Here is a 144,179-nt window from a genome sequence, read left to right on the forward strand (position 1 = left end):
TTCTTGAATTGGACCACAGAATATTTAGAATAGCATTTGCATAAATAATTTGCTAAGCAAAGTAGCATGGTATAATGGAAAAAGCACTGAACTAGTATGAGAAACTGGCTCTGAAACTTAGGGTGACTATATGACCTAGTAAAGTCATTTTGCCCTTCATATCAAGTTGGACTAGAAAATACTCTTTTCAGCTCTAATATTGTTTTGATTTATAGTATATTTTATAATTAGGGAATTTAAATGCCTCATCACACATATAATAAAAGTTCCTTGAGCTACTATTTCTAATAATACTTATACCACCGAGATGGGAAATTATGAGACTAAAAATCTGGTCAACGTGGTTATAAATTTGGTCAGAAACATTAAAACAATGGAATTTTATTTTGATGAAAAACTCAAGTTTACAATCATTTAGTAAATGAAGAGCAAACACTTCATTTTCCTAGCCCATAACTCTTAAGAAAAAAAAAGCATTAGTAAATAAATATCTGAACAGATTAAGGGTAAGGCAGACTGGATAATAAACCACCTCTGACATTCACACTCCCTGCATGTGACTCACTCTAAAGGGTGAAATGGCTCTGGAGATAACTGAACTGGTAAGATATGGGCATTAAATCTCATCCTGATCATTCAGATAAGCCCAAGATAAATACTTTTTGCTCATCAAGGGCAGCAAACTATACAAATTGTACTGGAGGAATACATTGACAGAAGCACTTAAATTATATTGTGCATCACAACTATAAAATGGCTTGAACATTTCCATTTAACCACCATTTATAAAGTGCAACTATATATTACTCTGCATTTTATCTGAGGTGTGATGAATATCAGTCCAAACTGAAAGTACCCCAGCTGCCAATTTCCACCACTTCTGAAAAGACCTAGCTGTGTGAAAAAGGACCATCCCCCATACAAAGAACCAATTTCACAAACCTACTGGTAAACAAATACATTTATATAACTGGAACTTCAAAATGCTAGAGTTGTACTCATTTTAAAAAAAACCATTCAGCTACCTTTGGTCTTTAAAAAAGCCTACACTGCAATATCCTAAACATTGTTATGTGCATCTCACAATGAAGAAGAGTGGCCTTGCAGTGCAGAATGAGGAGAGTACAACGTCACTGTGAAGAGTAGCATGCTATGGTTTCAAGGAAAATCAGCATCACAGCATTGGATTCTGTGCATCAGGATCGAGGTCACTGTTGCCAGAAGGGGGATGGATAGGGAGAATATCCAGCTCATCCACTTGTGGAGTTGGATGCATGACTACCAGCTGGTCCTGGGGAATGTCTGCTGCAGCTGCTGCAAGATTGGTGATAGATTTACTCTTTACACACTGAAAGTCTACATGCCGACTCTTTCCTTCTTCCTTCTCCCAGGACATTCGAATAAAGGGTCTTTGGACATAGTTGTAGATCACTTCTGGGCGGCCTCCAGGCCTTTTCTTTACTTTTTCTTTGTAGGTAGGATAACCTGAAAGAAAGATTTTAAAAACTGAGGAGACACACACAGACCTCTCACCCAATTTCGCCTTAGAAAGCTTTTCTGCTATAGATCCTAAAGAAACAAATTTAAAACAAAGAAGTGAAAACAATATTCCATCCACCTACTCATCAGTTCAGGAGCCAGACATGAAAACCCTACGGATGTAATTCATAAAATCTTCTATCATTCTTTCAATTACTCAATATATCAACCATCAAAAAAACATTATTAAAGTAGGAGTATGTTGGAGCAGATCTTGGTCTCTAGCTATGTATCCTTTTTTTTTTTTGACATGGAGTCTCACTTTGTCACCCAGGCTGGAGTGCCATGGTGTGATCTTGGTTTACTGCAACCTCTGCTTCCCAGGTTCAAGCAATTCTCCCACCTCAGTCTCCAGAGTAGCGCGGATTACAGGCATGTGCCACCATGCCCGGCTAATTTTTGTGTTTTTAGTAGAGAGGGGGTTTCACCGCGTTGCCCAGGCTGGTCTCGAACTCCTGACCTCAAGTGATCTGCCTCGGCCTCCCAAATTGCTGGGATTACAGGCGCAAGCCACCATGCCGGCCTCTAGCTACGTATCCTTATATTCTCGTCACAGGATTACCCGGCCTACAGGCCTGGAATTTAGCCACATTAGCCTTCTAGTTTCCTTAAACCTACATCTCGTCTTTATATTGCTCTGAGTTTTTTCTTTTCTTTTTGTTAAATGAAAAAGCTGTACAGCTCTCCAGGTGGTTCTAGATACTTCTGCATCTAGATCAGCAAGGCCAATATTTTAACCTCCCATATCATTTTAACATTACTACTCCCAACAACCAAGCATTCAATTTACAGTCACATTCCCGAAGCAGCGTTCCCTGATTAATAGTACCTAATATTACCTTCCTCTTTTGGAACATAGTCACTTAAAAGTAAGGACAACCCTAGATTTGAAAAAAAAAATTATTTACTAGTAAGGCCACTTCTCCAAAGATCAACTGTCCTTAAGAAACTATTATAGACCCCTTCCCTCCTTTCTTCTAGTAAGAATTAACTAGTTTGGGATTGGCAAACATTTTCTGTAAAGGTCCAGAGTAAATACTTCAGGCTTGTAGGCCACATGGTTTCTACTAGAGCTACTTTTCACTCTGCCACTGTAAAGTGAAATCAGCCACAGAGAATACGTAAATGAATGAGCACGTGTATGTCTTTCTTTTTTTTTTTGGAGATGGAGTCTCTGTCACCCAGGCTGGAATGCAGTGGTGCTGTCTAGGCTCACTGCAACTTCTGTCTTCCGGGTTCAAGAGATTCTCCTGCCTCAGCCTCTCGAGTAGCTGGGACTACAGGCGCCTGCCACCACACCTGGCTAATTTTTGTATTGTTGGTAGAGATGGGGTTTCACCATGTTGGCCAGGATGATCTCAAACTCCCGACCTCCAGTGATCCTCGGCTTCCCATAGTGCTGGGATTACAGGTGTGAGCCACTGCGCCCAGCCACATGTGTATATTTCAATAAAACTTTATAAAAAAGAGGCAATGAGCTGATTTTGGCCCACAGGCCAAAGTTAGACCATAGTTAGAATCAGAAAAAATAGAATGGTCTCACATAGTAGGGGATCAATTAATGATTACTGCATAAGGGAATGTATGTAGGCATCATTGGTAGCTAGTACAAATAGCCATGTGTGGAGTATGTGTGTATGTGGTGGGGGTGAGATAGGTGCAGCAGGTGAACAAAACTGAAAATCTAAAAACCTGTAGAATGTCTTCATTTCATACTTTTGGTCAATTACCTCTGAAGGCAGCACCAGAAATCAGAAAGGTCTCCATCTCCATTCCCTTGTCCTTGATTCCTCCTGGACTATTAGAAAGACTTTAAAATTCCCATCTCCTTGTATTCTGTCCCCACACAAAATAACCACTCCAGACAAATGTAATCATATTACAATCCTTGCTTAAAAACTACCAATGGTTTCCTCGTGCTTAATTGGAAGGTCTGTACTCCTCAGAATATTATACAAGGCTTTTTTTACAGCCTGGTTCCATATCTACTTACTGTCATCTACTATCATGCTACACTCTAACTCTAGAGTTCTTAAATACACCTGCCATATTAAGCTTTCCCCAAACATGCTTTTACACAAATTGTTCTGCTGCCTCTTCCCTCTCAGCCTCCTGATCCCTGCGCTCCACCTTCTTTTATCCCTGGCAAAAACATTAAGACTCTCCACACAGTTAATCACATTCACTTCTTATGCTCCATAGCACTCCCATATGTTAACAATACTTAACAGAACTAAACTGTAATTACCTTTTTGTATGTCTGACTCTCTGACCTAAATAATGAGTTCCTATATGGCTTTGACTTTATGAACAATTTGTTGGTGTATCCTCAGTGCCTAGCATAGTACCTGATACACTGCAGGTGCTAAACAAATATTTGAACAAAGAGTGAATGAACTACCAGGATATGCCAGTTATAAGTAATAACCTCTTCCAATATCCATCTTACTCAACATTTTTTCCTTTAAAAATAAAGTAAAATCAGCCCTTTGGGAGGCCAAGGCAGGCGGATCATGAGGTCAAGAGATCGAGTCCATCCTGGCCAACATGGTGAAACCCCATCTCTACTAAAAATACAAAACTTAGCTGGGTGTGGTGGCGTGCGCCTGTAGTCCCAGCTACTCGGGAGGCTGAGACAGGAGAATCACTTGAACCCAGGAGGCGGAGGCTGCAGTGAGCTGAGGTTGCGCCAACGCATTCCAGCCTGGTGACAGAGCGAGACCCTGTCAGATAGACGGATAAATAGATAGACAGAAGACAGACAGACAGACAGACAGACAGGGCAAGCCTGCCCCTGACTTGCAGATTTACCAACCTATTCAGTCAACAGTTAATGGTTTAGCAGCTACTGCATCACAAAATTGTAATGCCAGATCACTACCTTAAGGTGTTTATGGTCTATTGAGAGTCATTAAATTGTTCATAAAGTCAAAGAATATTCCAAAGAGCAAATATACGTACATAAGAGAAAGTGTTAAAGCAATAGCGGAAGCGTAAAGAATTCAGAAGATGAATGAGATTCTAATGGACTAAAATAGAAAAAGCTTCTTGAACGCCTTCCTTAATCTTCATGGATGAGCAAGACTGGGATGGGCAGAAACAAGGGGAGTGCAAGGTAGGCAGAGAGAGTATCATTCTAAGGAGAGAATGGCATCAGGTAAGCTACAGAGGCAGGAACACAGAAGATGGTTTAGGAGACCCTAACACATGTATGACTGGAGCAGAAAGTGTACTGGGAAATAGCTGGAGGTAACATTAGAAGACAGATTATGGTCAAATGGAGGACAGCCATGAGTAAATTCTACTCTTTAATAAAGAGTAAATTATACTCTTTATTAAAAGAGAAGCTCAGATTTTTTTTTTTAGCTTAGTTTGTTCAAATCTTGCAGAGAACAAAATTTTGTATGCAGTTCCAGAAACATGGAATTGGGAAATGAGAGGTTCTGTATATAGGTGAACTTTCAGTGATAAGAGCCAGTCCTACTACTGTCTTGCCATTCCTGCCCAGGATGCAGAGGGTAGAATAATTCACAATCCCATCCAATTAAAGACTTCATTACTTTGCCTTGCATTTCCTATATTCTATGGGAACTGTAATTCCACAATTATTTTAGAGTTTGTTGTCTTAAACTTCAGGTTTTGTTCTAAGTCTCAGCCAATTACTCTGACAGAAGAGAGCTTTCTACTGAGTTCAGGACAAGGACTAATGATGGGAGTTAAGGCCACATCCAATATGGTCTGCTCGATGGGGTAGCAGTAGTCCTAAACTGCCTTAAGAACCCAACCCTAGGAGGTTGAGAGATGTTGTTCCATTAAGGGATAAGGGAAACAAACAAAATGAAAAACCCCAAAGAAGTGCCTTTTGGTGGAATTGTGGTGTGGAGAATGATTTAGGTAAGAATTATTTGTGCTTTCCCACAACACATTTGTGTTTAACAACAGCAATAAACCCAAAAAGCCTGCTTAAAAGTAAGTAGAAGAGGCCTTAGGTAGGCCTGACTATAGCAATCTCTCAATATGAATATGGGACCACAGAGCTAAAATTATTTTTTGAATACTTCCGGCCTTATATTTCACCTTTTCTCACATATCCAAGTTCTCTCTGGTCCTCCTCATGTCTCTTATACACCAACCCAATCTAGCTCCCATAAAAGTCAACACATTTAATATTCTAATAAAGTCTTTTTAAGGGACTTGGGATTGGTATGGCAGGGGCATAGAAATGGTGGGGGAGGACAGTAACAAAATGGCTAACTTGGAAATCTCAATTTTTTTTTCTGTAATTCCAGGAAAGTCTCAACACTTCTGCTGGGGTTATGACTATTCTACTTATTTTTTCAAGAGGTAAAAGTAATAGACTTGAAAAGAAAATACGGCTATTGGTGTACATATTAGTGGAGAAAGAAAAGAGTGCTTCAGTACATAGAAGCAGTTATTGAAAAAAAGAACAGAAGAGCCTGGTTAGTTACCGTCCTGCCAAAGTCAAGCCCAATATCATAGATTGTAGTACACAGGCAAATAATATTGGCTATTTAAGTGGAAATTTTTTTAATTTTAAATTTTAAATTTTTAAAATTTCTACTTAAAATAATATTTCAAAACCACTCACAGACTCAAATCACACAGACTTGGATTCAAGACCTGGCTCTGCTATTTATTCCCCAAAAAACTTTAATAAGTATTTAACCTTTTAAGCTTTAGCTTCTTTCTCTTAAAAACAGAGATAATGATAGCTAACCAAATAACCTCACTAGGTAGAGGAAAGCTCTGTTTTACAAAATACCAGCTGATAAATGTAAAAGGAATGATAAATGAGAAAATTATCATTTTGCAATCCTTAATGAAATTACAAATTCAGGCAAAAATTATCAACTAGAATTTAAAATTTTTAGGTAATGATTAGCGGGGAGCTGAACATTCTTAGTGTCAAAATAATACCGCACAAAGGAACATCTTAATCTTATAATGGAGAGATGAGGTTGTCACCCACAGATATGGTTTGGCTCTGTGTTCCCATCCAAATCTCATTACAAACTGTAATCCCAACGTGTCAGGAGAGGGGCCTGGTGGGAGGTGTTTGAATCATGGCGGCAGTTTCTACCATGCTGTTCTTGTGATAGTGAGTGCTCCCGAGATCTGACAGTTTAAAAGTATGTGGCAGTTCCTTCACTCTCTCCTGCCACCATGTGAAGAAGGTCCTTGCTTCCTCTTTGCCTTCTGCCATGATTGTTAAGTTTCCTGAGGCCTCCCAGTCATGCTTCCTGTTAAGCCTGCGGAATTGTGCACCAAATAAACCTCTTTGCTTCTTCATAAAAGACACACTTTCAGGTAGTTCTTTTTATTTTTTTATTATTATTATACTTTAAGTTTTAGGGTACATGTGCACAACGTGCAGGTTTATTACATATTTATACATGTGCCATGTTGGTGTGCTGCACCCATTAACTCGTCATTTAGCATTAGCTATATCTCCTAATGCTATCCCTCCCCCCTCCCCCAACCCCACAACAGTCCCGTGTGTGATGTTGCCCTTCCTGTGTCCATGTGTTCTCATTGTTCAATTCCCACCTATGAGTGAGAACATGCAGTGTTTGGCTTTGTCCTTGCGATAGTTTGCTGAGAATGATGGTTTCCAGCCTCATCCATGTCCCTACAAAGGACACAAACTCATCATTTTTTATGGCTGCATAGTATTCCATGGTGTGTATATGCCACATTTTCTTAATCCAGTCTATCATTGTTGGACATTTGGGTTGGTTCCAAGTCTGTGCTATTGTGAATAGTGCCGCAATAAACATATGTGTGCATGTGTCTTTATAGCAGCATGATTTATAATCCTTTGGGTATATACCCAGTAATGGGATGGCTGGGTCAAATGGTATTTCTAGTTCTAGATCCCTGAGAAATCGCCACACTGACTTCCACAATGGTTGAACTAGTTTACAGTCCCACCAACAGTCTAACAGTGTTCCTATTTCTCCACATCCTCTCCAGCACCTGTTGTTTCCTGACTTTTTAATGATTGCCATTCTAACTGGTGTGAGATGGTATCTCATTGTGGTTTTGATTTGCATTTCTCTGATGGCCAGTGATGATGAGCTTTTTTTCATGTGTTTTTTGGCTGCATAAATGTCTTCTTTTCAGAAGTGTCTGTTCATATCCTTCGCCCACTTTTTGATGGGGTTGTTTTTTTCTTGTAAATTTGTTTGAGTTCATTGTAGATTCTGGATATTAGCCCTTTGTCAGATGAGTAGGTTGCAAAAATTTTCTCCCATTCTGTAGGTTGCCTGTTCACTCTGATGGTGGTTTCTTTTGCTGTGCAGAAGCTCTTTAGTTTAATTAGATCCCATTTGTCAATTTTGGCTTTTGTTGCCATTGCTTTTGGTGTTTTAGACATGAAGTCCTTGCCCATGCCTATCTCCTGAATGGTATTGCCTAGGTTTTCTTCTAGGGTTTTTATGGTTTTAGGTCTAACATGTAAGTCTTTAATCCATCTTGAATTAATTTTTGTATAAGGTGTAAGGAAGGGATCCAGTTTCAGCTTTCTACATATGGCTAGCCAGTTTTCCCAGCACCATCTATTAAATAGGGAATCCTTTCCCCATTGCTTGTTTTTGTCAGGTTTGTCAAAGATCAGATAGTTGTAGATATGCGGCATTATTTCTGAGGGCTCTGTTCTGTTCCATTGGTCTATATCTCTGTTTTGGTACCAGTACCATGCTGTTTTTGTTACTGCAGCCTTGTAGTATAGTTTGAAGTCAGGTAGCGTGATGCCTCCAGCTTTGTTCTTTTGGCTTAGGATTGACTTGGCAATGCGGGCTCTTTTTTGGTTCCATATGAACTTTAAAGTAGTTTTTTCCAATTCTGTGAAGAAAGTCATTGGTAGCTTGATGGGGATGGCATTGAATCTATAAATTACCTTGGGCAGTATGGCCATTTTCACGATATTGATTCTTCCTACCCATGAGCATGGAATGTTCTTCCATTTGTTTGTATCCTCTTTTATTTCACTGAGCAGTGGTTTGTAGTTCTCCTTGAAGAGGTCCTTCACATCCCCTGTAAGTTGGATTCCTAGGTATTTTACTCTCTTTGAAGCAATTGTGAATGGGAGTTCACTCCTGATTTGGCTGTTTGTCTGTTATTGGTGTATAAGAATGCTTGTTGAGTTTTGCACATTGATTTTGTATCCTGAGACTTTGCTGAAGTTGCTTATCAGCTTAAGGCGATTTTGGGCTGAGACAATGGGGTTTTCTAGATATACAATCATGTCATCTGCAAACAGGGACAATTTGGCTTCCTCTTTTCCTAACTGAATACCCTTTATTTCCTTCTCCTGCCTAACTGCCCTGGCCAGAACTTCCAACAGTATGTTGAATAGTTGTGGTGAGAGAGGGCATCCCTTTCTTGTGCCAGTTTTCAAAGGGAATGCTTCCAGTTTGTGCCCATTCAGTATGATATTGGCTGTGGGTTTGTCATAGATAGCTCTTATTATTTTGAGATACGTCCCATCAATATCTAATTTATTGAGAGTTTTTAGCATGAAGTGTTGTTGAATTTTATCAAAGGCTTTTCTGCATCTATTGAGATAATCATGTGTTTTTTGTCTTTGGTTCTGTTTATATGCTGGATTACGTTTATTGATTTTTGCATGTTGAACCAGCCTTGCATCCCAGGGATGAAGCCCACTTGATCATGGTGGATAAGCTTTTTGATGTGTTGCTGGATTCGGTTTGCCAGTATTTTATTGAGGAGTTTTGCATCAATGTTCATCAAGGATATTGGTCTAAAATTCTCTTTTCTGGTTGTGTCTCTGCCAGGCTTTGGTATCAGGATGATGCTGGCCTCATAAAATGAGTTAGGAAAGATTCCATCTTTTTCTATTGATTGGAATAGTTTCAGAAGGAATGGTACCAGCTCCTCCTTGTACCTCTGGTAGAATTTGTCTGTGAATCTATCTGGTCATGGACTTTTTTTAGTTGGTAAGCTATTAATTATTGCCTCAATTTCAGAGCCTGTTATTGGTCTATTCAGAGATTCAACTTCTTCCTGGTTTAGTCTTGGGAGAGTGTATGTGTCGAGGAATTTATCCATTTCTCTTAGATTTTCTAGTTTATTTGCATAGAGGTGTTTATAGTATTCTCTGATGGTAGTTTGTATTTCTGTGGGATTGGTGGTGATATCCCTTTTATCATTTTTTATTGCATCTATTTGATTCTTCTCTTTCTTCTTTGTTTGTCTTGCTAGCAGTCTCTCAATTTTGTTGATCTTTTCAAAAAACCAGCTCCTGGATTCATTGATTTTTTGAAGGGTTTTTTGTGTCTCTATTTCCTTCAGTTCTGCTCTGATCTTAGTTATTTCTTCCCTTCTGCTAGCTTTTGAATGTGTTTGCTCTTGCTTCTCTAGTTCTTTTAATTGTGATGTTAGGGTGTCAATTTTAGATCTTTCCTGCTTTCTCTTGTGGGCATTTAGTGCTATAAATTTCCCTCTACACACTGCTTTGAATGTGTCCCAGAGATTCTGGTATGTTGTGTCTTTTTTCTCGTTGGTTTCAAAGTACAGCTTTATGTCTGCCTTCATTTTGTTATGTACCCAGTAGTCATTCAGGAGAAGGTTGTTCAGTTTCCATGTAGTTGAGCGGTTTTGAGTGAGTTTCTTAATACTGAGTTCCAGTTGGATTGCACTGTGGTCTAAGAGACAGTTTGTTATAATTTCTGTTCTTTTACATTTGCTGAGGAGTGCTTTACTTCCAACTATGTGGTCAATTTTGGAATAGGTGTGGTGTGGTGCTGAAAAGAATGTATATTCTGTTGATTTGGGGTGGAGAATTCTGTAGATGTCTATTAGGTCTGCTTGGTGCAGAGCTGAGTTCAATTCCTGGATATCCTTGTTAACTTTCTGTCTCATTGATCTGTCTAATGTTGACAGTGGGGTGTTAAAGTCTCCCATTATTATTGTGTGGGAGTCTAAGTCTCTTTGTAGGTCACTCAGGACTTGCTTTATGAATCTGGGTGCTCCTCTATTGGGTGCATATATATTTAGGATAGTTAGCTCTTCTTGTTGAATTGATCCCTTTACCATTATGTAATGGCCTTCTTTGTCTCTTTTGATCTTTGTTGGTTTAAAGTCTGTTTTATCAGAGACTAGGATTGCAACCCCTGCCTTTTTTTGTTTTCCATTTGCTTGGTAGATCTTCCTCCATCCCTTTATTTTGAGCCTATGTGTGTCTCTGCATGTGAGATGGGTCTCCTGAATACAGCACACTGATGGGTCTTGACTCTTTATCCAATTTGCCAGTCTGTGTCTTTTAATTGGAGCATTTAGCCCATTTACATTTAAAGTTAATATTGTTATGTGTGAATTTGATCCTGTCATTATGATGTTAGCTGGTTATTTTATTCATTAGTTGATGCAGTTTCTTGCTAGCCTTGATGGTCTTTACAATTTGGCATGTTTTTGCAGTGGCTGGTACTGGTTGTTCCTTTCCATGTTTAGTGCTTCCTTCAGGAGCTCTTGTAGGGCAGGCCTGGTGGTGACAAAATCTCTCAGCATTTGCTTGTCTGTAAAGGATTTTATTTCTCCTTCACTTATGAAGCTTAGTTTGGCTGGATATGAAATTCTGGGTTGAAAATTCTTTTCTTTAAGAATGTTGAATATTGGCCCCCACTCTCTTCTGGCTTGTAGAGTTTCTGCTGAGAGATCAGCTGTTAGTCTGATGGGCTTCCCTTTGTGGGTTACCCAACCTTTCTCTCTGGCTGCCCTTAACATTTTTTCCTTCATTTCAACTTTGGTGAATCTGACAATTACGTGTCTTGGAGTTGCTCTTCTCGAGGAGTATCTTTGTGGCATTCTCTGTATTTCCTGAATTTGAATGTTGGCCTTCCTTGCTAGATTGGGGAAGTTCTCCTGGATAATATCCTGCAGAGTGTTTTCCAACTTGGTTCCATTCTCCCCGTCACTTTCAGGTACACCAATGAGACGTAGATTTGGTCTTTTCACATAGTCCCATATTTCTTGGAGGCTTTGTTCGTTTCTTTTTATTCTTTTTTCTCTAAACTTCTCTTCACGCTTCATTTCATTCATTTTGTCTTCCATCGCTGATACCCTTTCTTTCAGTTGATCGCATCAGCTACTGAGGCTTGTGCATTCGTCACGTAGTTCTCATGCTGTGGCTTTCAGCTCCATCAGGTCCTTTAAGAACTTCTCTGCATTGATTATTCTAGTTAGCCATTCGTCTAATTTTTTTTCAAAGTTTTTAACTTCTTTGCCATTGGATTGAACTTCCTCCTTTAGCTCAGAGTAGTTTGATCTTCTGAAGCCTTCCTCTCTCAACTCGTCAAAGTCATTCTCCATTCAGCTTTGTTCCGTTGCTGGTGAGGAGCTGCATTCCTTTGGAGGAGGAGAGGCGCTCTGATTTTTAGAGTTTCCGGTTTTGCTGCTCTGTTTTTTCCCCATCTTTGTGGTTTTATCTACCTTTGGTCTTTGATGATGGTGACATACAGATGGGTTTTTGGTGTGGATGTCCTTTCTGTTTGTTAGTTTTCCTTCTAACAGACAGGACCCTCAGCAGCAGGTCTGTTGGAGTTTACTGGAGGTCCACTCCAGATCCTGTTTGCCTTGGTATCAGCAGCAGTGCCTACAGAACAGCAGATATTGGTGAACTGCAAATGCTGCTGCCTGATGGTTCCTCTGGAAGTTTTCTCTCAGAGGAGTACCCGGCCGTGTGAGGTGTCAGTCTGCCCCTACTGGGGGGTGCCTTCCAGTTAGGCTACTCGGGGCTCAGGGACCCACTTCAGGAGGCAGTCTGCCCGTTCTCAGATCTCAAGCTGTGTGCTGGGAGAACCACTACTCTCTTCAAAGCTGTCAGACAGGGACATTTAAGTCTGCAGAGGTTATTGCTGTCTTTTGTTTGTCTGTGCCCTGCCCCCAAAGGTGGAGCCTACAGAGGCAGGCAGGCCTCCTTGAGCTGTGGTGGGCTCCACCCAGTTCGAGCTTCCAGGCCGCTTTGTTTACCTACTGAAGTCTGAGCAATGGCGGGTGCCCCTCCCCCAGCCTCGCTGCCGCCTTGCAGTTTGATCTCAGACTGCTGTGCTAGCAATGAGCAAGGCTCCGTGGGCATAGGACCCTCAGAGCCAGGTGTGGGATATAATCTCCTGGTGTGCCGTTTGTGAAGCCCATTGGAAAAGTGCAGTATTAGGGTGGGAGTGACCCGATTTTCCAGGTGCTGTCTGTCACCCCTTTCTTTGACTAGGAAAGGGAATTCCCTGATCCCTTGTGCTTCCCAGGTGAGGCGATGCCTCACCCTGCTTCAGCTCACACACGGTGCGCTGCACCCACTGTCCTGCACCCACTGTCCGGCACTCCCCAGTGAGATGAACCTGGTACCTCAGTTGGAAATGCAGAAATCACCCATTTTCTGCGTCGCTCACGCTGGAAGCTGTAGACTGGAGCTGTTCCTATTCGGCCATCTTGGCTCCACCCCCCAGGTAGTTCTTTATAGCCGTGAGAAAATGGACTAATACACGGACTAAGCCTTTAATCTAACTTACAGTTCACAGAAATTACAGAAGAGAGGGACTAAACTGAAGAACACACCAAGGAAATAATAGGGCAAATCCAGAAGTGGGACCTTCTACAAGACAACTGGCCCAGGCTCTTCAATAGGACAATATCATAAATAAGGAACTATTCTAGATTGAGAAATTTGACAAAACAAGCAGTTAGTTGTAAGATGTGGTCCCAGATTGAATGTTGGTTTAGAGAAAACAGCTAAAAGGAAATTTGGGGAGACCACTGAGAAATTTTAATATGGATTGATTCAAATAAAGTATTCTTTAATTTTGTTGGGTATGTTAAAATATTTTTAGAGCTGCATATTAAAATATTTAGGAGTGAAATATTATATATATCAGATATATATAGATATATATATTACATTATATATATATACACACACACATAATGTACTATTTTAAATGAATTTTATATGAGGTTAATAGTAACTAGTACTTGTTATAGGTCCTTACAATTATATGAAAATTCATTTAAGAGTTATGGCTCAATGCTTTAGAGCACTGCTATTATCTCCCTGTGACAGAGAAAGAAGTCCTCACTTTCAGTAACTAATTTACATATAGCTTTTCCATAAATCATTTATTTACTATTTGAGAACCACCTATACCTAGGAACTAGACCACATGTTAGGTATGCAATATGCAACTTGACTTCTCTCAAGGAGCTCACAGTCTATGACCTGAACAGAGTATTATTTAGCAAATTATTCTAACGAATAATTTCACAGAGGTTCCAAGAAGGTTTCAGAGGATTTAAAGGATGAATAATAGTTGCCATGTAGAGAAAGAGGAAGTAGAGTGGGAAGGAAGTAATTTCTAGTAAATAACATTTGATTATCACAACTATCCTCTAAGATATACAGAGTATTACACTCACTACTAAGATAAAAGAAACTGATGCTCAGAAAGGCTGAGGGACTTACCTTAAGACACTTGGCCAGTATACTCCTTACCATGGCCTATAAGACCCTGCATCTTCTGATCCTACTTTATCTCTTCTACTAACTTTCAGACCAACTATATCTCTTCAAATCTCCTCCTCATTTATTATACCAGACATATGTATGTTTTCTGTACCACAAATATAGTAAGCTCATTCCTACCTCAACACTTTTGCACTTTCTATTTTCTCCGTCTAGAACCATTTTTGTCACCAGGCCTCCCCTTGAATGTCTTCTTCTCAGGAGGCCTTCCCTGTCCTCCCAATCTAAAGTAGCTCCCAGTGCCTTCTCTCTAGCTCTAAGACCAAGTAGCTAAATCTCACTGTTTACAAAGTAATGGACTAGGACACTAGACCAATGCTTCATATATCAGCAATTCCACTCCTTTTTAAGCCCAAAGTCTCTGCCCCTTCCCACACAAAAATCCTGTTTCTGGTTATTCTTCCTATATATCTCAGCAGCCCATTACTATTCTCCAACAGTTCAATCAGGTAGGTCAATGATCAACACTATTATCTTCATTACCACCATCACAAACATATACTGCAAACTTACTATGTACTAGGCAGTGTTTTAAGTGTTTTTCATATATTAATTCATTCTTTCTTACAAAAACCTTATAAAGTACTCATTAATGCTCTCATTTTAGAGGAAAGAAACTGAGGCACAGAATTTTTAAGTGCCTTGGCCAAGGTCACAGGATTTGAACATAAGTCACAGGATTTGAACATAAGTAATCTGGCTCCAGAGCTTTTACTCTTTACATTGTCATGTTATATCAATTAAGACACTTTGTTCCTCTTATGGGTATTTTAAAATAAAAGAGGCATCTGATAAAACATTACAGAAAAATTATTTTAATTCATAAAGGAAGCTATCTAAAACTCTATGCATTTACATAAGATGAAAGAATATTTCATAATTTGTACTTACCTTGAAAATAAGTTATTATCATACTTTAAGACATAAGTAAGCTACTAGTAGTGCTGCTTTTACATGAATTTTAAGGAAGTAATTTTTAATTCTGTTGGGCTTCAATGATCACTACTATGCAAAAAGCCCTGCCAATCCTATGGGAATGTACATATATTCATGTCCACACACACCACATGGGCTTTGTCAAAAATGAATTAGGGCAAACTAGGGCAGAAAAAGACAAATTCATATCTCTATCACTAGAGAATCTTATGGAATAACAATTTCTAATGGCCTTTTATCTGTCTTCTAAGTGCAGCTGATTTTTGTTATTTATAGGTCTACTGCATAAGCATGTGGTAATCATTTGTCAGAGTTTTTCTCAAAGTATTCCAACTGTATTCTAAATAAGATCCAATTGTTTTTAACCTTTTTGTTTTAAAAAGAAAATTAATAGAAAATAATGAAAATGTCTTACCTTCTATTCCCAATCTAATCTTCTTAAGACCCCTCTCCTTCAAAACTGACTTGGCCACATCTCTGTTTTCAATATACTTGAAAAATCTATATAATTTTGTGCTATAAATAACTAGAAACAAAAAGAAAAATATTATTGTATTAAAATTAAAGGATTTAGAGATGAACTTAAATTTATCTTGCTCATCAAAGGGGCCTAACAGTCCTAAAAGCCCAAATAATGGATGCAGTAATGCCAAAGGATGACTAGCCAACATGACAGGGCAGTATTCAGTATAGTTAATGTAGAAGCAAATGTCTACTTAAGTGGAAACAAGAAAAGCTTTGACAACCAATCAGAAAACCCAATCCATAGGAAGAATCTCCTTCTGAAAGATACATCATCTACACATTTATTGGAATGGGATCTGCCCCAAGTTTCAAATAAGAGAATCCAAAGAAGATATCAATATCGCATCATTATCAAGCAAAGTAAAGGACTTTGCTAAGATGTCTACAAGGCCTAGTCTAGAGGCGGAAAAACTGCCTTGTCAAAGAGTACAAAACAGATACATTTTACATTTCATGGATTGAGCAACTATTAATAATTTCCCAAAAGGCAAAGACCCTCCCCACAAACTGTTTTCCATTCAGGCGAACAGCCCCATTTAATACTGATGTTAAAAATGGCAGATTCGAGCAAGTTCTGCCTAGGTTAGTCTGTTTAGAGCAAACTGGCTTTGCAAAGGACAGACATTCCACTGACAACATGTTGAGTCTTCCAAATGTGCTGAGAACTTCAGGGAGTTAGACTGATGGACATTCCTCGCCTTCTCTCTTTCGGGTTGAGTTATCTCCCTTAAAAGGTGAACTGCAAAGGTTTTTTCAAAAAAAGAAAAACACACTCACAAACCAAACATGCTGGTTTAAGAGCCAATAAAAGGAAAATATGTATATAAACTCTACTCATGGGGTAAATTTGTGATTATTACTACATCCTTAAGATTTACTGGTATTTTAAGATAAAGATTATTTTAGATCTTAGAAAGGACAATATCTGTCATAAAGTCACATACAGAAAAATCAGGCCGAAAGGCTATCTCTAGCTCCTCAAATGAATCTTCTTTATGTTGGATCATCTTGATACAAAATAATACATATTTAGACAACTAAGTAAAAATGTTTGCAGGCCTTTTAAGCTTTAAGATAAAAAACAAGAAAACAAAAAAATATTGAAGTGAAAAGTTCAACAATGGAAAAGAAAACACCAGGTTTATTATAATTCCTTTATCACTATAATATCATTTCTATCTTCTATGGTTGACTGTACTTTCTTGGGGTCAAACCTTTTGAAAAGTAAAATGTTAAGTTATAAGCTTGTTCACTCCTTTTCCTTAACAGAAAATAATTTAGTATACCTCTTTTATTTTTGACAACCTTTCACTTTTCTTGGGTTTTGTTCAACTTTTTATTCCACATATTATAGAAAACCATTGTCAGCAAAGAGCCTAGAACTGAGGAAATAGCAACAGAAATGTCTATTACTACAACTATCCACAAAGGAATCACAACACTCATTTAAGTACATCATGCAAAAGAAATATCTCAATGCAAACTCTGTAAAGTGCTACCATAACTTGTGTTAAAATAATCTTTCAAAAATCTCCTTCGGAAGTAAAAAAGAATGCCATCTGGAGTCTGCTTTGTTTTGATTTTAGAAAAGCGTATGTAAAATGGAAAAATCAGAGATAAGGTGTTTTGGTACTTTCTATATTAAACCCTAATCCTTACCAAGTCAACAGACTATATAGTACAGAAGAAGATGCTAGGCTATTTTATTCAATTCCTTGAGTCATTCTTTTTCAATTCTTCCTTATTTATAAAACTGGTCAGAAATACTAATATTGGGCTCATCAAGAAAAAATAACAAAAAAATAAGAAAAAATGTCAGTGATTGTTGCTCATGATCGGCCATTTTGGTTAGAAATGCCCAAAAGAACTATAATTCTACAAAGCCTTATGAAGGGTCATTGTATCCTTGATGAACATATATGATATTTTAAAAAAGGGTACCTTAGAACTTAAAGTTATCCTCAAAATCAGTGAGTTAAAGCTTCCAAATTTACGTAAAATAATTCATTTTTTAAACAAGCTATTTTTATAAAGGAAGTAGTTCTCCTGAATGCTTTCAAATACAAAGAAAAAAAATCTATCAAGTTCCAGAGAGTCAACAAATAACTAACCATGTGTATATGGCATGGGCGGGGCATATTCTTCTGTACAGGGACATATAATAAATACTTTGGGCATTGCGAGCCATGCAGTTTCTGTTACAACTACTCAACTCTGCCACTGTAGCATGAAAGCAGCCATAGGCAATACATAAAACTTAATTTATAAAAATAGGTGATGGGCTGGATTGACCCCCAGGCTGGTCTATGAGAAGAGCTCTTTCTTTACATAAACAAGAAATAATTCGTGATGATTCAGGAGAGAGAAAACATGCCAGAGTACTTACTTTGTGAATATTCTTCTCCCATCTGTGGTGGATATTCTTCATCCCAATCAACCACATCATCATCTGTAAGCACCACTATATGACATTCCCGTTCCCCACTCTGGGCACTAGCTACCATGAGAGGGAGGATCATTTCTTCCAGATAAAATTCAAATTGTCTACGAGCACCATCATTTGATAACTCATGCATTAGGGCACCTGAAATGAAATCCACAAAAATATCTTACCAAAACTTTTCCTAAAAAGAGTTCTTTTAGAAATATAGACTCTTATAACAAGAAAGGCCAGGCAGCCTACATAGGCCCCCTCATTTTACACATCATGAAATAACTTGCCTAATATTACAAAACTAATTTGCAAAGTCAGAATTAAAACCCTATCCCTAGCCTAGCATATTTTTCACTATACCATATTATCTTCCATCAGTATACACAATATGTCTTAAGGTATATCTTAAAGATACTTTTCAGGTTATCCACATAAACTGAAATAGTTCTTATATTCCATTTCCTGCATGCTCTCCTTCTCCGAAAGTTATAAACAGAATTAATGTTTCAGTGCAGGTTGAGAGGTGAGCTGAAAAGGGTCAATAGTCTTTAGAATAATGCAGGCAAAAGATCAAGCAAAATACAACATAATGCAGGAATTCCACAGCGAACTTGATACTAGAAGTGAGAGAGCTGAAAGATAGACTTCGACCTCCTTAAGCACAGACATAATGAACAACTTCAATTTCCTAAATGCACAGCCACAAACTCACCTGCACTGCTTTTTTCTTTTATTTCTATTTAATGGCAATGTCCTATCTCCCTACTGAAGATGCCAACATCTCAAGAACTACTGCTACTGCATCAGCCTGGAGAGCGAAGTTAAAGAAGCAACCATGGCAACCATACGCATGAGTGAGAGTGAGAGAGAGAGACAGAGAGAAAGAGAAAGAGAGAGTGAGCCAGAGAGAGAGAGACAGTGTGTGTGTGTGTGTGTGTTTGTGTGTGTGTGTTGTAAAAACTGGAGAACTGGAGAACGGGTGAAGGAAGACGCTAGAACTCAAAACCTACAGTCTCCCAAGGGAGAGCTTTTCCTCCCTACAAGATGTCTCTATAATTATATATTATATAATAAACACTATATAATTAACATATTACAATTAATATAATTGATTAGATAATTAAATAATCTACATTAATATTACTTAGCCATGTCTCTCTCCAGGCTATTTCCCATTATCATTTTAAAAAGTTATCTTTATAGACAATTACCTATATTTCAACACCTTCTCTCTCCCCAACTTCTGAACCAATTCCAATCTGGCTTCCATTCTCACTATACTACAAAAATGTCTTGCTATGGTCTCCAAATAGCCTTTATATTGTTAAAGACAATAACCATCTTTTGGTCCTGATCTTATTTGACCTCTCAGTTTAATCTCCTACAATGGAACACTCTTTCTTGAAACATACTCACCCCTAAGAATCTCTGATACCATTATCCCTGTTTTTTTCCTCCCACTGGCTATTCTTCCTCAGTAACCTTTGCCAACTCTTTCTCCTCCAGCTGTTAATTATATACTGGTATTTCTCAGGACAATTTTAAGTTCTTTTCTTCTTTATCCTATGCCGAGAATTCCCAAATTTATTTCTACTAATTCAGTCTTCTGTATTCGAGATGCATTATATTCAGCTGCTTTCTGGAAATTTCCACTTGGATGTAACCTCAGAGGTACCTCAAACTCAATACATCCAAAATTTAACTTACTGTCTCTATCTCTCTCCACGGTATTTTTCAAATCAGTAAATGGCATCACTATCCACTCGTTTTCAGAACTATCTCAGCACAGTGCTGGGCATATAATGGGAACTTAAATGTTAGTATACTAAATGAATAAATCCTGGATTTCTCCTTTACCACCTAATTCAAATAATTCCCCAAGTCTTCTTAAACACACCTTGAATTGTGTTATTTCCTTCTTTTGGCACAAAGATAGCTGCAAAATCTCCTAAGCCACATACTTTTCTGCAAGGTGACCTTGACATCTCTTCCCAAAAAGTGGAGTCTAGCTCCCCTCCCCTTTAATTAGACTGGTAATACAAACTTGTTTGTAACCAGAGGAGCATGGCTGAGGAGACAGCACATGACTTTGGAGGCTAAGTCAAAAGAAGCCTTGCAATTTCTGCCTTGGTTTCTGGAATGCTTTTTCTTCAAATGTTTCCTTTCTGAATGCAGCCTCCAGGATTTGAGAAGTTCAAGTCATACGGAAAGACCACACATAGGTATTCTGTTTGACATTCCTAGCTGAGTCCAGCCTTTCAGTCATCCCAGTCCTGGCACCAGGCATGTGAATAAAGCCTCCAGCCTTGTGAGCCACCCCAGCCCATCAATTCTTCACAGATGAGGCCTCAGATATTGTGATACAGCCATAAGCCACCTCTGCTGTGCCCTGTATAAATTCCTGACCCACAGAATAAATGAGAGTAATAAAATGGTTATAGTTTATGCTAAGCTTGGGGTGGTTTATTACACAGCAATAGTTAATCCGACATATTCCATCCTCTTGCCTCCATCCTGGTTCTGTTCATCATTAACTCTCACCCAAATTACTACAAAATCTTTCTGATTACATTCCCCCAACATCTGCTTTTGCCTCTCTGCAATTCATTTTCCCCACAGCAGCCAAATCTAATTATCTCTCATGACTTGTACTATCCTTAAAATAAATCCTCAACTTGGTACATAAAGCCCTGCTATGTGAAAAAGAATGTTATAGATCAGTGTCTAGAATCAATCCTTTAATACACTTTCTTTAAATATTATCCATATACTGATGACTCCCACTTATATCTAGCCCACATTTCTCTGCTGAACTTTAGACATGTATACCCAATGCTCCACTTAACATTTCTACTTGGATATCTAACAGGTATTTCAAACTTAACGTGTTCAAAATCAAGCTTTTAGATTTTTGCTCCTCATGAAGTCTCCCCCATCTCAATTAATGGCAACCTCACACTTCCGGTTAAAGCTCTCCTCTTCTTTCCACTCCACATTCAATTGAAGAGGAAATTCTGGTAATCTGAACATCCCATATACCCAGAATCTGACTACTTCTTACTGCTTCCACTCTAATCCAAGCCCCTACCATCTCATACCTGGACTTTGACAGTGGCTTCCTAATTGATCTATTTGCTTCTAGCACAATTCCCCTTTTGGTCCATTTTTAACACAACAGCCAAAAGTGATTCTTTTAAACTTTAAGTCAGGTCAGGATTATAGCACTGAACAACTCTACACTGACTTCTGTGTGAACAGAGCCCCCATGAAATGGTACAATGTGACAGCCTTACAGATCATATCACTCTTTTGTTCAAACCCCTCCCATATCTTCCAATCTCACTCAGAGTAAAAGCCAAAACATAGAGGCCTTATTTGACCTAGGTGCCTTGTTACCTCTCCGACCACATTTCCCATTACTGACACTCTCACTCACTCCACTCCAACTATCCTGGCCTCTCTGCTGCTCTCAAATATACCAGACAAGCTCCTTCATTGTGTGCATTCACTAGCAACCTCTGCTTGGAATTTAACATTTTTATTTCCAATGAAAGTTTCTCTGGCTCCTCTAAGTAACTTCTTCACTTTTTTCTCCTTGGCACTTATCACTAACATAGCATATATGATTTATTTACTTTGTTTATCACGTTTTTCCCAATAGAGTGTACATTCCATTAGAACAGAAAGTTATGCCTGGTTTGTTCATACTGAATCCCCAAAACTTAGAACAGTGCTTAGTACAGAGTAGAGTCATTAAATATTTGTTTAATTCATAAATTTTGTTTCCTCTTTACCTCTCAGGCCTTATTCCTCACCACTCATATTCCATCCCTCTGCTCTAGCAACATTTGCCTTTTTTTGAGTACCCTAAATATGTCACATTCCTTCCCACTTAAACCTCTGCACACATCATTTCTACTGCTTCTATGGTCAGCTTTCCCTCACTCTTTGCCACTCCTTCAGGTCTCGGCTTTAACGGCACTTAGATAATGATTCTCCACAGACCCTTTGTCATACACTTCTAATAATATCTCATTTCTTCACTGCATTTTTCACAGCTTTTATTACTTGTTAAATGTCTGTCCTCCCAACCAGACTATAAACTCCATAAAGGCAGGGACAATGTCTGTCTTTATTCATCACTATATGTACTATATGCATGAAACTCATAAAAAGCTTGATTAAGAAGGAAGAGCGGACAAAAGGACAAGTTAAATGGTAAACTAGAAATGAATAGTTGATCAGGACACAGAGGCACAAGAATGATATAGTGGACTCTGGGAAGTCGGTGGGGAAGGCTGGGAGGAAGTGAGGGATAAAAGACTACATACTGAGTACAGTGTACGCTGTCCAGGTGATAAGTGCACCAAAATCTCGGAAATAACCACTAAAAACTTATCCATGTAACCCAAAACCACCTGTATCCCAAAAACAACTGAAATAAAATTTAAAAAGAATTAAAGTTGACACTTAGAAATTAAAGATAAAAAGGTAGAAATCCCCAGTGTAAAGATAATATTTGAAGCCACAGTGATGAATAGCACCACTTAGAATAAGTGCAGATTCTGTGAGAGAGAAAGTAGCTAACAGTGGAGAACAACCACATTCCAAGGATCAGGAAAAAGGATGCCAAAAAGCCAAAGGAAGGGAGAGTCAAGAAAAAATGAGTAACATCGTAATTAAGCCTAAAAGAAATGCCTTTATTTTTCTTAAGACAGGGTCTTGCTATGTTGCCTAGGATGATTTTGAACCCCTGGGCTCAAGTGCTCCTCCCACCTCAGCCTCTCAAAGTGCTGGGAATATAGACATGAGCCCCACGTCCAGGGAAATGCCTTTAAAGACAGAGATGCCAGAATTCCCATTAAGCTTAACATTGTTCAAAATCTTCTAGCCAATTTGACAGGACAAAAAAAAGATATAAAAAGTGTTATTTATAACATAGTCAATTAACTGTGAGGCATATATGAGGATCAACTAAAAAATTATTAGAAACAAACAGGGCTCTATGAGGTGGCTAAATGTACAAAATTCAGTAACTTTATTATAAGTTAGCACTTAGAAAAGTTAAACATATTCTACACACAGCAATAATAAAAACACAAAATAATAACAAGACCAGAGCAGAAACTATATGAAGAAAATGATAAAACTCTACCTAAAGACACAAAAGTGTGAATAAATGGGAAGACACAGCATTTGGAGCTATATGTTAATTCTTCTAAAAAGTTAACTTCAAAGGATTCCAATGAAAAGCTCAAGTTTTTTTTAAAGAGAATGTTTTTGAACGTCTAGAATAGACATAAGTCAGATTTGAGTATGTCTGAGACTGAGGTTTACTACATAGAGAAAGGGAAAGACTGATGATACCAGAGAGGACAACCAGTGGAAGAGGGTCCTAAAAACGCACAAGGGAATACAATAATTTATTAGTTCAGCAAACATTTTGTTGAGTCCTTAGGATGTAACACACACTATAGACACAAAGTCAAAAAGATACAGTCTCTGTCCTCAAGTCCAAACTAGTTTAATGCCACAAACTGAAAAAGAGTGCCTCAACCAGAGAGAGAGAACATGCAAGCAAATTGTATAATTTCTTCTTAAATTAAGATATAAGCCCAGATATTTTAGTGCAAAGTGCCATTCCAAATATTCAGCAAAGGCATATATTTGCAAGAAAAAAAATTTACTTTTGGATTAAAGTCTACCTACATTTTTACAAGACCACTTCCATCTCTTCAAATTCTATATAGTTTCTTTTTAAAACGTCTTTGAGAATCTCTAAATTTTTAGTAACATATATTACAAGTAATCTAGAAACAACTACAAATATTACTGAAAAGCTAAAAGTCTAGGATAATCATATTACACATATTTTACATAAAACCCTTACTTTTAATCTATAACAAATAAAAGATACTTAGTAGTAATGACAAGGTAAACTACGCACAACAAAAGATTGCAGAACTAAGAGATTCACATCATCTGTAAAAAATTCTAGTTTTTTTCTATCTCTGCCAGTCACCAAAATTCAACATTAATTATATAAAGATTAATTTAAACGGTCGTATGAATAGACACAAAACTTGAAATCAGGGATCTATAATGCTCATGGTTTCAACTAAAACTTTTTTTTTTTTTTTTGAGATGGAGTTTCACTCTTGTTGCCCATGCTGGAGTGCGATGGCGCAATCTCGGCTCACCACAACCTCCACCTCCCGTGTTCAAGCAATTCTCCTGCCTCAGCCTCCCGAGTAGCTGGAATTACAGGCATGCGCCAACACGCCTGGCCAATTTCGTATTTTTAGTAGAGAAGAGGTTTCTCCATGTTGGTCAGGCTGGTCTCGAACTCCTGACCTCAGGTGATCCGACCGCCTCTGCCTCCCAAAGTGCTGGGATTACAGGTGTGAGCCACTGCACCCAGCCCCTAAAATCATTTTTTTAAGATGTGAAAAAACAGCAACTCTGGCCAGGCACGGTGGCTCACACCTGTAATCCCAGCACTTTGGGAGACCGACGCAGGTGCATCATCTGAGGTCAGGAGTTCAAGACCAACCTGGCCAACATAGTGAAACCCTGTCTCTATTAAAACAAAAAAATTAGCCAGGTGTGGTGGGTGCCTGTAACCCCAGCTACTGGGGAGGCTAAGGCAGGAGAATCCCTTGAACTCAGGAGGCAGAGGTTGCAGTGAGCTGAGATTGCACCACTGCACTCCAGCCTGGGTGACACGGCGAGACTCCATCTCAAAAACAACAACAACAACAACAACAACAAAAACCCAGCAACGTTGTTCAAATGTACAGTTGTATGTTCTGGCTGTCCAACAATCTATTGGACAATCTAGTGGATCTACTGTATTTCCAAAGTATACCTACTACATCTTTACTCCAGAAACCTCAGCTCTGAGAATTTTTTGTATTACCATGTAGGATGATATCCTGGGCACTATGGAAGATATAAATAATTCCCCAAAACAATACTATCTACTCTTTGTAAATCATTTAGTTCATTCTTTACTACCTATTTCCACTGAACTCTTCCACGATCCTTAGCCCACAATGACTTCCCCTTCCTCTGAACTTCTCCAACCACTTAAGTGTTGGCTTAAGTACCTAAGTCAACATTTGATACTTCTCATACACTATTTTGACTTTTTTGTGCATAATCACATCTTTTCTCAGGGTTGGGAGAAACAATGGGAGTAGGGGTGCTGAAGAAGTAACAATGGGAGTAGGGGTGCTGAAGAAGTAGTGAGAGAAGAATACCAATCAAAGAGTTGGGATTACAACGTTCTACACACTGCTTTGAGACAATATTTGAAGTTCTTGGATGAAGTCATTTAATCCTATGTATACATGAGGGCTAGACATTCAATCTAGGATCTTTAATGATAGGTATTGTTTTTGAGAATTATTTGTGTTTTCCATAGTGCTCATATTATCATACGTGGTAATACAAAAAATTATAAATTTTTGGATGATGTAATCAAAGAAATGCAGCCAAATGACCACACTTGACCAAAGCCAAGGATCCAAATCTAGGAGATAAAACTGGTAACAAATAAATAATATAGAAAACTGTATAGGAGGAAATCTGGGTTTGTCAAAAAAGAAAATTATTAAAATTGAAAAAATATTTGGAAAATTGCACAAGGAGATTATCAAGGTCTTTGCAAGCTTTCATTAATAATCTTTGTGGTACTAGAATGCTTTATAATTGAATTAAATACTTTAAGTCTAAGTAGGTAAATAGCACTAATTTCAGGCTTTTTGTTCCAATATATTCTAATTCTACAAACCACTTACACACAAAACATCATACTTACTGAGATCTCTACATTTAATAGTGCTATATTCAAAAGAGATACAAAGATAGTCACATGCTTCTCTCAGTTCAGGAATAGATATGCCATCAGGACAACGGATTATTCCTGTTTTATAGTAATCCTGGAAAAAGAAAAGTAAAGAAAGCATAAAATATCTGGAGCACAAGGTAGCCAAAACTTATTATTAAGGAAGGGCTGGTAACATTTTCAGAAACAGTAGAGAACTCTGACATCTCTGAAATGTGGAAGTTTAAACTTAGATGAGACCTCCGTTCACCTAACTACTTTTTCATTTTACCTATAAGGAAAATTCAGGTCCAAATGAATTCACCAACTTAGCCTGTCATAAAATTATTTAAAAGCAAAGGTAAGATTTGAATATAGGGCTCCCTGTTACCTAATTCATGTCTTCTTTATGACATCACACCAATGCATATGTATTTTCCTTCTACAAGTTTTATTTCTATGAAACCATCATAAAGTTTTAAACATTTTTTTAAAAAGTAAGGAAATTGAATGATATGTTATCTTAAATACTACCTAGATAATTTAACAAAATGTGAGGTTTTTAGTACAGAATTATAGTCATATTCAAGTATTAAAATATGTAAAATAAGACATACCATTAGATATTCTTCTTTTAATACTACCCTTTGGTGATTCCATATTATGACAAGCAATATTAATTATTTCCAAAATCCACTTAATAAGTTGTTAAAGGACAACCCCAGAATCACAGATAAGTTACTTCAGAGATGAGTGATAAAAATTCTTTTCAATTCCACAAGGGGAAAGATGGACAGCTAAAAAAACACTTTTTCCCCAAAATTAAGACCTGGCTCAGCCAGGTACCATGACTCGCGCCTATAATCTCAGAACTTTGGGAGGCCGAAGTAGACAGATCACCTGAGGTCAGAAGTTCAAGACCAGCCTGGCTAACACGGTGAAACCTTCTCTACTAAGAATACAAAAAAATTAGCCGGGTGTGGTGGCAGGCACCTGTAGTCCCAGCTACTCGGGAGGCTGAGGCAGGAGAATGGCGTGAACCCGGGAGGCGGAGCTTGCAGTGAGCCGAGATCGCGCCACTGCACTCCAGCCTGGGCGACAGAGCAAGACTCCATCTCAAAATAAAAATAATAAAAAAAAAAGAATACAAAAATTAGCCAGGCGTGGTGGTGCACACCTGTAATCCTAGCTACTCAAGAGGCTAAGGCAGGAGAATCACTTGAACTCAGGAGGCAGAGGTTGCAGTGAGCCGAGATCACACCACTCCACTCCAGCCTGGGCGACAGAGCGAGCCTCCATCTCAAATGAAAGAAAAAAAAAAAAAAAAAAAGAAAAGACCTGTCTCAAGTTTTCCTGAGGTTCCGAACCAAAGTAACCAGTAACACAATTTCTAAGGTTGCTGCATCAATGGAAGTGAAACATCTTCTGGTACTTGTACGAATACTCACCTGATCAAGATCAACTATTTTCCCTATCTGTCTTCCATCACAGAATCCTCCCTTCCCTCAAACTATTTAAGAAAATGGTATTTTCAGGCTGTGGCACAAACGGTCACAAACTATCAATCAAACCTTTTTTTTTTTTTTTTTTTTTTTTTTTCTGACACAGGGTCTCACTTTGTTACCTAGGCTGGAGTGCAATGGTGTGATCTCAGCTCACTGCAACCTTCGCCTCCTGGCTCAAAAGATCTTCCCACCTCAGCCTCCCAAGTGTTGGAGGCCAAAAGAATGAGGGTGGTGACCAACTCAGTATACCACTGGAGGCTATATGAGCAAAGAGCAAACTGTTCTCATGAAAGCAGATTGTTGGCAAACTGACAAACTGCATCTGCCGCCTAAAACGAATGCTGAGGGCAGTCATGCCCCAGGCGCAGTGTTTCTTGTGATTATCTACAGGCACAACTGAAGCCTGTTAGCAATCATGTGAACCTGTGACAAATCAAGCAGCTGACCAACAGCACCTCCTCCCTGCTCCTTCTCCCCAGTAAATACAAAGGGCTGTGGAAGCTCAAGGCCTTTGCTCACTAGAAGCAAGGAGCCCCCTGCCCCTTCTTTTTTTTTTTAGACATATATAACAAAGTTTATTTACTCAGTTTCTTTCTTGACCACTATATTTAATCACACGTTGTACTTTTATAGAATGTTACGTAGTTTGTAAATTATCTAAATATTTTCTTTTATCTTGTCTTTGTTTTCATTTCTGCATTCGTCCCCCTTCATTCAATCCTGTAGTAACTGTGACATCCCAAGTACCTGGAACTACAGGTATGCCACTACACCTAGCTAATTTTTGGAAATATTCTTTTGGTACAGATGGGGTTTTGCCATGTTGCCCAGGCTGGTCTTGAACTCCTGGACTCAAGCCATCCACCTGCCTTGGTCTCTTAGCATGCTGGGATTATAGGCATGAACCACCACACCCAGCCTTATGAACCAAAATCACTGAATTTAAATTACAAGTAGGGACTCTGTGTGATAAAATATTTTTCAAAAAAAAAACAGTTAAAACCTCAAAAAAGTTTTAAAACAAAGACATCAGCTGGGCACAGTGGCTCACACCTGTAATTCTAGCACTTTGGGAGGCCAAGGCAGGAGGACTGCTTGAGCTCAGGAGTTCAAGATCAGCCTGGGCAACATGGCGAAACCTCATCTCTACTAAAAATACAAAAAAATTAGCTGGGCGTGGTGGCACACACCTATGGTCCCAGCTACTAGGGAGGCTGAGGTGGGATGATCACTTAAACCCAGAAGGTCAAGGCTGCAGTTAGCCGTGATCACACTACTGCACTGCAGCCTTGGCAACAGAGTGAGACCCTGTCTGGGGCAAAAAACAACAACAACAACAACAAAAAACCAATAAAAAACTAAAGATGTTAACAAATACATTTTGGAGATGACTTTTAGATGTTTCTAAGTTTCCACACTGCTAGTTATGTGCAATAAAATAATAGAATCAAGTAGTCATATTCATTCTCAGATAGTAAAAATGATCGATTTACTGTATTTAGGAGAAAGAGAAGTAAATATGACTCCAGAAATGTTACTAAATACCTAATATATGCAAACCTAAGAGATTAATAATCCCCTATCCTATCATCCTGAAGGTCATAAAATTCATTTGCTTATATTGTATTATTTGTATGTACTAAAATAAAGATGAGAGCATGGCATGGTGGCTCAATGCCTATAATCCCAGCACTTTGGGAGGCCAAGGCAGGAGGATCGCTTGAGCCCTGGAGTTCGAGAACAGCCTAGGTAACACTGTGAGACCTCATCTCTATAAAAAATGAAAACAAAAAAAATTGGCCAGGCATAGTGGTGCATGCCTGTAGTCCCAGCTACTCAGAAGTGTGTGGCAGGAGGATTGCTTGAGCCCGGGAGGTTGAGGCTGCAGTGAGCTATGATTGTGCCACTGCACTCCATCCAGCCTGGGTGAAAGAGCAAGACCCTGTTGCAAAATAAAAATATAAACAAAATAAAATACAGATGAATTAAATGGTATTTAAGGAAAAACAATATCCTGGAATAACTCCAGAGAGATATTCAAATAGAATTCTGCATCTAATCCAAGTACCTCCAAGAAGGGGTCTTATGATTAAGTCAATACTCATAAGAAACACTCACCAGAATAGCTCGAAACACAGTGGAACCAATTCCCTCTGCCACCTCATACTCTCCTTTCTCATTGGGTCGTGTAAAGTTATGTTCTCGGCCAGATCCAAACATCCTATGATAGTAAATAATTGAGAAATACGTCAATAGAATACTTCCTTCAAAAGGGAAAATAGATTTCATGTACAAAAGTAAAAAGGAATTATATCATTAAATTTAGTTCAAGAATTTTTATCATTAATTTATTCTGGCAAACATCATAAAAGAAAGAATATTAAAAACATTTTCTTTTTGATGGTAGGGAACACTAGTATAGATTTCCTGTAAGCAACAATAAAATAAACGACAAAATTCAGAAGCTAAAGAGCTTTCCTACCCCTTCTCAGAAAACAACACCAACCAATTAGTCTAGGGAAAAAGATGAGTTTTTAATACCAATTTTACCAGGAAGAAAAAAAAAAGGGAAACCAGGTTATCTGTGCTTTTTCCTTAAAACTGCCATTTTCATTGTACAGTTAATGCCATAATGCTGCACATAATAGCAAGCTAAACTGAGACAAAGTGATATGATACAGGACAAGTCAGGTTGTTTTACATTTCACAATCTTAACTATAAATGTAACAAATCCTACTCAAAATTATTAGACTTGCATCCTAGAACTGAAAGACAAGCAATCAAATGCTGGGATAGACAGAAATGAAGAAATAAGACAAGGGCAAGTTTAAGAAAATAAATTTAAAAAGCTCTTATGTAAGAAAATACAAATGACTTTATGATTTTTTCAAGTCATGTTGTTGGCCCTTCAACAGTGGCTGTTTAGAAAAGACGCAATTTCCAAAATATGTCCTAAACAATAAAAAATGTACTCTAGTACTCTCCAGAAAATTTAAAAATCATGATTAAAGAAAGGTGAACCTCTAGATCCTATGGTACGGTTGAACTAAGTTTTCTACTCAGTAGTTTCCTAATTCAAATAGTTTTCTCTTTCGTTGTAACACAGAAAACTATGAACAACAAAGCTTTTTCTGTCAAAAGTTTCCAAAAAAAAAAATGCCAGCTGCTTTTTACAGTTCCCATGAATATTAATTTTCATCCCCAAAGACACACTTTAGTCAATCGGCATAAAAAGAAGGCTTTGCTAATTGAAAAAGGAGAAAAAGAAGATAGTCTTTCAGGAATCAAATGTCATTATTTAAACTTTTTACAAAAGGGGAAAGCTATTCTTTTCACATCAATATGAACACTTCAAAACGTTTTTTTAAGAAAACATAACAGCCAAAATTTCAAATATCTACTTTTTTATTGTTTCTATATATTATGTAAAAATATAAAGTATTATTAACACTGTCAAGTCATATTCCTGATTTCTGTCGATAATCCTCCCCTATAATACTAAAAATACAAAAAAGCCTATAGTTCAAAGATTTTTTTTCATGATATAAAGCATAGTGTCAATGTTGAAGGAAAATATTTACTCAAAAATGTATGCAATATCACAATGGCAGCATTTATTCTGTATTGAGACAATGATAAATCACACATACACACATTACATATGCAATCTAGTAAAGTACAAGTTTTTATCTCATGTAAACTTCTATTTCATGCCCATGCCCTTTCATTTGATAGTAGTGTGAACAAAGATACTGATTTTGCAATTAAAAGGTACAGTTTGGACATGGTGAAAAATCAAGTCTATATTGTCTATATCCTTCTTAGACTGTGGTTCCCATAACTGCAAACTTTAAATTGATCTATTACTCTGGACCAGCACAAATCAGAAGATGACAATTATCTCCTTCATTTTGCTAACTACTTGTTGACATTCCTTTTTTTTTTTTTTTTTTAAAGTATCTACATCGAACTGACAATTCATGCTGACTTTACAGCTAAACTACCTATTGGGTTTTTTTCCGCCTTTAAACAATGCTGATTGTTTATATTTTGTGATTGAATGGGAACCCAGGTGCAGGAAACATATTATCATTGCTAAATTCACCTGGTTGGATTCAATTTACAGTCTCAATCTGTAAAGATATTTTAGTATCCTGACTTCAATAACTAATATATTTGCTATTTCTACTGGTACTGCAAAGAACACTAGAAATAAAACCAAGTTCAAGCTCTTACTCTATCACTTTCTAAGCTGTATTAACTTGGGACAAGTAATTTAGCCTCCAAAGCTCAGTTCTTTCATCTGTAAAACAGAAATGTTACATTTCAACAGAGAATTACTGTAAAACTTAAACAAAAAAATAATGGCAGTAAAAGCACCTTATAATTAGTAATGCAAATAACTGCAATAATACAAACCTGCCCAACATTGTATTTGGCTGTGCAGTAAAAATGGATGGGTCTACAACAAATCTAGTGTTATCCACTATTAGTGTCACTCGTTCTGACGTTCTTATATTCCGAGCTCCTTCTTTTGCATTTTCATATACAAACACCATCTCCCCAGCTGTCTTACAGCTACCATCTGAACTTGACTGACTACTGTTTCTGCTGCTGTTCCCAGCACTGCTAATGGAACCATTTGGGGATGCTTTTTGAGGACGCGGACTGCTTGGACGAGAGGAACTGTGATCTTTTTCTCGTTCTGAAATAAAGATGTTAGACGAAGTTATGCAAATTTTCTTTTACAAATTCAAGATTTATATATATCTTTTTAAATGTTTGATTTACAAAAGTTGTTTTAAGTCACAGCATTTCTACTTTTCAATTTCAAATAAGATGTTAACAGAACACCATAAACATTCATTTAGTTCCCAGGAATACAACCCAAAACATCAAAATGCTTTCTAAAATCTTTATTTGTAGACTTTTAAAAAAGATGTATAGCTGACTAATGCTAACTCAAACTAACATCAAGACTAAGGAAAATTTTATGTTATTACTCCACTTAAAAATAGAAACCCAAGGAACCGAATATTCTCACAAGTAAAATAAATATGCTTTGAAAGTTATTACAGTAAAAGATTAATAAGAATACCAATTTAAACTGTCCTAATTACTAAAAGGGATAACACTATTCTGAGAACACAAAGTACAATCTTTAGAATCTCACTACGTTAATAAGGGCATTCTAAAACCAGCAATTTATCTCAAAAAAAGAAGGTCCCCTTTCCCCCACAAAAAAAGAAAGAAATTCACTAAGGGTAGTAAGAAGTATTTTTTTTTAATGATTTTTATGTCTACCAAATAAAGTGGCTTTAGTAGCTTATAATATATTGTTTTCTTCTCATTCTCATGTTTGTTGAATAAAGCACTGCTACAAATTTTATGATCTATAATTACAGTCTGTAATTTTCATAGGTAGAAAATATTGTTAAAATTCAGAAAATTTTCTTAAGATGTTCTAATAGTCTACAAAAGAAAAATAAAAACCAAGATTTTGTGATATATTTCATTTAGAGACTAGATCACTAAACTTTAAAGGTGACCTGAAAATGTACCTCCATCTCATCACTTTCATCAGCTTTTGCCAAATTCCTCCATGACTCAAACTACTTAGAACACTCTGTACAGCATTATTGATTGTATAATTAGGTTTGACAAATCTCCAGAGATACTCTGACACCTCCCTTTTATTGCCTGTTTCTACAATACTGGTAGCATCCCAAAAGCAAAATTTGCTAAAGCAATATTAATAAAATAATTTATTATATCCTGCTATTCTTCTCCCAGACACTGACTTTTGCATGTAACAAACTGTCAACTCTAATTTATACTTTTGTTGATGTCTGGCTTATAAGTACAAGTCTGACTTCAAGGATCAACTGAAACATTGACAACTTCTCTCATAATTAGACCCTAATATTAATGATTCTTATTTACAACAGATTATCAGAAACTACTGCTGCATATACTAAGTCAAAGTTTTAATTTGTCCCTTCTGCAGGGGAAAATAAAAATCAGCAAGCTCACATGCTAAGGCACCTCTTCTTCAGCTGGTGTTTTATAGTTATACCATGTGTTCACCTGGGGTACTAATGTTCATTTATAATACTGAGTAGGAAGGAAGGTGAGCTAGTTACTAACAAAGTAAAACACATCACACCTTTCATCTATTTTTATTATTAAATTTGAGATATTGTCAAAAATCAGAATAAATAACATGATGGCTATTCTACCTTTCAGGTCCTTTGTTAGCATGATAATAACTAAACTCCTATCAATAATTTACTACAAACTATTGCTATATATTTCATAAGACAAAAATTAAATTGAAAACTTTGAAAATCTATATATCACAGTTTCAAAGGCTTTCCAATTACTTATTTTATAAGACTGTCCCAGAGGTTAAAAATTCACGTTAACTTTGCATTTAATGAGCTGTTTTTTCTTTCACACCAAGAACCAAGCTCAACTAAAACAGAAACAACTGAATAGAAGCAGCTAATTTTACTCTGCAGTATTAGGCACAATTCAATGTCATTACTACTTTAAAAAGGTAAATGCATGTTTTTAAGAACCGTTAGGAAGGTTAGTTGATTTTACATACCAACATGGTGCTGTCGTGTTGGAGAAGTCACATTTCTAATACAAGGAGTGAGCTGAGACTCTGTTCTTTCATGAGATGAATCTCGTGATCTGTCACTTGACCTTCGTCTATCTCTTGATCTCTCATGTCCCCCACTAGCACCATGTAGACTCATTTTGGTGTGGTCAACTCCTCCTTTAGCAATACGCGAGGAAGTACTGATAAGTTAGAAAGGAAAATTAACCATAAAAGCAGAACATAAGATTGGAAACATTTTAAAAGAAACACCCAAGTAACATAAAACTAGTATCTTGAAGTGCAAAAATCAAATGCTACTTTCTAATTCTGAAACCTAATTTACCTCAAACTTGTAGGCTTTAAAAATTCTGGAATAACGTGTCTTTGAAGATCACATACTTGAACTCAGTTTTTTATGAACGAGAAAACTAAAGCTTAGAAAGGTTAACTAACATATGAGTTAGTAGAAGTTGTAGTAATAATAGTAGTAGATCACTCAGATACCTTAAATGTTATTCAGATGTTCTTTTGATTTCCTTCATTGTAGGGGAAGAAGAGAAGGCAAGAGCTTTTGGAACTCTTAAAAAACTGAGGAATGGGGCAGAGAAATTGGTCTCCCTGCCAAACAAAATAAGTCTACATGCTAACTTCAATCAACCAACTTTCAGTTGAGCCTTTTCAAAACACTGATTTTTTTTTTTAAAGTTTTTCTGAAAAGCATTTCTCAGCCAGGCACAGTGAATCACACCTGTAATCCCAACGCTTTGGGAGGCCAATGCAGGTGAATCGCTTGAGGTCAGGAGTTCGAGACCAGCCTGGCCAACATGGCAAAACCCTGTCTCTACTAAAAATACAAAAATTAGCTGGGTGTGGTGGCACACACCTATAATCCCAGCTACTCAGGAGGCTGGGGCACAAGAATCGTCTGGGAGGCGAAGGTTGCGGTGAGCCGAGATCACGCCACTGCACTCCAGCATGGGCAACAGAGCAAGACTCTGTCTCAGGAAAAAAAAAGAAAAAGAAAAGCATTTCTCTGAAAAACCTAACAAACCTACCTACTCTGACTACATAAAGTCACAGAATTTTTAAAACTTAAAAATATCTTATATATAATAAACTTCTCCACCAGAAGTGAATAACTCAGAATGCTGATTAAAACAGTCCAGCTTACAGAATATTTTAACACAATTATGTATTAAGTTACACATACTATATGCACAATGCTATGCTAAATGCCAACAGAAAGAAGCTTCCTCAGGAGCTTGTTTTCTAAGTGTAGCAATAATAGATAAACATGCAGAACTTTAAACAATTCAAGAGTTATCCCAACTTCCAAATATAAAACTACTAAAGAGTTCCCAAATATGTAACTACTAAATGGGTATCAGATAATAAATGCTTTAGGATTCCAAAGAAAAAAGACATTGCTATAGAGTAGCCACTAGTGTATCACTAGTGTCCAGGCCCTGACAAATAGATAAAATTTCAATAATTAGAGTACACTGCAAATAAGAAAACTGATGATAATAAAAATAATAAAGCCAGACCTAAGGCAATTTGGAAATTTACTGTTAGCATATAATATGGTTCAAAAATATTAAAGTTCTTTTTAGAAACAGAAGGAAGTTCATGGCTTTAGAGTAAAATTGTCCTCTAATGCTTATTGCCTGGCATTTTGAATGATCCTTAATATTCTGGAAACTTAGGTTTCTCATTTGTAAAATGTAGATTCTATTTATTTTCTAAGGTGAATAGGTGAATTAAATGAAGTATAATAAGTAAGCTGACCAGCAACGTACCTGGCACGACATAATTACTCATGAAATGTTAGTTTATTTAGTTTATGACAGATGAGGATGTTAAAGTTCAAAACTGCAAGACTTGCTCAGGGTCACACAGCATTTAGTAGAAACGCTAATAACACTATAACCTAAGCCTTTTGAGTCGTTCCAGTGCCCCTTTCATAATATTATACTGCTCTCCTTTAGCAAAACCACACGAGTTAAAATCTAATCTTCGTGATTCAGAAAACAAAATCTTTCAGTGTCTCTGGGTCATCTCTTTGGTTGATTTTATTAGCTTTAATATTTTTTGTTATTTTGGTGGTTTCTTTCATTATAAAAATCAGTCATCACCTGCTATAACAGAATACCAGGACAGAAGATAAAGTTGACTTTGTATTTATCCTGAAAGTTACTTCTAAGGAAATAAAGGCAACCTAACAGCCTTTATCAGTTATTTGTTTCTCATCAACCTACAGAGAAAAATTCTACTCCCACCTTCATTCTAGTGAAAAAAAATTAGAGGACAGCTGCATCAATAGAACATAATCTTTTCTTTCAAACAGATCAAAAGATCCTACTGCATTTATGTTTTTAAAAAATCATTAGAGTAGGAATACTGGAATTTCTGGCTTGTTTTCTAAAGTAGGAAAAAAAGGAATCCACATTAAATAGAACAAAGAACATATATAGAAAAAATAACTCTTCAAATTATTCTGGCGGCTAAGTTTTCATCATTTTCAACTATAAGAAAGCACATTATCTAAATGTGAGTCTGGTAATTTAATGGACAAGGTACAAGTACAACAACGAGTAAGACAAATACAAGCTAAATGTTCAGTTTGAGTAAGGGCCAAGCAGACTGAGTAATTAAAAAAGCGTTTTCACCAGACATCCCTGTAGCTGAAAGACTAGACACTGCTAAAACATTGGCTTCATCTCTAAACCACTTAGATTTTAAACGAATTCAAAAGGTGTCATAATACACTTTCATATTTTCTTTTAATTCCCATATAGACTGAACCCTGAATCAGACCTTCAAAATCAGATGTCATGGAAGACAAATTATGTCCTACTATATTTAATTCAATACTTTCAGATTAAGAAATCACTTTAAAGGCAAAAATAGTTAATATGTACAAAAGAAAATGAGGATGAGCAAGTTCAGAGGGGAAAGCTCTGTTTCAGGCTGCATTGAAGAGTTTGAAATTCATGAACTAAGGATAGGTAAGGACATGAAGACTGGATTAGCCCTAATATCTATTTCCAGCCAAGATAGAATAACAAGGGCTGAGTTCATACTCTTGTCTGAAACAACCCAAGAAACCAAACGGAATATACGAAACAACAGTCTGCAAGACACGGCACATCAGGCAATGAAAGAGAGCAATCACTGAAAAATGGAAAGCAAATGAGATATGCCCAACAATTGTCCCAAATTACTATCTTGAGAGCATTTGCAAAGTAAACACAGAAAGGGGAAACACAAGCAGAACCCAGTGGACTCTGAGTCAAAGACATGGAGCTGAGACATTGGGATAAGAGATGGCTAGAGTTCTAAGGGAAAAGTACCAGAGAGGAGAGTGTAACACAGAGAGAAAACCTCAGAAATTTGCAGAGTCCTCCTTGAGTACTGAGCTGGATACCAGTCACACATGTGAAGACACTATGAAAAGAAGCTGGGGGGAAAAACCAGCTCAAAGGATTAGAGGAAATAGTGCCCAGCACTCATACAGGGCCAGGAATAGGTCCTGTTCCCACTGGTTCAGACTGGAAAGCCTAATAATTTATAGGGCACTGAGAAGAGAATTAGAAGGTTCTAAAATGGGAAATAATTACAACTAGACTGAGCACTGTTCCAGTTCCCCTAATAAATTTTAACATCAAGACCAAAAGGACCACACTGTTTCCCTATAGCTAAATCCTAAAGCAAAGCTCAAGAATATTTATAAGAAATATCAAACACACAAATGAGGTAAAATTTACAATGTATGGCATCCAATCAAAAATTATCAGGCATGCAAAGAAGTGAGAACACATAACCCATGAGGAAAAAAAACATCAAGTGAAATAAAACGTGAACTGACACATATGTTAGAATGAGAAATAAAAACATTAAAAAGTCACTATAACCACAGCCCTCCAAAAAGCAATGTAGAGACATACCAGATTAAAAAGATGCAAATCAAGCTTCCAGAGATAAAAATGTTTACATGTGAGATGAAAAGTATACTAAATGGCCCTTTAAAATGACTATAGTTAACAATAACTTATTATATATTATCAAATGGTTAGAAGAGAGAACTTTGAATGTTCCCGACATTTTTAAAAAATGATAAATGTTTGAGGTGATAAACTAATCACCCTGAGTTGCTCACTACACACTGTATACATGTATTGAAATATCACTCAGTACCTCTAAATATGTATAATTATTACATGTTACATGTCAATTAAAAATAACTTTAAAAAAGAAAAGCACACTGAATGGAATTAATGGGAGATTACACATTATAGAAGAAATGATTAACAAATTTGAAGACAATGCAATAGGAAATATTCAAAATAAAAAAGAGAAAACAGAAAAATAAACAGCATGAGTAAGCTGCAGGTTCATTTCAAGTGGCCTAATATAGGTGTAAATGGAGTCCATGAAGGAAGTGGGAAGGAAAAAAGGGAAGTAATATCTGAACTTTCTCCAAATTTGGCAAAAATTACAAACCCACAGATTCAATATGCACAACAAACTCCACACACACTTTAAAGAAAAAAAATGAAAACAAACCCTGTCAACCTAGGTTTGTCACAGCCAGTAAAAACATCTTTCAAAAATAAGAAGGATCTGCATTGATTTGTCGGAAAAAAATAAGAAAGTACAGACATTTTCAGGCAAAAAAAGACACATGAATTCATCACGAGAAGACCTGCACTGCAAGAAAAGTTAAAAGGGAGTCCTTCAGGCAGAAAAAAAAGCTAATGCCAGATGAAAATATGAATCTACACAAAAAAATGAAGACTACTAGAAAAAGTAACTGCATGGAAGAATATAATTTTTTTCTAATTGTTTAAATCTTTATAAAAGATTAAACAATAATGATAATAATATAATATGGGGTTTATAACATATACATATAACTAGAGCAGCACAAAGTCTGGGAGAAAGAAATGCAAGTATACTTTTGTAAGGTTTTTACACCACACAAGAAACAGTATAACATCACTTGAAGGTATACTGTGATAAGTTAAAGATGTATACTGTTAATACTAAAGCAACCACTAATATAAGAAAACAAAAGAAATACAGTTAATATACCAAAAAAGGAGATAAAATAAAATCATAAAAAAGGATTTGGCTAATCCAAGAGGGCAAAGGAAAAAAGGGGTTGGGAGGAAGAAGGAAAAGGAACAAATGGGACAAACGGAAAATAAATAACAGGATAAGACTTAACCTTAACCATGTCAATAATCACATTAAATACAGATAGCCTTAGCCATTTAGATGTAAACTGTCTAAACCATAAAAGGTGAAGATTATCAGATTGGATATAAAAGCTAGATCCCCAGCCTGGCAGATCACTTGAGCCCAGGAGTTCCAGACCAGCCTTTGGCAATGTGGCAAAGCCTCATCTCTACAAAAAATACAAAAATTAGCTGGGTGTGGTGGCACATGCCTGTGGTCCCAGCTACTCAGGAGGCTGAGGTGGGAGGATCACTTGAGCCTCGGAGGTCAAGGCTGCAGTGAGCAGAGATCGCACCACTGCACTACAGCCTGGGCAACAGAGGGACACCCTGTCTTAAAAAATAAAAATAAAAAATAATAATAATAATAATAATAATAATAATAAGCCAGGTCCAACTATATGCTATATGGTACAAAGAGATTCAATATAAAAGAATGAGGAAAGATACACTACGCTAGCACTAGTTCAAAGAAAGCAAGAGTGGCTATATTAATATCAGACAAAGCAGAGTTCAGAACAAAGAATATCACCAATGTATTTCATAAAGATAAGGGGGTTAATTTATTAAGTGCACATAACAATCCAAATGTTTCTCTGCCTCATGAGAGAGCTTCAAAATACAGGAGGCAAAAACTGATAAAACTATGAGAACTAGACAATTCCACAATTATCATCAGAGATTTCATCACCTCTCTCACAATATTTAACAGAAAAACTACACAGAAAATCAGTAGGGATTGATGAGATTTGAATAACATTATCAACTGACTTGATCTCATTGACATTTACAAAACACCCAAAAAGGGCAGAAAACTCATGCTTTTCATGTGCACACAGAAGAACATTTCTCAAGATAGATCATATTTTGGGCAATAAAACAAGTATCAATAAACTTAAAAGAATTTAATCATACAAAGTATGTTCTCTGATTACAATGGAATTAAAGTAAAATTCAATAACAGAGATACCTAGAAAATTCCCAAATACTTGGAAATTAAATAATATCTTTACCTAAACAACTTACAGAGCAATAAATAAATCAAAAAGGAAATTAGAAAAGTTTGAACTAAAAGAAAGTGGAAAAAACCCCAAGATACCATAATTTGTGGCATGGTATGACATTGTAACAGTACTTAGGGGCAAATTATGGCATTAAATTCCTATATTAGAAAAGAAGAAAGGTCTAAGAAAAATGACATCAGTCAATAAAATTGTTAAACCTCTACCCAGACTGCTTGGGACAAAAATCGAGAAGATACAAACTACCAATGTCAGAAATAAGAGAGGCTACAGATACTAAAATAATAATAAAAGAATATTATAAACAACTTTAAGCCAATAAATTCAACAACTTAGAATGGACAAATTTAAACCTACAAAAAAGCTCACTTAAGAAAAGGTTGAATAGCTCTGTTTACTGAAGAAATTTAATTTGTAGTTTAAAACATTCCTTCCAAGAAAACTCTAGGCTCATATGGCTTCACTGACAAATTCTACCAAGCATTTAAGACAGAAATAATATCACCCCTACACAGCTCTTCCAGAAAATTGACGAGAAGATAGTATTTCCCAACTCATTCTATGAGACCAACATTGCCCAGACACCAATATCTAGAAAATTCCCAAACACTTGGAAATGAAATAATACCTTTACCTAAACAACTCACAGAGCAATAAAGAAATCAAAAAGGAAATTAGAAAATTTTGAACTAAAAGAAAGTGGAAAAAAATATTACAAGAAAATAAAACCACAAATCTTAGAACACAAATATCAATATTCTAAACAAAATTTTAACACATCAAATCCAGCAATACATAAAAAAAGAATAGTAATCAAAGACCAAATGCTCTCCATCTAAAATCAGAAATAAAAATCAGAAATAAGAATGTCTACTGTCACTTTTCTTCAACAATGTACTGAGGATTATAGCCAGTGCAATATGGCAAGAAAAGACATTCAGATTGATTAAGATGTAAAACTGTCTTTATTTGCAGAAAACATGATCATCTATTATAGGCTCTAGTAAGAAAAAAAGGTTACTAGAACCAATGAGTTCAGCAAGGTTGCAGAATACAAAATCAGTATTTTAAAATGAACTTTATTTCTATATACCAACAATACGCAACCTAAAATTGAAATTTTAAAAACACTACTTACAAATAACACCAAAACCTGAAATACTTAGGGATAAATATGACAAAAGATGTGAAAAACTCACACATTGGAAATTATAAAACATTACTGAAATTAAGAAGACCTAAACAAATGGAGAAACCTACCGTCTTTACAAGTCAATTTTCTCCCTAAGTTCATCTACTAGATACAACATAATCCCAATGGAAAACAAAGTAGGCTTGCTTGTCAAGAGTGACAAGCTGATTCCAAAATTCATATGAATATGCAAATGACCTAGAATAGCCTAAATAATTTTTTTAAAAGAACAGTTGGAAGACTAACATGATCTGATTTCAAGACATATTAAAAAACTGTAGTAATGAGTAAAGTGTGCTACTGGCATAATGACAGGCACATAGATCAATGAATCAGAATGAAGACTCCAGAAAAGAACTCACATACATTTATATGGACAACTCATTTTCAACAAGGGCTCAAACACAATTCAGGGAAGAAAGAGTTTTTCATCAAATGGTGCTGGAACAAATGAATATACAATAGGTATTTCACTTTCAGCAATTCTAGAAAAAAAAAAAAAAAAAGAACTCTGTGCAATAGTTCCCATATGCAAAAGTTAACTCAAAATGGACCACACACCTAAATCTGAAACTTAAAACTACAGAACTTCTAGAAATAAAAAGCCCAATGCATAAAAGAGCAAACCGACAACTGAATTTCATCAAAATTAAAAACTTTTGATCTTCAAAAAACACTGTTAAGAGAATGAAAAGAGGCTGTGCGCAGTGATTCAAGCCTGTAATCCCAGCACCTTGCGAGGTTGAGGTGGGAGGATGGCTTGAGCCCAGGAGTTCAAGACCAGCCTGGGCAACATAGTGAGACCATTTCTACAAAAAATTTTTTTAAAAATTAGCCAGGAGTGGTGGCAGGCATCTGTGGTTCCGGCTACTTGAGAGGCTGAGGTGGGAGTATTGCTTGAGCCCAGAAGTTTGAGGTTGCAGTGAGTCATGGTCGTCATGCTACTGCACTCTAGCCTGGGCAACGAAGCAAGACACTGTTTCAAAAAATAAATAAATAATAGAGACTAAAAACACAAGCCTCAGACTGGGAGAAAATATTTGCAAATCATGTATCTGATAGAGGACTGATATGTAAACTATATAAAGAACTCTCAAAATAATGGGTAAAAAATTTGAGATATGCAGATGAAAAATAAGTACATGAAATGATAGCGTCACTTGTCATTAAAGAAATGCAAATTAAAATGACACTGTTACATCATTACACATTAGAGTGGCTAAATAAAAAGACTGACTATATCAAGTGTTGATGAGTACATGTATGAAATGGAACTCTCATACACTTGTGGTAGGAATGGAAAATGGTACAACCATTTTAGAAACTGTTTCAGAAAAGAGATTGTTTCTTAAGAAATTAAACATACTCTAGCCATATGATTCAGCCATTCCATTATGTATTTACCCAAAAGAAATGAAGACATTATCCATAAAAAAAATTTGTAAACAAACATTCTTAGCAGCTTTAATTGTAACAGCTCAAAACTGGAAAAAACCTCAATGTTTATGAACAAGTGAGAGGATAAACAATTTGCGATATATCCATACAATGGAATACTACTCAACATAAAAAAGAATGAATTACTGACACAAGTTACAACATGAATCAATCTCAAAATAATTACAATGAATAAAAGAAGCCAGATCTCTCCCCACCACAAAAAATAAATTATATAAAATTCTAGGAAACATAGAATACTGTATAGAGCGACAGAAAACATATTGGTGGTTTCACAAAAAAGGGGTGTAGGAGTTCAAAGGGAAGGGTTACAAAGGGCACCAAAGAAGCTTTTGAGTGTGATGTATATGCTCATTATCCTAATTATGGTAAGGTTTTATGGAGATACATATATATATATACACGCACACACACACACACACACACACACATATATATATACCAAATTGTACACCAGAATTGACCTCTTGGCCAAAACACAGCTGCCTGAGAATACCAAAATAGAAAACAACTACTTAGCCATTTTAATTACACTTAAGTAATAAAAGTCATGCCTTTCTTCTTCTAATAGTCCTTTCTTTTCACACTTTTCTTAGCAGAGTGCACTAAATTCCTTCTCTTACCAATCTACATAGATTTTTGCATCCTCTTGTTGTAATATGGTCCATGGTCTCAAGAAACCAAAAGCACTTCTACAATCAGATTAAAAACATCTACCATCACCAACTGATCACCACTTGAAAACTTCACAAACCAACATATACTACCCAGTAAACTTAGTACAAAAGCCCAAATTAGAACCCTTAATCATGATCCTCTGAGATCACAATTTTCTACAACTAAGGAATATCAGTCACTTCCAAGCACCTCTAGTTACATGAACAAATCCACCTTAAACACAAAAGAAAATATTTCCATTTTTAAATTTTGCAGCTTTATGACTTAATAATGCTTCTGTTTTCTTTAATACCAACTTTTCACTTTGTTTCAAAATCATGCTTTGAAGCATAAGGTGAATCAACAGGCAGTAAAGTTTCTAAAAACTTTTAAATCTTATTAAAATGGTCACTCTCAGAAGCAAACATCTATTGCTTCTTGGCCTTTTGGCTAAGATCGAGTGTAGAAGCAAATATCTATTCACATCAAACTTTAGAATGCAAATCTGGTATGAACTTCTGCATATGATTTTGTCACCTAATTTGTTTAAAAATTCTAATTACAGCAACAGTTTTCAATGGCAGGCAGGTTCCTAAGAACTGAAGAAAAACATCAGGGCCTCGTTTTGTTCAATGAAACTAGAGACTCCTACAAGGGGGAAAAGTTTATAATACTAATTAATATGTACAGAGTTTTTAAAATCCAACAGTACTGCAAAGTTTATAACAAAATCCAAGCCATTTTTTGAATGGGTAAACTGTAGTACAGCCATACCATAGAATATTATTCAGCAATTAAAAAAAAAACTATTGATATCTGCAACAAATGTGAATGGATCCAAAAGCATTTCGCTGAATGAAAAAACCCAAACCCAAAAGTTTATATGCTATATGATTCCACTTATATAATGTTCTCAAAATGACAAACTTACAGGGATACAGAACCAAATTAGGGGTTGCCAGAGGTCAGAGTTGGAGAGAGGGTGTAACTATAAAGGGGTAGCATAAGAGAATTTCTTTGTGGTGATAGAAGAGTTCTATATCCTGATTGTGGTGGGAGTTACATGAATCTATACATACGATAAAATATCACAGAACCATGTAATAAAAAAAAGATAAAGTGCATGTAAAAACTGATAAAATACAAGAAAGGTCAATAATTTAGTTATTAGTATTGTACTCACGTCAGTTTCCTGGTTCTCATAATGTACTAAAGTTATGTAAGATGTTATCATTGAAGGAGGCTGAGTAGAGTACCTGGGAACTCACTGTACGATTTTTTGTGACATCTTGTAAATCTAAAATTATTTCACAATGAAAATAATTCATATTTTCATTGAATTATATAACAAAAGGAGCAATAAAGTGGAGACAAAAAAACACACAAAACTGTAATAAATTCAGTAACATAAAAAATGTATCCATAAAATAAGGACAGGAATGCTGCAATTTTAAAAAAATTAAAGAATAAGAAAAAGTTCTGAGAAATGCAAAATAATAGCAGAAATTTTTACAAGGTTACTAGAAGGGTTGAAAGAAAATATTGAATATATCCTTAAAAGAACAAAAATGCAAAGAAATGGAAAATAAGAAAGCATTAAAAAAGAGAACTAATGAAGGAGGTCAACATTCAACTAATATCTGTTCTAGAGAGAACAGAGAAAATAGAGGGGAGCACATTTTCAAGGAAATAATATAAGAAAAATTTCCAGAAGTAGCTGATATAAGTAGCACTCATATCAGAAAACTGTTGACAAATACACAAAACTGTAATATAAAAAACTATATATAGCTCTGTAAAAAACTATATGTCTCCATAAAAGACTATATAAATGTTTTTGTCCATGTTTCCTGGCTAGTAACTCCTACTGCCCTTGTTATAATGTTGGGGGCACTTTAGGCCTCAGAAAACAGAATCTCTCTCTCTGACCTTCACCTGCCCTCTTTTCATGGCTCCTTTTTCTCTCCAAGGCAGGCCTTAGAAACTAAAAATACATTCTACTCTTCCCCTGCCTTCCTGTAATGGAGCTGACCATAAAGAAATCCCCTGACCTACTTTGCTTATAGGCCATAGGCCCCTCATTTCAGAAGGTGTCCTGTCCCATACCCTGGAGTTTGAGTGTGTTTTTTTTCCACTGACAATACTCCTATCCATTTGAATTAGTCAGACCTCAATAAAGAAGCAATATTTTAAATCCTATTTTTATTCTGGGAGAAAAAATTAGCTGATTTTTTTTACTATTCTAACAAATACCAGATCCTCTGTTTCGGTTTTTTAAACTAAAGCTTTTAAATGACTTTATATTAATATATTTTTGAAGCAACTGATTTGCTTTTTATAAGCATCATTAATGTGTTAAGTCAGGATTTGGCAAACTATGGCTCATGGGCCAAATTCTACTCATTGCCTGATTTTGTAAATAAAGTATTATTGGAACACAGCCATGTCTATTCATGATTACTGTTCATGGCTGTTTTCATGCTACAATGACAAAGTTGAGTGGTTAGGACAGAGACTGTGGCCCACATAGCCAAAAATATTCACTATCCAGCCCTATACAGAAAAAGTTTGCTGACCCCTGTATTAAATGTCAACAACTATAATATAAAAAATGCTATCAAACTTCTAAATAGATTTAATAACAATTTATCTCTCATTTCCTTTTTTTGGTCAATTAGCCTTCTATAAACTTTCTGCTCTTCTGCTTAATATATGGTCAGTTTCCCAAGGAATAAATGCTTAATTATGGAAAAGGGAAGTTCTCAACTGAAGAATTAGTTAAATTCTCAAAGATCACCTGTAAGTCTGTTGTTGGATATATTTTTCCCATAAAAATATTTTAAATGATACTTAAATCCCAGATTACCCCCACAAAGACAACTTCAGCAATAAATATGTATAGCCTAAAAATAGTTTTAATACTATTTCTAAATCCTGACATCTTTCTCTTCTACCTAAAATCCCATTGCAGCAGCAGCAGCAGCGCCTAAGAGTATCTTTTCAAATTTCAACTGAAGTCACATGAAGACCCAGATACTAACATATGGTGATAAATGTTATAAGGAAAAATAAAGGTAATAAAAAAAGAGTGCCACCATTTTGAATGGTCAAAGTAGAACTCTCTGAGGGGGAAGTGTCTAAACAAAGACCTAAAAATGTAAGAAATAGAACTATGAAATATAGAAGGGAATAGTAAATGCAAAGGCCCTGTGGTAAGAGTTATCCTTGGCTTTTTCAAGACATTCAAGAAGCCCAGGGTTGCTGGAGCATAGAAAATAAGAACAACCATGTTAAAAAGGTAGAGCTTAGTTAGGCAAGACTAGAACAAGATTATGACAGGCATTGAAGGAATGTTTAAAGGGTTTTGGCTTTTGTTTGAGTGAAACGGGTAGCACTGAAGTGTGAATTAAATGATGTAATTTACATTTTAACAGGATCACTCTAGCTGCAAAGCAAACAATGGGAGAATGGGAGAAAGGAGACAAAGGTAAAACCAGGAGACCATTTCAGAGGTTACTGTAAATAATCAGGCGAAAGCTGAAAGTGACTTGGACCAGTGTTATGGCAGAGTTACGTGGTAGAGTGGACTAGACTATATATTTTGAAGAATATGCCTCTGAAATTTACTGATGGATGAAATGTAGGAGGTGAGAGAAAAAGAAGAGTTAAGGATGACTCCATGATTTTGTCCTGAGCAACTGGAAGAATGGAAGTTCCATTTACTGAATGCAAGTGAGAGTGAAAGGACTAGGTTTAGAAATGTAGGTATGTCTTAGACATGTTAAAAGTGAGATGCTTATTACACATCTGAGTATATGTAAGTCTGTGTATACTTATGGATACATAAGTCTAAAGTTCAGGGGAAAAGTCTAGGCTAGAAATACAAATTTCGGAGTTGGCAGTCACTACATACTTAGTATTCTCAGCAACTTCCTAGCATGAAAAATTTTTTAAAAATAGCTAGCCACTATTAAAAATTGTTCAAAGCTAAATTAATGGTTGCACAGGTTTATTGTGTATCTACTGAATAGTCATTCATTCAACAAATATTTACTAAATAACTACACTGTGCCAGTTACTGTTCTTGGTACTGTTAATGATTGAGAATAATATTATAATGCATACACAACCAATATTTTTCAAGCAATGCTTTTAAAAAATATAATTTTTTAAAACTTTTGGAGTATAAAAGATATGAAGTACAAATACAAGACTCAGTTTTTAAAATATTTATCAAATGATTGTGAATATTTTAATAAATTACTTTCACAAGACAGATTTTGATAGAGAGTCGCTCTGTCCCCCAGGCTGGAGTGCAGTGGCGCACTCTCGGCTCACTGCAACCTCCACCTCCCAGGTTCAGGCAATTCTCCTGCCTCAGACTCCCAAGTAGCTGGGACTACAGGTGCCTGCCACCACACCTGGCTAATTTTTTGTATTTTTAGTAGAGATGGGTTTCACCATGTTGGCCAGGCTGATCTTGAACTCCTGACCTTGTGATCTGCCTGCCTCGGCCTCCCAAAGTGCTGGAATTACAGGCGTGAGCCACCATGCCCGGCCACAAAACAGATTTCTAAAGACAAATCACAGCCATCCCACAATCACTCCTTCCAAATGACCTTTGAAAACACAACCTTTTTCTATTAAATTCTCCCCACTATGCCTTTTATTCAATCCTAAATATCAAAAATAAAAATCTATACTGTAATTAGACTGATGAAATTAAAGACTAAAATGATTTCTATCAGAGGCCCTTTGATGTTGTTGTAATTCAGTATGTCTAACTATCCTAAGAAATATCCACAGAAACACAGAACCTAAGTTTAGGAAAAACTGTTTAGAAAATCTAGTCCAAACATGTATCTAATTCCTGAATCTTCATCTACAAAGTGTCCTCGAATTGGCTGACCTACTGCTAATGACAGGGAAGGGGAACTTTTCTCTTTTAAAAGTTTCATTCTAGCCTTGGAAAGTTCTGACTCTTAGGCTGTTTTTCTTTCACATTAAGGCTTAAACCTTTTTACCTAACCCAAGTTCAGGGTTTGGGCCAGGTAATTCTTTGTTGTAAAAAGGCTGTTGTTTGCATTGTAGAATGTTTAGCAGCATCCCTAGCCTCCATCCACCAGTATGCTAGTACTTCCTCCAGCTCCTCAACCAAAATGTCCCTAGACATTGCCAATGCCCACTAGAAGACATAATCATCTGGGCTGAAAACCACTGCCTTAGTTCTACCTGCTGGGACCAAATAACAACAACAACAATGCGAACACTTGGGCATTTAGAACAATACTGAGCACCTTAATCCTCAAAACCACCCCAATTTTACAGCTGAGAAAATGGAAACTTAGCGGCTAAGCAAGGTGCCTGAAATCATATAGTTAATTAAGTGCTGAGTCTGAACCAAGGGGTTCAATTTCAGAGCTCATGCTCCTAACTTCAAACAAGTCTGACTCAAACCATGTCTAATTACTTTTCAAAGGAAAAGTCTTAAAATATCTGAAGATAGCTCTCATTATGACATTCCTTAATATCCAACCAGAGCTGTCACAAGATTTCTCTGTTTTTTTTGAGAAAGAGTCTCACTCTGTCATCCAGACTGGAGTGCAGTGGCGTGATCTCTGCTCACTGCAACCTCTGCCTCCTGGGTTCACGCAATTCTCGTGCCTCGGCCTCTCAACAAAGCTGGGATTACAGGCGTGCACCAACACGCCCAGCTAATTTTTGTAATTTTAGTAGAGACAGGGTTTCACCATGATGTCCAGGCTGGTCTCAAACTCCTGGCCTCAAGCAACCCGCACGCCTCAGCTTCCCCAAGTGCTGGGATTACAGGTGTGAGACATCACGCCCAGCCCAAGATTTCTCTTAAATTCTTAGTTCCTTAAACTGGCAACATACCCAACTTTTTCACATCCTTCCTCTTGAATATTCACAGAACTAAAAATAACAATACTTTGGTATTCAGCAGTTACTCTACTCTTCCATTAATTGAAATGGATTTTTTAGGGGAGGGGTGAGGAAGAAGATGGGAAGCCATATGATACTTTTGTCTTATATCTAGTTTACTGCCAACAGCCACCCTCAGGTCTTTTTCATATGTGATGCTGTAGAGCGATGCTACCTTAATGTATCCTGGTGTTTTTTAGGCCTTACATATATACTCCCAAAAAGTTCATCTAAACTTAGTACAACAACTCAGCCTCAAAAATTATTTTGGATCATTTAGTATATTACCCAAAGCAAAGAACAAAGGCACCTTTCAAGATCAATGAATCTCTGGATGGGATCATTTAAAGTCAGAATTGTGTAAATTAATTATCACAATCAGCTGGTAGCTAACTTATTGTTCCCCCACTTTACTCTCAAGGATATCAAAATGACTTTACCAAAAGCTAAGCTTAAGTCCAAATATATTATAGCGTTGCTAGTCTACTAACTGCATCAGAGAAAAATCTAAGTTGGTCTGGCAATCTAATTTTAACAAACCTATCCCTAATCATTTTTAAACTGTTTTTCTTCAAGTCAGTCATAAATGAGTCCTTTCCATTTTTAATTCCAAAATCTCCTACCTCCTTCAAAATCAAGCCCAGAATCTCCCATCTTTTAGCAGTTCTTTTATTCTCAGAAAACCTTCAAAGATCACAAATAATAACAATAATTTTAAGGTGTTGCATGCAGTTCCTTTTATAAGATGTTTTAAATGGCCCAGAAGACAACTCATTTAATCAGATGCATTCTTTACCTCTATACTCATATTGGCCTTCATGTCCTTCCTATCAATGTTTGTCTTATTTCTATTTCTGTTAGAGGTGGTAGTGGTTTCCTCTTCCACTTTGACAAAGAAGCTTCAAGAGCTAGATTTTTCCCTCTCATTGTCATGCATTATTATTATACTTTCCTTGATTATTATTCTTACATTAAATGTAATATAAGAAACGTTTTTTGGTGGTCTTGACATTTTTCTGAAGTCTCAGTTCATCTGAGCTCTAGTTTTCCTGATTTTTTGTTTATTTTTTATACTTTATGATGGTTATCTTAGCTATTTGCTTTGCTTTAAAAGTAATGTGTATGTCTTTAAAGGGTTCACTGTGTAATCACACTGAAGATCTTTCTCTGTCAGAAAAATAATCAATATTACATTTTTACTTAACTCCTTAAGACATTCTTTCTTTTTGGAGATATTTATGCTGTGAAATCATGCTGATCTTTTCTCTGATCAGTTATCAGAAAAATGCGGATTGGTGAAATAAATTACAAAATATGTATGTACAAAACACTATGTAATCCTTTAAAATTATGCAATAGAAGATCACTTCATGACTAAAGGATGTTCATAATTAAATTTCTTTTTTTTCAAGGGTAGGTTACATAACAGCACTACAGTAATGCCTTTTTAAGTGCATATGTGTTATTTTAGATTTTTATATATACACAGAAAAAACAGGTTATATGCCAAAATATTTATTTTTCTTTTTATAATAGAAAAACTTATTTTCATTTTCTTCTATATGTTTTTCTGGGCTTACCAAATTTACCTAATGAGTATGTACCATTTTCACAATAAGACAGACATTATTATCTTAAAAGAATCAGCACAACCAGGGGAAAGTATCCTATAAAGTATAAGATTAAAAGGTCTAGCTTGAGATTCTGCTTTTATAACTCTATTTAATAAGCTGACAAAAACATTTCTGGACCCTAAACCACAAAAAAAGTCAATACAAGATACCACGAACAGAACTATATAAATAAGTCATGACAACCATAAGATGACCATTCAAACTTTTAGAAATTAAATGGGGGAAATTAAAAGAACTTCCTGACACTTCAAGGAAAGAATGTTATAAATCATATAAATACATTAAAAACAAAGTAAATGTAAAATGCTGTATATCCCAAAAGTCCAAAAAAATTAAGGATCAGCAGGATAAGGGTAATAAAGAGAGAAGGAAAAAAAGCATTAGTCAAAATGTTTTAAATTGTTGTAAAATTTCCTAATAAAGTGAGCAATATCACCTGTTAAGATTTAAAATCTCACAGGAAAAACCATTATCCTTATTTAGAAATTTTGTCTGGTTGAAAATTAATACTCACTAATCCAAAACCTCAGTGGCAGTAGTTAGATCATCTATTCAGTTTCTGGGTTCTTTGACTTGAAAGAAAGTCACTTTAACCAATTAGAGCTTTATCATTTAAGTACATTCAGTTCTGTAAAGTACTATATATAAATGGTTCAGTTAATCCTTAGTTCATTCAAATGTAAAAATATATTCAATTCCTTCTTTAGAAAATTTCAATTATTTCATTTATCTTGAATTTTATTTTCAAATAAATCAAAAATATTATTTCAAAATTACTCTCTCCTTAAATAAATTTTTAATGATATTCATAAAAAAAGTACCAAACACAATGCATTCTCAAGTTACTTGAAATAAAACACAAAGCATCAAACCCACGAAAACAATAAAAACATATTTCATTTATTTTAAGTAACTTGCCATTAAACTGAAAATCAGACATATGATCTTTATCTTTAGTCATGTAAATGATCATAATGAAACAAAGGTCACACATATCCCTCTCAATCTTTCTTTCAAATTCATATATGTAAATAATTATAACCCAGAGATATCATGTAATAAATGAATACACACCTTCCTTTAGTATATGCCAAGGTAGACACACAAAAACAAGAAAAAAATTTTGAAATCAGAGTATAAAGGGACTCTGCTCTTTCAAACAATGAAGCACTGAAAGCCAGGTCAGCATCCTTGGGCATTACTAGGAAACTTTAGCACATCTGATATTTCCATCATCTTCAAGATTCCTCTGAACAATCAGAAAATTCCCCAGTCTCCCCCTACCTCACCTGTCCATAGACTTCCTTTAGCTTCCTCCCTCTACTGTGTAATAATGCTGTTGCAATATTTAGGCTTTAAATATTCAGAGATACAACCCCCTCTACATATTAATTCAGTTTATTTTCTCACAGACACTGACTCAGCCGTGGGTTGTGCAGCACTGACGTTTCTAACAAAACAGCATCGTGTGAGCTGTGATCGTCCCATTTCTCCATCTCTGAGCAGTGATTGGATATTGTAATTGATAGACAGGCATAACAAAACGCAGGAGTTGAGGGCTTAGAGATATGTAGATATGTTGCCAAATGCCATCTGTAAAGCTAATTCTAGCTCTGCCAGCTTGCCAGGGTTTAGAAAACTGGGATACAGCTAACTTTCTTTTTCCTTTCAAAATTTTATTGTGTATCCATTCTGGGCAGTAAAGCTCTTTAAAATCAAAGAGAAAATATTATTGTACTTAATTAAGAATCCACTCAAGAACTATTCTTTACAGCAACCAAACTTTTGCATTTCTAAACTGCTGCTAGGGCTATGAAGTGACTTAAAAGGGAAACTGGAATGTTCAGACTTTATGCAGTCTCAGGAGAAACGAGCATGCGTACTTCCATGTGGGAATGAAACCTTGCGGCATAGTCTATACTGAATGTATGATGCATTTATCTTTAGTAACCTGAGTGGACTGCAGACCTGAGTTTTATATGGTCATATTCCACCCAATTCAAATATTTAAGAGCTTTTAGTGTATCATCTATCTAGACATTTTAACCTTCTTATATAGAAAAAGTGCTTTTCTTTTTCTTTTTTAAATAGCAAAAGCTCCTCTAATTCATAATTTAAAAAGAAGTTGTCACAAATTCAGGCCAAATACATTTCAACTGAAATGATCTTTAACATCTTCAGCAGGCTACCAAACTGTTCTATATGGATATCATACAAGTATATAACTATGCAACTCTATATATAACTATACAACTACTCACCCAGAAACAAGTTGAGCAACTTATAAACAAATTCAGTAATTTTTAAACTAATTTTAAACCAATTCAGTAAATTTTAAACAAATTCAATCATATAGACCTGCTGAGAGATCATAGGCACCCTAAAAGTCCATCCATGTTCAGACTAGTTTCTTTAACTGTAAACAAATTTTTAAAAGAGATATATATCTACATTCAAAAGAAAGTTTAAAAAAGAAAGCATCTTTTACTGAATATTCCCAACACAAAAAAAGATAAATATTTGAGATGATGGACATGCTACTTACTCTGATACAATCACTATATGATACATGTATCACTAGGTACCCCATAAATATACACAATTATGTGCCAATTTTTAAAATTTTTTAATCTTTTGAAAAAAGAAGGAAAATGATCAGAAATAAAATATAATAATTAAATGATTTTTTAAAGTACCTAAAGTTGTTTAGATAGAACAGAAACCATAAGGCAATGCTCTCAAACTCTCAAACCTTAATGGTAAATACACATTAGATAGTAACTGTTGCTGTTACTTTTATAAATCAAATAATTTATTTTTATCCTAGCCAGCAAGGAAAAGTGGGGAAAAAAATCAAAAGTACAAGACAAGAAAAAGTCAGGCTATTCCAAAACATAAATAGAACAAAACAAAACACAAAATTTCAACAAGACAAAATTTAGATTAGCTATAAAAACTAAACAATAAAGTATGCTTATTTCCTTACGTTTATAGATTTAAATCCCCAACTGTTCAAGGTGACAATGTGCCCAATTTAAAAACCATATTTCTCAGTCTCCCTGATCCAGAGATGGCCATATGACATGATTCTAGCCAATGACTGGTTTATAAGCAGATATCTGCTGGAAATTTCTGAGAAATTTAATTTCCTGATATAAATGAAGCCCTTTTCCATTTTTTCCTTCTTGTCTAGAAAGTGAAAATGATATCTGGAACTACAATATCCACCTTGTGATAATGAGAGGAAAGCCAAGAAAATAAGAGATTTCTGACCCTAACATCCTTAAGCCACTAAACATGCACCCGCCATTGCCTATCTCTGGATTTCTTATTTAAAAGAATAATAAACCCCTAACGTCAGCCAGTGTTTAGTCTTGTTTTCTTTTACTCAAACATACCTAAATAAAATACACAATATTCAAAAAAGGAATGAGAGTAGGAGAGGCACGATGAAACAAAATCAGCCATGAGTTGGTAACTTCAAGCTGGGTGATGAATACCAGGGGTTCATTACATCTGTTCTATTTTGCATGTATTTAAAATATACCATAATAAATTATGTAAAATTTGAAAAAGAAAACAATGAGAAACTTGTTTATAAATCCCAGCTCTGCTATTTACAAGTTGTATGGTCCTGGGCAAGTTTACTCATTTCGTTTTTTTTCATTTGCCACATGGGAACAATAATACTATCCACAGAGCTCCAACTTCAGATCCAGTCAAGGTAATCTGAAGATCCATGCCAGAAATGTCCTCCATCTACCTAATACTCTAATCATCCAGGATTACCTCAAGTCTCATTTTCACCTACTCAAGCTGATAATTATTCTTTCTCTGAACTCTTATTTTATAACTCATTATCATAGTTTAAGTGCCTTATTGTCCTCTAATAGTTCCATGCGTGGATACTAAACTATTCCATAACAGTGCACTTTTGAATCTCTCCTGAACTGAAGGCAAGTTCTCATTAATACTTGCTATTACTTTTTAAAACCTCTCAGCCAATTAATTTACTATCAATTCAAAAAGTAACACTTTTAAAAAGTCAAATCATACTTTTTAAGTGTCCTAAGTTATGTTCCTAAGCATATGGGACAGGAGGTCTCTAAAAGTTCTTCCTTGGGCAGATTTTCCATGAATGAGGCTAAAATAAACTCATTTAACAGACTTCATAGTCTTTGCATTAAAAAAAAATCAATTCACTGGTATTTATTTTCTATTTTACTTTAATGTTTTTCACCCAAATAACCCTAAATACTGCTGCAGTCTACCTAAAAAGAGCTCCAATTAGCTGAGTGTGGTGGTAGCGGTGCATGCCTGTAGTCCTAGGTACTCCAGAGGCTGAGGAGGGAGGATTGCTTAAGCCTAGGAAGCAGAGGTTGCAGTAAGTTGAGATGGTGCCACTGCGCTCCAGCCTGACAGAGTGAGAACCCATTTCAAAAAAAAAAAAAGAATAAAAACAGCACTAAAAAGTTACTGATGTTACAGCTATCAAGAAGAGCTTTGAGTATTTGTTACTGACAATGAAACAACAATAATGAAAAATGCACTGTTCATTTTTATCAATTTTTCCCACTGTATGTATGTAGCTTTTATAAAATAATGGCTTATTTTCTCCCTTGTCACCTCTTCATTATATAATGCAGTATTATACCTCAGCAATCTGTTTTTCAGCAGAAAAACAGCAAGAACTAGGATGAATACTACATAATTCACTTGAAAAAAATACACATATATATAACGTAGTAGATATAAATACAGGCCCACATTTAATGTGATAAAACCAATACTTTTTTTTTTTTTGAGACAGCATCTCACTCTGTCACCCAGGCTGGAATGCAGTGGCCTACTGTAACCTCCACCTACCAGGTTCAAGGAATTCTCGTGCCTCAGCATCCCAAGCAGCTGGAATTACAGGTGCATGCCACCATTCCCAGCTAATTTTTGTATTTTTAGTACAGACAGGGTTTTGTCACGTTGGCCAGGCTGGTCTCAAACTCCTGACCTCAAGTGATCTGCCTGCCTCGGCCTCCCAAAGTGTTGGGAATACAGACATGAACCACCACACCTGGCAAAACCAACATATCTTTAATCTAAATGACAAAATAATATCCATGAAATAGAGAAAAAGAACAAAAGCCCCAGTTTGGATGCTGACACACACACACACAGAATGAACAAACATAAAAAACCAAAAAAACACTCATACAATTTGGCATGGACTTATAAATTATTAAAAAGTCAACTTAATATTAACATTTTAGACCTCATAACATTAAAAGTCCACAATAAAAGTGAACATATTATCAGGAGACTTAAAAAGTACCAATCACTCAAATTTTCTAGCTATAGTATATAAAGTACCTGAACTATTTCTTTAAAATCACAAAAACGATTTCATTATCACAATATTATGGCTTTTTTTTTTTCAAGAAAGCTGGTATTTGTTATCAGTGGTAAGGAGAAATTTATATTCAAGTAAGTTAAATGCTCAATAATATCCCCTAAGTAATATTCATAGAAGATATTGCTTTATGAAAACATGCTTACATACCTGTAATATGTGAGGTTTCTGAGTTGTCAACATCTTAAAATTTCAGATCAAAGTGTACAAAATGAGGCATTCCTCATTAAGTTACACAGCAGAAAATGAAAGTTTTAAAAATAATAGATAGAAGGGCTGAAACTTGAAATGAATTTTATTTCACGCAGCAAACTTTAAATAAACCAGTAGAGTCATTCCAGAAAGATTAATTTTTCTCATTAATGAGAAGGATGACAACACAATATAAACTCAGATAGTTAAAAACGTATGAAGCAAACACTGACATAAATCTATATATTATCCTGTGTAAGGTATACAATGTATTTAGAGCACAAAATAAATTCCTATTAGAGAGTTTTAAACACAAAGAACTAACCTGTCATGTGAGAGTCCCCAATTAAGTAAATTATAGCATTTATTCATGGGGTCAACTAGGGAGATTTTCACCATCTTTAGAGACAGAAATAAATATTCAAATACAAATATTAAAAAATTAAAAAGAAATGTTTCTCCAAAAGTTATCTATGGAGACAGATAAACATTCACAACGTTTTGTAAAACAGCCCCCATTCTCTGACAGGAATTGCCACAACCAAATGCAGTAGTATTCTTTACAATCAGTTTTTAGCAGAGCTTTCATATGCGAAATACATATTTTCTACCTACCTTGAATGTTTATAAAGTTTACGAGGTCTACTATGCAATTTCCGATCCCAATTCTCTGGATCACTGGAGTTACCATCATAGGGATGAGGCCGTCCTGCCATCCCACTCCAAGCTTCCTCACACTACTGCTCTGAAAGCACACATGTAGCACCCATAACCTACATAAAAGAGCAGTGTTGACCTTTAAATCTATTCCACGCAGAATAAAATAGTCATAGAATTGTACAGACTTGATATTATTGTGACATATTTTTAAAGTGATGAATAGATTATAAAATACTAACCATACAAATGCCACAAATCAAATTAAAATAAACACCAGAGGTCTTCTTAGGTACTTTTCATTTGATTTGTCTATTAAATCTGCTACCACTATGTAACAGTTTAATAATGCGCTCTTTATATTTAGTAAATATACTTAAACAACTACTGTATAGGTACCTCATGTATCCAAATATCATTATGGTACCAAAAAGGCAAAAACAATTCCACAGAATGATTCTTTTAGACACAATTTCACTTGGAACGTATTTCCTAATTACTAAAAGTTTAAGATGCTTAGGAAAGCATGTGGTAAAACCAAATAACCAATGTTATTATTTCTTTAATGATTATTCCTTTAACGAAGTTAAAAACTCTGAATAGAAATTTAATTTTTACTCAAAAATAAATGTACGTAAGCATTCTGATGTTTCCTTATAGTGCAATAACCATAAAAATGTTTTATCAATACAATTCATATACTTTATGCCTTTTCACATGTGAGGCTTGTAACTGCTATTTCTACTATAGTCAAATGAAATGATAAGGAAACTCACTTAACAACAGCTTTACAGAATATCTGAGCTAAACACTTTTAAACCACATTCACTATCCAATTTAATGTTCACAATCACCTTGCAAGGTAGGCATTATGATCCCCATATACAGAATAGAAAGCCTCAGAATTTTAGTAACTTTGCCAAAGATCACAATGCTGCTAAATGGTATTATAAAGAACAAGGATAATTCACTATACAGAATAAAATCTTGATCTCGAAAAATGCTGAGACTAAAGTATTTGTTTGGAAATAGATGATTTGACTTTCAGAAATTGCAGACACCAAAAGAGAAACCAAATGAAGTTAAACAATTTAAACAAAGCTATACAATTTGGACTGGAACTCAGGTTTCCTGACACCCACTCCTGTATACCTTCTATATACTTTTCCAAGCTGGATTTGATGGTGGGAGGTGAGGTAGAGTTGTACATAAAAGTCAAAGGGAAATTCCAAAACTAGGAAAATACTATACTTTCCTGAGTTTTACACAGTATTGCAGTACAAGTTCACAAAGAATGCCAAAGATAAACTCATTAAAATTGTGTTCATATCAAAAATCAGTAGAAAATACATTTTCATTTTAGAGAAACCATTTTACTATAATTTTTTTCTCATAGTACCTTCTTTCTAAAAACAGCTGAAAATTTTATAATAAATGAGCATTTAATATAATAAATACATAAATAAGTAGGTAGATCCATGAGTGAAATAAAAATAAAAGTGGGGGAAAGGAAGAACTGCTGATTCAAATTCTTCCTTTGAATCTATGACTGATGCAAATTCCTGAGCAAATGCCACATAGTTTATTTGCTGAATGCTCCTGGAAAAGGAAGCCTATTTCCTATTTGTTATTTCCTTAAGAACGACTGTATCATAAATCAATCAGGTATTAGATGACTATAAAAACCATGAATTATTTTGAACATAAAAATATGTCAATGTCATCTGAATTTTAGATTATAAAAATAAAAATGTATTCATTACAAAAAAACTTTTAAAAACCTCTATTTTACTTTATGACTAGTTATCTGTACCGAAGAGATGAAGCCAAAGAGAAGAAAATGGGGAGAATGAACAAATCGGAGAAGCAAAGGAGAAAGTCAGAAAAAAAGTAGTCACCAAAAGAGATGCAAAAGGTATAAAGATAGTAGAAAGAAACAATGTGAGAAAATAAAGATGTAGAGATTTGGCAGATTCTGTAGAACGAGATTTAGAACAATTTTTCCTTACTCTACATATCCTCAAGTATAAACTATTTCAGGGATTAACCTTTCTTTCTCTTCTTTTCTTTCTTCTTTCTCTTTCTCTCTCCTCTTCTTTTTCTTTTTCCTTCTCTCTTTCTTTGAACTCTAGGCCTCAAGTGATCCTCCCACCTCAGCCTCCCAAAGTGGTAGGATTACAGGCATGAGCCATGGCACCCAGCCGTTTCTTTCGAGACAGGGTCTCAATCTGTCACCCAGAGTGGAGTACAATGGTGCAATCATAACTCACTGCAGTCTCCAACTCCTGGGCTCAAATGATCCTCCCACTTCAGCCTCCAGAATATCTGGGAATACAGACTAACATATCTTTGAAGAGCATTTTATCTCTTCCTTTTCCTTAACTATCAGATGCTCTTCTGAATAGGATAGCCACAGATGTCCACTGAGGGAAGAATGATCCTAAACCATGGGTGGCAGTGACCAAAAAGCTAACTACAAGGAATAGATAAGCAAGGCAAATTCAGATTCAGATTTTCTACCACTATTACACTGGATGGTAAACAGGTGGCAGGAGTGAAATTCCCATATGTTTTCCTAATCAATCCTATTTAATCAGCATGTATTTCACAGCAAGCCATAAGAAAGTAATGAATGTTCAGATAAAGGTGCTCAAAAATCAGCTGAAAAATCATATTCACATTTCATTTCTCAATAAAACTTAGGTATTACCACATGAAAGATTTTTCCCCAGCCCTCACATCCAGTAGTCATAGGGTTACAAGCACACTAAAAAATAAGCGGAATTCAAATTGAGATGTTTGGAAAAACTATGCCTATGTTTGCCTACACAAACATAACGTGTTTTATGTTTGTGTAAAATACACAAAAATGCTAGTGTTTTTAAATTTTATCAATAAGCTAAGTTATAACTGTAAATGGTTGAAAGGCCACTGGCACATATTATATACTATTTTGTAATATCTGATAATCTCTTCAGTTTTAACCATCCTCTGTGCCATTCTCAGTGACAGTATATTTGTCGGATTTCATTCATTCATTCATTCATTCATTCAAGCACTTATAAGCATTTACTACAATATGCCAATATGCAAGGTGCTGAAGTAAGTTAGACATTATTCCTGTACTCAAAAAACTCATCTTAGAAAGGGGAAAAAAGACACCTCTCATGATTCCATATCCTGTATCTCTCTCCCACCTGGAGCACTTCTATTCAAGTTCTACTGTTGCCTCATCCTTCACCCTCATTAAATCTTGGTGTTTATTAGGATTCCATCTTCCTCTCTTCTCTACTTGCTGGTTTGAGAGAGACAGCAAACAAAATAGAAATGAGGACCAAACCCTTGCAAACATCAGGATTTATATACTACATAGAATCTATGTTTGCATTATCACTATCTGAATTATTTAACAGGCACCCCAACTTCAATAGTCAGTCTCATCATCTTGGCCTCTCACATCAATTAATGTCATTTCTATTCATCAAGCTAAAAACTTTGAAGTCATCCTTGACTTCTTTTTCATTTCCCCACACCAAGTCTACTTTAGAATCTTCTTTTGACTCCTTCTCTCCCTTTCATTCATACGAGTGCTGCCTTTATTTAAGCCCTTATCATCTATCAGTAAAAATGTTGGCTGACCTCCTTACCACCATTCAATTCCTTACTGGCTTTGCTGTAATCAGAACGGCCTTCCTAAAAACTGAATGGCTCCTCGTTTCCTATATCTAAACTCCTTACTATAAAAAGGTCCTTCAGAATCTGGCACTTGAATCCCCAATGTCCAGAAAAACTAAAGTTTATTGTTGTTTGGATCTTGTAATCATCAAAAAATAATTACCAGACAACCGAAAATAAAATTCCTGGAAAATATGTCACTATTCATTACTACGTTTAGGCATGATAGAAATAAATTTAAATTCAAAATAATCTAGAAATCATCTGTACAGAGGCTGGAACCACTGGGCCTGTTGGCTAGGGGCAGGCATTCAGGAGACTGCCAAAAGTTAACTGAGAAAAAGATGATGCAATTACTTCCCCTTCTCTTGGACATTCTGTCTAAACAGGAGGTGGGGGTTGGGGGATAGGCAGAATCTTCAAGACTATAGTAACAAAATAAATAATTGCTCCTTGGGACACTATTTCCAGGTAGTATCAATTAATGGTAATGATAAATGGAAGAACAAAACAAAACAAAACAAAGACAATGCACAGTGTATGGAGACCACTTATTCTATTTTCACTATCGAAGTTCTAGGAAGTTTATATATTTTCTCCTACTTAAACCTTAAAACAACTCTATATTATTATCCTGTTTCATATATGAGGAAATCTTAAGAGATAAGATTAAAACCCCAGTCTAACAAAAAGCCCATGTTATTTCCAATGCACCAAGCAAGGTATATAAAAATTGGTACTTTTTTCAAGTCCAAAAGAGTTTAAACGGAAAAAAAAAAAGAATTGATATTTTTGCTTATTACCAACAATGTGCCTTTTAAACCTCAGCTATCTTGTGGCTTCATCCATCCTATTAAAATCTTACTCTTAGTCCATTTTCTGTTGCTGTAACAGAATATCTGACACTAGGTAGTTTATAATGAACAGGAATTTATTTAGCTCATGGTTCTGGAGGCTGGAAAGTCCAAAAGCATGTCAGTAGCATGAGGCAAGGGCCTTCATGCTGTGTCATCTATGACAGAAGGTAGAAAGGCAAGAGAACTTGGGTGAGAGAAAACACTAAGGGCTGGGCTCACTTTTATAATAACCAGCTCTCTTGATAACTGACCAACTCCTGAAATTAACTACATTAATCCATTTATTAGGGCTCCATCCTCATGACTCAATCAGCATTTATTAGGCCCTTCCCAGCACTTTTACAATGGGGATGAAGTTTCCAACACATGGATTTTTGGGGACACAGTCAAACCATAGCACACTCTAAATAGTGTCATTACACAACAGCTTTTCTATTAATGTAAAATTATTTTTATCTCTCAAACTTTGTAGACAAAATATTTCAAGTGTAGCCATTACTAGAAAGACCTGATAGATAAGAGAGGGGGAATAGTGAAGAGGATAGAATTACATAGTGATCCCAGAATCAGACGACAAGGGTTGCCTTCAGCTACAGAGGTCCAAATATCCAAATATATGGATGGTAAAGACTGACCAGGAGGAAGCCAAGACAACACCTGAGTCAGTTAAATGTCCTAAGATGACATTCTCTATGTGGAAAGGACCAAAAGGAGGAGAGATAGCCCCAAAGAGCAAATTAATCACTTGATATTGGCAGACAAAAGAGCAAATACCTGAATGTTCACAAAGTTAATTTTGTACTAACGACAAAGAAGGCCTTCAGAGGGGCCTACATGGAGGAAGAATTCTAAGGGCCAGAAACTGAAAGATCACTTGATGAGCTTCTATCCTTAGGAATAAAAGAGAGACTGTATCACTAAAAACACAGAAAATGTATGATATGGATATAACCACCATGAAAATGTTTATAATTTCCTCTTGATTGCTAATCTACTCTAAATTCTCCCATGGAGTGTAACATAAATCCAAAAATTAATTGACAGAGAACTGAACAGTCATTTTTAGCAACATCAAGAACTGAAAGAGCTTGAGGGATTGCAAACTATCACAGATAATAATGTAGGACAAAGAACAGGTGGAAGCAACTTTTAAAAGAAAAGGAGATCAGACAGATGGAAAGAAACTTCTCGCAAACACAGCCAGGTGAAGTGATCATGCACACCTCCAACAGAAAGCAATTATTTAAATCTAGGTATACTATAAAAAACAACTATTTAAAAGCACTGGAAAGTGTCCAAAAGCAGACAGTAGTGAAAGAAGAGCTTACTCTTGAAAAACTACAACTAGAAGCAACAGAATCACGAGTTCAGTTTGAAGTTTTTTTGCTGAGTGGCCTCCCCATCCCTCACAAATATGGTGAAGGAAACCAGGCAGCCACACAACTCAAAGTGGCAGAGAAAACCTCAGAGCTGAAATTTCAGGTAGATGTAGTGGAAGTGAAAGAAACAAAGAAAAGTGCAGGCCCAAAATCTGAGCATAAACTCTGCTCAAATCCCTGGCTGATAGCTAAAATACACATGTACAGGAGGTAGGGGAGGGACATCAGGTAGCCTGGCAGAAAAAGCAGGCAGAGACCATAGAGAACTCTGCCCTTGAAAGCTGCATGGCATGAGACATGATTTTGATGCTTTCTAAGCTGAATGTATTCCCCAACTGTATACACCTCCAGCAGCAGAAAGCTGAATCCCTTACTGGTTAGGGTATCAGAGGACAAAGACCACCACTAGCAGGTAAAGATTAAGAGGGAATTCCCAGAAGTAAAGAACCCACAGACAGGGTGAATTCCAAAATGTGAGTACAATCTCTGCCCAAATTCTTGGCTGACCACCAAATTACAGGTGCAGAAAAGCCTTCCCTTTGCCCTGACCCCCAGGAAAACAAGCTAAAAAAGTAAGTAGTTGGAAGAAGTAAGAAATAAGCACAGATGGCAGCTGCTATACACTTCAGGGGAAACAAGTTTGCAGTTTGAATCCAAGCAAGTTAACATTCTCTAAAACAATAACAAAACAACAACAACAACAAATCCTCATAAAAATATTACAATGCCCAGGTTTCAACCAAAAATTATAAGACATGCAAAAAATTAAAACAGTAAAAGGCAGAAAACAGAAACTGACTCCAAGTTGGCCCAGATGTTAGATTTAGCAAACAAGACTTCAAAGCACCTATTATAAATATATTCAAACAATTAAAGAAAAAGCCTATACAAAGAACTAAAAGAAGAGCACTGTCTTGACGACTGACACAAAGGGCATCTCAGTAGAGAGGTGCCAACTGTCAAAAGAAATGGAAATTCAGCTCTAGCTGAAAAGAACAATAACTAGAATGAAAAATTAGATGGGTACAATGGCATATGGAGATAACAAAAAAAACCATCAGGGAACTTGGAAAACAGATCAATAGAAACTACCCAATCCATAGAATAAAGAGCAAGAAAGATTGAAGAAAATTGAAAAGAGATTCAGAGACAGGAGGGACAGTATCTAATAATAAAGGTAGGTAAGTTATTGAATACACACAAAATATGAATGAATCTTAAAAGCATTAGATAAGTGAAAGAAGCCAGACTCAAAGGTTACATACCATATGATTTCATATGTATGAAAGACAAAACTATAAAGACAAAACTATAAAGACAGAGAACAGATCAGCCAGGAGTTAAGGCTGAAGTGATTACACAGGGACAGCACAAAGTAATTTTGGTGAGTGATGAACTATTCTGTACCTTAATTGTGGTAGTGGTAAACACCTGTATGCTTTTATCAAAACTGACAGAACTGTGTATCAGAAAGAAATAATTTTATTGCACTTAAATTTTAAAAGAAAAAATCAGCAATGATTTTAATTAATACATAAAAGCAGCATCAAATATATCAGCAAGGCATAATGAAACCACTTTTTGATCAAAAACCCCAATCACACTGTCTCATTACCATAGCAAGCATACTTAATAGCCATCCTTCCACTGCCACAAACGACATACATAAACTTTTGATAAGGAAAACTGGTGAGTTTTCATTTCTACTTCTGCCACAACAGTGAGTAATGAAGACGTTTTAGAATCAGAAAAAAACCTGTATAACTGTGTAAAAGTTTCTTAACATTCAAGACCGCAATTTCCTTAAATGTGAAATGAAGAAAATAACACAATTCTCATTATTTAATCTATTATTATTTTAACCATCAAACTGTTAGACAGGATACCTTATATAACACAGTGCTAGGCACAATGCTTACTGTCTTTAGTAGGCAACCTAATATAAATTTTGTGTATATTTTATTAGTTCATTCATGACTAAAAGTTTTAAGATTTTGCTCAGCCCTTGTTTAATTATACATGGTATAATTACACATGGTATAACTACACTAATACACACATATATACATAATGAATACATCTCCTTTCTCTCCCTGACATGATACACAGTACTATTTGTCCTAGAAAAAATCTAGAACCAATCTAAATGTTCATCTAGTTTATCGGTTAAAACTCTGCACAATATATCATGCAACCAGTAAAAATAAGATATACAGATACAGATACAGATACAGAAAATATTTCAAAATATATTGTTAAGCTAAAAAGCAAGATACAGATATGCATTATGTAATCCCATATTTACACACAAGAAAAACAAAAACAAAAAAACAGAAAAAAGAAAATTTAAAAATTAAATACACACACACACACACACACTCATCCATGCTTGTATATGTTAAGATAAAATGTCTAGAAATATCACATAAAATTAAAACTAGTTGCCTCTGAGAAAATGCTGGAATAAGGAGACTTACTTTTTGTTGTATCCCTTCATACTACTTGAATTTTCTACATATTATTTTCAAAATGATAATATTGAGGAAGGTTTATTAAAAAGTGTTTGGAGGTGATAGTGCTATAGAAATTTTCTTCCTTGTTTAATTTTACTGCTTAAGTGTAGTTTTGTAAATTTTTTTGGATTGCTTAAATATAGTCACTACATATGCATTGATAGAATATGTTTCTGCCACATGTACCCCATTAGACTATAAGATCCTTGAGGGCAAGAACAAAGTATGATTCAGGTTTGTGTTCCCACAGCCTAGCACAATTTGTATGTAAGCTTTTACAAAATGTTAACTACATTAAGAAGAAAGAGGCTGGGTGCGGTGGCTCACGCCTGTAATCCCAGCACTTTGGGAGGCCGAGGCAGGTGGATCACGAGGTCAGAAGTTCAAGACCAGCCTGACCAACATGGTGAAACCCCACTGGTACTAAAAATATAAAAATTAGCCAGGCGTGTTGGCGGGCGCCTGTAATCCCAGCTACTCAGGAGGCTGAGGCAGAAGAATCGCTTGAACCTGGGAGGTGGAAGTTGCAGTGAGCCAAGATCACGCCACTGCACTCCAGCCTGGGCAACAGAGCAAGACTCCATCTCAAAAACAAAAACAAAAAAAGAAGAAGAAAGAAACTGAAGGACATTTCACTTAATATAATTTACTAGTGCAGAGGAAATAAGAATTACAAAGATTTATAAGCAGTCTTTAACTTTTAGTTGTCTTAAAAGAATACTGTCATATACCTGTACTCATGTTTTAGTTATTGCAAAGAGCACCAATCATGTGAATCTCACTCTCAAATAAGCAAAAATTATAACAATTCAATTTCTAATGCTCTCAGGAAATACATATCAAGATAGTGGGGATAAAAGACAGAAAATATCACATCCCTGAAAACATTTTTCAAGCTATTACCAAACAAGCCCTAAGTTTCCCCAAAACATTCCTCAAAGATGTGCCTATTTAAATCTCACAGAAGCCCTTTCAATTGTTAAGGCTTGACCTTTTCTGATTTGTTACAGTTAAAACAAGACAAGCTTAGCTGAGAACTTTATTCAGGATATTTTTATAACCAATTGAATTGTAAGTATCTAATTTCACCATATAAAATTAAAGTGGCCAGGTATGGTGGCATGCACCTATAATCCCACCTACTTGGTAGGCTGAGACAGGAGGATTGCTTGAACCCAAGAGTTCAAGGCAAGCCTGGGTAACATAATGAGACCCCCAGGTCTAAAAATAAAAAATTAAATTAAATAAAAATTTAAAAATTAAAAAGATTTTTAAAAATAAAATAAAATTTATTTATTCTTTCATTCAAAATTTATTTATTGAGTACTTAGCACCTTTCAGGCATTTTGATAACTGCTATGGAGACTCTAACAAACAGATTTAATAAAACTGCATGGTATTTCCATTAAAAGTAGGATCTGTGGTTTATTTATTTATTTTTATTTCATTATTTATTTATTTAGAGACGGAGTTTTGCTCTTGTTACCCAGGCTGGGGTGCAATGATACAATCTCAGCTCACTGCAACCTCTGCCTCCCGGGTTCAAGCAATTCTCCTTCCTCGGCCTCCCAAGTAGCTGGGATTACAGGCGTGTGCCACCACACCTGGCTAATTTTGTATTCTTTTTAGTAGAGACAGGGTTTCACCATGTTGTTCAGGCTGGTCTCGAACTCCTGACCTCAAGTGATCTGCCTGCCTTGGCCTCCCAAAGTGCTGGGATTATAGGCATGAGCCACTGCGCCCAGCCCTGTTGTCCATTTAAAGGGTGATCTCTAATTCACCAAGATGTTAAGACTTCCAAAGTCAGCTCAGTCAACCCTTAATGTTCCAGAGGTGATTTGGATATAAAATCTTTGTGCTAATTCATTTTATCACTTTTATAGAATTTCTATTCAAATTTTGCTGACTTATTAATTAACACATTAACACTTCAATAAATGAAGTGTTATTCATTTGTTTCTTTCCCATCACAAACAGCTCAATAAATGTTTGAAAATCTTTCCATATTTTAATCATTTACAAAGTACCTACATTACATGATTAGCATTGTTAAGTAACTAGACACTGTTTAGTTTATAGGCTACCTTCTTAAAACTGAAAAGGCGTATTTTTTTAATATCCTAAAGAAATAACAATGTTTTAATTTTCTACTATGACCAAAAAGTGTTGACTTCAAAACCAGAAACACCTTAGTTGAAGCAAACCATCTTAACATAGTATCAATTAATACAGGCAATGCTCCTGAAGCTGATGCCTAAATCAAAGGAGATTATGGTCAACTCCTAAGAAGCAACACCCTTTAAACAAAGTCAGACAATATTTTAAACAATATTTTTTCCTTCCATGATGCTTTATGTTTTTTCACATAACCTTTATTATGCTGTTCCATTTTGACCTATTCATTATTCCCCTTACCTTCCATTCCTTTCCGATTTTTGTCTATCAGCCATCAATTCAACAGGCTAGTAAAGGCTCTATTAAATATGATTCAAGTTCTAGACTGTAGCATTCACTGTTCAGTGCGACTTTCCATTATCACAACAGTGTGATAATGGAAATGTTCTACGTCTGCACTGTCCGAAAAGTTTAAGGAATCTAAAATTTGCCCTGAGACAAAACACTTGCTCACAAAGAAACATTTTACACATCTTTGTGTCTTGGTACTATAGGTAGCATTCCATTTTAATAAAATTAAAAATGTTGTTATATTCAAAGATCTTTGAATTAAGGTTCATTTCAATAATTGAAAGTCTGTGGTGCATGAATAGACAAACCAACCAATAGAAGAGAATTAAAGGCCCAGAAACAGAGCCCTAAAACATAAAGAACTTCAATATATGATGAAGTGATAGCTCAAGTCATCGAGAAAAGACAGACACTAATAAATGGTATTGGGACAACTGAATAAACATTCAGGAAAACATGAAACTGAATTCGTACCTCATACCACATACAAGGATATACTCCAAATGAAATCAACTATCTAAATGTAAAAACTGGAATCATACAAATACTAGAAAAATTATGGGTGATTTCACTGACAACCGGGAAGGAGAGAAAGCCTTTCCTATTTGCCTATGAAAAACACCACTACTTGCAAAAAGCACAGAAAAAAATAAAGTTTTAAAAACAAGTAATTTTTTTAAAAGGGCTAATTTCATAGTATATAAAGAGCTCCTTAAAGAAGGAAAGAAAAGACAATTTCTCTTCTCCAAAACAGACAATGCACAAAGAAATGGGCAATCCTCAGAAAAATAAAGGCAAATGGCCTTAAACATAAAAATATGTTCAACCTCACTCATAAAAGAAATGCAAATTAACACATCCAATTTTGGCCATATACTCTGTTGGTGAAGCTGTGGAGAAGCAGTCTCAATACTGGCATACACTGCCAATGAAAAGTACAAATGAGGGTCTGGTGCAGTGACTCATGCCTATAATCCTAGCACTTTGGGAAGCTGAGGTGGACAGATCACTTGAGCCTAGGAGTTTGAGACCAGCCTGGGCAACATGGTGAAACCCCATCTCTACTAAAAGATACAAAAATTAGCCGAGCATGGTGGCACATGCCTGTAGTCCCAGCTACTTGGGAGGCTGAGGTGGGAGGATCCCTTAAGCCTGAGAGGTGAAGGCTGCAGTGAGCGATGATCATGCCACTGCACTCCAGCCTAGGTGACAGAGTGAGACCCTGTCTCAAAAAAAATTAAATAAATAAATAAATAAATAAATAAAATAAAAAGAAAAACACAGATTATATAACCCTGGTAGAAAGGAATTCTGTAATATCCAACAATACTACACATACACTTACTAGTCCTACTTCATAGATGATACAACTCCACTAATATTCCATAACATATTTGCAAATATATTCACTGTGGCATTATTTGTAATGGTAAAAGACTAAAACAATCGGAATGTGCATCAAAAGGAGTTAACTGAATAAACTACATGCATCCACACAATAGAATAACGGATTAATATCCAAAATACATCGTTAGGTTAAACAGCAACAGCAAAAAACAGGTAGGTACAGAACAAGCAGTATTCATTGTACTACCTTTTGTAACATAAAGGGTAAACTTAAAAATACGTACATATATTCAAAGACAAATATACATGTATTTATTTTTGTAAAAGAAAACAACTCAAAGTATAAATAAGACATTAATCAAAATGGTTACCTATATGGGCAGAGTAGGACTGGGGTGAAGGTAATAGGGATGTAACCAAGACTTCTGAGTTCTCTTTCGATATACTTTAGATATTTGAAACACATAATGACTTACATACTCCAAATAAATTAATAAGGGGTGTATGTAATATTCATATGTGTATGTATGTATCTGTGTACACACATATATTTCTGACTGGAAGCAATTATCACTGAGTCATTGGATTATGGTACCATTTTCTTCTTTGCCCTTTGCTAAATGTTCCCAGTTGCATGTAATACCCATTACTTTTACAGTCAGAAAGAAATTACTCCAAATAAATCTATTTTTATAGGAAATTTTTCAAACTACTCATCATAAAACAGTTTCAAAATTAACAGCCATTCAAGCTGAGTGTGGCAGTATGTGCCTATAATCCCAACTACTTGGGAGGCTGGGGTGAGAGGATCACTTGAGCCCAGAAGTTCAAGGCCAGCCTGGACAACATAATGAGACTCCATCTCAAAAAAAAAAAAAAAAAAAAAACTGTTCCAGTCTACTGTTAAATAATATCATTCACTAGGGAAGCAAAGATGATCAAAGATGCCATACCACTTTAAAATATGGCAGTTTTTCCTTTTCTTAATATGTTGAGTTCAAGTAACACGGACAGCTGTATATATGTATATTTATAAACAATGCACATATACTATCACACCAGTATTATGTATATAGTACACACACACACGAAATGGAAATTTAAAAAGGATACAGTAAAAAATAAATAGAAGTTCTATTGTTTTCTTCATACAGCACAATGAACAAGTTTTTCATATATCCCCAAAAGCACATGCAACCCACTAGGGGGAATCACTGGAACAAACTACTCCAAATCAGGAAACTTGTGGATTTGTATTCTAGTCTCAGCTGTCTTACTGCCTGCCAATATCTTTGATCAAAACCAGTTAAGGGGCTTGATTTGCACTTTAGTTTTCTCTTCCAAAAATTGGAGTATTAATGGTTTTAAAGTTACTTTCAGTATTATGGTTTCATAATCCCACCAGTCTCTCTAATAATTATTCTCTTTTAAAAGAGAAACTCCAACAATTTGGAAAACTAAGTAAGAAACAAGAATGTCTCGCAGTTAACCATCTTACAGGAGGTTATGGTCTTCTCTAAGAAAATTCTAAATGAACAAATGAATAGCTGAAAGAAACAGATCATATCGCTTGCTTTCTTGATGTGAGAAAAATCAAATTCAAGCCTGCATTGTATAAAATAAATTGTCTGAATGAAGTAATTACCTTTGAAACAATCCAGCACTATTTGTATGCCACCCAAAAACAAGAAAATCATAACAACGCTTGTACAATTTTGTACCTAAGATTCTCTGTCAGGTATCTGAGCATTAAAATTTATTTTTATTTATCTTTTATTTTTTTCCAAACCCAGTTGGTTTCCTAGGATGACATTTATTTTTTAAGCTGACATTTCACGTAGTCTACAAATAGAAAACCCAAGTTAATTTTCTACTCATGTGCTACAAGCAATAATAGTCAAATATGCTAAAGGAAAATAATCCAAATTAATAAAAATGATTTTTTTTAGAGGTAGATAACAGTATCCCAAAAGACAATTTTTAAAATGCCACACCATCTCTCTCTTCACTCTAATCTCTTCCCTTTTGCCTACTTTTCTACCTAGCATTCATATTACACAGAATACCAGATAGCGGCCAATAGATGCCAACATGAAAAACAAGAAAAAAGCTTCCTATTGTTCAATGCTTACTAGAATAAATAAAAAGAAAAAAGAAAAAGCTTTGTAATTTCCATTGAAGGAGTGATATTGGCAAGGCTGTAAATAATCAGTTGAACTTGTCCTCTCCAAGTGAGACAGCCAGATGTGAATGTAAATCTAACTAATGGATGTGTTTCAAGATCATTGGAGATAGAGAGGTGGGAGAAGGAGGCAATGATGCCGGTATGCTAGTTTCTGAGCATAAACACAGAACAAAGTGCTAACAACTTATACATCATTTTACTATTTATGATAGCACTTTTATATACTTCATTTCATTTCATCCTTAAATCCCTGACAATTGGCCAGGTGAGATGGCTCACACCTGTAATCCTAGCACTTTGGGAGGCCGAGGCGGGCGCGCTGCCCGAGCTCAGGAGTTCCAGACCAGCCTGGGTAACATGGTGAAACCCGCTCTCTACTAAAACACACACACACACAAAAAAAAAAAAAAAAAAAAAAAAAAAAATCAGCCAGACAAGGCGGCGTGAGCCTGTAGTCCCAGCTACTATGGAGGCTGAGGCAGGAGAACCGCTTGAATCCAGGAGGTGAAGGTTGCAGTGAGCCAAGATCACCTGGGTGACAGAGAGAGACTCTGTCTCAAAAAAAAAAAACAAACAAGAAAAATCTCTGACAATTGTGTTCTATATACATTTTTCATGTGAGGAAACAAAGGCTCAGAGAGGTTAACATTACTGTCATAGAGCTAACAGTGGGCTTTAAACTCAGATCTAAATGACACTAAATAAGACACTTCAGGCAGAAAAGTATGATTACAATTTAAAATGACCTTAGTTCCTAGAGCTTCCGTGGCTAGAGGGAAAAACAAACAAAATAAATAAATAAATGACCTTAGAAAAGTATTTTTCATAGTTTCTAATCAAGTACTTCAATCAATGATTCATTATAACGGACTTTCATTCTGAGCTAAATACTAAATGGTAATTTCAATTTGTCACCAAAATTACTAATAGATCACTCATTTCAACTACAAAGACAAAAATAAGCACCATATAATCAGATACCTTACATTTAAACAGAATAACATAATTAAACTATTAACAGAGTGAAGAAAGTTTTTTGTTTTTTTTTTTTTTTTTTTTTTGAGACAGAGTCAGTCTCGCTCTGTCGCCCAGGCTGGAGTGCAGCGGCACGATCTTGGCTCACTGCAACCTCCGCCTCCCAAGTGCAAGCGATTCTCCTGCCTCAGCCTCCCAAGTAGCTGGGATTACAGGCACGTGCCACCACACCCAGCTAATTTTTTGTATTTTTAGTAGAGACGGGATTTCACCATGTTAGCCAGGATGGTCTGGATCTCCTGACCTCATGACCTGCCCACCTCGGCCTCCCAAAGTGCTGGGATTACAGGCGTGAGCCACCGCGCCCGGCCAGAAAGATGCTTTTATTGGCAAAGATAATTTACAATATTCATAAATCTACTGTGACATAAGGTTACATATTTGAATTAAAATCGTTCCTCTTTATGTTCAAGTTTCTACTATTTCAAATACTCAGCTCATTGTATTCCCATTGCCTGAAAATTTCTTAATCCTTTCTCAGAGAGCATCTTTTTAAATTGTTCACCTTCCATCTTTAAGTTATAGATTGCTACATTCTTTTTTTTTTTTTTTTTTTGAGATGGAGTCTTCGCTCTGTCACACAGTCTGGAGTGCAATGACGCAGTCTCAGCTCACTGCAACCTCAGCCTCCCGGGTTCACCAATTCTCCTGCCTCAGCCTCCTAAGTAGCTGGGATTACAGGCATCCACCACCACGTCTGGCTAAGTTTTGTATTTCTTGGTGGAGTTGGGGTTTCACCACGTTGGCCAGGCTGGTTTTGAACTCCTGACCTCGTGATCTGCCCACCTCAGCCTCCCAAAGTACTGGGATTACAGGCGTGAGCCACCATGCCTGGCTGGCTGATTGCTACATTCTTTAGCAAACTAGGTCTCAGTTTCAAGGATCTCAAAGTAAACCCGAGCAAGATACACTAGGGGAAATGCAACATTGGCTTGAACCCTGATGAAGAATCTATTAAAAAGGGAGAAAAATTTTAATAGTTCTTTCTCCATTAACAGGAGAAGGTAACATCTGTATCTTCCTGACCCGCCTTACTTTCAGTTCAGAATCAACAAAAAATAAAGGATCCAAACAGATGATGATAAAAATATAACTAAATCCAACGTGCAAAAACCCTTATTACTTCAACTGCAAATTAAACTTACCCAGTTAGAACTGTAGGCATTCCATTTCCTTCTCCCTCATAGTATTAGTAGTCCAGCCTGCTCAGATAAGCCTACCATACAAATGAATAGACAATGTATAGTCTAAGAATTGAGAGTCCCAAAAATTGAATCATAAGGGCACTGAACAAAAGTATACTCAATCCCTTCCCTTAGCCTCCCCTGATCCTCCTTTGGGATGGCAACTCAGGGGATGGGAAGAAGCGGAAAGCTATTTCCAAAAAAGAACTTCCTACTTTATGAGTCATGGTAGAAACAAGTAAAGACGAAAATAATGGTTCCCCCTTCAACAAGCACAATCTTCTCAAATATAAAACAAATTCCTCAGAAGTAGTCTTATAACTCTTCAACAGGAGCACCTCACAAACATAATACATATCTCCTCTTCTTTCATTTCCTATTTCAGAGAGAGGCAGAGATTGAATGAACAGATATTAGCCTAGCTTGGCCTGAGATGACTGAGCTAAAATGAAGAAAAGAAAATCTGCAAATTCCCATAGCAGTCCTGATTAAAAACCAGTATTCTATGTAGTCTCTGCACAAGTTATGATAAATTTAGCCACAAAAGGCAGACCTCTTTTTAAAACTGCACAATACACAAATGGGTACTTAATCATTTCATCTTCCTTTTCAAAATTCTCTCCCTTACCTAACTTCCTCTCTCACCCTTATCCCAAGTGAAGACCCCCAACTTGCCCTCTATATGCCTAAAAAACACCTCTTACTTAGCTTTGACCTCTAGCACTCCCATTCCCCATAACCCAACTAGGTATGAATCAGATTATGTGATTAAATTACTTCACATTAATGGGTAAATGAGGCTTAATCCACAAAGGTCAATTCCACATGTCATTAAACTCTACTATGTATAAGGCACTAAGTTTAATCAATTAATATACCTATCCTTCTTACAAGAAAAACTAACACAAATCAATCTTTTAATGAACAATGTAAGGAAGGGGCACAAGAGTGTTTGCTTCACATCACACTTTCTCCACCCAGTTCTTTCCATCCTGTTGCCAAACCCCTCCAATCTCCATCTGGCATGGAATAAAATCCAAGAGATCAGTATTTCTTCCAGTAAGTCAATGCCTAGGAAGACAATGTGGGATAGCACAGCAAACAATAAACATTCAAATCCTGAAATGGACTGTAGAGGGTCTCTTGTACTTAATTTTATATATTAGCTGCAAATACAATAAAGAGCTTCTAAATAATTCAATTTCTGTACAAGATACCTATAAATCAGCTTTGCTCAGAACTCTGAGTTTTTAAACCATAAATACTGAGATGCTTTTTCTTCAGTTATTTCCACAGTTAAAACGTTTATAGTAAATACCAGTTCAAATTGCTCTACTATATCTATACTTAAAGGCTATTAAACTTAACTACTGTTTTCAATTAGATGTGACATTTTTCCCAAGACCCCTTAAGTTTGAAACTCCAAACTTGCTTTAAACCTCCTTTTTTTCCAGTCATAAAATTTATTAATTTTGATTTATAACAGAGCTTCTAAACTGGAGAGGAGAATACAACTATGGACAGGTTTGGATTTGATTCAGTCACATGATATTTTTAATGGTTTTAATTAGTTGTCAATATTTTTAAGACGCAAGACACTGAATGCAAAAATCTAGATTTCCGAGTTCTCTTGAGAATGCTGAAGATGGGGTCCATATTCTTATATAGCACTGATTAGGGGGACCTGAGACTTGGATGTCTCTCTGATAAGGCATAGTGCATTTCCCTCATTTTCATTATCTAACTAGTACCCGAAGGCATGTGAGTTTGTTGCTCATGCTATGGCTTTGAAAGGTGCACAATATTTTCCATATCACTTCCATACTTCCCTAAGTCACCTATGATAAAAAGCCAAAAGCAGACCACAGTGGTTTGCAACTCCATAGTTAATAATTTAAAAAATTCACATGGCTTAGAGGGAGTGAGAAAGAAGAAAATTCAGACTGGTGGAAGGGTAACATAATTACATAGGGTTAAAAGTCTATCTGAAAGCTTTTCTGGGAGTGAGAAAAAAGGTGAACGAACACAAAAACATTGTTGAAACACTAAAAGCTTTCCTGATTGAACACTGTTACTCTCTGGTGGTTCCTTACCACATTCCATGCTTCAGAAACTTCCTTCCTACTTTGTATGTATTAATATAATAGCAGTTAGGTCATACACGCTGAGAAATATTGGGAAAATTTATAAAACACATTTACATCATCAGAAATAATTCTTCTCACACTTTTTTTTTTTTTTACCAGTCTTGGTCCACTTTCAAATCCCTTCCCAAGTATTTTCTACTGCTTTCCGCTTTATATTCAAATGACAACTGCAGTCCTGGGTTTCAGGCCTGAACTTCAATCCTGGACAGGCTCTCTAATACAGAAACTCTTTTGGCCGTTATGGCTGCATTCTTTATTATATCTCTTATTCCGATTTCCACAGTCTCTTTCATTGAAAATTTATCCCTAACCCCCTCTCTAAAAGATTTTGATCAAATTTGTGTAGTTGGGGGGTTAGGAGGATAGGGGCGGGAAGGAACTCAGTTGTCCAAATACAATTAATATCCTGTGCTGTTTCATTTAGATTGCTAATTTAAATAAAAAGCATGAAAACTCTGCAAGATAATAAATCTTCGTAAAATAATCTTGTTTACTAAGTGCACAAAGCCACAAGCAAGTGAAGCTCTATCTTTCAGCATGTCTGGACTAGTGACTTTTCATCATGGACTCAGAATACTGAGAAAGGAGAAGCAGGAAATCTGTGAGGCCCAGGGACAGTCACACTGGCCCACACTAACAAATTACTAACCGATGTCTCACCTTCCCCCGCCCCATTCCCAAAGATAAGGGTGTCAGGGCACCTGCATCTGAAGAAGAAAGACATCAGACCCTTTTCCGTGCAAGTTTTAAGAAAACAAAGCTTTACCACACGTAAAATGGTTACAGCATAAAACCACGCAGCACGTTAGTGGGGTCTCACTCCTCTTCACCCAGAGGGAGGCTGCCCACCACCTTATCCCCTATTGTGATGCGCCTTCCTCAGGATGTCGCTGCGTTCGTCTGAGATGACAGGAAAGGGGCGGGGCACGGGGTTCCTCTGCCCTGGAAAGGGATGAGGGTATCGCCTTCATCCCCGGAGAAAGGCCCCCGGACTCCCAACCCAAAAGCAGCAGCCGCAAAACTCAAGTCTTATCCAAGCCTCTCCTAATTGGGTGCTCGGGGCCGGAGCCCAAAACGCCACCCACGGTACCCGAGCAGGGTCCGGCCGCCCAGACCACCGCCGCAGCAGCCTGGCTCTCACGCCCAGATTCGCCCTCCGCCCCTTTCCTCTTTCGCCCCGGCCAAGCCCAGCCTCCCGCGCCGCCCCCGCCGAGTTCCCCAGCTGAGTCCACTCACTCTCGAACCTGTAGTCCCCCTTCAGTGCCCACAGAAGATTGGGGCAAAGGCCGGGGCCAGTGACACCTCCACTTCCTCCTCAGCCAGAACCCTCCGGAGGTGGCTGTGGAGGAAGCCACTGAGGCGGCTGCGCGTAGCGGAGCCGCCCCGGCAGGTTGCAGGCTGGCTCCTCAGCCTCTTACCGCGAGAGCTCACAATACGAAGAGGCCGGGCCAGCAGCGTTCTCGCGAGAACGGTGCTCTCCACCCAGGGGTGGGCGGGGCACCGAAGGAGAAGGCAGTTGAGGGCGCGGCGGCCACGGGTGGGATCTCAGGCGGCGTGGAGAGGAAGGCGCCGCGCGACCTCTCCTCACAGACTTCAGCTCGGGACAACCGCGGGCCTCGAGCCCGAGTGGCTGAGGGCTGTTACCTTCAAACCTTTGAATCCCACGTTTTCCCCTTGACTTCCTGTCACCGTTAGAGAAAAGTGGACAGCGTCTCGGTCACAGAGTTGGAGAAATAGTGCAGGGACTCTTCAGGGAGAGCGTTTTCCTCATCAAAGCAAACTCCAAAATCGCTTATGCCGGCGTGGACCTGATGAGAGTCGGTCGTCGTGAGGGACACCGTCTGTTCCCTAACGTCCCCCGCTGCTTATTTTTAAACGCTCGGTTGGCGGGAACCCGTGTGCCAGCTGAAACTCCTTCAGTTTGGCCGCCTAGGAAACACCGAGAGTCACCTACATGGGCTGGCTGGGCAATAAAAACGGGAAAAAATGTAAAAGACACAGTCTCCGCCTTCGAAGCTTACACCCCCGGGGCAAGACCTACAGGAAAATAGATAATCCCATTATTCTCTGATAAAAGCCCAGCTGCTTGCCATGAGCTCTGGGAGCAGACGGGGAGGCCTTGTTGAGAAAGCCTTCACCTGGGAGTGACACTTGCGCTGAATCTTAAGCATAAGTATGTTCTCCAGTTTAGGGAAGAGAGGGAAGGGCATTGCAAGGAGAGGAAGCAAAGAGGAAGAGGACCTGGTTTGAGTAATTGGGTATGAAAACAGATATTGCAGCAAGAACTTTGTTGAAAAACCTTTAACCACTGTTTAGTTCGGATGAGAACATTCCCAGCCTCCTACGTGTGATACGCAAAGTATTTTCCAAATCAGTGTTTATGCTAAGAAGATGAGCAGTTGAGCTGGACAATTATAAGATAGCTTCATCTTTCTCCTGTAAGGACACTTAAATATCAGAAACCTAAGAGAAACGGGTTATTGTCGTAATTCACTAAGTTATTATAGCCAACATTTTGCTAAATTGGAAATTGCCAATAATTTCAAGTTGTCTACATAAGAGCAATCTAATAGGAATTTTGTGATACAGTTTCTCAGAGAAACTCTGAGAAAATTCTCAGGCAAAAAACAAAAACGTCATCAGTCCTGATTTATTATCAAAATTTTCTCCTATAAGCTCTGCTCAAAAGAAGTCATTCTGTAGTCCAAGTTAGGGCTAATGAGGAGCCATACTCTTACATCAAAATAGAAGCTGTCCTTTTCTAAAGAAAGACTGGTATTTTGCTGTAGTTTCCACTCACCTTCCTTTGGACACATTATTTTCATATTACATATAAAAATATGTATACTATATGAAAAATACTATGTATACTATAGTTTTATTTGGCTTACCATACTCTCCCTACGAATAAGCCCAACACTTAGGAGGAAAACAAAAAAAGTTATTCTAACCCTGCTGATACGGTTTGGATCTATGTCCCCACCTGACTCTCATGTGGAATTGTAATCCCCAGTGTTGGAGGTCGTTGGATCATGGGGGCAGATTTCCCTGTTTTTGCCATTCTGGTGATAGTGAGTTCTGGTGAAATCTGTTCTTCAAAAGTGTGTGGCGCCCCCCCCCCCCCCCGCCCCACTCCTCCCACCATATAAGACGTGCCTGCTGTACCTTGGCTTTCTGCCATGATTGTAAGCTTCCTGAGGCCTCCCCAGAAGCCCAGCAGAAGCCCTCGGACTTCCTGTACAGCCTGCGGAGCCGTGAGCCAGTTAAACCTCTTTGTTTTACAGCAGTGCAAGAATGGACTAATGCACCTGCCATAGGCCAATTGGGTGCTCTCTTAAGCATAATTTCACATCAAGTTCTTGGAATTTTCCAGGAAGCATTAGAAGAATCATATGAATGAAAGACTTCAGGCAAAATATGGAAACTTTGTTCCATGCTGGAATCTGTTCAAACCATCATATCCTACTTGGATGGGTCCTGGAGCTCATTTCATTCTGCTGTTCTTCAAAAACAAAAGAGAAAGGGAGTTGGGAGAAAATAGAAAATCGAATAAAGTTTCTACTGTTCTTTGCTTTAAAAGAGAATTAACCGGCCGGGTGCGGAGGCTCGCGCCTGTAATCCCAGTATTTTGAAAGGTCGAGGCGGGCAGATCACGGGGTCAGGAGATCCAGACCATCCTGGCTAACATGGTGAAACCCCGTCTCTACTAAAAATACAAAAAAATTAGCCGGGGGTGGTGGCAGGCGCTTGTGGTCCCAGCTACTTGGGAGGCTGAGGCAGGAGAATGGTGTGAATCCGGGAAGCGGAGCTTGCAGTGAGCAGAGCTTGTGCCACTGCACTCCAGCCTGGGCGACAGAGCGAACTCCGTTTCAAAAAAAAAGAGATAATTAACCTTTCAAATGTTAAGGTAGTAGCACAGTAGCACTGGTAACAGTTATACATTTGGTAGGTAATGCCATAGATTTAGATAATCACAAATCTGCTCTACACGATAATTTGTAAATGCTAGCTGACTGCATAGGCTAAGGTTCAGAACTTTAATGAAAGTCTTTCTTCCACACACCAAAGAGGTCCATACAGAAAGAGAAGTTTCATATAGTAGCAGTGAACAAACAAGATCATTTGGTAGTTTGTGTTATAGCATGCGAAGGCAATATTGTTTCAAAGCAGATAAGACCACAGACCCAGAATCCTATTTAATTTTTAAAACCTGTAATTTCTTTGTACTACTAAGTTTGAGCACTGCCATCTAATGGCAGGAACAGGAAAATCACATACACGCAAAAATAACTCGATCCCTATTCAGCAAATACATTTATTAATCAAGCCCCTGTGTAAGAATACCGGAAGAGCTGGGCACTGTGGCACGTGCCTATAATCTCAGCACTTTGGGAGGCGGGAGGATCACTTGACAGGAGTTCGAGACTAGCCTGGGCAACATAGCAAGACTTCTCTATAAAACTGAAAAAAATAAAAATACTAAGAGATACAGATAGTATTATACATATTCTGACAAAGTGAGATGTATAATTAAATAACAAAAGGAAAACAAGTTGGGTCAAAGGTAGAAATAATGTGTTATGGGAGGACAGAGATGAAGATTACTCTTTTTTTTTTTTTTTTTTTTTTTTGAGATGGAGTCTCACTCTGTTGCCCGGGCTGGAGTGCAGTGGTGCAATCTTGGCTCACTGCAACCTCTGCCTCCCTGGTTCAAGCAATTCTCCTGCCTCAGCATCCTGAGTAGCTGGGATTACAGGCATGTGCCACCACGCCCGCCTAAATTTTTGTATTTTTAGTAGAGATGGGGTTTCACCGTGTTGGCCAGGCTGGTCTCGAGCTCCTGACCTCAGGTGATCCACCTGCCTTGGCCTCCCAAAGTGCCAGGATTACAGGCGTGAGCCACCGCACCCAGAGATAAGATTGCTTATTTTTATTTTTTCTTTTTCTTTTTTTTTTTAAGAACACTACCTTTAAGGAGAGCTAGCTTGTAAGCTCCTTTTTTCAGGGGCATAGGCCTTCTCATTATCACTTCAATGGGAGAGAGCTGATGTATTCCAAGCAGGGTAGAATTTAAGCTAAGCAAATGAAAGAGTCTTAGGCCAAGGAAGGTAAGACGTTTCTGTAAGCTTTGCCAATTGATTTTGTATTTTCCATTTGTGCATCCCACCAGTCTGGAAGACTGAGGGTAGTATACACAATGGAAATGCTAATTCATCTCATCTCAATCAGCTTTCACCACACAACATTTCTATAAACATTTTATAAACTCATAATTTTTTTCAATTTTCTTTTTTGCCTCAATTTTCTATATCCATTCAGTTTTATCATTTTTTAAATCTCTTCAACTTAAAACAACCTTTAAAAACCTCTGGACAAAATTACTTTCTTTTTAACAAAAAAACACATTCTCGTGCCTCCTTCATAATCCTTTCTACCAAAAATTCATCCTATTTTTCTTATACACTCTGTATACACAATTGTTTCTCTTATATCTAGTAATTTTAATTACATATGTTAATTACAATTTTAACTCTTAGTAACCTTAATTTCTAGTGAAAAACCTAGAAAGTAATTTCGAACTGTTTTATATAAGTAGTTGTAGATAAATTTTTTAATTAGCAGATATAAATATAATTAGTTTTTCTATACCACATAAAAACAAGATGCTAAAATATACAAACTTAAACTTATGTTTAGAGATTAATAGTTCAGTATTTTAACTTAGAAATAATATTTCAGTATTTTAACTTAGAAGTGACTCTGACATCTTATGCTTATCTATTAATTTAATACAGCATAACTTTAAAATAACACAGGAATTCTCTCTAATGTCTTCCCCAGTCATCCTGGGTCCCAAGTACCCACATGGCAACGAGGATGGCAGTAAAGGGTGGAGCTCATCTGGGTCCTGAATTTACATACCAGGTCTAGAGCTTAGGAGAGAGGGCAGAGCTATGAAGAGGATGCCTGGAGGGTCCGACCCTACCCAACATAACCAGGAGGCATAGCTTGGCCAGGGAGGATACGTTGGGTTTGCCCTACACCTGACAGCCTAGACACTGTGGACATATGTATGTCTTCAGGCTTCACCAGGGCCACTTGTCTAGACCCCAGAATCTAAAGGCTCAAATCAAAGATGTAAGCTCACAGTAAGATGTGTTCAAGGCTTCAGGGAAGTCCAACAGCCAGCCCTCAGAACTTTGGCTCCAAGACAAATCAAACATCAAAAATATCACAGAAATGGCCAGGCATAGTGACTTATGCTTATAATCCCAGCATTTTGGGAGGCAAAAGTGGAAGCATCACTTGAGTCCAGGTTTTGAGGCCAGCCTAGGCAAAATAGGGAGACCCTGTCTCTACAAAAAATTTAAAAATTAGCCAGGCATGGTGACACACACCTGTGGTTCTAGCTACTTGGGTTGCTGAGGCAGGAGGATTGCTTGAGCACAGGAGTTCAAGGCTGCAGTGAGCTATGATTGTGCCACTGCACTCCAGCCCAGGCAACAGAGTAGGACCCTGTCTCAAAAAAAAAAAAAAGAAAGAAAAGAAAAAAAATTCACAGAAGCAACGGTTTTTTTGTATGTGTCTTTTTTTTTTTTTTTTTCTTTTTATAGAGACAAAGTTTCACTATGTTGCCCAGGCTGTTATCAAACTTCCTGGCTCAAGCCATCCTCCTGCCTTGACCTCCCAAAGTGCTGGGATTATAGGTGCTAACTACAGTGTTTGGTCACCAAACTCTGTTACCTTAAGACATCTAGTGGAAACAGTATAAATATGTCTCACCAAGAGACCTAGGTGAAAATGTCTGAATTATATTTAATACAATTCTGAAGAAATTCTAATTTTATTTTACCAATATTTTAAAAACTAGTTTTAATTACCAGTGATTACTAAAGTCATGTGAACTTCAAAAGCATTTGGGCTTATTTGCTTAATAAGTGCTCATTTATTCATAAATCAATTTGGCACCATGTAGACAATATACAAACATAGGCATGTACCCACTGAGGAGAGCAAAATCACGTGCTGATCATTGAACAGGCCCCGGAGACAAAAACTCCTTATCTGAGGAATTTAGAAGGGAGCAAAGACCACCTGGTGACTATCAAGCAGGCCATCCGGAGGCAAAACTCCTTATCTAGGGAAAATTAGAAGTAATTAAACTTCCCTGGTAGCTAAAGTCGGCATGTGGTTCCAGGTCTGTTTCAACTTTTATAAGTAACTAAAATTCCTATATATCTCTGGAATGCCATGTGGAAACTCATTTTACAACCCTACGCTCCTGCCTTAAGGTCCATAAATTCTCCATACGCTCCCGCCTTAAGGTCCACAAATTCTCCAGTGAAAAATCCACCACAGCACGCTCAGTCCTCTCACTGAGGCTTCCCACTGCACTCCTCTGCCACATTCTAATAAACTTTCCTTTTTCAAACCTATACTGGTGCCGATAAATTCTTTTTACCAACCTGAGATTCAAACTCCTCCCAATTCCAGGGCTCTGACACCTTGCCTGGCATCTTGACCATATGGGGACTTTACTGAGATTTCTCCCTTCTTTGTCCTCCTGCTTCCCTCAGTGGTCTGGTTCTTCACTTGGGAACCAAAGGCCCTTGGCCAAGGCTGAGATCCTGAAGCCCTAGAGAAGGGATACTTATACTTTGTTGCTGTCCTTAGGGGTGAGGGACTAGCCAGGGTTCTTTTCTGTTTTTGGACTGCCAGTGAGCCAGCTTGAATACTCGTTGGCAATTGAGGGTTTCCGGCTGAGGGCCCTCCCTTGTATTATCTGAACTGATGATACCCGAAGGCATAACTAAAGAGCGAATTTGCTATTACCCGTCAGGGTGGCAAGTCCACTTTTAACACTCTGTAAATTGTGCCTTGGAAATGAGCAGCAGTGATCTGAACACTGCACAGACACACTCTACAGGTTGCCGACCCACTTTTGCATTTAACTTCATCACAGGCACCTCATCCCAAGTTACGGGTGAGTTCTTCACATTAGGCTTGAGCTGACCACTCAAACAAGGGAACAGTTGTACTGGTCATCCAGGAAAGGGCAGGCCCTCTATTTGTGGTGGGACACCCCTGAATAGAGTGAGTCAAAGGGAAAAGGGACGTCCAAATCCCTCAGGGAAGCCTCAGGGATCTTGTAGTCCCTTACCAAAACCCAACATGGGTTCAATTTATTCTTTAATTCATTCCTTCTTGCCATTAGGTTTCAGTCTTAAAAATTGGTCCCATTTTAACCCACAAACTCTCAAAAAAAAAAGTGTATAATTCTCTTTTATAATCAGGGGTCCCATACCTCTGACCTGATGTTCAGGTCTTTTTAGCTTTATCCCAAAACCCAAAATTACATAAAAATCATCGTGTATGCTTCCAAGGAAGTTCCTCTCTCTCTGATTCTGATGTCTTAGATGATTGTTTCTTTTGTCTATCACACTCTCCTCAGAATGTTCCCCCTGCACTTACACCCTCTTCATCTGTTCCATCCCCCAATCAACTTCCACCATATGCAATACTTTATCCTCCTCACATACTCACACAGGAGTCACATATGCCACTAGTAGTACAGAGTCCTCAAAAAATCCCAAAAATATTTTGCCTCTCTGCAAGGTAGCAAATGGAGATTTGGGAACAACGCAAGTTCATTTTTCTTTTCCAATGTCTGATCTTTCACAAATTCAATCTAACTTGAGTTCATTTAGCCAGGATCCCTCTAAGTTCATTCAGAAATTTCAGGCTTTAACTATTGCCTTTGATTTAACCTGGCAAGATATATTCGTGTTATTAACTAGTTGTTCTCATGAAGAAAAATCATGTATATAAAAATTTTTGCAATCTATCCATCTGACAAAGGTCTAATGTCCAGAATCTACAAGGAACTTAAACAAATTTATGAGAAAAAAACAAACAACCCCATCAAAAAGTGGGCAAAGGGTATGAACAGACACTTCTCAAAAGAAGACATTTATGAGGTCAACAAACATATGAAAAAAAGCTAATTATCACTGGTCATTAAAGAAATGCAAATCAAAACCACAATGAGATATCATCTCACGCCAGTTAGAATGGTGATCATTAAAAAGTCTGGAAACAACAGATGCTGGCAAGGATGCAGAGAAATAGAAATGCTTTTACACTGTTGGTGGGAGTGTAAATTAGTTCATCCATTGTGGAAGACAGTGTGGCAACTCCTCAAGGATCTAGAACCAGAAATACCATTTGACCCAGCAATCCCATTACTAGGTATATACCCAAAGGATTATAAATCATTCTACTATAAAGACACATGCACATGTATGTTTATTGCAGCACTATTTACAATAGCAAAAACTTGGAGCCAACCCAAATGCCCATCAATGATAGACTGGATAAAGAAAATGTGGCACATATACACCATGGAATAATATGCAGCCATAAAGAAGAATGTCCTTTGCAGGGACATGGATGAAGCTGGAAACCTTCATTCTCAGCAAACTAACACAGGAACAGAAAACCAAACACTGCATGTTCTCACTCATAAGTAGGAGCTGAGCAATGAGAACACATGGACACAGGGAGGGGAACATCATACACCAGGGCCTGTTGGGGGGTGGGGCAAAAGGAGAGGGAGAGCATTAGGACAAATATCTAATGCATGCAGGGCTTAAAACCTAGATGATGGGTTGATGGGTGCAGCAAACCACCATGTCACATGTATACCTATGTAAAAAACCTGCACGTTCTGCACATGTATCCCAGAACTTAAAGTAAAATAAAAAAAAATTGATAAACTTCTAAAAAAGAAAAAGAAAAAGAAAAATCACGCATATGGTCTTAGCTCAAGCTTGGGCAGATGAAGCTCATGCTTGTAATCTTAATGATAATAAAGCTGGGGCAGAAGCTGTCCACGACACAGAACCCAGCTGGCAGTACCAGGATGCCAATGCCAGCCCAAACAGAGGTGGGGCAGATTAGATTATATGATAACTTGCTTGTTGGAAGGAATGAAAAAGGCTGTAATAAAACCTGTTAATTTTTCTAAAGTATGAGAAATCACCCAGGAGCCATGAGAACCCTGCCCTTTTCCAAGCTAGACTGGTGGAGGCTATGAATAAATAAACAAATTTAGACACTGAAAACCCTAAGGGCCAATCCATTCTGGCCATACATTTTATAAGTCAGGCTTCCCGAGACATCAGACAAAAACTCCCAAAATTAGATAAAGGTCCACAAACTCCCTTTCTTACATTGTTAAATACAGCCTTTAAGGTTTTCAGTAACTGCGAGGAAACATCAAAAATAAAAAAAGGCTCAATTGGAGGAGGAAAAATGCTGTTGTCATGCTAATTACATGGTGGCAGCATTGGCGCATTCTTTCTCCTTAGCTAACAACCCCAAGGCTTGTCCCTATAATACTAATAGTATGGAGGCCTGTCATCGCTGCAGAAATCCAGGACACTGGAGTAGAGAATGTCCCAAACCTCTGGCTTACAAGCTGCTTTCAGGACCCTGTCTTCATTTCAAACAAGAGGGTCATTGGAAGAGCGATTGTCCCTCTTTCCCTCATGAGATGGGACCACCTCTTCTTTCTGTGCTGTCATAGCCACAACCTTGCCAACCTACCTGATGAGAAATTCCTGCAGAACGAGGACTAGGGCAAGGGCAAGGACAAGCAACTCTAACACTATTCCTGGGTTATGCTCAAGCCTTCGAAAGTCATCCTCTAGATGACTGATGGGGCTGTGAGGCTATCCAGGCCCCTGTCTTTTCCACTTCTATGGATGAGCCTCAGATAAATCTGATCGTGGCTGAACAAGAAATAATGTTCCTCATAGATACAGGGTCCAACTTTAAACATTTATTATAACCCAATGTGCCAGTCCTCCATTTCCCTCATGGGTATTGAAGGAAAACCCCAGTGAAGCTGTTTCACACTGCCACTCCCTTGCAAAATGGAAAACTCATCCTTTAACTACTCCTTTTAGTCCTGCCAAGCTGCCCTGTTCCATTATTGGGTCATGACTTACTCACAAAATTACAAGCGAATTTACAGTTATAACCTCACCTTCTAGCTGTATTAACTCACACTTCGCCAAAAGAGCCACTGCAGTCAATAGAACCTCACATTCTAAAACAAATGCCATTTGAGGTTTGGAATACATCTGCTCCTGGCCGCTCAATATCAGCTGTTTCTTAAAAATCCCAATGAGTTCCTCAGAATCCCCCAACATCCCTTGAAACCAGAAGCATGAAAATAGTTAAAGCCTGAAATGACAAAATTTTTAGCCCATGGATTACTGAGCTCATGCAACTCACCTTGCAACACTCCTATTTGAGCTGTAAATAAACCAGATGGCTCCTGCCAACTAGTACAGGACCTTAGAATAATTAATGAAGCTGTTATTCCTATTCATCCTATTGTCCCAAACCCTTACACCCTTTGTAGATAAATTCCATCTACCACAGCTTGGTTTACTGTACTTGATCTTAAGAACACCTTTTCCTGCATTCCTGTATAGCCAGATAGCTTTTTTTTTTTTTTTTTTTTTTTTTTTTTTGCCTTTGAATGGCAAAACCCAGATACTCAAATAACTCAACAGTTAACTTGGACAGTTCTGTGCCAGGGATTCAGAGATAGCCCCCACCTTTTTGGACAGGCCCTAGCTAAAGACCTGTCCACCCTGCAGCCTCTCCCAGATAGCAATATACTCCAGTATATGGATGACCTACTAATCTGTAGTCCTACCAAGGCTGTTTCAGACCAAAATACAGTATTCGTAACTAAACAAATTTGCTAACTGTGGGTACAAAGAAGTTTCTTCCGAAGTACAAATATCTGCACAAAGCATTCAATTTTGGGGTCTTAGTTTAACCCCCTGTACAATGAGCCTTTCTAGTGCGAGTAAAGATCTTACCTTAAAATGACAACCCCTGTAACTAAACAATAGCTTTGGTCCTTTTTGGGTGTGTCTGGGTTTTGCAGAATATGGATTCCTTCCTTCAGAATAATAGCAAAACCTTCATATGAAGCCCTCAAGGGAACTGAGGAACAACCTCTCTTAGGGACTAATGATATGAAGCATGCTCTAAACACTTTAAAACAGGCTTTAATCTCAGCCCAGCCTTAGCCCTAAAAGATCTGACTAAGTTTTGGCTTTTGTATGTACATGAATGAAGGGGAATTGCTTTGGGCGTCTTAGCCCAAAATCTGGGGCCCTCTAAGCGCCCTATAACATATTTTTCAAAATTTTAGACTTGATTTCCCAGGGATGGCCCCCTGCTTTGAAGCTTTAGCATTAGTGGCCCTCTTAGTCCAAAAAAGCCTCAAGCTATATTACTTGCCCCTCCTGGAATCTTACGGTTTTGTAGCACCACCAATAATTATTTAATCCATTTTCAAGCTTTGGCCCTGTGCCACCTTGATAATTCTCTTCATTATGGTGACTGTATTTTGGGAACAATAGCTCCCACCCAAATCACTGTCTTGAACATAACTCCAATTCAGAATTTCATTCTAGAAAAAAAGGGCCCTAGGATTTAATGTGGCCACAGTTGTGGGAACTATCTCACTCTTGCCACTTGGAGGTTTTACTTACGGTGAAATCACACTACAAGAACTTACTGCCTCCCTTGACATAGCCTTAGCAAAAACTGGCACAAGTATATCAGCGATAGAAAAGTCTTTAGACTCACTAGGAGGAATGGTTTTTTGTAATAGACAAGCTCAAAATTACCTCCTAGCTGAACAAAGAGGAATCTGTGCTGTCATCAACAAAACTTGTTGCACCTACATTAATGTATCTGAAAAAATGGAAACTGATACACACACTTTTCCAAAGTAACCAAGACTGGACCAAAACCTTTATTGAAATCACATGGCTTCTTCCATTCTTTAGACCTGTATTCCTTGTCATTCTTCTTTTAATATTTTGTCTCTGCCTTTTTAATGCTCTCATTAAGTTTATATCTTCCAGATCACAAAGATTCCACCTATAATGGCTATGCAATATCAATACCAGCCCGCAACAGCAACTTCCACTTATATGGGGTCTCTTGATGGAATCTGGTCTTCCCCCATGAACGAGTTTTTCATAACCCCTCATTCCTTTCATGACAAAGAGCAGAAAAGGGAAAAATGCAACTTATCCCTACATTTTGCCTCAGTTTCTTCTTTTAGTTCAACAAGATATTGTAGGATTTCCTACTTAGTTCAGCTAAGAGCCAGGTCCTTGTCACACGGCCAATATTAGCCTCGCAGACACTTTGAAGGGTGAGAATAATGGAATTGATTGGGCAAAAAGGAAAAAATGAGAAACAGGGACTCTCCACACAGCCAAAGTCCCTGTTAGTGTGCTTCCCACCTCACGGATTGAATTCCAGTTTCCACCCAGGAAGAGGAGGCGCCAGACTCCACCCAACTGCAAAAGGCACGAACTTCTGTGACTCCACCCCAGTGTGCATTCCTCTCAGTGCGCAGGCTGGTTGGAGTTTCTTTGGGTACCCCTTCCCACCTGGCTGTCTCAAAAAGAAATGTTTGTAAATTATATGAAGAATATATAAAGAACTCAACTCCATGATAAATAAGAAGACAAAAGAGTACAATTAAAAAGTGGCAAAAGACTTGCACAGACACTTCTCTGAAGACATGTAAATGAATTATAAACATAGGAAAAGGCGCTCAAAGTTCTTAGTCATTAAGTAAATGTAAATTAAAACCACAATGAGATACCAATACACATGCACAAGAATGGCTATCATAAAAAATGAGGGCTGGGCGCAGTGGCTCATGCCCGTAATCCCAACACTTTGGGAGGCCGAGGCGGGTGGATCACGAGGTCAGGAGATCAAGACCATCCTGGCCAACACAGTGAAACCCCGTCTCTATTAAAAATACAAAAAAATTAGCCAAGCGTGTCAGCAGGCACCTGTAGTCCCAGCTACTGAGGAGGCTGAGGCACGAGAATCACTTGAACCCAGGAGGTGGAGGTTGCAGTGAGTGGAATTCACACCACTGCACTCCAGCATGAGTGACAGAGATAGACTGTCTCTAAAAAAAAAAGAAAAAGAAAAAAAAATCAAGTGTGGTTACGTGACTATATTACAGTTCATGGAATGTTAAGAGATAATGTCACCTTTTCCAGGCCTGGCCCATAACACCTTCACACAAGTATTCTTACATTTTTCAATTCCAGCTAACTGGACTGGAAACAACCCCAGTGTTACATGGTAGAAATAGAATTCCTGGTCATCCTGTTGACCTGTTTGCCTGCCTGAGAATATAACATTCCAGTAATTTTTGTTTGTTTGTTTTTTGAGACAGAGGCTCACTCACTCTGTCCCCCAGGCTGGAGTGCAGTGGCATGATCTCAGCTCACTACAATCTCCACCTCCCAGGTTCTCCTGCCTCCTGAGTAGTTGGGATTACAGACGCATACCACCATGCCCAGCTAATTTTTGTATTTTTAGTAGAGATGTGGTTCACCATGTTGGCCAGGCTGGTCTCAAACTCCTGACCTCAAGGGATCCACCCACATCAGCCTCCCAAAGTGTTGGGATTATAGGCGTGAGCCACTGCGCCTGGCTCCAGTAATGTTATATGAACAAGAAATAAACTTCTGTCCAATTTAAGTGAATATACATTTGGGATGTATTTGTTATAGCAATTTGTTCACCCTAATGAACTCAGAAATGAATACCTTTAAATGGGATTCTGACTAGCAAAAACTTAAAAATAGAGAGATGGGGCTTAGCCAGATGGATGGTAATATCACAAGCTGAAAAGACAGCCTATGTTTTTTGAAGGCAAACATTTGAAAAGCTAGTATTAGACTATTCAATCTAATCATATACCCGTTAATTAGACTGAATAGTCTAATACTCACTTTTCAATATAAAATAACCAAGGAGTATATATATACACATATACACACACTATTTATTAAATAGTGTGTATTTATTAAATGGTTAAATTTGAAATCTTTAAAAGGCATATACATGCGTGTATATATATATATATATATACACACACACATATACACACACCCTTTGATTAGATTATATATGTATAGGTATACTATTTATACATATGAAATCTATATGTATATATAAAATCTACACATAGATTTTATATATAGATAATAGAAAGACTAATGATAAAAGTAAAATGGGGATGAATTGGGGGATGTGATAGAGAAAGGTCTTACAAGAAATTTTTGTACTGGCAATATTGTATTTCATAATCTCAGTAGTGAGTAATGGATGTTAATTCTATTTTTTTCTTAAAAATTTGCATATATGTTTTATGCAGGCTTCTATATGTACAATAAATTTTACTGTTTAAAAAAGTAAAAACATATCGATATTAAGTAGGTTCTATCCCAGGCATGTAAATATATTTAACTTATCACCTTGAGCTAAAAGTAAAACATTGCATGTGTTTGGAAAATCATTTTATAAAGTTTAATTCCCTTTTATTATCTCAAATGAACTCTTGGAAAACTAGTTGTAAAAGGGAATGTCATCAATGTGTTAATGGACTTTCTCTTCTTGAGAAATTATGGACACATTCCTATTAAGGTAAAGAATATGATAAGGAAGCTCAACATCATCACTCATTAACAAGAACTTAGAGGTACTGAATAATGCCATAAGAATTGAAAAAAAGGTGTAATCAGAGGGGAAAAAAGAGAAAAAAGTATCACTATTTGAGATTATATGATTATCTACATGTATAACAAGCTTAATCAAAAGACAAACTATTAGAATTAATAAGAGAGTCCAGCAGGGTTGTTGGATGTAAGATAAAATTAGAAAAATGAACAATGTTCCTGTATACCAAAAATAACTAAATAGAAAATGTAATTAACATTTAGATACTTTTCATAATAACTACACAATAAACTACATAGTATTCAGCAATTAACGAAGGCTATGTAAGATCTTTCCAGAGAAAATTTGAACTATTTAAAAGACATAAAATGAGATCAGAATAAATGAAGACCCTTACAGTATCAATGAACAGGATGATATAATAAAGATGACAATTCTTCCTAACACAAATTTATAATTTTAATACAATCCCAATCAAAATTGCAATTGGCTTTTTTTAGAAGAGAGCTCAGTTGATTGTAAAATTTATATGGGAGAACAGACGTCTATAAAGAAGGATGTGTGCATGTGTGTACACTTAATTTATATTACTTGAACAAATACATCATTAGAACAGAATAAACAAAGAGAGCTCAAATATAAACCTATATTTGTGACATCAGCAAGATGGCAGAATAGGAAGTTCCAGCCCTCATTGCCTCACAGAAACATTTATTTAACAATGATATAGGGAGACTTTATGAGGCTTAAAAATGCCTTTATGAGAATTCCAGAATCCAGCTGAGAAGAATTGTAGTACCCTAGAGCAGCACAAAACTGAGAATAGCTATGTTGAAATGGTGGCCATAGCAGAAAAACACAAAAAAGAATTGACATGTCCCATTTAACTTAAACTATTCAAAGATCCCTGCTTGACGCCCTGCAAACACAACTTCTGCTTCACCTGCCTCAGGCAGTTGGAGAGGGAGAACTAGCATGTCCTTTCACTTGTTCCCAGTGTCTTGACATCTCTTGGATCCAGAGGATCTAGAGCAATATGGCCCTGGGGAAGCTAGTGGCTGAGATCACAGTGATGACACTTGTGACACTTGTGCTGAGCATGTTCTGCATGGAGTTCTATGAAAAGATGAGTCTGAATGTGGCCACAAGTAATAACCTCCTCATATTTTCTAATGACCTGTAGAGCCTCTTATGGAGATATGTCCAGATGAGACCACCAGAGAATGCCAAGACATTAATCTCTGCTCCTCCTGTCCTAGGGTCCTCGTGCTTCACCTCTGGCTGACATTATTAGGAGTTGAAAGTGGGAGAAATAAAAAGATGGATTGCGGGTGTTTGCAGAGAATCTGCATTTCATGAAGAACCTTTCCTGGTATCATCAGATCTCTGGTTCTGAGTGGTGAGCCTCAAGAGCGTATGTGAAGTCACTGCTAGCACAGAAACTAGGACGGTTCTCCATGTGAGCCCAAACTTAGAAGTGGGGATTTTCCTGGACTGTGACCTGAAAACCATTTCATTTTTCAACACCTCTGATAGTTTCCATTTATTCACCTTCACAATATGTCTATCTTGGAGCCCCTATTTTCACTCTTTGGACCTGGGATCCCAAGAGAGGGTGAGAACATGCAACACATGAAGATCTGTACCAAGGAAGGTATCGATGTCATAATTTGACCACAGTCCTCTCAGGGAGCCAGGAAAAGAGGAATATGCAGGATGAAACTGTCAGATCATACACTTTCATCTCTTTTGACATTACCAGGAGTTTATAAGTTTGAGAAACCATTTGTTTTACTAAAAAGGAAGCTTTAAGATTAGAATTGCAAAAATAAACAATTGATTTTAAAACCTAACTTAATTGTAAATACTGGTCTTTGCTCAAGATAAAATTGGACCAAACCCAAGAGGCCCACAGTGTGAGGGCTAGTTTTGTTTCTCCTCTTGTGTGTTTCCCAGGGCTACCTCCGTGAACTGCTGCTTCCTCATGTAACCAAGAACTTGTTTCTGAAGAGTGCCTAGGTTGTCTATTCATAGGCTCAACCCCCGTGGACTTGAGAAGGAAGGTTTCCTGTGTATGCCCCACATGGGGAGGAGAATCACAGGGCTGGAGATATTCAGAGGGACATGGTGTCCAAGGATTAAGTTGGGAAATGAAGGAAAAGTCCAGGAAGAGTCATTTGTTGGCATGAACTGAAAGTTGATTCAAAGAGCACAATAAAGCAAATTTTCAGCCTCTTTTCCCTCAAAATTAAATAAAATAAAAAATAGACCTATGTTTAACCCAAGAACCTAAGGTATGATTTTTAAAATGTCTCCATAAAGCCATGGGGAAATAATGGATTGTTTCACAGATGGTGTTTGGGATACTGACTGTCCATATGAAAAAGTAAATAAAATGCAAACATAGCATTTTGGCATACACAAGACTAGTCTTCAGAAGAATAACTACCTTAAAGTGAAAGGTAGATCCAGCTCCAAGATGGCTGAATAGGAACAGCTCCAGTCTACAGCTCCCAGCATGAGCGACGCAGAAGATGGGTGATTTCTGCATTTCCAACTGAGGTACTGGGTTCACCTCATTGGGACTGGTTAGACAGTGGTTGCAGCCCATGGAGTGTGAGCTGAAACAGAGTGGGGCATCACCTCACCTGGGAAGTGCAAGGGGTCAGGGAATCCCCTTTCCTAGCCAAGCAAAGCCGTGACAGATGGTACCTGGAAAATCGGAACACTCCTGCCATAATACTGCGCTTTTCCAATGGTCTTAGCAAATGGCACACCAGAAGATTATATCCCGTGCCTGGCTCGGTGGGCCCGACATCCACGGAGCCTTGCTCACTGCTAGCACAGCAGTCCAAGATCGAACTGCCAGTCAGCAGCGAGGCTGGGGGAGGAGCATCCACCTTTGCTGAGGCTTGACTAGGTAAACAATGTGGCTGAGAAGCTCGGACTGGGTGGAGCCCACTGCAGCTCAAGGAGAACTCCCTGCCTCTGCAAACTCCACCTCTGGGGGCAGAGCATAGCTGAACAAAAGGCAGCAGAAACTTCTGCAGACTTAAACATCCCTGTTTGACAGCTTTGAAGAGAACAGTGGTTCCCTTAGCACGGAGTTTGAGATCTGAGAATGGACAGACTGCCTCCTCAACTGGGTCCCTGACCCACAAGTAGCCTAACTGGGAGACACCTCCCAGTAGGGGCCGACTGACACCTCATACAGCTTGATGCCTCTCTGAGACAAAGCTTCCAGAGGAAGGATCAGGTAGCAACATTTGCTGTTCTGCAATATTTGCTGTTCTGCAGCCTCCGCTGGTGCTACCCAGGCAAACAGGGTCTGGAGTGGACCTCCAGCAAACTCCAACAGACTTGCAGCTGAGGGTCCTGACTGTTAGAACGGAAACTAACAAACAGAAAGGAATAGCATCAACAAAAAGGACATCCACACCAAAACCCCATCTGTAGGTCACCATCATCAAAGACCAAAGGTAGATAAAACCACAAAGATGGGGAGAAACCAGAGCAGAAAACCTGAGAACTCTAAAAACCAGACTGTCTCTTCTCTTCCAAAGGATTGCAGCTCCTTGCCAGCAACGGAGCAAAGCTAGATGGAGAATGACTTTGACAAGTTGACAGAAGTAGGCTTCAGAAGATCAGAAATAACAAACTTCTCCAAGCTAAAGGAGGATGTTTGAACCCCATCACAAGGAAGCTAAAAACGTTGAAAAAAGATTAGAAGAATGGCTAACTAGAATAAGCAGTGTAGAGAAGACCTTAAATGACCTGATGGAGCTGAAAACCATGGCACGAGAACTACATGACAAATGCACAAGCTTCAGAGCCGATTCAATCAACTGGAAGAAAGGGTATCAGTGATTGAAGATGAAATGAATGAAATGAAGCGAGAAGAGAAGTTTAGAGAAAAAAGAGTAAAAAGAAATGAACGAGACCTCCAAGAAATATGGGACTATGTGAAAAGACCAAATTGACGTTTGATTGGTGTACCTGAAAATGACGGGGAGAATGGAACCAAGTTGGAAAACACTCTGCAGGATATTATCCAGGAGAACTTCCCCAACCTAGCAAGGCAGGCCAACATTCAAATTTAGGAAATACAGAGAACACCACAAAGATACTCCTCCAGAAGAGCAGCCCCAAGAAACATAATTGTCAGATTCACCAAGGTTGAAATGAAGGAAAAAATGTTAAGGGCAGCCAGACAGAAAGGTCAGGTTACCCACAAAGTGAAGCCCATCAGACTAACAGCGGATCTGTCAGCAAAAACTCTACAAGCCAGAAGAGAGTGGGGGCCAATATTCAACATTCTTAAAGAAAAGAATTTTCAACCCAGAATTTCATATCCAGCCAAACTAAGCTTCATAAGTGAAGGAGAAATAAAATCCTTTATAGACAAGCAAATGCTGAGAGATTTTGTCACCATCAGGCCTGCCTTACAAGAGCTCCTGAAGGAAGCACTAAACATGGGAAGGAACAACCAGTACCAGCCACTGCAAAAACATGCCAAATTGTAAAGACCATCGATGCTCTGAAGAAACTGCACCAACTAATGGGCAAAATAACCAGCTAACGTCATAATGACAGGATCAACTTCACACATAACAATATTAACCTTAAATGTAAATGAGCTAAATGCCCCAATTAAAAGACACAGACTGGCAAATTGGATAAAGAGTCAAGACCCATCAGTGTGCTGTATTCAGGACACCCATCTCACATGCAGAGACACACATAGGCTCAGAATAAAGGGATGGAGGAAGATCTACCAAGCTAATGGAAAACAAAACAAAACAAAACAAAAAAGCAGGGGTTTCAATCCTAGTCTGTGATAAAATAGACTTTAAACCAACAAAGATCAAAAGAGACAAAGAAGGCCATTACATAATGGTAAAGAGATGAATTCAACAAGAAGAGCTATTTTAAATATATATGCACCCAATACAGGAGCACCCAGATTCATAAAGCAAGTCCTTAAAGACCTACAAAGAGACTTAGACTCCCACACAATAATAATGGGAGACTTTAACACCTCACTGTCAACATTAGACAGATCAATGAGACAGAAAGTTAACAAGGATATCCAGGAATTGAACTCAGCTCTGCACCAAGCAGGCCTAATAGACATCCACAGAACTCTCCACCCCAAATCAGCAGAATACAATTCTTCTCAGCACCACATCACACTTATTCCAAAATTGACCACATAGTTGGAAGTAAACCACTCCTCAGCAAATGTAAAAGAACAGAAATCTTAACAAACTCTCTCTCAGACCATAGTGCAATCAAATTAGAAGTCAGGATTAAGAAACTCACTCAAAACAGCACAACTACATGGAAACTGAACAACCTGTTCCTGAATGACTACTGGGTAAATAATGAAATTAAGGCAGAAATAAATATGTTCTTGGAAACTAATGAGAACAAAAACACAATGTACCAGAATTTCTGAGACACAGCTAAAGCACTGTTTAGAGGGAAATTTATAGCACTAAATGCCCATAGGAGAAAATGGGAAAAATCTAACATCGACACCCTAACATCACAATTAAAAGAAATAGAGAAGCAAGAACAAATTCAAAAGGTGGCAGAAAGCAAGAAATAACTAAGATCAGAGCAGAACTGAAGGAGACAGAGACACAAAAAATCCTTCAAAAAAATCAATGAATCTGGGAGCTGGTTTTTTGAAAACATCAACAAAATTGATAGACAGCTAGCAAGACTAATAAAGAAGAAAAGAGAAAAGAATCATATAGACACAATAAAAAACGATAAAGGGGATATCACCACCAATCCCACAGAAAACAAACTACCGTCAGAGAATACTATAAACACCTATATGTGAATAACCTAGAAAATCTAGAAGAAATGGATAAATTCCTGGACACATACGCCCTCCCAAGACTAAACCAGGAAGAAGTTGAATCCCTGAATAGACCAATAACAGGCTCTGAAATTGAGGCAATAATTAATAGCCTACCAAACAAAAAAAGTCCAGGACCAGATGGATTCACAGCCGAATTCTACCAGAGGTACAAAGAGGAGTTGGTACCATTCCTTCTGAAACTATTCCAATCAATAGAAAAAGAAGGAATCCTTCCTAACTCATTTTATGAGGCCAGCATCATCCTGATACCAAAGCCTGGCAGAGGCACAATGAAAAAAGAGAATTTTAGGCCAACATCCGTGATGAACATCAATGCAAAAATCCTCAATAAAATACTGGCAAACCAAATCCAGCAGCGCATCCAAAAGCTTATCCACCATGATCAAGTGGGCTTCATCCTTGGGATGCAAGGCTGGTTCAACATATGCAAATCAATAAACATAATCCATTATATAAACAGAACCAAAGACAAAAACCACATGATTATCTTAATAGATGGAACCAAAAAAGTGCCCGCATTGCCAAGATAATCCTAAGCAAAAAGAACGAAGCTGGAGGCATCACACTACCTGACTTCAAACTATACTACAAGGCTACAGTAACCAAAACATCATGGTACTGGTACCAAAACAGAGATATAGGCCAATGGAACAGAACAAGAGCCCTCAGAAATAATACCACACATCTGCAACCATCTGATCTTTGACAAACCTGACAAAAACAAGAAATGAGGAAAGGATTCCCTATTTAATAAATGGTGCTGGGAAAAGTGGCTAGCCATATGTAGAAAGATGAAACTGGATCCCTTCCTTTCACCTTGTAAAAAAATTAATTAAAGATGGATTAAAGACTTAAATGTTAGACCTAAAACCATAAAAATCCTAGAAGAAAACCTAGGCAATACCATTCACGACATAGGCATGGGCAAGGACTTCATGACTAAAACACCAAAAGCAATGGCAACAAAAGCCAAAATTGACAAATGGGATCTAATTAAACTAAAGAGCTTCTGTACAGCAAAAGAAACTATCATCAGAGTGAACTGGCAACCTACAGAATGGGAGAAAATTTTTGCAATCTACCTATCTGACAAAGGGCTAATATCCAGAATCTACAAAGATCTTAAACAAATTTACAAGAGAAAAGTCAAATGACCCAATCAAATGCGGGTGAAGGATATGAACAGACACTTCTCAAAAGAAGACATTTATGCAGCCAAAAAACACATGAAAAAATGCTCATCATCACTGGCCATCAGAGAAATGCAAATCAAAATCACAATGAGATACCATCTCACACCAGTTAGAATGGCAATCATTAAAAAGTCAAGAAACAACAGGTGCTGGAGAGGGTGTGGAGAAATAGGAATGCTTTTACACTGTTGGTGGGAGTGTAAATTAGTTCAACCATTGTGGAAGACAGTGTGGCAATTCCTCATGGATCTAGAACTAGAAATACCATTTGACCCAGCATCCCATTACTGGGTACATACCCAAAGGATTATAAATCATGCTAGTATAAGGACACATGCACACGTATGTTTATTGCGCACTAGTCACAATAGCAAAGACTTGGAAACAACCCAAATGTCCATCAATGATAGACTAGATTAAGAAAATGTGGCACATATACACCCTGGAATACTATGCAGCCATAAAAAGGATGAGTTCATGTTCTTTGTAGGGACATGAATGAAGCTGGAAACCATCATTCTGAACAAACCGTCGCAAGGTCAGAAAACCAAATACCACATGTTCTCACTCATAGGTGGGAACTGAACAATGAAAACACTTGTGAGAGGTGAAGCCCGCTTGGCTTCTTGTTCTGTAGGGACTTGGAGAACTTTTCTGTCTACCTAGAGGATTATAAACACACCAATCAGTGCTCTGAGTCTAGCTAAAGGTTTGTAAATGCATCAATCAGCACTCTGTAAAAACACACCAGTCAGCGCTCTAGGTCTAGCTAAAGGTTTGTAAACGCACCAATCAGCACTCTGCAAAAACGCACCAATCAGCACTCTGTAAAATGGACCAATCAGCACTCTGTAAAATGGACTAATCAGCAGGATGTGGGTGGGGCCAAATAAGGGAATAAAAGCTAGCCACCTGAGCCAGGAGGGGCAGCCAGCAGTGGCAACCAGCTGGGGTCTCCTTCCATGCTGTGGAAACTTTGTTCTTTTGCTCTTCACAGTAAGTCTTGCTGCTGCTCATTCTTTGGGTCCACACCACCTTTAAGAGCTGTGCCACTCACTGGGAAGTTCTGCAGCTTCATTCCTGAAGTCAGTGAGACCACAAACCTACCAGAAGGAAGAAACTCTGGACACATCTGAACATCTGAAGGAACAAACTCTGGACACACCACCTTTAAGAGCTGTAACACTCACCATGAGGGTCTGTGGTTTCATTCTTGAAGTCAGTGAGACCAAGAACCCACTGGAAGGAACTAATTCTGGAGATACTTGGACACAGGGTGGGGAATATCACACATCGGTTCCTGTCGTGGGGTCGGGGGAGAGGGGAGGGATAGCATTAGGAGAAATATCTAATGTTAAATGACGAGTTAATGGGTGCAGCACACCAACATGGCATTGTATACATATTTAACAAACTTGCATGTTGTGCACATGTACCCTAGAACTTAAAATATAATAAAAAAAAATAAGAGAAAAACAAAGTGAAAGGTAAAACTCTAAAGCAGACGTAAGAGGTAACTTTGTGGCCTAGGGCTGGGAAAATACTTCTTCAACAAGACTCCTGAAAAATACAAACAATAAAGTGAAAAATTGATATATCTGAGTTCATCGAAATTAACTATAAAGATGGCAGCTCTGGTGCTGGTGGCGACGCAGTTGCTGCAGGGATCGGGTTCTCGGGGCTGCCCGCGGCTAAGGTGAGCCACAGGTGAGCCAGGCCTTGGCCTGGGTCTGGGGCAGCTGGAGTCTTTCCAGAGGCTCTATCTTTGGGTTCTGCAGGCTCATGTCCTCAGGCGGGCTCACCCCTGGAGACACCAGCCTCATCCCAGAGGTGATGGGGGTGCTTCCCAGCTTTGCATCTCCACCCCTGGCTCACAGTCCCATTTGTCTCTCCTCTCCTCCTTGGCTTCTGGGTACTATCCTGCCCTCACCTCTTCAGCAGAGGCCATGTCTCATCTCTCTGCCTCTGCCCCACTCTCCTTTGGCATTTTTCCCTTGTGTCCAGAATTTGTGGGTTCTTGGTCTCACTGACTTCAAGAATGAAGCCGGGGACCCTTGTGGTGAGTGCTACAGTTCTTAAAGTTGGTGTGTCCGGAGTTTGTTCCTTCAGATGTTCAGATGTGTCTGGAGTTTCTTCCTTCCGGTGGGTTTGTGGTCTCACTGACTTCAAGAGTGAAGCCGCGGACCCTCGTGGTGAGTGTTACAGCTCTTAAAAGCAGTGCATCTGGATTTGTTCATTCCTTCCAGTGGGTTCGTGGTGTCACTGGCTTCAGGAGTGAAGCTGCAGACCTTCATGATGAGTGTTACAGCTCATAAAGTTAGTGTGGACCCAAAGAGTGAGCAGCAGCAAGATTTATTGCAAAGAGCGAAAGAACCAAGCTTTCATAGCATGGAAGGGGACCCGAATGGGTTGCCGCTGCTGGCTCGGGTGGCCTGCTTATATTCCCTTATCTGGCCCCACCCAAATCCTACTGATTGGTACATTTTACAGAGAGCTGGTCCATTTTACAGAGAGCTGATTGGTCCGTTTTGACAGGGTGCTGATTGGTGCATTTACAAACCTCTAGCTAGACACAGAGTGCTGATTGGTGCGTTTACAATCCTTTAGCTAGACACAAAAGTTCTCCAAGTCCCCACCCGACCCAGAAGCCGGCTGGTTTCACCTCTCAATGGCTCCAGCCGCCGCCTCTCCCTGCACACCTCCCCGCCAGCAGAGGGAGCCCGCTCCAGCCTCGGCAAGCCCCAGAGAGGGGCCGCCACAGTGCAGCCGCGGGCTGAAGGGCTCCTCAAGCACGGCCAGACCGGAGGCGGAGAGCGAGTGAGGGCTGCTAGTACATTGTCACCTCTCACCCTCAGAAGGCTGAGCTGGTGGGGGCTGAGTTCTGTTACGTGTGACAGCAACGTCTAGGCCAAGCTTGTCCAACTTGCGGCCCACCAGCTGCATGCCACTCTGGACGGCTTTGAATGCAGCCCAACACAAATTCGTAAACTTTCTTAAAACATAGTGCGTTTTTTTTTTGTTTTTTTTTTTTTGTTTTTTTGTTTTTGTTTTTTTTAAGCTCATCAGCTATCATTAACGTCAGTGTATTTTACGTGTGGCCAAAGGCAGTTCTTCCATTGTGGCCCAGGGAAACCAAACTGAAAGATTGGACGCTCCTGGTCTAGGCTCTCGATTGCTGAACTCGTTTCCTCTCAGCTGTTGATTCCCGACATTTGAGGACTTTTTCTGTCCCCTCTGCTCTTCCTGCCCAAGAGGCAATATCTGCCTTTCCCCACAAGGGTGTGTTCATTCAGGCAACAGGTATGTATTACCCTTCACTACATAATGAGCACTACTTCAGGGGTATGGAGGTGACCAGAGAGAGTTGCTGCCCACAGGAAATGGAGACAGACAATAGTGTGAACAAAATATTGCCAATCATGAAAATGGTTTGAAGTAAATAAGCAGAGTTTAGTGGCAGAAAATAGCAGGAAAGCCTAGACAGACTGAGTGATAGCCCCTCATCAAGGTGACATTTAAGCCAAGAGATGAAGAATGAAAGAAGGGGAGGCCACATGAAAAAGGCAAGCCCTGGAATAGTGAGAGCAGAAGCTTTGGAGGTGATGAGCCCGGTGTGTTCTGGGAATTGATGGAAGAGTCGGAGTGACTGGGACCCGTAGGGGTGGGAGGTTCAGGAAATGAGTGTGGAGAAAGAGACACAAGGCCTTCAAAGCAGATTAATAAGGGGTGTGGCTTCCACCTAGACTTCAGTGACACTGCTAAATGGCAGAGCTGTTCTAAGTGTTTTATCTGTATGAACTGTGCTTCAGTGAGTTTTGGTTGTAAGCCCTATTTTACAGAGATGGCAATTAATTAATTAAGACCCAACGTACTGAATCAGCTTGCCTCAGGGTCCCTTGGCTGAGCCAGGATCACTCCTCTATGTGTCTTTCAAGATATGTAGAAAGAAATCCTTTAGAAAGGCAAATGTCGATTTCTAATGCAGACAAAACATAACTAACTGCACTAAGTGGTCATCATAGGCTCAGTTGTCTCAATTTTGTGGTACTGGGTCAGTTTCTCTGTTTTAGGTTTGGATTCCCTGCATACAGACACTTTAGAAGTGGTGGCACCTCTCCCAACATCCCCATCCCCCACTTCTGTCTTACCTGGAGTACCTAAGCTTGTTTTTGCTACAGTCAATGGACAGGCAAAGTTTGAAACCAAAGTTACTATGTTGGATAATGGGCTTTGTGTGGCATCTTAAAATAAGTTTGGAAGCTTTTATATGGCAGGAAGTAAATACTTTTGCTAATATTGTGGGTGGTCTCCTTGTTTTAACATGTACATGCTTTAGCTGACTCTCAGTTGCAATTAACGTGTCAATTATGAATTGTACTCTGAGTAGATGTATGCTAGAAAATCCAAAAACTTAGTAACCAAAATATCAACAGTGGTCATTTTTGTTGGTGGCATTTAGGATGGGTTCCCTCCTCCCCCCACTTTTAAAAATCCTTTCTGTAATTCTAAAAGTTTTCTACCACAGACATGAAGTGTATGGCTTCATAAATGTTGACCTACGTATATACCTGTGAAGCCACCATTACAATGAAGATAATGAGTATATCCGTCACCCTCATATAATTAAATCTGGTTATTAAGTCATTGACAATTTTAAAAGGTATCTCTTGACTAAATCTTATTTTGAACATCTGATTTAACCTGCGAATTTTCTTTATATTACTAGTTCTTATTAATTCAGGATCAAGATACAAAGCAAAATATCATGGTGAAATTGCGCACTCTTTGGAAAGTTGGCATTTTCAGTCAGTTGTCTAATTTGTAGTTTTTGAGACAATACTATAGAAAGATGTTTCAAGTTTTTCTTTTTTAGAATGGTTATTTTAATACATTATTAAGTTGCTAAGTTAATGCTAATAAAAGACCTTTAAGTTTTAAAAAAAGCATAGAAAGAGTTAGCAAATACATGACACACTGGGAGAAAATATTTGTGGCATTTAAAACCAACACGGGGCCGTGTGCGATGGCTCACGCCTGTAATCTCAGCACTTTGGGAGGGGGAGGCAGGAGGATCACTTGAGCCCAGGAGTTCAAGACCAGCTGAGCAACATAGTGGGACCTCATTTCTACAAAAAAATTTAAAATTAGCTGTGCATAGTGGTGTGCACCTATAGTCCCAGCTACTTGGGAGGCTGAGGTAGGAGGATCACTTGAGCCTGGGAGTTTGAGGCTGCAGTGAGCCGTGATTGCACCACTGTACTCCAGCCTGGGTAACACAGTGAGGCTGCTCTGTCTCATAAGTAAATAAATAAATACATAAACAAACAAAACCAACAAGGAATTTGCATTAGAATATACAAAGAATTCAAAATCAACAGGGCCAGAAAACTAATAGAAAAATGGCAAAGGATATAAATAAGCAGTTCACACTCAAATGACCAACATGTAGAGATAATACCAATCTCGCTAATAATCAGAGATACACAAATTAAACCAATGAGCTACCACCTGACATCAATATGGCAAAACTTTTTATAAAGGCATATCATTCCAAACTGGAGGTGGAAATAAGGAAACAGGAATGCTTAGCCTACTGGAAGGAGTATAAACTGTGCTTGTGAAACTCATTTATGTCTGTCTTATGATTCTACTTCTGGATAACGATCCCAAAGAAATTCTCACACAGTTCCATAAGAGGACATATTCAAGAATACTCACCATGCCATTTCTCTACCAGGGAGTCAGAGACACTGTCCACTCCACCTTCTAGTGTGTATTCCTCTATTACATAGGTTGGCAAGTTAAAAACTACATTTTCCAGACACCTCTGCAGCTAAGGTTCAGCAAATCATATGCATTCTTGTGAGAAAGGGAAGGCAGAAGTAAGGTAATCTGCCACTTCTCCCTTTCTGCTGGCAAGCATTGTTGTGGACTGGTTTGATTTTACTGTACTAGTGTTAGCAAACGTTACAATGACAAGGCACTGACAGATGTCAATAGGCAGAATGCTGGACATCCGTTTTGCTGGGGTGGATGGTAGAGGTGTAGTGTGTTTCTGGAACAGCAGCTGCCTCCTGATCAGGGCAGTCTCAGGATAATAGTCAAGGCAGCTACTGCTATTAGAAGAGAGAATCGCTCCCTCAGTGACTTTGAGTCTTTCCTAGATTGTTTCCTTCAGCATTCTCTATGATTCTGTAATGCATCCCTTTCTATTTAAAGTTAATTTTCTTTGCATTTAAACTACAGTTTGATTGATTCCACCAGAATGCAAGAAATTTGTTAATATTCTTCTGTTCTACATTTTACAAAGTTCACTTACCGTTAAACTTCCATCTCAATTGTTCATTCTATCAGGCAAGTCTACTCTCTCTGTATCTCACAGTATTTTGTATTTGTATTGTAATTACTTGCTTACCTATCTGTCTTTCTCCATTAGAAAATGAACTCTTTGAGGCCAGAGATGGAATCTTATTCATTTTTGTAATCCTGGCTCTTAGCATTACAGCCATCTTCCCTCCCAACTAAGGGCCTTTGCATATGCTATACCACCTGCCTGGGAAACCCTCCTACTTCTTTTCATCTAGTTAACTCTTAGTCATGTTTCTTATTCAGCTGGATCATCTTGAGATTGAACTATACTGTTCAGTATAGTAGTCACTAACTGTATGTGGCTATTTCCATTTTTTATTTTATAATTTTATTTAAATTAATTTTAAATTAAATTTAAAATTTAAAATCATTCAAATTGACCAAAGGATTGAAAATAAAAATAAGTAAATAAAAATCAATCATCAGTCACACTACCCACATTTTACATAAATGAACATGTGGCTACCATATTGGACAGCACAGAATACAGAACATTTCTGTCATCACAGAAAGTTCTGTTGGACAGCACTGATCTAAGTACATTAGGGCTCTGTATTTTACACTCCAATATTTTGTGCTGTGCTTACATAGCACTTATCAAACTAAATTATGAATTAATAATATCTGTCTTCTCCGTTAAATCTTAGGCCGCATATAGACAGAAACCATGTCTGTTTTGTTTGCCATTGTATGCCAGTGCCTAAGACAGTACACGACAAACAATAAACACTAAATAGATATTTGTCAAATGACAAATGAATGAACGAAATTATCTTCTAATAGATACAAACATTCTATTTCTTGCAATTTTGGGTCCAGACTAGAACTATGATTAGTGGGTTTTTATGTAGGGGCAAATACTTTTTCAAGTTTCAGACCACTTTATGCCCCCTTTTTTTGCTGAGCATTTTACTTCCTTTCCTGAAACCAAAAGGACAACAGTATTGAGCTAGTGAAGATTTGGAAACCTAATACTTTGGTAATACTAAAACGTTGATGTTCAAAATATCCAAATGTGAAACACATGACTAAAAAAATACTTTGTATTGTTCTACCTAGTCATGATCAATGTAAACATGTGGGTATCAGTGATAACCAAAAAGATATACTTGCAATGAGTGAGAAATACTTCATTTATTTAGACTTATGATCATTACATTTTTGTTTTACATTTTAAGGTAGAAGAGAGGTTTAAAAGTGCAATTTTATTCTTTTATAAATTATGCAATAACATACTTTAAAAAGAATAAACAATAGAAAAGATAATTAAAATAACTCAAATGAATAAAAGTGGAATCAAAATAATCAATTAAAATTGCAGTTATCATTGCTAGTGATGGATTACATGTAGTTTGTTATATCAGAAATATTGGCACTTGGAAATCTTAATAGAGCTTTGAAAAATTAGCAGCATGTATTGTTGCCCTACACTGTCTAGAGCAGAACTCTGACAATATCTGTTTTCATTTTCACTGGGATTTAGCTTTAGTTAATACATTCACATCAGCTTTGTCTGCCTCTCCAAGACTTTTTTCATGGCTCTCAACCAAGACATTGTCTTCCTTTTTTCGGGGCCTCTGGGAACCAGCATCTCTGGGAGCTAGAGGAGCTCCAAGGGCAACAAAATTGTGCACATCCTGCAGCTTCTTACGCAGCCATTCTACTCTCTCCATCGAGTTCAGATGTTTTCCCAGGTTATGCATAAGCTGTATTTCACTCACAGATCTCTTCCTGGGAAGAAGAGAAACAGAGAGGGCCACTTCCCATTAGCTCCCCACTTCGAAATGATAAAGTCAACATTAAAAATCCAATTCCAAGGCAAAACAGTACTTACTTAACAGATTTCCCATCCGATTTTGTAAGAAAACAAATTGCCAACATGACAATCATAACTTTAGCCATGTCTTTTGCAGGTATCATCTTCACTGAAAGGACAAGCAAAATGGAGGTATTTTAAAATATTTTTAATATTCCAAACTATAGTACACAGAATGCAATACTAACTAATTGGGTTGGTTTTCATGAGAAGCTTTTGGAATCAACCTCTTTATTTTATGGATACATTAGTATACATTATATATACACATAATTTAACTTATAAATTAGTTTTATGCTCCTAACTATCTTTTGGAGATTTCTTGTGCAAGTTTTATTTATTTATTTACTTATTTTATTTATTTTTTTAGAATGCAATTTTTTATTGTTTTCTAAATCTATTTGTACACTTAATATGCTAGTATTAATTTCACAAACAGTATAAAGAATGTACTCCAATGATATTAAGCGGCAACTACTCACCTGAAAAAGAAAACATTGTCTCTGAAATAATTCCTAATTATACAATTTTGCAAACTAATAAGCACTATAAATATTAAAATGTTAAGACTTCAGTGTATAATGTCAATAACATCCTGCCTTTTTAAAATTGCTTAAAACATTTGTTAAAGATCATGCAAAATAAACACTGTATTAAAATGCTAGATTACACTCAAACATCAAGGCAATGAAACACAAAAGAGCAACTATTTAGCACAATGACTGGCCAAGTAAATAACTTAATCAGCATATTAATAAAAATCCACTGAGTGATAAACATCAAAAATGTAACACTGAATCTAGATAATCACGCATCTGCGATCTCACCATCTACCATCCTAACTGTGACTTGGGGTAAACTGCCAGAATTCATTCTACATAAATGAGCTATGTTAAAATGTTAGCAACATTTCATTGCATGATGACAGAGTACATTTCTAGTCCACACAGTACTTCAATGTGATCATTCTCTTAACTCAGCTAATAACTAATGGAAAGTACAGTTTTACAGTCACACCACTTATGTATATACATATATTTTACCCTTGCTTTGTTACATGTTTTTAAATTTTTTTTAAAAAAGTATTTCCTTTCTTATGATCCTCCCCCAGAATTAACATGCTGACTTAGGAAAAGACGTAGATAAAGTCTATCCTAGTATAGAGAGCAATGGTTTACTTTTACCTAATTAAATATTTCCTTGTCATTTATCAATTGTCACTGACCTTTTTTATGTAATTATTTCCTCATTCACTTATCTATAAATATTTATTAGTGCCTGTTGTTACCCATGTCTCCTTGATTTTCCAGAAAAATAATTCATGTTTTTTTTTTTCTTCTCATTGCTAAGCTCACTTAGAAAAATTGGGCACCATTTAAAAGACTTGGAGAACAGACCAGGGTGGCTTCTTGGGCACAGCTGGATGGTGCTGGAAGCCAGGCCTGGGATTTGGAGAGAAGAGTCTCCAACAGATAAACCCACGGAGGTCACCAGCCCTCCCTGCATCTACTCTCCTAACAGCTCTGGATGGCCCTGTTACACTACTGCCAGCCCTGGTGACTCGCTTTCTTAGCAATTTTTAAAGCCCTCTTCATTATGTACTTCCTACTTAAAATTCAGAACCTCTGTGATAAGCAATGCCTCTGTCATACAGAATGCTCGATCTCAGTTTACTGAGCCTCTCCCTGTAGTGTCACAGGCTGTGCACTCACCTAGATGAGCCCCTAAGAGCAGGGTTTGCTTCTGCTTCATCTAATGCCACATCTTCCCTCAAATGTGTGGTCACCAAATGTTCTGCAAAAAGGGTCTCTAGCTTTTTACTTTTCTTTTTGGCAAATTAAGCCCTTTAAAATACTTCTGACCTATCTTTATACTCAGATCTCACCTCATCTCAACAAGTTTTATGGGGTAATGCGCCAATGAAAGGTACAGTGGTATTAGTGAGTTCTGAAGCTTCTAATTACATAGACAATAGAGGCTGGCTGGTGAGCCATGCTTCTCATGCTCCCTTCTGTCACACTGTGGAAATCTTAAGCCACAAGAGGAATGAAAGAGCCTATTTTTGGGAAATCCCCCCTCACTGCATTTTATGTTGATTATACCTAAATGTTTATAACTTGCTTGAAAATGCCTAATTTTCTTCATAGTGTAAATTGTTAACACTATTTACGTAGCAAATCCTTTTCTTAAGTAACCTTCATTTCAGGCATTGTAATAATAACCATAAATACCAAACTAATAGGTGCTAATTTAGAGATTTTCACTAAATTAATTCACATTTCTCCTAGCATTAAAAATAATGTGTCAAAGCATTTAAAAATCATCTGATTAATTACTTGTGATATGGATTTCGAGCTTTATCTCTGAATGGAATGCTTGTTTGTAGCTTATTTCTTCAACTTATTTTATTAACAATTATCTTTTAATATAACTTTTGTCTCTTTCCTCGTTTCACATCAGTATAGGATATTCTTGCCTTAATCTGCATTTCAGTACTTGCAAAGGCTGTTATTATAGAAGTGCTTTTCCGTAATGCTCAGTGTACTACCTTTTAACATGCACATAGAGTAGTTATGTACTCCTATTTTACAGGGAAACTGCATCATTTAGAAATAGCATAGGAAATACAGTTTTCAGAATACAGCTGTCATTTATGTAAAGGAAATAAATATTTACTAGTCAAACTGGGCTTATCCAACTTTAGTATACAGATTGGGCTCTTTATGAGCCATAAAATAAATAATCTAGATAAGAATACTCTGCAGGAAAAACAGAATATTAACTCCACTTAATAAATTTATAAAGATTATTTAAATCAGAACTATTCATTCACCATCAACCTGTTTTATTTCAAAATTTTGACACCGATACTATTATATTAAAGCATAGCATGCCAAATTTTAATGATTTTTTGTTGTAATTTCAGATGAGGTTTTAAAAGGCAAGGTATCTCAGAAGACTTTAATCAAAAAGGATTTTGTGATTTGAGTAGCATTAATTTATTTTGTATGTGGCATTTTATATTAAACATAACTCAAACTTCTTAGCATTTTACCTTGAAGAAACAACATGGTATTTGTAGAAATGGTACACATTAAATAATAACTTGATTATCAAAATCTCATGAGATTCAGAAGTGAATTTTTAAGTTTACTTACCATACAATGTCTTAGAACAAGATCTTCGTTAAGAATGTTAGTAGCTGATGCTGAGTAAACTAAAGACAACTGATGAATTGGACTGCAGACCCTTAAATGGTGACTTTTATATATAGGTCTTCTGCTTACCAAGAGAGGCTCTTTTATTGTTACAGATGATGTCACTCCCAATTCTCTGGATCTCAACTATAGGTTCAAAGCAGCACATACACACACCCATTGGGCGGTGCACACTCTTCTTAAGTTTCAGATAATTGGATACTAAAAGGAAAACAGCATTTGGCTTGAAAAGGGGCTTATGCAAAGACTTTTAACAAATACAGAATTATACCATCGAGAAAAATTCTATGTGGATTAATGAATCTGAATTTATACTGTAAAAAGACTGATTTCAAAGGTTTATGATAAAGTCATTATCTTACTTGAAAATAAAATCCAAAAATAAGTGTATTTGTTATAACCGTACTGTTGGTACAGTTTTTATGGTAATAAATCATAAATGTTAGGTTTACTTTACAAGCCATTTTCAACCAATCCATGTCACTTCTGGTCATCTTTCAAAAAAACAGATATAGCCCTTTTCTTAAAGGAAATGTTAAGAATAATTTGAGAAAATGCTCTTAGTACATAATTACTTTAAAAGCTTCAAAAGTGAAATTATTTTAAAATTTATTTAACTTATATTTTATTTGTGCATCTTAATCTATAATAATAACATTTGATAAGCACTAACTGCATGCCTAACTACATATATTATCCCACTAGATCTTCACAGCAGTCCTTTAAAGTTAGTACTTAAAGTACTAAAGTTAAGTGCTTATCCCCATTTTTACATGAGGAAACTTAGGCTTGGAAAGCAGAAAAGATGGAATTCAACAAAGGTCTTTATGACACCAGATTCTTACTACCTCAGTTTCTGCCTAGAAATATAGCCCTTCTTTGAACTCCAGTCTTCTTGACTTTAATTTGCAAAGTCATCTGAAAACACAGAAAAAGCTCTTTGCAACATTTTCCCCTAGGGGTTAGGTCTTTATTCTCATGTTCCCTAAGGGATGATGAGAACCTGCTCCAAAACCTATTGGAGGCATGATGCTGCCACATGTCTGACTTCAAATATTCCTCCAGCAATATTTGCCTGGTCCACCTGTCAAAACACCCTGAATGTCTTTGATATATCTAGGACTCCTTTAGACAGCTTTGCCTTCCCACCAAAGATCCGGTGCCAGAGTGGGATCAGTTCTCTCAGCTCTGGTCCCATCCTGGCTTCATGTCATCCTTTTTCCTACTAGCCATTGTCAAGGTTTGACTCTACCTTAGGTAAGAGCCAGTACAAATTTGAATAGTAACAGTATGGAGTTTATAATGAGAGATATATACTAGTCCTGTCCTAGGAGATTCTCCACTCTGGGTTAACCTCACTTAGAGTGTTGCTCCAGGCTCCATTTTAGAAGCAGTAGAAACAAATGGGAACATACACTGAGGATATCAATCAGTTTGGTGAAAATGTTGAAAACTATAACATGAGAAGTAGTTGAATGAAACTAGAAAAGTCTGAGGAAAAAAAGACGGGATGACTTTATAGCTGTGTTTAATTATTTATAGGGTTACCATAAGGAAGAAGGAGTATTCTCTGTGGTTTAAGAAGGAAGGGCTGGGTTCATTGGGCTTAACTTGGACATTATAATTGTCAAAATAAGGAATCAAGTACCTTCTCAAATAGTGATTTCTCCATCACTGAGAATATTCAAGTAGAAGGTAGATGAGCATTGATCAGGCATACTGTAGAGATTCATACATAGAAGAAAGTTGAACTAGATAACCAAGAGGTCTCTTTTAACTGTAAAAATCTGTTGTCTTGATCTTTTTAAAGACCTCTTCTGATGCAAACTCTACATGTGATGTTTGTGTGTCATTTTTCTGCTATACTCTGTTGAGAAGAAGAATTGGAAATACAGATGGTTTTTCTTTTTTCTTTGAGATAGGATCTCACTCTGTCACTCAGACTGGAGTGGTGCAGTGGTATGGACATGGCAGCCTCAACTTTCGGGGCTCGAGCAGTCCTTCCACCTCAGCCTTCTGAGTAGTGGGGGCTATAGGCACACAGCACCACAACCAGCTAATTTTTACATTTTTTGGAGGCAGAGTCTAGCTAAATTGCCCAGGCTGTCCTTGGCTCAAGCAGTCCTCCCACCTCTCGCTCCCAAAGTGCTGGGATTACAGGCATGAGCCACCACACCCAGCCACAAATGGATTTTTATTTTTTAACTTTTAAGTTCAGGGGTACATGTACAGGCCTGTTATATAGGTAAACTCATGTCGTGGAGGTTTATTGTACTAATTATATCATGACCCAGGTATTAAGCCTAGTGCCCATTAGTTATTTTTCCTGATCCTCCGCCTCCTTCCACTCTCCATCCTTCAGTAAGCCCCAGTGTGTGTGGTTCCCTTCTTTGTGTCCATGTGTTCTCATCTTTTAGCTCCCAATTATAAGTGAGACCATGAGATATTTGGTTTTCTGTTCCTATGTTAGTTTGCTAAGGATACTGGCCTCTAGCTCCATCTTGTTCTTTTTTATGGCTGCCTAGTATTCCATGGTATATAGGCACCACGTATTCTTTATCCAGTCTACCACTGTTGGGCATTTAGGTTGATTGCATGTCTTTGCTATTGTGAATAGTGCTATAATGAACATACGCATGCATATGTCTTTATTATAGAATGATTTATATTCCTTTGAGTATATACCCAGTAATGGGATTGCTGGATCAAATTGTAGTTTTGTTTTTAGTCTTTGAGGGATCGCCACACTGTTTTCCACAATTGTTGAACTAATTTACACTCCCACTAACAGTGTATAAATGTTCCTTTTTCACCACAACCTCACCCATACCTGTTATTTTTTGGCTTTTTGATAACAGCCATTCTGACTGGTGTGAGATGGTGGCTCGTTATGGTTTTGATTTGCATTTCTCTGATGATCAGTGATGTTGAGCTTTTTTCCATACGCTTGTTGGCCACATGTATGTCTTATTTTGAAAAATGTCTGTTCATGTCCTTTACCCACTTTTTAATGGGGTTGTTTGTTTCTTGTAAATTTGTTTAATTTATAGATGTTGGATATTAGGCCTTTGTCAGATGCATAGTTTGCAAAAATTTTCTCCCATTCTGTAGGTTGTCTCTTTACTCTGTTGATAGTTTCTTTTGCTGTGCAGAAGCTCTTTAGTTTAATTATATCTCATTTGTTAATTTTTGCTTTCGTTGCCATTGCTTTTGGCATCTTCTTCATGAAATCTTTGCTCATTCCTATGTCTATAACGGTATTGCCAATGTTGTCTTCCAGGGTTTTTATAGTTTCGGATCTTTAATCCATCTTGAGTTAATTTTTGTATATAGTGTAAGGAACAGGTCCAGTTTCAATCTTCTGCATACACAAATGGTTTTATAAACACATTTTTGCATTGTTATTATAAAGCCATGCTTAATATTCTGATTTGGAGATTTTTCCCGCTTTGGGTAAGTTTAATGTAATTGACAGCCTTCTAGGAGTGATGCAATTATCACTTTCTTGTTCTTCTTTCTCTTACCCTTATTTATAGAATAAATTGTCATACCAAGGCAACCACATTATTAAACTAGTTTTACAGAAAAATAAAGCAAATAGTTCAGACAGTGGTCACTCATTTGTTCACTCAAAAAAATGCATTGAATACTATCTGCCAGGGGCTGTATTAATCACTGGATAATTGAGACATAATCAATGCCTTGAAATTTAACACATAATTATAATATAATGTGATAGGTATTATAATAGGGGTATGAACAAAGACTTATAAAAGCACAGAAGAGGAAGTGACAATTTCCCTAAAGTTGTTGGAAGCTGTTTTACTGAAAAGCTGAACTGTCCTGACAGGTGATTGTGTTTTCCATCAGAGAAGGTAAGAAAGGACAGAGGGAACTGCATGCGCACAGGCATGCAGGCAATGAAGACTGAATAGACACAGTGGCTCACACTTGTAATCTCAGCACTTTGGGAGGCCAAGGCAAGGGGATTACTTGAGTTCAGGAGTTTGAGACCAGCCTGGGCAACATAGCAAGACCTCATCTCTCCTAAAAGTTAAAAGAAAAATCAGCAGGATGTGGTGGTGCACACCTGTAGTCTCAGATACTCAGGAGGCTGAGATGAGAGGATCACCTGAACCTGGAAGATGGAGGCTGCAGTGAACTCTGATCATGCCACTGTACTCCAGCCTGGGCGACAGAGTGAGACCCTGTCTCAAAAAAAAAAAAAAAAAAAAGACTGAATATTGAGTATATGCTTGTGGATGGAGAGGGAAAATGGGGAAATGGATGATGACTCCAAAGAAGTAAGATTTAGGTACAATTTTGGAAGGTTATTGTGTGAATGCCAAGGAGTTTTGTCTTGCAGTCCTCTCTAAACTCTAAATGTGTGCATGAGTAATATTGTTGTGTCCTTCAAATTTTTCAAAGGACTACTTGACCTTCCCACAAAGCAGTAATATAGCTGCCAAGACTTGATATATAGTTTATCTGAACCATCACGTTCTGGACCTGCAGGTATTAGATAGAAGGAAATCACTTAGGAGGACAGGGTTAGGGGATATGTGGGCACAAGAGACTGATGACACCGTGACAGAGAAGAGCTGAGCACAGCTTTTTGCTTTGAAAACGTCAGCTTTTCTTAGCATTCTAAAGTACTGAAGCTAGGGTCAAACAATCTAATGTATTCCTCACATTTGGGAAGGACAAAATACCATGTGTTGTGCCCTGTTCCCTTATGGAAGGTTTAAGTTAAGACGGATACTTTTTCCTTCTGTTTGCTCAATAGGAATTAGTACAGCTTTGGGAACTTGACATCAACAAGCTTCCAGGGCTGAAAAATCCAGCTACATCTCTCTAATTCCATGTTTTGTGAACAGATTGGATAATTTCTACTCCCTTTTTAAAAAAAAAAAAAACAAATTTACTGAGGTTCAATTGATATACAAAGAACTGTTCATATTTAATGTGTACAATGTGATGAGTTTGGACATACATGTTATCCCTGTGATACCATCACCACAATTAAGATAATAGACATAGCCAGCACTTCTCAAAGTTTCCTTGTCGTTTAGAAGAACACAACATGAGACCTACCTTCTTAAATTTTGAAGTTCACAATGCAGTATTATTAGGTATAAACACTATATTGTATAGCAGATCTCTAGAACTTATTCTGAATAGTGTCTATCTTAATGGTTGAGTCATTCTTTTGCTCCAAGCCCCTCTGTGCAATGAGTTACTGAGCTCCTTATTATTATTATTATTAATTTTTTTGAGACAAGGTCTCAATCTGTCACCCAGGCTGGAGTGCAGTGATGTGATCTCAGCTCACTGCAACCTCTGCCTCCAAGGCTCAAGGGATCCTCCTACCTCAGCAGCCTGAGTAGCTGGGTCCACAGGAGCATGCCACCATGCCAAGCTAATTTTTGTATTTTTGGAAGAGACGGAGTTTCACCACATTGCCCAGGCTGGTCTCTACCTCCTGGGGTCAAGTGATCCACTCGCCTCGGCCTCCCAAAGTGCTGAGATTACAGGCGTGAGCCACTGTACTCAGCCAACCAAGCTCCTTTTGATCTGTCAGAAAAAACTTTCCTCTCTGCTTCCTTTCACCAGCCCCTAAACTTGTTTATAGTTAGAGGCAATGAACAAAATGCTTAAAGTGACTTAGCACATAATAAATGATTAATATTCCAAGTATTTATGATAGTATTCTGTTCCTTATTTTTCTTGCTCTAGAATTTTTATTGATGGACGCTGTGATTGTGGTTCTCTAATAGGCAGCATTTAGAAGGCCACTGATCTCTATATATTCATGTTATAAACTCTGGGATCCATTATATCTGAGTAGCTCCTCGAAGTTAAAATGTGTAGCCACATTCACAAATACAATATTACTTGTTGTTTTTTGTGTGTTCTATCAGTGAACATCTAACCCTGCATGAGTTTTCAGCTTTCTACATGTTTATATGGATTGGAGGAGTGTTAAGATGATATGCAGTGTTTCCACGATCAGAAAGAGGCATCTCTAGAGGCAGGGACTGAAGGAAATAGCGAGTTACGGGATGCCTGGGGTGAGACTGTCTTTCTAAATACAGTAAGGAATGTCTCTGTCTTGTCACAGAGCAAACCTAGAGAGTCACTTATGGACTTATGGAAACCTTTAGATCTTTATTTAATTGAAAAGATTTTAGTTGCCTGTGCAAAGTTCTCTGTTTCTTAAAAAAAGAGAGGGAAAGAAGTAGACACAATTGAGTCATCACTTTTTGAATCATAAGAAAGCCATAGCAATTTAATTGAGAAGTAAAGTCTCAAATTTTCTGTGGCCCTTTCCAGTGAAGTAACCAGACCACTAATATTATTATTATTATTATTATTATTATTATTATTATTGTTAACTTGTCACCCAAGCTAGACTGCAGGGTCATGAACATGAGCTAACTGTAACCTCAAACTTCTGGACTTAAGCACTCCTCCCACCTTAGCCTCTTAAGTCCTAGTAGCTAGCCTCCTAGCTACTAGTAAGCCTCCTAGCTACTCCTAAGCCTCCTAGTAGCTATGCTTGTGCTATCACATCCAGCTAATTTTTTTTTGTAGGTACAGGATCTCCCCATGTTGCCTGGGCTAGTCTTGAACTCCTGGCCTCACGTGATCCTCCTGCCTTGGCCTCCTAAAGTGCTTGGATTACAGGTGTGAGTCAACGCACCTGGCCCAACACTTTTGATTCTAAATATTCTCTTTTATTGTCCCATAAATGTAGTTATACTGTTTAGACCAAGTGTTTCAATTCAGGGTTCATACTCTATTAGTTCCTGCCAGAAAAAAGAAAAATATAAAAAATTTTTTGAAGTTTAGATAATATGGTCTCCTCAGTTAATGTGGATCTTACTCTGGATTACATAGATAGCTTTCTGCTCTACTCTTTCTTTATCTTTGATAGAATATCATGATGATGCAATTTATGATACAACAGCAAAACAAGAAAATAAAATGTCTTTTACATCCCTTATCCAGTGTTCAGCTGGAGCAAATAGGCTATGTACTTGATTCTTCCCTTTATGTTTTTGAAATAGTGTGGGAAAATAGTGGGGCATGGGGTATTGTTTTCCCATTAGTGAAGCTCTAAGTCAAATGATCTGGGTTCTCAGACTCCAGTTCAGGAATGCCAACACTGCAATTTACATTATGGTTTTCATCTAATATGGTAAAGTTTCACTGAGCACTTACAGTCAACCAGTCAAGATTTCCCTGCTCATAATCTTTGTGAGTTTTGTTTTTATGTGATTTTTAAAAAAATTTATGACATCTTAACTTTTCATAGTTTAAAATTCCACATCTCAAAATAGAATACTGCCTTCCCTCATTTGATGAGCTTTCAGATACGAACTATCATATGTGAAAATGCTTTGCATATAATTGACATTCAAAAAATGCTGGTTGAATCCAAATCTGAAAGTGTCCCTTATCCCTTCCCTCAGGTGAGTCCATCTCACTCTAGGAGTTCCTAGTAATAAGCATAGAGAGTGCTGAGCAACTTGGCCCAATCTGGTCTCTGCCTCCCAGATTTGTGAGTCCAGCTCCCTGAAGTGCAAAGAATTCTGAGGCAGTAGGCAGTTATGATGTTCATAAAATCCATGCTGTGTTTGCTAATTGCACAAGGAGTTGTTGTAAAACTTAAACTAAAGCTAAGTATATCTTTGTTCTTCTGGTAGCAATATGTACTAAGCGTGATTAGAGAGTGGACTCTTATTCAAGTTAACAAACCAACAAGCAGCCCCAGAAGCCGTGTTGTTCTTACATCCACTTGGCAGCACTGTGCAGTGGAAACACTCAGGATCTGGAAGCAGACAATGTGGGTAGTTTGTAGCTGTGATACTTATCAGCTGCACAACCCAAGATAAGTCATTTTACATAGCAGAACTTCAATTTCCACAGAAAAATAGGTATAAACTATCCCCCTAGACTTTGTGAGGATCATGTAGAATAATGTATATCCAAGTACTTTGTCAACAGTATCAATGGTACTGATTAGAATCTCAATAATAATAACAGTCTATGTGAATCCTGTTAAGATGATGTAATTCAACTTTGTAGCTTTCTGTGTCTCTGTTGCTGATTGCATGACATTTCAAATAACATTTCAGAGCTGTTCTAAAAGTTAATGCTAGAATGCTATTGACTTTATATTTCAACAATGGAAAGAATCTTCAGCATGGCCTAACTCAATACATTGTTCAGAAGAATGCCCTAATGGATGCAAAGAGAGGCATGAAGATGAGATTCTCTATTTTCTCTCCAGGGACAGTTTCCTGATGTTTAGGGCAACAATGAAGTATGTAAAAGTAGCTGTAAAATTTAATTCAAACACACTCATGCAGTTGGTTATTTTATGTAATCAACTGAAGGGAAGGTCATAGTAGAAAGAGCACTAGATTTGGAATCAGAAGACCTGAGTTCAAATCCTGGCATTACAAGGGTTGCTGGATTTAGCAAATGAAAGCACAAGACACCCAGTTAAATTTGAATTATTTATTTCCTAAGCATATGTACACTGAGATAAAAAATATTGCATGGGACCTACTTATACTAGAAATATTTGTTGTTTATCTGAAATAAACTATAAGTATCTAAATTGCATGCTTCTCTTTTACATTATTTTTTCCTGATGATTTGGCTCTTAACAGTTCTTATTTTGCAGAATTTGTTTCAAGATTTCTTGCAGTTGTAGTTTATCTTCCAGAGAGTGCAATATGGAAAGGGGGAACAAAGAGTAACTTTATAGTGGAGATACTTGACAAACCCTACTTCAGCCAGATGACCAAGTCAACATCAACAATGATAAATAGTGTTGATAGAATATATCCTTGATATTGTGTGATGAAAATGGCACTTTACCTCTGCAATTTTCCTCCCCAAGGCAAATTAGAATCTGCCATATTTTTCTCATGATTAGACCAGGATAATCATGAGAAATATAAGTCCCTATTAGACTTATATCCCTGGTCTAATCATGAGAAAATCAAGGCAAATTCTAATTGAGGGGCATTCTACAATATCCTTAAAACTGTCAAGCTGCCAAAACCAAGGACAGCCTGAGAAACTGTCACAGTCAAGAGGAGCCTAAGGCAATGAGACAACTAAGTGTAAAATAGCACTTTGGATGGGATCCTTGAACATAAAAAGACAATAGGAAAAAACTAAGGAAATCTGAACAAACTATGGTCTTTAGTTAATAAAAACATATCAATGTTAGCAATACTTAATAAAATCAAGTTAAATAATATTAACAAATTACCAATAAATTAATAAAGTTTATATCAATGTTATAATAAAAATATTCATTGGTTTATTATAACAAAGGTACCATACTACTACTGTAAGATGGGGTTTTTTTTGTTTTTTATTTTTTATTTTTTTGAGATGGAGTCTTGCTCTGTCACCCAGGCTGGAGTGCAGTGGCACAATCTCAGCTCACTGCAATCTCTGCCTCCTAGGTTCAAGCAGTTCTCCTGCCTCAGCCTCCTGGGTAGCTGGGATTACAGGCATGCATCACCATGCCTGGCTAATTTTTGTATTTTTCAGTAGAGATGGGGTTTCACCATGTCGGCCAGGCTGGTCTTGAACTCCTGACCTCATGTAATCCGCCCATCTCAGCCTCCCAAAGTGCTGGGATTACAGGCGTGAGCCACCACACCTGGGCATCAGATGTTAATAATAGGGGAAACTATCAGTAGGGAGGCGATGGGGTGGGCATATGGGAACTCTCTGTACTATCTGCTAAAATACTCTGCAAATCTAATATCCTTCTGGAAAATAAAGTCTGTTCATTTAAGAAAAGTCATGGAGATATAGCAGACAAAAAGAAATAAATAAGTGAAGCTCTCAGCAAAAAGAAAAAGTTTAGGAATTTAATTGAGAAGTAGAGCATTTGATACAGCAAAATTAAGATTCAAGTAAGATTGTTTTGATCATCTACTGGCAATTTCCACAACACTTTATATTATACTTTGTCTTACCTGGTTCTCACCAGGTATCTTTGAGGTAAATATTATTTCTGTCTTATAAATGAGAGGCTTAAACTTGGACTTCTGAAGTTTTTGGTTCAAGTTTACTCAACTAGTAAGGGGCAAGGCCAAATTTAAATCTATGCATCTGGACTTACATCTTTTTCTTTAATATCATACTGCAAAGAATAAAGGTCAATAGAAAGGAAACAGAGAATTCAATCCAGGGCATACTTGCTGAGGTCAAGGCCCTGTTTTGAGAGGTATGGGATTATAGAGAAGCTTAGGCATAGACTGTGACCTGGAGGAATGTATGTTCTAGTGGTGGAGACAGACAAGTATGATTTATAATAATGCCAGATCCATTAGAGTGGGGAGGTGGAACAGATGTGGCACAAGCTTATGGTGGGGCCATAATGATGTGCTCTCACAAGCTTTTGGCTGTCGGTGGTAAGAAGTTGCAAGGTCAGATCGCTACACCTATGTGCAATCTCTGCAGATTAGAAGATTACTTCTTTATGCCTGAGAGAGTATTGAAGGATGGGCATCTTAATTTCTTTTCAGATGTAAGTAAGATGACACATATGAATGATAAAGCTGACAATCTTTTATCTAGTATAAAGGTCTCTATCTATAGTTTTCAACTGTAAATGCTTTCCTTGCCACTAAATAGTTTAGTTGACAATCTGATATTAAGTTTGGATTCAGCAAAAGACCCATATGTTTCATTAACCAAAGTGCAATTATATAGTACTAGTCATACTCACAGAGCAGTTGCTATATGCTAGAAACTGTTCTAAGTGCTTTATAAATATTATCTCTTTAATCTTTACATCAACCCTGAGGTAGATCTATTTTAACCCCTGTTTTACAACTGAAGAAACTGAAGCATAAATAAGTTAAAGACATGTCTAGGGTTATCCAACTAGTAAGTGGCAGAGACCTGATTTGAACAGAGGCAGTGTGACTCCAGAACCCATGCTTTTGATAATTATGGAATACTGTCCACACATGTACCCCCATAGACACACACTGGAACAGTATATTAAAGTATGTTTACTTATATGATAACTTAGATTTGAGAAAATATAGTTTCTCTAATCTGTAAAATTTTTTATATCTTCTCAAGCTTCCCAAGTGCTAGTTAGCAGCAGAATAAGAAGTTCTATATTTGGTTTAATTTAAAAAAATGAGTTCAATTATACACCATTATTGTATTAGTTCATTTTTGCACTTCTAAATCTAGCAGAAGGCAAGAAATAACTAAGATCAGAGCAGAACTGAAGGAAATAGAGACACAAAAAACCCTTCAAAAAATTAATGAATCCAGGAGCTGGTTTTTTGAAAGGATCAACAAAATTGATAGACCGCTAGCAGGACTAATAAAGAAAAAAAGAGAGAAGAATCTAATAGACGCAATAAAAAATGATAAAGGGGATATCACCACCGATCCCACAGAAATACAAACTACCATCAGAGAATACTACAAACACCTCTATGCAAATAAACTAGAAAATCTAGAAGAAATGGATAAATTCCTCGACACATACACCCTCCCAAGACTAAACCAGGAAGAAGTTGAATCTCTGAATAGACCAATAACAGGATCTGAAATTGTGGCAATAATCAATAGCTTACCAACCAAAAACAGTCCAGGACCAGATGGATTCACAGCCGAATTCTACCAGAGGTACAAGGAGGAGTTGGAACCATTCCTTCTGAAACTATTCCAATCAATAGAAAAAGAGGGAATCCTCCCTAACTCATTTTATGAGGCCAGCATCATCCTGATACCAAAGCCTGGCAGAGACACAACCAGAAAAGAGAATTTTAGACCAATATCCTTGATGAACATTGATGCAAAACTCCTCAATAAAATACTGGCAAACCGAATCCAGCAGCACATCAAAAAGCTTATCGACCATGATCAAGTGGGCTTCATCCCTGGGATGCAAGGCTGGTTCAATATATGCAAATCAATAAATGTAATCCAGCATATAAACAGAGCCAAAGACAAAAACCACATGATTATCTCAATAGATGCAGAAAAAACCTTTGACAAAATTCAACAGTGCTTCATGCTAAAAACTCTCAATAAATTAGGTATTGATGGGACGTATCTCAAAATAATAAGAGCTATCTATGACAAACCCACAGCCAATATCATACTGAATGGGCAAAAACTGGAAGCATTCCCTTTGAAAACTGGCACAAGACAGGGATGCCCTCTCTCACCACTCCTATTCAACATAGTGTTGGAAGTTCTGGCCAGGGCAATTAGGCCAGAGAAGGAAATAAAGGGTATTCAATTAGGAAAAGAGGAAGTCAAATTGTCCCTGTTTGCAGACGACATGATTGTATATCTAGAAAACCCCATTGTCTCAGCCCAAAATCTCCTGAAGCTGATAAGCAACTTCAGCAAAGTCTCAGGATACAAAATCAATGTACAAAAATCACAAGCATTCTTATACAACAGCAACAGACAAACAGAGAGCCAAATCATGAGTGAACTCCCATTCACCATTGCTTCAAAGAGAATAAAATACCTAGGAATCCAACTTACAAGGGATGTGAAGCACCTCTTCAAGGAGAACTACAAACCACTGCTCAAGGAAATAAAAGAGGATACAAACAAATGGAAGAACATTCCATGCTCATGGGTAGGAAGAATCAATATCATGAAAATGGCCATACTGCCCAAGGTCATTTACAGATTCAATGCCATCCCCATCAAGCTACCTATGCCTTTCTTCACAGAATTGGAAAAAACTACTTTAAAGTTCATATGGAACCAAAAAAGAGCCCGCATTGCCAAGTCAATCCTAAGCCAAAAGAACAAAGCTGGAGGCATCACACTACCTGACTTCAAACTATACTACAAGGCTACAGTAACCAGAACAGCATGGTACTGGTACCAAAACAGAGATATAGATCAATGGAACAGAACAGAGCCCTCAGAAATAACGCCGCGTATCTACAACTATCTGATCTTTGACAGACCTGACAAAAACAAGCAATGGAGAAAGGATTCCCTATTTAATAAATGGTGCTGGGAAAACTGGCTAGCCATATGTAGAAAGCTGAAACTGGATCCCTTCCTTACACCTTATACAAAAATCAATTCAAGATGGATTAAAGACTTAAACGTTCGACCTAAAACCATAAAAACCCTAGAAGAAAACCTAGGCATTACCATTCAGGACATAGGCATGGGCAAGGACTTCATGTCTAAAACACCAAAAGCAATGGCAACAAAAGCCAAAATTGACAAATGGGATCTAATTAAACTAAAGAGCTTCTGCACAGCCAAAGAAACTACCATCAGAGTGAACAGGCAACCTACAAAATGGGAGAAAATTTTTGCAACCTACTCATCTGACAAAGGGCTAATATCCAGAATCTACAATGAACTCAAACAAATTTACAAGAAAAAAACAAACAACCCCATCAAAAAGTGGGCGAAGGACATGAACAGACACTTCTCAAAAGAAGACATTTATGCAGCCAAAAAACACATGAAAAAATGCTTGTCATCACTGGCCATCAGAGAAATGCAAATCAAAACCACAATGAGATACCATCTCACACCAGTTAGAATGGCAATCATTAAAAAGTCAGGAAACAACAGGTGCTGGGGAGGATGTGGAGAAATAGGAACACTTTTACACTGTTGGTGGGACTGTAAACTAGTTCAGCCATTGTGGAAGTCAGTGTGGCGATTCCTCAGGGATCTAGAACTGGAAATACCATTTGACCCAGCCATCCCATTACTGGGTATATACCCAAAGGATTATAAATCATGCTGCTATAAAGACACATGCACACATATGTTTATTGCGGCATTATTCACAATAGCAAAGACTTGGAACCAACCCAAATGTCCAACAATGATAGACTGGATTAAGAAAATGTGGCACATACACACTATGGAATACTACGCAGCCATAAAAAATGATGAGTTCACGTCCTTTGTAGGGACATGGATGAAATGGGAAAACATCATTCTCAGTAAACTATCGCAAGAACAAAAAACCAAACACCGCATATTCTCACTCATAGGTGGGAATTGAACAATGAGATCACATGGACACAGGAAGGGGAATATCACACTCTGGGGACTGTTGTGGGGTGGGGGGAGGGGGGAGGGATAGCATTGGGAGATATACCTAATGCTAGATGACGAGTTAGTGGGTGCAGTGCACCAGCATGGCACATGTATACATATGTAACTAACCTGCACAATGTGCACATGTACCCTAAAACTTAAAGTATAATAAAAAAAATTAAAAAAAAAAAAAGATTAAAAAAAAAAGAAATACCTGAGACTGGGTAATTTATATAAAAAAAGAGATTTAATTGGCTCACAGTTCTGCAGGCTGTATAGGAGGCACAGCAGCTTCTGCTTTTTGGGAGGCCTCAGGAATCTTCCAGTCATGGTGGAAGGCAAAGGAGAAACAAGGCAGGAGCCAGGAACAAGAGAGAGTTTGGGAGAGGGGTGGGAACGCTACACACTTTAAAACAACCAGGTGTCTTGAGGACTCACTCACTATCACAAGGACAACACCAAGGGAAGATGATGATAAACCATTCATGAAAACTCTGCCCCCATGATCTAGTCATCTGCCACCAGGCCCCACCTCCAACATTGGGGATTACAATTCAACATGAGATTTGGGTGTGGACATACATTCAAACCATATCAATCACCAAGTGGGATTTAATGCTGGAATGCAAGGACAGTTCAACAGACAAAAATCAATTAATGTAATACCCAACATTAACAGAATGAGGGGAAAAAAGTTACATGATCATCTCAATTGATGCAGAGAAAACATTTCACAAAATTTGATGCCCTTTCATGATAAAAACACTCAACAAACTAGAATTAGAATAAAACTATATCAACATAAAATAAAGACCATATATGAAAAACCTACAGCTAACATCATTTTTTAAGACACATTTTTTTCTCTAATATCGGGAACAAAACAAGGATACCCACTCTTCACCATTTCTATTCAACATAGTACTGGCAATCCTAACCAGATTAATTAGTCAAGAAAAAGAAATAAAAGGCATCCAAGCTGAAAAAAAATGAGGTTATCTCACTTCTCAGATGACATGATCTTATAGTTAAAAAACCCTGAAGGTTCCACACACAAAAAATAAGACTAATAAACAAATTCAACAAGTTTGCAGCATGCAAAATCAATACAAACAGTTGCAATTCTTTACATCAATAATGAATAATCTGAAAAGGAAATTAAGAAAACAATCCCATTAACAAAAGCATTAAAAGAACTAAATGCGATTGAACTTACAGTGATCACTACAAGCAATGAATTTACAGTGACAACTACAAAACATGACTGAAAGAAATTAAATACATCAATATATGGAAAGGTATTCTGTGTGCATGAATTTGAAGACTTAATACTAATATTAGGAAGTCAATACTACCCAAAGCAATCTACAGATTAAATGCAACATCTATCAAAATCCCAGTGATTTTTTTTTGCAGAAATAGAAAAATTTATCCTAAAATTTATATAAAATCTCTGGGACCCTGAATGTCCAATACAAGTTTTTCCTTATTTTATTTTATTTTATTTTATTTTATTTTATTTTAGGTTTGGAGCTACATGTGCAAGTTTATTACAAGGGTATATTGTGTGATGCTGAGGTTTGGGCTTCTATTGATCCCATCACCCATATGATTAACACAGTACTCAACAATTAGTTTTTCAGCCCTTGCCTCCCTCTCTCCCAGCTTTTGAAGTCCCCAGTATCTATTGTCCCCATCCTTACGTCTGTATGTACCCAATGTTTAGCTTCCACTTATAAGTGAGAATAGGTGATATTTGGTTTTCTGGTTTCTGCATTCATTTGCTTAGGATAATGGCCTGCAGCTACATCCATGCTGCTGCAAAGGAAATTATTTCATTCTTTTTTATGGCTATGTAGTATTTTATGATGTATATATACCACATTTTCAAAATACAATCCACCATTGATGGGCACCTAGGTTGTTTTCATTTCTTTGCTATTGTGAGTAGTGCTGCAATAAATATATGAGTGAAAGTGTCTTTTTGGTAGAACAGTTCATTTTTCCTTTGGGTATATATCCAGTAATGGGATTGCTGGGTCATGTGGTTGTTCTGTTTTTAGTTCTTTGAGAAATCTCCAAATTGCTTTTCACAGTGGCTGAACTAATTTACATTCCCACAGTGTATAAGCATTCCCTTTTCTCCACAGCCTCACCAATATCCGTTATTTTTTGAATTTTGGTAATAGCTATTCTGATTGGTGTGAGATGGTATCTCATTATGGTTTTGTTTTGCATTTCTCTGATGATTAGTGGTGTTGAGCATTTTTCATGTTTGTTGTATGTCTTTTGAGAAGTGTCTGTTCATGTTCTTTGTCCACTTTTTAATGTTTTTTTTCTTGTTGATTTGTTTAAGTTCTTTATAGATGCTGGATATTAAACTTTTGTCAGATGCATAGTTTGCAAAAACTTTCTTCCACTGTATAAGTAGTCTGTTTAATCTGTTGATAGTTTCTTTTGCTGTGCTGAAGCTCTTTAGTTTAATTAGGCCTCCATTGTCAATTTTTGTTTTTGTTGCATTTGCTTTTGAGGACTTAGTCATAAATTCATTGCCTATGCTGATGTCCAGAAGAGTATTTCCTAGGTTTTCTTCTAGGATTTTTATAGTTTGAGGTCCTACATTTAAGTCTTTAATCCATCCTGAGTTAATTTTTGTAAGAGGTAGGGATTAATTTCAATCCTCTGCATATGGTTAGCCAGTTTTCCCAGCACCATTTATTGATAGGGAATTTTTTTGCCATTGTTTATTTTTGTTGACTTCATTGAAGATCAGTTGGTTGTAAGTGTGTAGCTTTATTTCAGGATTCTTTATTCTGTTCCATTGGTCTATGTGTCTGTTTTTACACTAGTACCTTTCTGTTTTGTTTACTGTAGCCTTGTAGTATAGTTTTAAGTCAGATAATATGATGCTGCTGGCTTTATTCTTTTTACTTAGGATTGCTTTGGCTATTCAGGCTCTTTTTTATTTTCATGTGAATTTTAGAATACTTTTTTTTTTCTAATTATGTGAAAAATTCTGTTGGTAATTTAATAGGAACAGCATCAAATCTGTAGATTGCTTTGGATAGTATGGGCATTTTAATGACATTGATTCTTCGAATCCATGAGCATGGAATGTTTTTCCATTTGTTTGTGTCATCTGTGATTTCCTTCAGCAGCGTTTTGTAGTTCTTGTTGTAGAGATCTTTCACCTTCTTGGTTAGATATATTCCTAGGTATTTTATCCTTTTTGTGGCTATTGTAAATGAAATTGTATTCTTGATTTGGCTCTCAGCTTGAGATTTATTGGTGTATAGCCATGCTGTTAATTTTCGTACATTGATTTTGTACCCTGAAACTTTACTGAAGTTTTTAACAGGTCTAGGTGTCTTTTGGTGAAGTCTTTAGGGTTTTCTAGGTATATAATTATATTGTCAGTAAAGAGAGATAATTTGACCTCTGCTTTTCCTATTTGGTTGCCTTTTATGATTTTTCCTTGTCTGATTGCTCTTGCTAGGACTTACAGTTCTATGTTGAATAGGAATGGTGAGAGTGGGCATCCTTGTCTTATTCCAGTTCTTAGGGGGAATGCTTCCAGCTTTTGCCCATTCAGTATGATACTGGCTGTGAGTTTTTCATAAATGGCTCTTATTATTTTGATGTACATTCCTTCAATGCCTAGTTTATTGAGGGTTTTTATAATGAAAGAATGTTGGATTTTATTGAAAGCTTTTTCTGTGTCTATTGAGATGATCATGTAGTTTTGTTTTTAATTCTGTTCATGTGTGAATCACATTTAGTGATTTGTGTATGTTGAACCTATCTTGCATCCCAGGAATAAAGCCCACTTGATCGTGGTAAATTAACTTTTTGATGTGCTGCTGGATTCAGTTTGTTAGTATTTTGTTGAGTATTTTCACATGTATGTTCATTGGGGATATTGGCCTACAGTTTTCTTTTTTGTTTTGTTTTCTTTGCCAGATTTTGGTATCAGGATGATGTTGGCTTAGTGGAATGAGTTAGGGAAGAGTTGTTCCTCCTTGAGTTTTTTGGAATAGTTTCAGTAGGATTGGTATCAGTTCTCTGTATATCTGATAGGATTCAACTATGAATCCATTTAGTCCAGGCATTTTTTTTTGGGTGGTAGATTTTTTATTACCAAAATAATCTTGAAAAAGAAGAATGAAGTTGGAATTCACAACTTACTTCGGAGCCATAGTAAATATTAGCACAGTGTGGTACTGGCATAAAGAAAGACATACAGATCAATGGAATAGAATAGAGACCCCAGAAATAAACCCTTTCATATGTGGTCAAATGATTTTTGACAGTGATGCAAGACCATTCTATGGGGAAAAGATCATCTTTTCGCCAGTGTCGAGAAAACAGAATAACCACATGTAAACAACAACAGTAAGACACAGCCAAGTATCTGTTCTGAGACTTGGGTTTCTCCCTTGGCCACTTGGCAAATACCTGCTCATTTCCAAGATCTGGCCTAAATGTAACATTTTCTGTGATGCCTGCCAAAGTATTGACCACTGGGATATTCCCAAGACACTTTATACTCATCTCTTACCAAAGCTCTGAAAGTGGCAGCCAAGGATGGAATCCAATCCAGGGCTCTTTCCATCACCCCAGTACCTCTCACATTCACTTCTAAGCTATGGCACTAGCAGGCTGACTCACCAGTGAAACTCAAAACAGGGAACTAATGGAGGCTTGGAGATTGACTTTTCAGGAAGGCACCAAGCTATATGATAGTGGTTTTGAGTGCTGTGGCCATCTCTATACAGACTTAAAGAATTCCCTTCAATCAGCCCTTACATTATCTGAAATTCAGAAGAGGGATTGACTATTTAAGTGTTTAGGAGCTATGGGATATAAGCAGCAATGAACAATATCATGTTTCTCTGAACCAGGTACTATGCAGATTTCTCTTGGGTCTTCTGTGGCAAATTCCATTCATCTACCAATTGCCCTCTGTTCTCACCAAACTCCAAGCCATTACTTTTAGGACCAATGAAAAGTACTTCAGATCTCTTTCACATTAACCTCCTGCTGTATACATACATATATGCTCAGTTTTGCACTATTAAGTGTAGAAGTAATATATTAATTGAGCAGCACTGAATAAACCTCCTCAAAAGATTTGAGATATGAGTACAATTTTCTTCAAAGATATCATTCTCACAATATCTCTTCTTCTATACTTCTTTATAGTATAGAAGCAAGTAAGAAGGTTCAAGAGTCATGAAATGGATTTTCTCATTTCCTTTGCAAATTCTGTCCATGAAGATTTATTTTGCACAAATTTTGATGCCTGTACTTAGCACCTTGGTGCAAACTGAGACAGGAGGGACCCTATCTAATATGATGTTATACTGTATGTTTTAGTTATCTAATGCTGCATTATAAGTTACCCCAAAACTTGATGGCTTAAAACAAGTAATAATTATTTATTAATTGTTATGGTTTCTCTGGTCAGGAATTCAGAAGTGGCTTAAAAGGTCATTTTTGTCTTAGGCCTCTTATGTAGTTGCAGTCAAAATGTTGGCTGGGCTATAGTCATCTGAAGTCTTGACTGGGGCCGGAGGATCCACTTCCAAAGTGATTCACTCACAAACCTGGCAAGTGGATGCTGCCAGCTATTGATGAAGGGTCTCAGTTCCTCACTACATGGGTCTCTCCTCCATGAGGCATGGGCTTCTTCATAATATGATGAGGTGAGTGGTGTCCAAAGACAAGCAACCTGAAAAAGAATTGCCAAGTAAAAACCATACCCTTTCTTTTTTAAAAACAGCTTTATTGATAGGTAATTTATAATTCATCAATTTAAAGTATACAATGAAATGTTTCTCAGTATATTCATGGAGTTGTGCAACCACTACCACAATCTAATTTTAGAACACTTTAATTGTCCCCTAAAAAAAGTCTCCATACCTATTAGTTGTCACACCCCATACTTTCTCCACCCTCTTCCTTAAGCCCTAGGCAATCACTAATCTACTTTTTGTCTCTATGGATTTGCCTACTTTGGATATTTTAAATGGAATTATACAATATTTGGTCTTTTGTAACTGGCTTCTTTCACTTAGCATATTTCCAATGTTTATCCGTGTTATAGGAGGTATTGATATACAATTTCCTTTTAATGCCAAATAATATTCCATTGTATGGCTATACAACATTTTATTTATCCATTCATCAATTGATGAAAATTTGAATTATTTCTACTTTTTGGCTATTATGAATATGCTGGTATGAACATTCATGTACAAGTTCTTGAGTGGAAATATGTTTTCAAATCTCTTTGGTATATACCTAGTGGAGTAGAATTGCTGGATCATAAGGTGACTATATGTCAAGCATTTTAAGGAGCTGTCAAACTGTTTTCTAAAGCAGCTGCAACATTTACATTCCCACCAACAATGTATGAGGGTCTAATTTTTCCACCTCTTCACCAACACTTATTATTGTCTACCTTTCTGATTACCACCATTCTAGTGGGTATGAAATGGTGTCTCATGGTTTCAATTTGCATGTCTCTGATGACTAATGACCTTGAGCCTCTTTTCATATCCTTATTGGTCACTTGTTTATCTTCTTTAGAGAAATTCCTATTTGAATCCTTTGCCTATTTTAAAACTTGAATTGTTTGTTTGTTTATTTATTTATTTTAGATGGAGTCTTACTCTGTCACCCAGGCTGCAGTGCAGTGGCACCATCTTGGCTCACTGCAACCTCTGCCTCCTGGGTTCAAGTGATTCTCTTGCCTCAGCCTCCCGAGTAGCTTGGATTACAGGCATCACCACCACACCCAGCTAATTTTTGTATTTTTAGTAGAGATGGGGTTTCACCATTTTGGCCAGGCTGGTCTCAAATTCCAGACCTCAGGTGATCCATGACTTGGCCCCCCAAAGTGCTGGGATTACAGGTGAACCACCATGCCCAGCATTATTTTTGAATTAAAAGAATTCTTAATATATTCTGGATACAGGTCCCTTATAGAGGCATAATTTGCAAAAAGTGTCTTCCATTTTGTGGGTTGTTACTTTACTTTCTTGATGGTTTTGTGTGCAACACGAGTTTTAAATGTTAATGTAATACAGTTTGTTCATTTTTTAAAAATTGCTTGTGTTTTTGATGTCTTATCTAAGAAATCACTGCCTAACCTATAAAAATTTACTTTTATATTTTCTTCTAAGAGTTTTATAGTTTTGGCTCTTACAGTTAGGCCTTTGACCCATGTTGAGTTAATTTTTGTGTATGGCATGAGACAGTGGAAACTGTGTCCTTTTTATGTCCTAGCTTTGAGAACCACATAGTATCATTTCCACTCTGATCCATTGGTTGGACAAGTCCCTGCCCAAGTTTAAGTGGAGGAAACATAGAGCCCATCTCTTGTGGGGAGAATATCATTCAAGGGTAAGTGAGATGGATAAAGATACAGATGTGTCTGTCTTTGGAAAGTATAATCTGTAGCACTACTAATACGGTCATTTATGTTTCTTAATATTTAGAGATATTATAAGTGAAATGTCTAGAGACATTTGTTTGAGTTCTGACTCTTCTCCTCACAATTTGATATTAACTCAAGAAATACCAAGTTAGGATAATAATGCCTATCTTTTAGAGTTGCAGTTATAATCAAATTAAGACAATATATATGAAAATCCCTAGTACAGTGTCAGTTACAGAGATAGCAATGGGTAAGGTATTTTGATATGATTTGGCTGTGTCCCCACCGAAATATCATCTTGAATTGTAGTTTGCATAATCCGCACATGTCATGGGAGGGAACCAGTGGGAGGTAATTGAATCATGGGGGCAGTTACCCTTATGCTGTTCTCATGGTAGTGAGTGAGTTCTCATGAGATCTGATGGTTTTATAAGGGGCTTTCCTCCCTTTGCTCAGCAATTCTCCTTCCTGTCGCCATGTGTGAAGAAGAATGTGTTTGCTTCTCATTTCACCATGATTGTAATTTTCCTGGGGCCTCCAAACCCTGTGGAACTATGAGTCAATTAAATCTCTTTCCTTTATAAGTTACCCAGTCTTGGATATGTCTTTATAGCAACCTGAGAAAAGACTAATACATATATGAACCAGCAATTCACAGAAGATGAAAATTAAATGGCTCTTAAGCATATGAAAAGATGCTCAACCTCACTCATAGTAAGATAAATTTAAACTAAAATTACACTGAGATACTACTTCTCACCTATTGGCAAAAATCTAAGAGGTTGACAACACAGTCTATTGGCAAGACTCTGAAAGGACAAGGTCTTTTATACTTGACTGGTGGGAATTGCTGGGACACTTGCTATGGAAGGGAATAATGCAAAATTACATTTGAATTTACCTTTTGACCCACCCATCCCACTTCTAGGACTCTATCTGATATGATTTGCCTGTGTACCCACCCACATCTCATCTTGAATTGTAGCTCCCACAGTTCTCCCGTGTTGTGGGAGAGACCCGGTGGGAGGTAATTGAATCATGGGGGTGGGTCTTTCCCATGCTGTTCTTGTGATAGTTAGTAAGTCTCACAAGATCTCATGGTTTTTATAAAGGGGAGTTTCCCTGCCCAAGTTTCTCTTCTCTTGTCTGCCACCATGTGAGATGTGGCTTTCGCCTTCCACTATGATTGTGAGGCCTTCCCTGCCACATGGAACTATAAGTCCATTAAACTTCTCTTCTTTGTAAATTGCCCAGTCTCAGGTATGTCTTTTTCAGCACCATGAAAACAAACTAATACATTCTCCAAAAGATACACTGGCAAAAACCACAAACCCACTTCTGTATATTATTATATGTATGTACTACTATGCATTATTATTCATACTATTAATAGCACAAGATTGAAAACACCCAAAATGTACATGGATGGGAGGCTGGCTGAGTAAACCATGACATACTATGGAACAAGGAAGATTCCCTATACATGGATCTGGAGAGAGATCCAGAATATAGTGCTAAGTGAAAAAAAAAAAAAAGATGTAGAACAATATATTCTAACTTTGTGTGAGAAAGTAAAAGAAATAAGAACGTACATGCATATTTAATTATATTTTCTAAAAAACATAAGGATAAAGCAGGCATTAAAAAAACAAAGTTTACATACAGAAAACTGAAACTGGACCCCTTCCTTACACCTTATACGAAAATTAACTTAAGATGGATTAAAGACTTAAATGTAAAACCCAAAACCATAAAAACCCTACAAGAAAACCTAGGCAATACCATTCAGGACATAGGCATGGGCAAAGACTTCATGATGAAAACACCAAAAGTAATTGCAGCAAAAGCCAAAGTTGACAAATGGGATCTAATTAAACTAAAGGGCTTCTGCCCAGCAAAAGAAACTATCATCAGATGAACAGGCAACCTACAGAATGGGATAACATTTTTGCAATCTAACCACTTGACAAAGGTCTAATATCCAGAATTTACAAGGAACTTAAACAAATTTACAGGAAAAAAACAAACAACCCTATCAAAAAGTGGGCAAAGGATATGAAAAGACACCTCTCAAAAGAAAACATTTACACGGCCAACAAACATATGAAAAAAACCTCAATATCACTGATCGTTAGAGAAATGAAAATCAAAACCACAATGCAGTACCATTTCATGCCAGTCAATATGGCAATTATTAAAAAGTCAAGAAACAATAGTTGCTGGTGAGGTTGTGGAGAAATAGGAACACTTTTACATTGCTGGTGGGAATGTAAATTAGTTCAACGATTGTGGAAGACAGTATGGCGATTCCTCAAGGATCTAGAACCAGAAATACCATTTGATCGAGCAAGCCCATTACTGGGTATATACCCAAAGGAATATAAATCATTCTACTATAAAGACACATGCACATGTATGTTTATTGCAACACTACTTACAATAGCAAACTCATGGAACCAACCCAAATGCCCATCAATGATAGACTGAATAAAGAAAATGTGGTACATATGCACCATGGAATACCACATAGCCATAAAAAGGAATGAGATCATGTCCTTTGCAGGGACATGGATGAAGCTGAAAGCTATCATCCTTAGCAAGCTAACACAGGAACAGAAAACCAACACTGCATGTTGTCACTCATAAGTGGGAGCTGAACAATGAGAACACATGGACACAGGGAGCGGAGCAACACACACCAGGGCCTGCTGGAGTGGGAGGTGAGGAGAGGGAACTTAGAGGAGGAGTCACTAGGTGCAACAAACCACCATGGCACATATATACCTATATAACAAACCTGCACATTCTGCACATGTATCCCAGAACTTACAGTAAAATAAAATAAAGATAAAGATTACTACTAAGAAAAGAGAGAAAAAGAGTAGAAGGGAAAGTGATGGAAATTGAACCCTGAATATATTTTGTTATAATGACATCATTGTTATGTAAGAAAATGTCCATAGTTTTTGGAGATGGATAATGAAGTATAGAGGGGAAAACTGACAGGAGGTTTAGAGTTGTTATTTCCCCAGAAAAAGGGAGTGAGGTGGGATGGGCAGGATGGACTGATGCAAGTGTGGCAGAATATTGATAATTATCTGGATGCTATTTATATTGAGCTGCATATACTACTCTCTCAAGTTTTACATGTGTTGAAAAATTTTAATATTTCACTTAAAAATAATCTGTGATATAATTTTAAAATGCTGAAAAACTTATTTAAAACCTTTTGACAGTTTTTACCTGCATACAGCCTAAGCCTATATCAATCTGAATGCAAAACATTCTATTGGTTCTGTTTCTCTGGAGAACCCTGCCTAATACAAGGATTATCATCTGCCCTTGAAGACGTGCTGCTACTACCCCTCTATCATGGGGCAGTGAGTGAAGGAAACACACTCTTTCTTTTTCTTTTTCTTTTTCTGTTGTTTTTTGTTTGAGATGGAGTCTCGCTCTGTTGCCCAGGCTGGAGTGCAGTGGTGCGATCTCGGCTCACTGCAAGCTCCGCCTCCCAGGTTCACGCCATTCTCCTGCCTCAGCCTCCCCAGCAGCTGGGACTACAGGCGCACGCCGCCATGCCTGGCTAATTTTTTTTTTTTTTTTTTTTGTATTTTTAGTAGAGACAGGGTTTCACTGTGTTAGCCAGGATGGTCTCTATCTCCTGACCTTGTGATCCACCCTCCTCAGCCTCCCAAAGTGCTGGGATTACAGGCGTAAGCCACCGCACCCAGCCGACAAACTATTTCTTTAATTGGTGATGGACAGAAAGGAGAATAGAGAAAATAATGTACACTTGTTGCTAAATGTTGTTACTCAGCATCTTTAGACCCAGCCTCAGATCCATACCGTCAAGGTCCTAGAAGGATGCCACCTGCCTAGCCACTACTTCACCACTTTCTGAGTGGTGCCACCTTATCGCTTGCAAAAGAAAACATCTTGAGCACTTCACCTGTCTTGAATTTAAAATTGTACCTCTGATGAAGCAGTTTGCATGGCTATTGCTCTAGTCCTTATTTTCTGTTCCAGGATCAGCATCTTTCCAGGCTGACAGGATGAGCAAGAGTACAAATATCCGCTTCATTCAGGAGAAACTCCTTCTATTGTCCACAGAGGGATTCTCATAAAGAATGGCCCATGAAAGTACAATCTCATCAGATCAATATTTCAACATCAGCACAATTGAGTTATTTATTCAGATCATCTGTAGACATCAACAGTTTAGTTCCAGGTAAAGTTTAGGACCTTATATTTTGGTACATTTTTCAGATTTCCAGATCTCTTGGAGTAAAGACACACTCTCATATATTCATAAGAACAAAAAATAAAGCTGTTTAAATCCAATTAAAGAAAAGAAAAATTTTCCCTAAATATGCAAAAATTCTGCAGATAAGTACTCCCAAAACATACATCAAATTTACATAATCAGACAGAAAACTGAGGTACTTCATGCAAAACATCTGCTTTCAGATTGTTTCCATTTTCTCCAAGAACAATGGATGGGTATTGGACATACATTGATATAGATATAGATGTTTATTTGTAATAAAAATCTTCAAGTGGTTTTCTCAAAATCAAGTAAGATCTTCCTCGAAGACAAAACAAATCTTCATATTTTATTTTAAAAAACTGCTTTAAGCTAGAAAAGTACACATATTTGACTTCTATTCATGAAAGTTTAAAAAAAACTCTTGGGGATTAAAATATTCTTGAGTAAATGAATGACTGGATGAATTGAATTGAATTAACTGAAATCTTATTGAATATCAATTATATGCAAGGCACTGAACCAGGTGATTGGTACACTACTGGAAAAAGAGAAACAAATATGCTACTTGCCCTCCTGGGACAGCAGCCTAGTGGAGAATATAGGCAACAAATGAACACTTAAATGCAAATTGTGATAAGCAAAATGGATGAAATGAACTTGATGCTAAGATAGAGAATAAAGATATATGTGGAGGGGATGATATCTTCTTTAAATAAGATGTCATGGAGGGCCTCTCTGTGGTCATGCCTTTTAAACCAAGATTGAAAATTGAGATGGAGACAGATATGTTGAACTGGGGGAGGCACGTGTGTGGAGGCCCTCCTCCTCCAGTGTGCATAAAACTGAAGGAAGGTGTTTAAAGATGAGAGAAGAGAGGAGAAGCTGGGTTAACTCATGTAGGACACTATAAAGGGTTTAGATTCTACATTGAGTGCAATAGGGGAGCCAGACAGGATTTTAAATAGGGCAGAGATGAGGGTTGGCAGATATGATTAAATTTACAATTTCAAAAAATTAGTCTGCCTACTATGTGGAGCATAGATAGGAAGGACACAATGGAGAGAGTCCAGGAGACCAGTTAGGAGGTTCTCTCAGATGAGAGATGAGGGTCAGTTCATGTGAGAAATGAAGGTGACTTGGCCTAGGATGGTGGTATGGAGAGTTGATCTGTAGGTGGAACTAGATGTGAAGGGTAAGAAAAAGATAAAAATCAAGGGCTGTTTGCTGCTCCTGTCTTCAGGGCACTGATGTAAAGGCTTCTCTCTGTGAATGTGTGTCCTCTTGGCCTTAGATTCAATGACACTTACAGAATATGATCAAGTGCATATTTTAAAATCTGCAATTCCCCTAGAAGCTAACTAGAAAATGTAGTTGCTTTCCTTAACCATTATACATCATACCATTTATCCCTACTAGGCAGTAGTCTTAAATATCTTGCTTGCTGGCACTAAGGTCTATTCATTTTTATAGTTTGAAACACTTGGCCTTCTATGAGAACAAGGTTGATGACCAATATGTTGAATTAAATAAGAGAAATTAAATATTCTCAAAGTCAGCAAGTCAACCCTGGGATAATGGTTTCAGAATTTGGGAGTAGCCAAAAAGTCATTAAGAGACAGATATAATAATAATTCTACTTAAAGGCATGATATGGCCATAAATTAGTAAGTGATTTTCTTTCATGGCTCATAAACTGACTGAAAAGGCTATTCCTAGAGAGGGTTACTGCCTCCTTAGACTCTTGAATCCACACATCAAGCTGAATGTGCTCATTCACTGAGCACTTACAATACTTCTGGTACTACCTGAGCACTGAAGATATAAAGCTGTAAAAATATGGCCCTTGAGAAGAGTAAGATGACTCCTATATGATTCGTTCATAGCAATCTATACTTTCTCTATGAAAGCATATATCTGACTTTATTATAATTTCTTATTGGTCTGTCTTGCATTAAACAAGACGTGTATTCCGTGAAAGCAGAGACGTGTATTTTTTGTTCCTCATTGTATCCCTTGCCTCTAGCAGTGCCTGGTATGTGGTAGGTAGAGAGGACATTTGCCTTTGTCTACCCATCCTTCCTCCCACTTCTTTGCTAAAACAACCCTCTTTCCAGTGAAGCACCCACTCGACATGATTTGATTGGCTCTGACTCCATCTGTCTTGCAAAACAGTTGCTCACATCAGAGTTCTCCCTGGAATAGTACAGTCAGAGCTTTAGGGGAAAAGGTCTTTCCTTTGGGGTTACCCAAGATTCATATGAATAGGCTACTGGCAGCCATCATGCCTGCCACATGGATGCTATTGGTGCCTCACCCAGAGCTCCTTCACCAAGCAGATTAGCACAATACTCCCCCATCCCATAGCACTCAGCTCTTGACTGATGGGAAGCAGGTGCAAAAGGCAGACCCCTTTGCCTCAAGGTAGGATAAACTATGTGTATAGTTTATGCTCCAGATCTCCCCATGGGAAAAGGCTGAAAGTAGTCTCCAGCTGAGACAGCATCGTTGCTTAGGTTTCTTTCCCTGTCCTATCCTGTTTCCGTCATTCACCTTTTCCTGAAAGTGTTCCTTTAATAAATCATTGTCATAAGAATCCCTGTCTCAGGCTCTATTTCTAGGGAACTTAACCCAATCAGCCTGAAATTTCATCATGTTTTTCCTTGCATTTTTTAGTTAGGTGAGTGAGTTTGTTTAAGCTACTTGAATTTTAGTTTCTGTTATTTGCATCTTAGAGTCCCGACATTAAGCAGAATTCTATAAATATTTGTTGAATAAGTATATTAATTTATAAAGAAAGTGGAAAAATTGGTGAGATCGAAAACATGGTGAGCTGGTTTGTTTAATCTATTTGGATTGGGTTTCTGCCATTTGCATCTTGAAGAGTTCTGACATTCAGCAGGCATTCTATATATGTTTGCTGAATAAGTATATTGAATTATAAATAGAGTGAAATGAAAATATAGATGAGGATGTAATGAATTCCATCTAGTGTTTTAAGGAGAAATCATAATTTACATTTATTTGAGCCCATACTTATTCATAAGTATAAATAGCAGACCAGCAGGAGGATGAGTAGTGGGGGCGTTCTAGGCCAAAGGAATCTTTGTAAGAACAAAGGTTTGGCAATGTTAAAGTACACAGTGTTTGAGAAAAAATTGAGTTGTTCTACATTGGTAGAGTGAAGAGGTTAAAAAAAAAAGAAAAGAAAAAAAAACTATTTTGTTGAATCAGCAAGTCTATGTGATTGTATGGGACAGAAAGTAAACCATCACTTCCATGTCTTACCAAGGTCATGAACTAATGCTGACAGGTGGGCTCTTAAAGAAGGTACAAGATGTACAGGTAACACTGACGTATTTGAGATGCAATGGCAAAAAGATTGCAGCCATTGTAATCAAGCTGTGACTGTTAGTCATGGTCACAGAAAATCAGGGTAAAGATCTGCTGAGGCTTACTGATTCTGAAGGGTGTTGCATGTGTTCTACAACACATGGGAGCTCAGTGTACACACATCAGTCTCTCTTTTTTTTTTTTTTGAGATCGAATCTTACTCGGTCATTCAGGGTAGAGTGCAGTGGTGTGTGATCTCAGCTCACTGCAACCTCTGCCTCCCGTGTTCAAGTGAGTCTCATGCCTCAGCCTCCAAAGTAGCTGGAATTACAGGTGCATGCCACCACACCTAGCTAATTTTTGTATTTTTAGTAGAGACAGGGTTTCACCTTGTTGGCCAGGCTAGTCTCAAACTCCTGACCTTAAGTGATCCACCTGTCTCAGCCTCCCAAAGTACTGGGATTACAGGCATGTGGCACGGCACCCAGCGTCCCATCAGTCTCCTTTATATCACTTTGTCCTGATCTGCTTCACCTGAGTAATGCAAGAGCTGGCCTGTCTAGGGTAAATTAAATCTATTCGGGTTATGTTAAGCCATCACCAAAGTCATTAGTTATTTGTAGAAAGCAATATTTATCCAGTATTATTCATATTGATTTCTCATAATAATGCCTACTCCCAAAATGTATAATATTAACCTATATTTATATGGCCAGATGCTTTCATGTGAATTATTCTATTCAGTTTTCACAACCATTCAACAAAGATCAAAGAAGTTTAAACTTTGCCAAAGTAACCAGGCTTTGAACCATGTCTTCTCTCTTCAAGTTCATGCCTCCTTCTACTACCTCGGGAGTAGTCTCATGGTGGTCCCTATGGCCACTCAAAAAATATTTGCTAAGATGAGCTGAAGCAGCAACATTAGTTGTTGGTTCTTGTATCTCTGTGCTCTTCAAAATAATGGCCTTCTTCATCAGACACTTGCCTCACACCCAAGGAACCAAGTTTTCCTTGACAGTAAGCCCTCTTTCTCAGCTGCTTCTCTTGCTGAAAGACCCTGACCTTTATCCTAAATGCGTATTGATATTGCCATTTGGGTATTTTCTAGGCATGTCAAACTTAAAATGTCTAAATAGAATGCTTGATTTTTTTTTTTGCCTATATATTCTCGTCTTCTCTGACTCTTCATCATTTCAGCAAATGGTGCTACTATCCAGTGAGTTATTAAAGCTGGAAACTTGAATGTAAACCAGTTAATTCACTTCCAAAGTATACAGAGAGTCTGTTCACATCTATTTATTTATTTTTCTTTCTTTTTTCTTTCTCTTTTTAAAATGGAGATAGGGTCTCACTGTGTTGCCAAGGCTGGTCTCAAACTCCTGTGTTCAAGTGATCCTCCCACTTCAGCCTCCCGGTAACTGAGACTACAGGTATGTGCCACTATGCCTGGCTTTCTCCATTTATTTCCACTAGTGCCATTGTCGTCAAAAACACCCTTCTTTCATTTTGGCAGCTGGAGTAACCTCCTAACTAGACTTCCTGGTTCTACTTTTATTTGCCCTATATGCCAAACCCATTCTACGCACATCGGCCAGAGTCAGTTTTTAAAAATGTAGATCAGATTACAACAGCCTTTAGTTTAAAATCATTTAATGGCTTTCTACTGGACTTTGGGTAAATCAGCTATTGAGTAACCCTGTGACACATTGCCTGCTTACCTGTCCTTAGTATACTCTGGTCACATTAGCTTTCTATCAGTTGCTAGGGTACATTTAGCTCTTTCTTGCCTCAGGGATTTTGCCGTTGTACATTCTCTGTTTGGAATGCTCTTGATGGGGCAAATTCTCCCTTATTCTTCATGACTTGACACAATTTTAACTCTTCAAAGAGGTTTCTGTGAAACTCTTGTCTCAAGTAGTTGTTTCTGGTCTTCTGAATTACGGCACATTTTGCTTTTCTTTATAGCAATCTGCAATTATTTTCTATAATTATTTTATTATTTAGGAAATTCCTTATACTACATCTCTAATGAAATAAAGTGAACTTCACGAAGGCAGAGAGTGGCATTGTCTGGTGTTGAGTATATCATTAATTCTTGGCATGCAGTAGGCCCTTAAGAAATATTCTTTAAATGAATAAATAATTGATCTACCATCTAATGGAGAATACTGTGAGATCCAGTATTTATCCTTGCCCTCATGCCATTAAGGTGACTACTCACCTAGCCCAGGTCAGATAGAAAGTGTAGCAGAAGGTGGGGGATTACAGAAAAGGAACCACCTATCAGTCTTGTTGTAGTGGAAACACTACAGGATTTAGAGTTAAAAGAACTGCATTCTAATTCACCTGGGCTGCTTGGAAGAACCTCTAAACTTTCTGAGCCTCAATTCCCTCATGTGTGAGAACAGGGATCATGAGGGCCAGGCATGGTGGCTCACACCTGTAATCCCAGCAGTCTGGGAGGCCAAGGCAGGTGGATTGCTTGAGTTAAGGAATTCAAGACCAGCGTGGGCAACATAGGGAGACCCCCTTTCTACAACAAATAAAAAATTAGCTGGGTGTGGTGGCGTGTGCCTGTAGTCCCAGCTACTTGGGAGGCTGAGATGGGAGGATCACCTGAGTCCAGGAAGTAGAGACTGCAGTGAGCTAAGATCAGGCCACTGCACTCAAGTCTGGGTGAGAGAGTGAGACCCTGTCTCAAAAAACCCACAAAAAACAACAAGAAAAAACATGTATCATGTTGCATCTTAGCATTCTTAGCTTCTGTACCCGCAATGCCCGGAACATAAGAGATACTAAAACTATGAACTAATAACATTCTAATACTAACTTACAGGATTTTTGTGATGATTAATTGATATATATATCAATTATATATGTATGTATATGACATATATATGCATATATATGCGTATGTCATATATATGCATATATATGATATATATGTCAGTTTCAGATACATGATAAATCTCCTCAAATGCCTACGTCATAGAAGTTAGAGTCAAATAAATTTAAAGAACATTGCCCATTCAAAGCAACTCTGAAGAAGAACAAAGTTAGAGGACTCATTCTTTGTGATTTCAAAACTTGTGGCAAAGCTATAGTAATCAAGAGAGTGTGATACTGCCATAAGACTACATGTATAGATCAACCTGTTATCTACATTAGGTACTTCTCCTAATGTGGTCCGTCTCCTTGTCTGCCACCTCCCTGGCAGGCCCTGGTGTGTGATGTTCCCCTCCCTGTGTTCATGTGTTCTCATTGGTCAACTCCTACTTATGAATGAGAACATGCAGTGCTTGGTTTTCTGTTCCTGTGTTAGTTTGCTGAGAATGATGGTTTCCAGCTTCATCCATGTCCCTCCAAAGGACATGAACTCATCCTTTTTTATGGCTGCATAGTATTTCACGGTGTATGTGTGCCACATTTTTTTAATCCAGTCTATCATTGATGGGCATTTGGGTTGGTTCCAAGTCTTTGCTATTGTGAATAGTGCTGCAATAAACATACGTGTGTGTATCTTTATAGTAGAATGATTTATATTCATTTGCGTATATACCCAGTAATGGGATTGCTGGGTCAAATGGTATTTCTGGTTCTAGATCCTTGAGGAATCGCCTCACTGTCTTCCACAATGGTTGAACTTCCACGTCAACCATTGTCTTCCACAATGATTGAACTAATTTACAGTCCCACAAACAGTGTAAAAGCGTTCCTATTTCTCCACATCCTCTCTAGCATCTGTTGTTTCCTGACTTTAACGATCGGCATTCTAACTGGTGTGAGATGGTGTCTCACCGTGGATTTGATTTGCATTTCTCTAATGACCAGTGATGATGAGCTTTTCTCATATGTTTGTTGGCCGCATAAGTGTCCTCTTTTGAGAAGTGTCTGTTCATATCCTTCGTGCACTTTTTGATGGGGTTATTTGTTTTTCTCTTGCAAATTTGTTCCTTGTAGATTCTGGATATTAGCTCTTTGTCAGATGGATAGATTGCAAAAATTTTCTCCCATTCTGTAAGTTGCCTGTTCATCTGATGATAGTTTCTTTTGCTGTGCAGAAGCCCTTTGGTTGAATTAGATCCCATTTGTCAATTTTGGCTTTTGTTGCAATTGCTTTTGGTGTCTTAGTCATGAAGTCTTTGCCCATGCCTGTGTCCTGAATGGTATTGCCTAGGTTTTCTTCTAGGGTTTTTATGATTTTAGGTCTTACGTTTACATCATTAATCCATCTTGGGTTAATTTTTGGATAAGATGTAAGGAAAGGGTCTAGTTTCAGTTTTCTGCATATGGCTAGCCAGTTTTCCCAATACTATTTATTAAATATGTAATTCTTTTCCCATTTCTTCTTTTTGTCAGGTTTGTCAAAGATCAGATGGTTGTAGATGTGTGGTGCTATTTCTGAGGCCTCTGTTTTGTTCCATTGGTCTATATATCTGTTTTGGTACTAGTATGATGCTGTTTTGCTTACTGTAGCCTTATAGTATAGTTTGAAGTCAGGTAGCATGATACCTCCAGCTTAGTAGTTTTTGCTTAGGATTGTCTTGGTTATATGGGCTCTTTTTTGGTTCCATATGAAATTTAAAGTAGTTTTTCCTAATTCTGTGAAGAAAGTCAATGGTAGCTTGATGGGAATAGCATTGAATCTATAAATTATTTTCAGTAGTATGGCCATTTTCACAATATTGATTCTTCCTATCCATGAGCATGAAATGTTTTTCCATTTGTTTGTGTCCTCTCTTATTTCCTTGCGCAGTAGTTTGTAGTTCTCCTTGAAGAGGTACTTCACATCTTTTGTAAGTTGTATACCTAGGTATTTTATTCTGTTTGTAGCAAT

At 37.4% G+C, this 144,179-nt stretch overlaps 2 protein-coding genes across 5 annotated transcripts; both read right to left on the bottom strand.

Moving 5' to 3' along the window:
- Positions 1 to 365: 365 nt before the first annotated feature.
- BTBD10 (BTB domain containing 10) lies at positions 366 to 77,585 on the bottom strand. Of its 4 annotated transcripts, XM_008971446.4 has the most exons (9): positions 77,360 to 77,585; positions 57,286 to 57,443; positions 33,932 to 34,128; positions 31,741 to 32,026; positions 29,439 to 29,541; positions 25,810 to 25,930; positions 17,940 to 18,137; positions 15,444 to 15,554; positions 366 to 1,485 (listed from the first exon to the last, which is right to left on the bottom strand). In XM_008971446.4, the coding sequence occupies exons 2-9, from the start codon at positions 57,384 to 57,386 to the stop codon at positions 1,175 to 1,177; spliced, it is 1,428 nt and encodes a 475-aa protein (XP_008969694.1). In that variant the 5' UTR covers positions 57,387 to 57,443; positions 77,360 to 77,585; the 3' UTR covers positions 366 to 1,174. The 4 variants fall into 4 exon arrangements, with proteins under 4 accessions (XP_008969694.1, XP_003818229.1, XP_003818230.1 ...); XM_003818181.5 differs by lacking the exon at positions 57,286 to 57,443 and having other exon boundaries at positions 77,352 to 77,533; XM_003818182.6 differs by lacking the exons at positions 57,286 to 57,443; positions 77,360 to 77,585 and adding an exon at positions 52,149 to 52,520.
- A 28,694-nt stretch (positions 77,586 to 106,279) lies between these two features.
- PTH (parathyroid hormone) lies at positions 106,280 to 110,407 on the bottom strand. Its single transcript, XM_024930813.4, has 3 exons — positions 110,268 to 110,407; positions 106,999 to 107,089; positions 106,280 to 106,895 (listed from the first exon to the last, which is right to left on the bottom strand). The coding sequence occupies exons 1-3, from the start codon at positions 110,356 to 110,358 to the stop codon at positions 106,634 to 106,636; spliced, it is 444 nt and encodes a 147-aa protein (XP_024786581.1). The 5' UTR covers positions 110,359 to 110,407; the 3' UTR covers positions 106,280 to 106,633.
- Between the last annotated feature and the right edge of the window lie 33,772 nt (positions 110,408 to 144,179).

Source organism: Pan paniscus, chromosome 9 (assembly GCF_029289425.2).
Source record: "Pan paniscus chromosome 9, NHGRI_mPanPan1-v2.0_pri, whole genome shotgun sequence".
Taxonomy (NCBI): Eukaryota; Metazoa; Chordata; class Mammalia; order Primates; family Hominidae; genus Pan; species Pan paniscus.

What these genes read in the sequence shown, in the direction of transcription:
- BTBD10 (XM_003818182.6), bottom strand. Translation starts at nt 52,273, where the DNA reads ATGCCCAAGGATGCTGACCTGGCTTTCAGTGCTTCATTGTTTGAAAGA. An exon ending in CCAAATACAATGTTGGGCAG is followed by an intron (nt 29,542 to 31,740) that starts GTTTGTATTATT and finishes TTACTATCATAG; the next exon opens with GATGTTTGGATCTGGCCGAG. An exon ending in GATTAGATTGGGAATAGAAG is followed by an intron (nt 1,486 to 15,443) that starts GTAAGACATTTT and finishes TCTTTCTTTCAG; the next exon opens with GTTATCCTACCTACAAAGAA.
- PTH (XM_024930813.4), bottom strand. Translation starts at nt 110,358, where the DNA reads ATGGGTGTGTGTATGTGCTGCTTTGAACCTATAGTTGAGATCCAGAGA. An exon ending in CAATAAAAGAGCCTCTCTTG is followed by an intron (nt 107,090 to 110,267) that starts GTAAGCAGAAGA and finishes TTGTCCTTTCAG; the next exon opens with TGAAGATGATACCTGCAAAA. An exon ending in TCGGATGGGAAATCTGTTAA is followed by an intron (nt 106,896 to 106,998) that starts GTAAGTACTGTT and finishes TCTTCTTCCCAG; the next exon opens with GAAGAGATCTGTGAGTGAAA.